Here is a 142,515-nt window from a genome sequence, read left to right as displayed (position 1 = left end):
TCAGGCAGCCAGGAAACATTTGCAAATACAACACTTTATTCTCTCTGTGCAGTAAACACTGGACAAGCAAGAAGTTTCAAAGATTGAAACTATTTTAAGGCAGTCTGACAAACCTCGAAGTTGACTTTCAAATTGTATCAAGGGTTGATGGTGGCTTTTCCCGATGACACAAAACATGTCAAACAAAAAGGAAGGAAGACCTGGGAGACGCTATTGATGATGATGAATGGATACAGGTATGTTAGAATGCATGTTAGAATGCCCAGTCATGTTCATGTAATCTCAGACATAAATTACTGCAGTTTAAGACCATCCATAGAACTAACTATATACCAGTTAAACTGAATATCATGTGTCACAGTTTAGCTTCCGTACCTCTCCTCGCCCCTATCTGGGCTGGAACCAGGGATCCTCTGCACACATCAACAACTGACACCCATGAAGCATCGTTACCCATCGCGCCACAAAAGCCACGGCCCCTGCAGAGCAAGGGGAACAACTACTTCAAGGTCTCAAAGCGAGTGACGCCACAGATTAAAACACTATTAGCGCGCACCACCGCTAACTAGCTAGCCATTTCACATCGGTCACACATGCACTCAGAAATGTAATTATTCTGCTGGAGGTGTAAAACACAAAAGGGGACATATCTGCATATGTTATTTATATTTTTTGTTATTTAACTAGTAAAGTTGGTTAAGAACAAATTCTTATTTACAATGACAGCCTAGGAACAGTGGGTTAACTGCCTTGTTCAGAGGCAGAACAACATATTTTTACCTTGTCAGCTTGGGGATTCAATCTTAGCAACCTTTACGGTTACTGGCCCAATGCTCTAACCACTAGGCTACCTTGTGGTCTTGTGAATTCTGGCTGAATTCTGGCAAAGAGTATGTTCTGTAATCTCTGCATGTCTACAGATTCTGCCTGTTTTTGTTTGCTTGAAAATGTTGATAATGAGACTGTTATCAGTAGAAAATGTGTAATCTAGCATTTGTAGCGGCTAAGAAATGTATTGTCATTAATTGGAAGGTTTGTTATCCTCCCATAATGGATGGCTGAAATGTCAAATTATGTATCACTAGATTTGATTTATTACAAGATTATGGGTATACTGTGCAACTTTCATTACGTCTGGATGCCTTATATGGAATACTGTGCGACAAAAAGAGTCTGTATTGAAAACATGCCCACATCAGGGTAGACACCTATTTAGGCAATCCCTAGCTGCTAGGCTGCTCAGTCCTGGCCCTGGGGGTATGCAGTACTGTTGGTTGTCACTCTGGCCTTGGCCTAACACACCTAAAACCAATAATGAATGTTTTACTAAGATCCTAAAGCTGAGTGGGGTGTGTTGGGTTGGGGCGCTGCAGGGCCGTGAACCCCTAGAGGCAGGACGGGGTGACCCAGCTGTATTGTGTGCAAAAAGAGCTTTATTAGGCCCATGATATGAATTATATGGAGGATGTACTATTTATGTGTGTTAATGTGTAGGTGTATTTATATTAAACGTATGTTTTTCAAACCTTTCCCTTGACACGTAAAAAGATAGGAAGGAAGTTGTCCGGGAGAGAGTTGAGTTATTGACTAGACTGGTGGGGGTCAGGTGTGCAGGCAGCTCGGCCTAAAATGTGATATAGAGGATGTCTTAAACAAAGACAATTAAAAGTTTGGTCTTTGTACTTTATTTGTAAGAGTTGTTCATTTGTTAGGCTTTTGGTTAAAGGTGCAACACAATATTGATTATCGAATTGATCTAGTTCAGTCTTATCTAGTTCAGTCTTTAAATGTATGCTCACGCAGCTGTGCCTCACAAGTAATAAAACAACGGATCTATTACTGGTGTGATCATATATTCTACCGCAAATTTTGAAATATAATTTAAAAAAATGTCCTGAACAACAATGCATTGACAGGGCAATTCAAGCAAAGCCAATATGCGGTGATAATGTATTGGGCCTATAGTTTACTGCACAAACCTCATTGCTACAGTACTGTTTTTAATTAGTTAACGTTGCATAGGCTTACGGTTTTTAAGTCATGTTAAAAAAAATATGAATGGTAGATCTCGGCTTGCATATTGACTCAGAAAGTGATCTTGACTCAGAAAAGGTTGGTGACCACTGTTCTAGAGTTTTCCCTGTTAACACTATCAACGTTTCCCTTTACTGTGGCAATTGTGATCGAATCAACACAATATTATCCACTTTCAATGCTACATAGCGAAACAAAACAAACTATGCAAGAGATTTTGTTGTAGGTGGAATGCATCAGCCCGTACTCTACATGGTGAGGCATAAACAAGACTTGAATAAGCTAAGTAGCCAAAAGGCAGAGGGAAGCATAATTTGTCTGATTCTCTGTAATAATGGTATGGGAATAATAATGCATTTTATTTTGTAAAATGTCTTCTTGCATCAATCACCACAACATGTTTTTTTTCTCCAAAAATCTCATGGAATGTAGGCCTACATGGAACACCAAACATTGCCTGCACAGAATTTTCACAACGTTCAAGTTTGCGCTCAGCAGACCTGACATTTGCTCAGTGCCAAAAAACAGGGAACATTGCCCGTAACATGATGTAACCATCACTATGCTTGAAAATATGGAGAGCGGTACTCAGTAAAGTGATGGATTTGCCCCAAACATAACACTGTATTCAGGACAAAAAAGTGAATTGCTTTGCCACATTTTATGCAGTATTACTTTAGTGCCTTTGTAAAGGATGTCACGGTGCTTGCTTAGCGAGTACCAGCACCTCACAAATACACGTGACCGCCCTCCTCAAGTGTCTTAGCCAATCGCGCCACCTCAAAAGCTAGCTAATGAGGTGACGCAAGCGAGACACTTAAAGCTGAGGAGTAGGTTTCACACATCCCCAGTTTTCTCCTATCACAGCCATTAAACTCTGTAACTGTTTTAAAGTCACCATTGGCCTCATGGTGAAATCCCTGAGCGGTTTCCTTCCTCTCCGGCAACTGAGTTAGGAAGGATACCTGTATCTTTGTAGTGTCTGGGTGTATTGATACACCATCCATAGTGTAATTAATAACTTCACTATGCTCAAAGGGATATTCAGTGTCTGCTTATTTAATTTTTTTTACGCATCTGCCAATAGGTGCCCTTCTTTGCGAGGCATTGGAAAACGTTCCTGGTCTTTGTGGTTGAATCTGTGTTTGGAAATCACTGCTCGACTGAGGGACCTTACAAATAATTGTATGTGTGGGGTACAGAGATGAGGTAGTCATTCAAAAATCATGTTAAAAAACGTATTGCACACGGATTGAGTCCATACAACTTATTATTTTACTCCTGAACATATTTAGGCGTACAATAACAGAGGTTGAATACTTATTGACTGAAGACATTTCAGCGTTTAATTTTTAATGATTTTGTACACATTTCTAAAAACGTAATTTCACTTTGACATTATGGGGGTAGTGTGTAGACCAGTGACAAAACAATCCAAATGTAATCCATTTTAAATTCAGGCTGTAACACAACAACATGTGGAAAAAGTCAAGGGGTGTGAATACTGTAGACTTACAGTGACCTAAAAGTCCCAAAATAGGTTGAGAACCTGGTATCTACCTGAAGACATATTTGTATATATATGAACATAATATTATCTTAGTCATGTTTCAAATCTGGATACTACAGGTTATACATATCATTTGGGTATAACAAGGTTATATGGTTGATCTGCCAGCAAGACGAAATAGAAAACTGACCTGAGGCAAATAAGATCTCCCACTATAAAGCACCTACTTCAATAAGTAAAATCTCTATTGCATAAAATAGGAACAATCTTATTTTTCCAGTAATATAAAAACATACACTAAAGTCCCTGCAGGACTATTGCACACATTGCAAGAGATGATTATAAAGACACTTAATGCGTAATTCAAGGAATATATCGTTTTCCCCAAAATGTCTCCTAACAAACATTCTGCAATCTAAAATAGAGGGCTTGGAGGTGGGGTAGTCCAATGGATCTTTTTGAGGGGGCAGGGGTTCAGAGATCCATATTTCCCCCCCCCCCGCCCCCCATAATTCCCCCTCCATATTTCCCCCCCCCAAAACCAGGGCCGCTACTTGCTGGGTCCTTTAAGAGTGTTGAAATAGTCTTTCAGAGTTTCCTCGATGTTGGGCACGCCAAAGTTTTGAGCTGCAAAGATGCCTGTGCAAGTCCCAAGGACCACGCCCAAAACCGCAGAGGATCGCAGCCTAGACACAACATACCCTGCCAAGAAGCCCTTGAGGAAAGGGGAGGCCAGCACACTGCCACCCTGGAACAAATAAATACACAATAATCCTCATGTTAGAAACAAACACAACACACAGGTGTGTAGTTGCTCTCATCTGACAGTTTGACCAGATGTATGGAAAACCTGTGCACTATGCATCCATGCACACAAACAGACTTGATATATAGCTTAATAACTACAGAAAAGAGAGGGCCTGTATGAGGTCATGTTTGTGTGAAAACAGCCCGAGGCTAGGGTGCCCAATCAAAAACGTATCTTTGACCAATTGGTAAACTAATAAGTTAATTGTGTAGATAATCCTCTTAAAAAACCAATGGTTCAAACTTCATGTCACCCATCATAATACATTCAAAAGCTATTGGATTGTTTACCCTTGTACTTTTGTAGGATGGCCGGAATTAGGGTGTCTAATTCAATGGATGCCAGAGAAAAAAATGGGTCAAAGAAATCTGGAAAATTGCATCGCATCAACTAGGCTGGATTCTGTGCAAGAGTTAAGGCTACTGGCTACCTGACAGGCTCGCTTTTTCGTTGAACTCATCATCTTTCTTCTCAAATCCCCAGGACATAAAACAACATAGAGGTAAGGTGGATAATCGATTTTGAGACATGACATGTAGTATTTTCACATTTTAGTATACACTTTAAATATTAATTTGAAATTCCTGTTCTTTTCCGAACATTTCTCACCAACAAAAAAAAAACGTTTCTTTGTGAAATGTCAACGGAGAACTGAGGATCTATCAAACTTTTTATTTTCAAAGCATTTTACTTTTAATTCAGCTCTTGCCATGCTAATTTTGCTTTTTTGGCGACCGTTGGAAACAACTTTGAAGACAAAGGCCACAAAATGTAAAATCCTCAAAAGTTGTTACGAGAAACCTGCACCACTAGTTAATTAAGTTATGTCAACAGAGCTCGGTGCTTATTATCGTATGTATTAGGTTACGAAATCCGACTTTTGGGATATAATGTTAAGGATATCTTACAGAAAGACCCCACTGAACGATTCAGAACATGAACAATCATATTTGTTTTGGTCCAAAAATATTTTATAACATAAGAAAGTGAAATTTCATCACAAAAGCACGTTTTCACCTACTCATATCATGGGTGGACACCATGCTGAGTCCTGTGTGTGTGTCAGGGTCCCCCCCCCCCAAAAAAATAATAAACAAAAAGACAATTGTCCAGGAGAAAAAAAAGAATTCCATTGCGAAAATGCATTTTAGCCTATTCATTGGTTGAAATACCTGTCGATGTAGCGCTAAAACGGATTACTACAGCTCATCAAACAACTTGTTTGTTAATGCTGGAGTGAAACGTGCTTTTATAAGCCTAATAATCGGGCAACAATTCTGAATGTAATAGCTTGTTAAAAAAAAACAGTTTTGATGGCCACGATTAAAAAAAAGCTAATATATGCTTCCCAATTGCCATTCAAGTGCATAGGCAACTAGGCAGGCTTCAGGACATCACACAACACATTGCAATAAGCTGGAGGCAATATGCATTTTGAAAACATATAGGACTACTTCATTTTTTGATACCTGAACGTTTTACTACACAAAATCCAACCAAACGTGCAGTAGGAAATTATTTTATAAAGACTATGCCAATTAAATCAGTAGCCTATTCTCTCATGTTCAATTGGTTTTCAAATGTCTTTCATTGTCCAGTAGCCAAAGGCACAGTCCTAGTCATATTAACAACCCATGCTAGTTTTTGCATCTTTAGATCTCCCCTCTTTCTACATTTCAAACAGATATTTTCATCTCGGTATGAAATCACTCACATGTGCTGTGCGCTTTTGCCAATGGTGTTTTCCCACTCATTTCATTATGGAATAAACATTCACGCGTAGCCTACTGCCTTGTGCGCATTGCTGCGCTTATAATGTAAAGAAATCCTAGTTGTTCAAAATCTTAAGCTAAACGTTCTGATCTGTTGCATGAGTCTCCTTGCTTTTTAATGTTTTTTGGATGTAGCCTAGGCCTAATGGTTGTATTAATTTGGGATCCATCGTCCCACAATGGTCCCAGAGTCCATTTGGCTATTTCTCTGGCACAGAACGACAAGCTTAGTTGACCAATAGAATAGGTAAACTTTTGTACTAAAGGGGATAGTAGATTACTCCTCTTGTTGGCTGAGGAAAAGTACATGTGGACAGTTCTTCAAACATCTTCAAATTCGCATCGGAATTCAGTAAGAAGGGCACACAACATTGCATCCTCGAGTTGCATGTTCTGTTAAAATGAATTAGGCCTACCATCATCTAAATGTGATTTCAGTCATTCTGAGCACTGCGTGTGGACGCCATAATCAGGTTAAGCATCCAATGCATATGGGTCCGGTATATTTCTTAAACGTTCAGTAAATTAAAGTGCTGCCGGTCAAATGTATGGTGCCACATTTTTGGAAACCCTGGTTTGTGTGTCGGACATCTGACGGCTCACCTGTGGGATCCCAGCCTGTACTTCCTTCTCCACGCGGCGCTGAACGTCCTCTAGCTGGTCCTTGAGCTCTGCCAGATCCTTTAGCTGTCTCAAAGGGTAGTAGTACAAGTCAAAAGTCAATTTAGGACTGCAAGCAAGGCTATTGACACAGAAAACACATGTCCGTCCTCCCCAATTAAGGTGCCACCAACCTCCTGTGCCTGAGTACCTAGCTGCTGCTACTTTCTGCTTGATCTATAAGTTACATAGTCACTTTAATACCTCTACCTACATTTACATATTACCTCGACTAACTGGTGCCCCGCACATTGACTCTGTACCGGTACCCCCTGAATATAGCCTCGCTATTGTTGCTCTTTAATTGTTTTTTACTTCTATTTCTTATTCTTTTTTTTTTTTTTGCTATTTAAAAAAAATGGCATTGTTGGTTAAGGGCTTGTAAGTAAGCATCTCACTGTAAGGTCAATAGTGTATTAATAATACCTGTTGTATTTGGCGCAAGTGACAAATATTATTTGATATCTAAGGTAGATCTACACTCAAGTGATTCTTTAGTCCAACATGTGTGTCCCAAAACAATCCAATATTCCATCAAAATTCTTCCTCTTACTGAGTCCCATTGTATTGTATACGAAATCCATTCTTCGCCGATACTAATGCATGAATTAATTTAACATCTTGATCGACTATTGATTACTCTGGACTAGTGTGCACAGCTTTGACCGCTCAGACAAAGATATGTAAAAACCAAGATATTTCATCTGTGTCGTTTCCAATGGGAGCAAATGAGGCATAGTAGGCCGAACAAGCAAGGATGTGGGCAGAGCCAAACACGAGCTAGAGAGATTATATTGGCATAAACCTCATTTGCATATAACAGTTAGAGAACGCATTCTCTGTGAAGTGCGCCGTAACTCAATTAGCCCCTCCAATCTTTGTAAACAACGCACATTTTATTGAAACTTTGGCAAACGGTCACGTTTCATAAACCCATTCATAAACCCAAATGTGAGCATTCTGTTCGTAACAATTTATAGTTTTGCGAGTAGAAAACTATATTGAGATCGGGCTCTTCTTCGATGAGAAAATGAGCGGAATGTCGGTTCAATTCCATCTCGCTCCATAGTCCCTCGTCTCCTCAACATATTTGGTGGGTAGTCGCAATTCCAACCGGATGCTTCTGATTTATACATCTGGTGAAACACCGGTCTGTTCGTCAAATCCGTGTATTCTACCGGTTAAAACAATATGCCATATGAGCATCGTGTTTCCAGTCTACATTCTCACGATCATATCCAGTACAATTGCTGGCTATATAGTTAGACCAATGGCCCAGCAGGTCAGGTTGCTACATGAATGTAATGTTTAGTAAACGTTAGCTAGCTCGCATAGCTGGGCTAGTTTTGACAGTTTCTTAGGAAAAACATACAGCTAGCAAGCTAAATAACGGTCACACGTAACCTTAGCTACACCGAATATACCTAAAACTAGCTAATAAGCAACTGCTACAACCGCGAATACAAGCACAAGATGTTTAACTCTCCATAGGCTAAAGTTTAAGGCACTAACCTTGTCGTCCGCCATGTCTTGAATCAATGCTGGTGGTACTGATTATTGACTGGGCTCGATTTTCTTCCCTGCTAAAATATGTGTGACTAAAAGTCATGTGTGGTGTGCCGACTTACTTTCTGGATTTACATCGCTGTTATATGCATTCTTTACAATGTGGCAATATCAATACATTTTTAAATCTAGCTACTAGCGTTATTATTTATTTATTACATGATTAGAATTGGAATTGAGGCCAGTACAGTTGCAGGCGTAAAGTTAGCTTGCAGTATTCGCAAGTAAAATGAACTGATTTGAAACAATTAGTCATTGTAATCGGACAGCCTTTTGGGGGGATTACACGGGGAACATTTGCATAATGCTATGAAACTGAATATCAAGAAGTACAACAATATTCACAATTCTAAGAGTTTGCACAAATACATGGCTCTGCCTGATGTCATCAGAGGAGCTTTGTACATCAAGAGGGGTTGTAATTCCACACGCGAAACGGGTGCAGGCTTCATATATATACGGCTTCAACCGTAGTGGAGGCTTCATTGAGTGGAGGTGAGAAGAGGATGATGCAAGCAGACTGAAGGATGACGGGCAGTGTGATCCGTCAAGACATGGATGCTGATTAAGGTGGACCATAGAAATAAAGTACACGATGGAACTACAGACCATGTGATGCCAGTGGCAGTCATGTTTTCCAATATATTTCCATATAAGAATGCTCAAGAGGACACATTATTAGGCTATGTCAAATCAAATGTTATTTGTCACATGCGCCGAATACAACAGGTATGGCCATTTGATTCATGAATATGCATGCAGCTTGGAGGTAGATTGTCTATGGATTGTACTGGCCATATGACAGATGCAGTCATAGGCTCTCTATCTTACTTACATTGCCTCTAACGTTTTGCTCGGTTGAAACCTCTGGTTGTACTGTGATAAGGATAGTTTAATTGACAGATTATTTTACATAGTTTAGCAGACACTCTTATCCAGAGCAATTTACAATAGTGAGTGGATACATTTTCATACTGGTCCCCTGTGGGAATCAAACCAACTGAGCCGCACACAACCACACTACAATTACACTACAACATTGCATCTAGGGAAAATAGATGGGTTTAGAAAAGCTGCAGCAACAGACGTTGCCTTTAAGGAAGCCTGCCTATAGAACACCCTTCCTCCCTGTAAAACACCACAGCGTACTGATGCACAGGAAATCATCCTGTATTCTGTGATGTTGCTGGCGTTGCTATGAAAAGCACTCTCAAAGTGTCCCTTCTCATATATTTTTAAGAGTAGGGCTTGGCAGATGCAGGTTCTTTGCGAGGGGCAGATTTATGTCTCTAATCTTCCTGAGACACCCCTTTTACACAGAGAGGCATCCCATCTCAAGTTGAATTGAACCCTATTACGACTCCCTCACTACACAAATACTCGATAGGCTACACCAGTCGCATTCACCCTTCGAGAAAGCACGTTTGTTTTGATTTGTGTATTATTGCCCTCTTGTTGGTCTCCATATAACTGTAGTAATGTATTTCTTCTAGAAAAAACATGCTTTTTGGGTCTGTTTGCTGGTCTGCACTGTGCCTTTGTCCTTAGTGCCTTTTCTCGGCCTCAGCAGTCCTTTTAAGGCACCGAGAGACAGGGGACAACCAGAGAGGCAGGGAGAGAAAGAGGAAGAGCGATAGAAAAGCTTGAGCGTGTGAGAAAGATAGGTAAGGGGTGGGGAGAAGGAGGAGGGGGAGTGGCGGAAGCTGCAGGCACCGCTGAGCGCAGTACAAAGAGAGCGAAACGAAAGGCAGCAGCAGTGAAACAAACAGCATCCCTCCAGCACAGATAAAGAGATAGAGACGCAGGATAGAGAGAGAAAGAGATCAGCAAGACGGACGGAGAAGACTCCCGAGAGTTCCCGGGACGGGGCTTGCACAGAGAGTCAGACAGAGAAAGAAAGATATTTTGAATCCTCTTGGCATGTGAGTGTGTCCCTTGACGCTTGGCGCTGTGTGCAGTTGTAACGAGTGTGTTCGGGGAAGAGTTGTCCTGGCGACATCAGGACATTTTGGTACGGGAATGTGGTGCAGCTAAGCCAGGTCGGCCAGGAAGGAAGGAACACCTATCAGCATGCTGGGGAAGGATTACATGCTCGCCATCATCATAGTCAATTATGACGGTGAGTAAACACACACACACACTGTCCTGGGCTCATCCAGACCTTTTTCTCGCCTCGTCCCTTGTTCCTCAGAGGGAGAGGAGACGGCCGGCCGAGGAGTAGTGAGTGCAGTAGGTACTGGGGTGAGCTCATCATCTGATTTTCACTGGTAGACAGGCTCAACTACAGGTGTTGTGTCATGTAGGGCCGGCCAGGCATTCTGTCCCACACACTTCGTAGAGTGAAACTGGAAATACATAATAATAATAATTTGGCGGGTGCTTATATTTGTCTTGTTTCACACATGTAAACGTGTGTATTATACGCATGTGTGCAATGTAAAGGTGTTTTTTTCCTCACCTTGTCAGCTCGGGGATTTGAACTAGCGACCTCTCTGTTACCGTCCCAACGCTCCCTGTCGGAAAGTTTGAAGGGTTATTAAGGTTGAGTTGTGCGATTGTGTGTTTGTTGAAAGTTCAGGTAGTGAACTAGAGTGCTTCCATTAGACAAAGAACATTTTTGATCTATGGATTATTTTTGTATTTAGCTTTGAATTCAAAGGATAGCATTAGTTTCCTTACCCTGTTAGCAGTCTACAGCAGACCATGCTTTTGGTTTAGTTTCCCTGGCACTGTTTCCAAATGCTAACGTTGTAGCATTTGTGGAAACAAATCCCATAGAGTTTGCCAGTTTGTAGTCCTTAAATCCGGAAATTAGTTACCTCTAGTTCGTTCAGCCATCCCTATGGGGAAAATTAATGAGAAAGAATAGGGTTTAGGGATGAACACCGAAAATAAGGTCTGAGGTTAACACAGGCTTAGGAGATCTTATACATTTTGTTTCATGAGATAATATCAGTCAGTTAACCTGACCTTTAGGAATTATGAAGCCTTTATGTCCTTTATGAGCTTTTTTTAAAACAAATTCATACATGCGTCAAAATTCACTGAATGTGATGTTTGCTGATGAAGATTGTCTCATAGACCAAAGGAATAATATCTTCTAAGCCTGTGTTTACCACATACCTTATTTTCGGGATTTATCCAAAAACGGCATTCACTTACCCATAGGCTTTGTCAAACGAATCACGGCAGAGTTAGTGCCTACACAAAAAAAAAGCCATTACTATTTCTCTCTATTCAAGTCATGGCACAAATACAATTCAAGTCAATAGCATTTTTTTGCGCGTCATTTCCAAATCATCCCAAAGTATTTAACATGTATTGTGCAGCTCAAATAAAATCATTTATAGATGATTTGAACATGATGCGCGAGAAGTGCTAATATCGGTACCATGACTTGACTGGGATTTGTCTCCACAAATGCTAAACCTTTGTGACGGGGAAACTAAACCAAAACATGGATTGCTGTCATACCTTGTCTATAGACTGCTTACAGGGTCAATCAACCAATATGTAATTTTGTACTTTGGGTGAACTTTCATGATAATATTGGCGATGGTGGGGATTTCACAATCAGTGATGTATCTGTCTGTTGCTTCTAAACAGTTTCATATATCAGTGTTACTAGGTGTTCTTGCTCACACGTCATTATGGGATCATTACGCCCTTGAGAGTAGAGGTTGACCGATTATGATTTTTCAACTCAGATGCCGATTATTGGAGGAACCAAAAAAAGCCGATACAGATCAGTCGGCCGATTTGTATATATATGTTTGTAATAATGACAATTACAACAATACTGAATGAACAATGAACACTTGTATTTTAACTTAATATAATACATTAATAAAAATCTATTTAGTCTCAAATAAATCATAAAACATGTTCAATTTGGTTTAAATTATGCAAAAACAAAGTGTTGGAGAAGAAAGTAAAAGTGCAATATGTGCCATGTAAGAAAGCTAACTTTTAAGTTCCTTGCTCAGAACATGAGAACATATGAAAGCTGGTGGTTCCTTTTAACATGAGTCTTCAATATTCCCAGGTAAGAGGTTTTAGGTTGTAGTTGTTATAGGACTATTTCTCTCTATACCATTTGTATTTGATATACCTTTGACTATTGGATGTGATTCGATAATAAATGATTCAATGATAAATTAACAGGCACCGCATTGTTTATATTCAATGCAGGACAAGCTAGATAAACTAGTAATATCATCAACCATGTGTAGTTAACTAGTGATTATGTTAAGATTGATTGTTTTTTCTAAGATACGTTTAATGCTAGCTAGCAGCTTACCTTGGCTCCTTGCTGCACTCACATAACAGGTAGTCAGCCTGCCACGCAGTCTCCTCGTGGAGTGCAATGTAATCGGCCATGATCGGTGTCCAAAAATGCAGAATACCGATTGTTATGAAAACTTGAAATCGGCCCTAATTAATCGGCCATTCCGATTAATCGGTCGACCTCTACTTGAGACAATGTTTTTTTTTTTTTTTTACAGTTTGCCCTTTTACTCTGTGTTCCCGGAGAGCCGACATTAATTCTACTCTCCATTGCATGGCTGGTTAAACTTCTGTGCATCGTATGTTTGCCACTGATCTTTATGTAATTCTTGGAATTTTTTATTTTTTTACCCTTTTTCTCCCCAATTTCATGGTATCCAATTGTTTAGTAGCTACTATCTTGTCTCATCGCTACAACTCCCGTACGGGCTCGGGAGAGACGAAGGTTGAGTGTTCCTCTCTCCCCACACACAGTAAACAAAATCAAGCCCAGAGCTCTTATTTACAGAGGACAGGATGTGTTGTTCACCTTGGTGACTGTGTGGGCTGCCATGTGACTTGGCGTTGTCGTGGTAACTGTTGCTCTCCTGGCGTTAGGAGTGGCTGGTTTTTATTATGGAGGGTAATGCATAGCACAGTAGGCAGCAGGCACAAAGGAGAGCAGAGTCAATGGAGAGTCCATTATACTTTTGTTGACTAAAATGTTGATATTACCAAAAATGATTTATTCGACAGTATAGTATTGTAAGCAATGATGAATTAAATGTCAAGTCCAATGCATATTGTTGAGCAACAACACTGTTCATATCTTCTCTGGAGGCTATCGAAGGCTTGTACATTTGTTGTGCCTTTTTTTGCTATCAACTTTCCACCCCATTCATAAGCCCAAACACCACAGGTTCCTCAAACAAAGCGTCTGCCTTGACTGGTTACGTCATTGCTCCCAAAATAATTCCCCTCGAAAGAGGCGGCGGGAGAGAAATGGAGAGGTAGAGAGCGTCATCCTTATGCTGAGCATGGTACATGTAAACAGGGACACTGTGTCAGTAGTTTATTGGAAAATTGTATTGTCTAATGTTAGCATCGTATACACATTATCCTGCAGGGTTGGAGGGGGTTAGGGTGGGGAATGGAGTTTTAATAGCACCCTGCGGAACATAAAACTGGTCCCATAGCTGTACAGTATGTTTTGAATGAATTTATCTGACTTTCGTTGTCATGCTGTCCATGTTTGGGTTGGGTTGGCACATAGGCTTCAGATCTACAACTCGTCAAGGGGTGCCTGGCATGGCTGGTAAAAAAAGGATATAGCCGTCCTGCTCCCGGATTGAGAGCTGAATCCCAGATTGAAGTTGTGATCCACTCTGGCCCATAATCCCTCTGGCAGATAGAGCCCAGCTCTGACCTTGCACAGGCGCACCATTGGGATTACTCTCTCTCCTCCAGATGTACTGTAGTCTCTCTCTCCCCCCACCCCCTCTCTCTCTCTCTCTCTCTCTCTACAGTTTATTATATTACTGTTATTTATAGTCTCTACTTAATTCTCTCTGCATAATGTAATTTCTGGTCTCACTTTGTCTTTGTCTCTAGTCTACAGCACAGGTGTTTTACATTGTTATAAACATATTCTACATTCTTTCTCTATTTTTAATCGTAGCTCTCATTTCTAAATCCCCATTATGCTTCAATATTCCATTTGCTGTCCCAGTTACTCGTTCCCCATTCTTTAGTGTAAGGGGCAATTCTGGGCAGAGAGAGCTACCCGACTGCAATCACTGCCATCACGACTGCTCAATTACAGCTGTTTACAGCCTCGTAAGGGAGCGCAATCTGCGGCTCGGTCTTGATTGGCCATTTTGGAGTGCTTTGGTAACAGGCTCAGTCCAAACGTGTGTTGAGAGACTCAAGTGTGTATCTGTATCTAGAGTAGAGTAGATAGTCACTCATCAGTGACAATAACAAGGGGGGCGAGGACTGTACTGTACACCCTCCCCCATAGAAACACAGCGTCCCTACATCCACTTAGTCACAATGGAGACTTGAGTTATTTGAACGGGGACCATAATTAAATAAACGCCTACCAAAATCAATGTAACAAAATACTTAGGAACACCTCTCAAGTGCAGACTGGCACCAATGAGTAAAGGCAACTCTGACAAAGCTATGGCGGATACCGCATGGTGGACTAGCTCATTTCTGCCTGTCGCGGGAATAGCAGTCACATTCATGCGCATGCATCAATCTAATGCACTTGCACCGTGGCGCACACAACAACAATATCACGCGAATGTCTGTTCCCCTGTTAGCTCATTGGATCAGCTGGTTTACAGCAGGAGTTGCTATAGGGACTGATCACGCAGTGCAGACTCTGGGATTCATCAATAATTCACTAACACCCTCTGCTGGAGATTCACTGCTGTATGGCACACTTTCACGAGTCTGCAATCTGCTCTCTACTCCCGACACTAAGTAAAACTGTAGGAAATGCATGTGTATCTTACCTTCTGTGCGATTGGAACACGTACACCTTTTCACCTTATTGATCAGTACAATCCATGGACAGAAGCTTAGTACTACAATGGAAGTCATGATGGAGGCTTCACTTACATCAGATCACTAAGTAGTGCGGTGGAAGATAAGCCATGCTATAGAGGAGATTATTTATGATAATAGACAGGAACTGGTTCAAAATAGCATGGCGATGACATATATTACTTCAGAGATGACCAACCACAGACTTAATTATTACTCCCCTGTGTCATTGGTGCTGAGACAATACCCTAATACTTCACGGACTTCATGAACTCCACTATTCAATAGAAAGCCCTCTGAGTCAGGAAAGCCGTTGGTGCGGAGACTCAGATTTTTCATTTCGAATTGTATTCCCAAACTAAAAATGTTGACTTCAAAGTTTAACAAACCGTACAACTCTATGCAGAAGGACTACTTTTAACAATTTACACTGAACATTTTACACAAAAACACATTTACTGGAAGAACTGTGCAGATGCAAAGTTGGGAGAAAGAATTTCAGTAAAATCTCCCTGTGCCTAAAATATCTTCTCCGTGTCACCATGCTCTTGCTCTCCCTCGAGCACTAGGCTGCCCTTCCTTAAACACACCTGTCACCATCATTATGAGCTTCAGCGCTCATTGGACTCACCTGGACTCACCTGGACTCCTTCACTTTGTTGATTGCCCCATCTATATCTATAGCTTCCATGCCTTTGATGGCTCGAGAGGTTTTATTGTCTCGGTTGGCTTGGCAGGCGCCCATCCCACATCATGCCTCACATCATGCTCTCACGCCTCAGCCGGCTCGTCGGGCTCTCACGCCTCAGCTGGCTCGCACGCCTCAGCCGACTCGTCGTGCTCTCACGCCTCAGCCTGCTCGTCGGGCTCTCACGCCTCAGCCGGCTCGTCGGGCTCTCACGCCTCAGCCGGCTCGTCGGGCTCTCACACCTCAGCCGGCTCTCATGCCTCAGCCGGCTCAAACGTATCAGCCGGCTCGTCGGGCTCTCACGCCTCAGCCGGCTCGTCGGGTTCTCACGCCTCAGCCGGCTCGTCGGGCTCTCACGCCTCAGCCGGCTCGTCGGGCCCTCATGCCTCAGCCGGCTCGTCGGGCTTCTACGCCTCAGCCGGCTCGTCCATTGCCCATGATTCGGCCAGCCCGTCAGGCTCGCCCAGGTGGGATGCCAGGTGCCGCCCCAGGGGGGAGGGGACTCACCTGGACTTCTTCACATTGTTGATTGCCCCGTCTATATCTGTTTGTTCCTCCGTTGGTTCCCCACGTCAGCATTAATGTCGTTTACGTTTCCCCTGTCCAGACGCTGTCCGTGTTCTGTTTCATGTCCGTGTTTCATTAAATGTTCACTCCCTGTACCTGCTTCTCATCTCCAGCGCCTGTCCTTACACTCCGGAGTAAGATTCCAAAATGTCAGCAGAAAGATTGGGGTGTCAGCTATGACGTGTGACGACCCTCCCACTCTGTCTGCCAATTTTTTTTCTTTGCTCTTGTTTTCCTTAATAGGATGTGGTGGGCGGAGCCGGGAGGGTCGTCAGCGAAATGGGACACACCTGGGCTCGGGTGTGTCCCGGGATAAATGCACCTCTTCCCCATTCATTGAGTAGACTCTCTCCATGCAGACACACTGATAGAGTTTGGTTGTGGCCATTTTGTATTCGGAGTGAGTGAGACCGTTCACTGAGATTTGGGTCTCGCTCACCGAGATACTCTGGTTCACGGGCAGAGTTTCATTCAACTAGTGTTGAGCCTGACTCCCGTGGTAAAGCTGACTTTGGTCAAGAGTGTCACTACTGTCAAGGTTCAGGTCATTGGAAAAACGACTGTCCGGTTCTCAGGGTTAAAGGTAAATGCAGTGCTTACGTTAAATCTAAGCCTATGGCGTTAGCAGCGTCTGTCCCACATCAGTTCACTCCTGACACACTGTCTCATGCCCAGGGGCATGTGAAAGTCCATATTGACCCAGACTATTTACCTTTCATTACGGTGGGTTTTGTGTCAATGTTAGGAAGTAACGACCTAGTGCCAGTGAAGATCCTGAGACACAGGTGCCTCTGAGTCGTTTGTGCTGGAGTCTGTGTTACCCTTCTCTGCCGAGACTGATTCGGGGAATAGTGTTCTAATTAGGGGAATATGTTTGAACACTCTTATCAGTTCCATTCCATAAACTGATGTTGGATTGTGGACTGGCGAAAGGTGAGGTAAATTTTGGGGGTGCGTCCTTCGTTGCCTATTGAGGGTGTTGACGTTATCCTTGGGAATAACTTGGCTGGTGAGCGTGTATGGCCTGTCGTGTTTCCATCTCCAGTGGTTTCAGCTAAGCCGTAATTTGTAGGGATTCCTGATGAGTGCGCATAGTTTCCCACAGGTGTTTTCTGCGTGTGCAGTGACGCGTTCTATGAGCCGTGGCGACCTGGTCACTGCGCCGGCTAATGAGAATGGCACAAAGAAATCTGTCACTACTTTCCCTGTTATCCCGTTATCTGTACCCCACTCCAATCTAATCCAGGAGCAACGGACTGACCCACACATTGGAAGAGTTGCGTGCCTGTGGAACAGTTGGGAAATGTCGGCCATGGCTATTTTCTCATGGTAGTTGTTTTGTGGGGGAGGCTATTAGTCAGGTTGTTGTACCAGTTAAGCTTCGTGAGTTGGTGTTGACAACTTCCCATGATGACGTTGCTGGACATATGGGGGTGTGGAAAACCTACAATTGCATATTAAGACATTTATTTTGGCCTAGGTTAAAGATGGATGTTTCTGAGTTCATCAACACACCTGCCAATTAACTGGTAAACCTAATCTAGCTACTAAGCCGGCACTACTGTTTCCTATTCCTGTACTCAGCCAATCTTTTGAGTATCTGATTATTGACTGTGTTTGTCCTCTGCCTCGCTCTAAGAATGGTAGTAGTTACCTGTTGACTGTGATGTATCAGACCACTAGGTTTCCTGCTGCCTATCCTCTCTGGTCTATCACCACTAAACTGAGTCAAAGCTTTTAGCACAGACTTTTCTCACTGTTTGGAATCCCTAAGGTCATTCACAGTGATCAAGGATCTAATTTCACCTCTAATCTGTTTGGTCAGGTTTTCCAACAGCTCCATATTTTAAAAACAATTTGTCTAGCGCCTATCACGCACAGAGTCAAGGAGCGCTGGAACATTTCCATCGAACACTTAAGTCTTTGTTGAGAGCTTATTGTACTGAGATGGATAAGGATTGGGAGGAGGGGTTGCCTTGGTTACTGTTAGCCGCTAGGGCGGTTTCACCGGAGAGCACGGGTTTCAGTTCAAATTACCTTGTGTTTGGACAGGGTGTGTGGACTTCTATCTGTTCTCCAGGATGACTGGAAGTCTCCCGAGCCCCCTCAGTCCCTGTTATCTTATGTGTGTGATTTCCGGCGAAGCCTGTACGCCGCTGGTGAATTGGCTAAAGAGAAGCTATCATCTTCACAGGAGATGATGAAGGGCATATTTGATCGGCGAACTGAGCCTCGTCACTTTTGTCCAGGTGACCAGGTTATTGCTCTGCTGCCAATTGTTGGTTCTCCTTTTCAAGCCAAGTTTCAAGGTACATATACGGTTACTTGCCATTCCAGAACGGTGAAAAGCACACCAACTGTGCCATGTAAATCTGTTAAAACTATATTATTCACGTTCCTATGAGACTGAACGGTGGGAGTCTACAGAGGATGATAAACCTGTTCTTTTGGTCAAATACCGTTATTTCGGTGGGTTCTTGACATGCTAGGTCCGTGCATGGGGAGGAAGTTCCTGGTCCTGACGAATGCATACTGCAGGGTAGATTGAAAAATTCAGAGACACTGGATATTTTAGACGGCCTTCTCGCTCATCTACCTGTTGATGGGCGGGAAGAGATGTCGGTCTGATTCAGAGATTTCCAGGTTTGTTTTCTGATACACCTACAAACGTAATAGAACACGATATTGACGTTGGGTATGCTGACCCCATTCGTCAGTGGTTCTATAGAGTTTCTTCAGAGAAACTGCGTTGTCTGGATACTGAGGTCAGGTACATGCTGGAGAGTCAGATAGCAGAGCCTTCTTTCTCCAGTTGGACTCCTCCCTGTATCTTGGTCAGTAAACCGGATGGGACAAACAGATTTTGTAAGGTAGACGGTGTCACTAAGCCAGATTAATTTCCTCTTCCTCGGATGGAGGACTGCGTTGATCAAGTCGGAGCTGCTAAGTTTGTGAGCAAATTTGACCTGTTAAAGGACTATTGGCAGGTGCCACTGACGAGTAGGGCACGTGAAATCTCTGCCTTTATTACACCCTCTGGTCTGTACTTGTATTCGGTTATGAGTTTCGGTCTGCGTAATGCACCTGCCAATTTTCAGCGACTTATGAACAGGGTTGTCTCCGGTCTGGCCGGGTGCGCTGTTTATCTGGATGATGTAGTGATATATGCAGATACTTGGGAGGAACATCTGTCCCGTATTCAAGCCTTGTTCGATCGCCTAGCTGCAGGTCACCTTACGATCAATCTGGCTAAATGTGAGTTTGTTCAGGCGACCGTTACATATCTTGGGAAGGTGGTTGGGCAGGCTGAAGTACGTCCTGTTTGGGGCTACGGTGGTAGCTATTGATGCTTTTCCACCACCAACTACTAAAAAGGAACTGATGCGTTTCTTGGGAATGATTGGTTATTACCGTAGTTTTTTTTAGGAACTTCTCTACTGTGGTCGGCTTGACGGATTTGCTGAAAGCTAAGGCCGTTTATGTCTGGTCTTCCCGTTGTCAACAGGCTTTTGAAGATGCGAAGAGGTTGCTTACCTCAACTCCGGTGCTGACTGCTCCTCGCGTGGATTTGTCATTTACCTTGCAGGTGGATGCGAGTCACGTGGGGCAGGTGCAGTCCTGCTGCAAGCAGGTGTGTCTGGGTGTCGAGAGGCCTGTTGGTTTCTTTTCCAAAAAGTTGAACCTTTATCAGTTGAACTACTCGGTCTACGAGCTGTCTCGTGCGCCCTGTTCCTGAATGTCCACGTGACTGACCCCTGTTATTTTATGTTTGGTGTTGTCCTGTTCTATCGCTCCTGTCTGTTCCCTTCTGGTCTCGTTTTCTTCTTTCCTCTTAAAGGTTGCTTCCTGTGCGCAAAGGTTGCTGAGGTCTGGAGAGGATGAGGTTGGCCTGGGCAAGAGGAAGTGTGAACACGTACCCCCCCTTATGGATTTGGGACGCAGGCTGGGTATTCTATTAGGATCCAGGGCAGTATTTTGTTTGTGTGACTGGTATGGTGTTCCGAGGTCCTTGTCGGTGGGCGGAACCTGGAGGGTTGTCAGCGAAATGGGACACACCTGGGCTCGGGTGTGTCCCGGGATGAATACACCTCTTCCCCATTCGTTGAGACTCTATCCATATAGACACACTGATAGAGTTTGGCTGTGGCATTTTTTGTGGCCGTTTTGTTGGTTTGCTTTGGCACCTTTTAACCTCCCTCATTATCACATTTATGCACGCAACCACTCACTTACACTGCTGATTACTGACTACACACAACATTGTTAATTGCATTTACATTACCTCAGTTAATAAATATATTTTTGTTATTCCTAATCTCCACGTTGTCTCCCTTTCTGTTACGGACTTTGTGACACATGATTACTTGACTTTAAAAAAATCTGTTTTGTTTATTGAATTACAGTAAGTGAAGTGGATTTACACCCGGAATCAGAATGATGGTAATAGAACAGCAAACTACAGTGGAGTATAGTTCTGTACACTACAGAATGGTAGAATATAGTACAGAAGAGTACAGTTCTTTATAGTGTACTCAACTCTAGTGTGCTCTGTGTACTCTACTGAACTCTATTCTATTGTACAGGACTGTACTTTACTCAACTTTTTAAAACTTTACTATATTGTGTTTTACACTTCTGTGCTCTGATGTACTGCGCTCTCCAAACTTGTCAAACGAGGACGTCTATGAAATCGGAACCAGTCATGGACGTCTGTTTGGGACAAATTGAACCAGACCAAAAATCAAAACAAACCCTGGACATTGAAATGAAAGCCTGTCCAGACGGTACCAAAAAAAAAAAAAAAATCTGTGGAATATCAAATAACTACTTTTCAATGTCAATGAACACCCAGTGTCTTGTCGGTACTCAGTGGATGCTGGTTACAGTAAATGGAGGGAGAGAGGGAGAGAGAGAGACCTCACTATTGCTTTGCCCACCAGAAAGAGAAAGAATTAAGTTATGAGCTGAAAATAACAGTACTAGGTCTACCTTGTTACTTCTGAACTTCCCTTGTACTCCCTCCTCACCAAGGAGGGAAATGAGATGTGTTATTTTTGTAACAGAATGACAAGACCCTAGGCAATCTTTCTTAAACTTACAGAAAGCAAATCATTTATCCAAAATGAAAAATACAAGTATAAACACAATCTTTTAACATATTTTTCTGGTAGATGTTTTCCAAGACCCCTTTTTCCATCTGTTTGGCCAGAAATCAAGGCCTTGCCTTAGTCTTAATATTTAGGATGGAACATTTTTGAAAAATGTATAAATGCTTTAATTTCTCATAGATGTAGACTTGTAGCTTTCATTTGACACGAGATTTTAACTTAACATGTTAGTGCTCATGGGGTCCTTTTACATGGAAATGCCCCATTACAGATCCATGCAAACTGTAAACAGGGGCTATTTTGTGCACTGTGTCAACATCAAAATAGTTACATCAATACTATTCGCTTACCACAGGAATTGCACGGCACATTTAATCTGTTATTGGAAATCATTTTTACAGTGGAGACTGTACATGATAGATTTTCCCATTTCACCAAGATTTTTTTCTTTTAGCGGCTGTCCCCAAGTGTGCTTCGTCACATGATGCTGACAGCACAAGAACTAGTCAGCCTAAAACACGAAAAAAAAGTCATTTGGGCGGTCATTGCTAATGGCCTGTCAGCAGAAGGCTTTGCTGCAGCCGATGTGGGAACAGAAGAATGTTTGGTTCGGTTCATGATTGGAGCTATTGGAACTCTCATTGTCTTCTATAGATCCCAAAAGGACTGGACATTCACTCTGCACAGTTGGCAGTCTGAGCGGTACGATGTTGCTACCCCGGAGAGGATTCGTGCCACTATCTTGGTGAATGGGGTCAGTTGCATGGAAGACGATGATTCGCTATGTTTTGGCTTTCATATTGAGGTCTAGTGATATGAGGATTACCCATCATCAGCCCTGGTGTCAGGTTATATAATACCAAATAGCTTGACTTAAACTACAAACCCACCGTAGGAGTAAAAACCCAGCATAGAAGTAAGAACCCAGGGTAACGGTAAGAACCCAGCATTAGGAGATGTCTCCCACCTTTGCAACATGGATTAGGACTAGGCTACATCACATAGGCTCAGAGCCTTTGTTCTGATCTCAAGGAGCATAATTGGGAGAAAGGCTCTACTCTAGTCTGGTATGAGCAGTGACAGCATCAGCCACTTTGATATACAGTAGTTGTTTGTGACAAGTGCACTTTGCCATTCAATTTTTTTAAGCAGAAAATATCAATTTCTTTCAAACTGTCATACATTACGATGTCCCACAGATGCTAGTTCTTAGAATCCTTCCCCTGTATTACTCACTGGTCAATAATGGGAGTGGGGGCTACAGTAGGAGAGCTCTGTGCCAAATTGTCTCCTCTGGAGGCCTCGTCCTCAGGGTTGGGATGAGTTCTAATTCTTCACACAGCTTCATCACGCCCCGGAGATGGTGCACTGACCCGTCAATCAGACTGTGAAATGTATTGAATAGTAGTGTCATCCAAGCCCAGGAGGCCTGCCCGCCCGCCTGCCTGCCTATAGAAGCATCCACGAAGACCGAAGAGTTCTGCCTCCATCTCTCTCTAACACTGCAGTCTCTTATACACTGCTGTTATTGATTTGTCTCTCCCTGTAGCAGGGTTCAGCTGATCTGTTCCTGGGTATAATCTTCCCATGCTATTTATCCCAGGGATGTGTGGTGTTGTTTTTCATTGCCAGACACAGGGGTGACCAGGGTTAAAAAGCCAGACGAATGGGGATGAGATGTACAAGGCATGAAATCACGTCAAATTCATTTGGGTCACGCACACACACAAACGACAGACCAGAATGAAATAAAGAAAAATAGGCATCAGTGCTTTTTGCATGCTTGATTTAGCCTCTCTATTTTCATTTTGTGCCCCCTGTGAGGGTAACACAGCCACTGTGGCACTCTGCTGTGAGAGAGACACCCGTGGCCAGGTGACCTCGGCGGTGTCCCAAATGGCACCCTATTCCCTATGTGGCCTGGTCAAAAGTAGTGCACTACACAGGGAATAGGGTACCATTTGGGACACAGCCCCTCATGTCACTACTGACCCACTTCTTGCTTTCTCTCTCTCTCCTTACATTTTTTTTTACCACCTCTCTATTCGGCTTGCTCTCCCTTCGAGCTGAGCACATTGAGTTAATGTGCAGAATTTGTCATTTCGTGAGTGCGTTACATAATCATTTGCCCTTTCCGAACTCGAAGCGGTTCCATCACATTTTCAGAATTAGGAGAAAACAAAGGAGTCGAGCCTCAGACACTGTAGCTATTGCTAGCCAGCTGTGATGCAGAGGGACTGCTCCGAATTCCGATCTGGCATTTGACAGAATTAGCATGTTGCCAGGCTGTGGAGAGTAAGGTCAGCCGTGTGGCTGACCTGGGCTTCAGACTGGGTTAGGCTAACGCTAGATGCCGATGGGATGCAGCCCCCTGGGTACGATGGACCTCAGAGCTGTGTTTGTGCTACGTCCAGCTACCATTATGAACATAATGAAATATATAGATCTGAAACTACTGTTATTATCGTCCTCATCACTTCATTCATGTGACACCAAATGCACTGTAATATTGGTCATGGGCACATTCATTAAGCTTACTTGCTTTCGCCTCTCACCGTTGGGATCCCTTCTGTGTTCTTCAGACAACATCTGGAACGACCCGAGTCTTGATCTGGACACTGACCTGCCGTCAGGGTGGCGCACCATCCGGGACAGCACTGGCACCTACTACTGGCACGTGCCTACAGGCACCACACAATGGCAGCACCCATCCTACAGCAATGAGGAGGACCAGAGCGCCGTCAATGGCGTCACTGCCACGGACCTCAAGGTTAGGGTTTCAATTTCAAAACACAGTTCAGTCCTGCTGTTTGACTTTGGCTGCTTTATTCTGGATGTGATTTCATCAGAGAGGAAAGGATCACACCTCTAATAATGTCCCATGTCCTATTTTCCAGAGCCTGGAGGCTGGTGGCAGACGTGGCTCAAGGGCAAGGCTGACAGAGAGCCCAGTGGCCTCCGTAAATGACAGGTACTCCTTCAAAATCCTCTGCAGACCCACACCAACACTCATTCACCTTCACAAGTACTGTAGCCTTGTTACAAACTCGTTCAGGCCATCCATGGTAGAGTATTGAGTACGACACAATTAAGCTCCGTGCCAAAGTTATTCTACAAGGTTAACGGGTCGATGAGGTACATTTGTATCACCTGCAGATCCGGATGCTTAGGGAGCGCTTTGAAATAAAAGACGTTGATTGTGTAAATCAAATGAGAGGGTTAGTGCATGGGATGTATTCTCTCTCTTTGAATCTGTTTTGATGGCAAAAGGGCTCATGATGGCTTCACTGGCCCGGGAATGTGGCAGACCACATATATCCCTATGCCTCCTGGAACAACACCCATTATTCAATTGTCTGTGTTCTGAGCAGAGGCCAGATCTGTCCCCTGCCTTATCGGGAATGGATAAGTTCTTTGAGACGTCATGTGCAGATGATACAACCACTACGGCATATCGTTACAGTCCAGCCTTTGTGCCATAATCTGAATACATACAGGCAATTGCGGTGGGGTGGGGGGGGGGGGGGGGGGATCTATCCAATATAGTGCCTGAAGATAAGTCTAAACCATCTGTCACACAAACCAGTATTCTAAGGTTTCTTTAGCCTAAAGCAAGGTACAACCTGTTTGGTCAAATCACCTGGATGGTTGTTCATAAGTTCTTTAACATTACATATGCCTTGCCTTGCTTATACCATTACGGGCAAAAGCGCACAACAATTCAATTATCACCAGTTATTCTGGCACTGTGTCCTGTAACATGTAGAGGTTGTTGAATCCACCGTTAAACACAGTCTCTGCTGCAGTGGTCATGTGTAGAATCAGGGTGCATTTGACACCTGGGAGCTTAACATTCTGTATGGGCAGAGATGGCGGAGAATAGTGAAACTCAGCTCACTGAGCACAGCATCAAGAAATCCATAGGTCTTATAATGGACATAATCACATCCTACTCTGCTTCACCAAAGAGTGCAATGGAAAGGGAGGGAGAGTCTTGACTCAGTGGGCTCCTGGTTGCAGGAATAGCAGCCTCTTGGGATTGTCTCCAGTCAGCTGTATCAGAGGGCTAATGAGAACTCCACCTCTGAGTCAGTCCGCAATGAAGGCAATCAAACCAGCTCTCTCTTTGTTTTTGTCATCCACTGCTCACTCAACAGCTGTTTCCATCAGTGGCAGGCAAGGGCTTTACTTTCAAAGTCAAACACAAAACAGATCAACAAAGGACGAGATGGTGACATACAACACAATATTCCACACAGCATCATCCGGGGCAGCAGTGAGGGATGCAGAAAAGGCTACCGTGTCATTTGTGCTGTCGTGGTGGTAATCCTTCATGTAATTTGACTGTTCTGCTAATCTCCCACAGGATCTCCTGGCAGGACGATTATTTCTGCACCAACATGGATCCTGACTCCAAGGTAGAGTGGGCTACGGTGTCCAAATCCCTCTCCTTCTGCAGCACAGCATGTTCTGACCAATAACATCCATAACACCAGATTTGTCCATTTTTCGTCAGCTTATTGTAAAACGTTTTTTTGTTTTTTTCATGCATTCTAGCTGAATCAGAACTCTTAACCGTATTTGCCGTCATTTATTCGCTGAGGGTTAAAAGAGGACACCTTTTTTTTTTTTATGCAAGCCCTGGTCGATAGTTGTTTTTCTGGCCCAGGCTAGGCAGCTCTTAGAGGAGTTCATAGACCATGTCCACTAAAAGGATGTGAGAGTTATCTTTGAAGTCACAGTGAGGAGCAGTAGTGATTGAATGTCGCTAAATGCATTTCGTGGATGCATCATGTTGATATACTGTAGATGCCCGAAGACACTTATAACCTTTTATACTGCATATGATCGGAAAAACACTGCGCATCCAGGCACATCTCTCTCTGACACTCTCTGCTCATTATCTTTTCTTTCTGCCTCCTCCTCATCTCTACCATCCACTCCTTTCCGCTGCCTCCTGGGCCCTGTTGGCGTGGTGTGGTTGTCTTGGTCAGTGTTTTGCGGTGCGCTCACTGGGCTGGGTGGAGATCCCAGAGGAGGAGCTGACCCCGGGGAAGAGCAGTCTGGCTGTCAATAACTGCATCCAGCAGCTGTCCAGCAGCAAGGCTGAGGGCCGCGATGCACTAGGCGCCTGGGGAGAGGTAAGAGGGAGTAATGGTGGGTGGTGAAGTAGAATACAGTAACATTACTTGTTTATTAGGTTTTGTTTTAGTTTGGTCTATTTTGGAAAGCAGTACATGGCTCATTGTGCAATTGTTTATTGTGCGTTACTCCTTTAAATGAAACCATTAGTAGCTTTGAGAACCCTCAGTACCTCATACGACCTTGGGTCTGGTCCAGTACATGTGAGCTTGCAGTTTGCTTGCAGGCCAGATTACCCTTACTGCCACCATAAAGCAGTTCCACTGAAGCCCCCCCCACCTTGTCACCTCTGTCTCTCCCAGGGCCAGGACATGATGATGGTGCTGAAGAAGGACACCCTTAGCCTGATGGACCCAGTGGACCGCAGCCTTATCCACTGCCAACCTATCATCAACATCCGTGTGTGGGGCGTGGGATGCAACAACGGCAGGTGGGCCAACCTGGGGATCGTATGGGCAAATACCCCCACTCCTCTCTCCCAGAATGAAAATATCACCTAATTTGGTCAGCTTTGTGATTTATTTCAGGGTCCATAGGTGTTCGAAATTGGGAGTTCCGGTTTACGAAGTCTCCCCCCCCCCTCGCAAAAGTAAACTCTCAGCCATAGCTAATTTCACCACACGTGCGAAGTTCCCCCGCCCTGATATGTACAAATATTCAGTGACGAAAACTCAAGCAACGGAACCAGTGCTGCTCATTATCCTACACGTTCCATCCTGTCTACAAGAGATGAAAATATCTGTAGTTACATTTTGAAACACGGTATAATATGGTGAACTGACCAACTAAGCACAATGCTCTTGGGTTGTTCGGTCAGGAAAGACTGTTCAAAGTTGTTGTTATTGTGTATACTTGATGACATGGAAATATTCCATTGAGTGAAGAAAGTCAATTATTTATATGATATTGTTTTTTTATGGGCTATACAGCCTTGGGTAAGGTTAGTTCTTCTGGGTCACAGGTGTTTATGGCCTATTGTAATACACAGGGGTGCTCATGTTGAGAGGATTTGAGGGCAGCTATATTTTCGTCTACGCTCTTGGTGGAGAACATTCAGGCATTGATCTGATGGCAGTGTCAGTGGAACTACATCTAAGTAGAATGGAATAGCCCCGAGGAAGAAACGTGACAATGATAGAAAATGCTAAGGATTTGAAAAATCCAAGACTGAAACTACTGAAAATAAGTCAATATATAGGTGTGACATTTTTACACACGGTACGCTATATTGTGTTATGATCATAGTTGTAAACCAATGCAAGAGTTTTGTCTCATATTTGAAGTAGTTGTAATAATGAACTTTCTTTCTTTTTTTTAACTGCCACTCATGAAAACAGAGACAGGTAATCACTCTCTTCTTGGTCAACTCATTTTCTGTTGACGTGCCATTTGTGACTTTGACAGCTTGCATCATGGTCGCAAGTGAACGCTTGGTGCCTCGGGAAGCTTCTGTGTAGTTTCTGTAGTCATGCTCTAGTGTCTCATCGATAATGTAACGTGCTTCTGTCGACATGTAATGTACTGTATGTGAATGCCTGCCCTGTTTCTCATGCATGTTCAAAGGAACCCCTGTCTATTTCCTTCTCGACTTGTAGTGACCCTTGTTTCTTATGCAATGTGCTGTTCTGTCCTTGTCTCACAACAAAATGCCCACTCAGTACTATCCCAGGCGGTTGTCTTGCCAAAATATTACTGCTGATGATTGATCTATAAAGTGAGATTCATAATGGTATACAGGGGTACCTGAGGTAAATTCAGCTCAAACTGCATTTGAATCAATTAGAAGCCATAGTGATTGCATTCCTTTGAGAGCCAAGTGGAGGATGCATCAATGTGTATCTTACAGTGTGTATCTCAATGTTCATCTCACAGGTTTTCTACTACAGTTGAATGGGCTTCTTTTTCTTTTGACGAATGGACCAGGATAGATTGCTGGGTCGTGTCCAATTGATCAGCTCCCCTGAGCCAAGTTGCACTCCTTTCTACTCTGCCAGTCTGAGTTAAACTGTAAAGTCGCACCTTTCGCTATGACAAATACTCCCCATATACAGTGCCTTCAGAAAGTATTCCCCTTGCCTTATTCCACATGTTGTTGTGGTACAGCCTGAATTCAAAATGGATTAAATGTATATTTGTTCTCACCCATCTACAGGCAATATCCCATAAATACAGAAATATCTAATTTACATAAGTATTCACACCCCTTCTAACACACATATTAGAATCACCTTTGGTGTGAGTCTTTCTGTGTAAGTCTCTAAGAGCTTTGCACACCTGGATTGTACAATATTTGCACATTACTCTTTTAAAAATTCTTCAAACACTGTCAAGTTCATTGTTGAAGAGTTATTTTCAATTCTTGTCATAGATTTTCAAGACAATTTAAGTAAAAAAAATGTAACTATACCACTCCGGAACATTCAATGTCGTCTTGGTAAGCCTTGTGTTTTGGGCTATTGTCCAGCTGAAAGGTGAATTTGTCTCCCAGTGTCTGTTGGAAAGCAGACTGAACCAGGTTTTCCTCTAGGATTTTGCCTGTGCTTAGCTCTCCCTAGTCCTTGCCGATGACAAGCATACCCATAACATGATGCAGCAACCACCATGCTTAAAAATATGAAGGGTGGTACTCAGTAATGTGTTTTGTTGGATTTGGCCCAAACATAACACTTTGTATTCAGGACATTAAGTTAATTTCCTTGACTAGTTTTTTGTAGTTTTACTTTAATGCCTTATTGCAAACAGGATGCATGTATTGGAATATTTTTATTCTGAACAGGCTTCCTTATTTTCACTCTGTCATTTAGGTTAGTATTGTGGAGTAACTACAATTTTCTTGATCCATCCTCAGTGTTCTCCTATCACAGCCATTAGGCTATGTAAATGTTTTAAAGTCATCATTGGCCTCATGGTGAAATCCCTGAGCAGTTTCCTTCCTCTCCGGCAACTGAGTTAGGAATGACGCCTGTATCTTTGTAGTAACTGTTTGTATTGATTCACCATCCAAAGTGTAATTAATAACATCACCATGCTCAAATGGATATTAAATGTCTGTTTTTTTTTACTTTTACAGATCTACCAATAGGTGCCTTTCTTTGCGAGTCATTGGAAAAACTCTCTGATCTTTGTGGTTAAATCTGTGTTTGAAATTAACTGCTTGACTGAGGGATCTTACAGATAATTGTATGTGTGGGGTACAAAGATGAGGTAGTCATTAAAATATTATGTAAATATTATGTTAACTTCAATGGGATAGCCCCCCCCCCCCCCCCCCCCTCCACAAGACGGTTGAGCTAACGCAGGCTGCTAATGCGATTAGCATGAGGTTGTAAGTAACAAAGAAAATATTTCAGGCCATAGACATGCAGTATCAAATCAAATCAAATCAAATCAAATATTTTTGTATAGACCTACATCAGCTGATTTCTCAAAGTGCTGTACAGAAACCCAACCCAACCCAGCCTAAAACCCCAAACAGCAAGCAATGCAGGTGTAGAAACATGGTGGCTAGGAAAAACTCCCTAGAAAGGCCAAAACCTAGGAAGAAACCTAGAGAGGAACCAGGCTATGTGGGGTGGCCAGTCCTCTTCTGGCTGTGCCGGGTGGAGATTATAACAGAACATGGCCAAGATGTTCAAATGTTCATAAATGACCAGTCCAATAATAATGAGGCAGAACAGTTGAAACTGGAGCAGCAGCACGGCCAGGTGGACTGGGGACAGCAAGGAGTCATCATGTCAGGTAGTCCTGAGGCATGGTCCTAGGGCTCAGGTCCTCCGAGAGAAAGAAAGAGAGAATTAGAGAGAGCACACTTAAATTCACACAGGACACCGAATAGGACAGGAGAAGTACTCCAGATATAACAAACTGACCCTAGCCCCCCGACACATAAACTACTGCAGCATAAATACTGGAGGCTGAGACAGGAGGGGTCAAGAGACACTGTGGCCCCATCCGAGGACACCCCCGGACAGGGCCAAACAGGAAGGATATAACCCCACCCACTTTGCCAAAGCACAGCCCCTACACCACTAGAGGGATATCTTCAACCATCAACCAACTTTCTGATTTGAGCAGAAAGCTTAAATTCTTGTTAATCTAACTGCAGTGTCCAATTTACAGTAGCTAATACAGTGAAATAATACCATACTATTGTTTGAAGAGAGTGCACAATTATGAACTTGAAAATGTATTAATTAACAAATTAGGCACATTTGGGCAGTCTTGGTATATTTTGAACAGATGTGCAATGGTTCATTGGATCAGTTTCAAACATTTCACATACACTGCTTAGATTTTGTCTAGTGGACAAAATCTAAGTTGTACCTGGGCAGGAATAATACATTATGGCCTTTCTCTTGCATTTCAAAGATGATGGTAAAAAAAATAAAAAAAATACATGTTTTTTCTTTGTATTATCTTTTACCAGAACTAATGTGTTATATTCTACTACATTAATTTCACATTTCCAAAAACTTTAAAGTGTTTCCTTTCAAATGGTATCAAGAATATGCATATCCTTGCTTCCGGTCCTGAGCTACAAGCAGTTAAATTTGTGTATGTAATTTTAGGCGAAAATTGAAAAAAAGGGTCCGATCCTTAAGAAGCTATACATTATTCTTGCACACAGAGTGAGTCCATGCAACTTATTATGTGACTTGTTCAGCACATTTTTACTCCTGAACGTATTTAGGCGTGCAATAACAAAGGGGTTGAATTACTTATTAACTCGAGACATTTCAGCTTTTAACTTTAAATGAATATTTGTAAATATTTCAAAAAAATATTTCACTTTGACATTATATGGTATTGTGTGTAGGCCAGTGACACAAAATCATAATTTAATACATTTTAAATTCAGGCTGTAACACCCTTTTTTTGGGGGGGGGGGGGGGGTAAAGGGGTGTGAGTACTTTCTGAAGGCACTATACTCCTCGCTTTTACTGTATTACACCCAAACCAAAGACGTGGATTATGCAGGGTCCGCTCCGAGCATAAGCGACATAAGCGGTCACTAAGGGCCCCCACTCTCAAATTACTGCTCAGCGTTAGAATAGTAGAATTCACAAAGTGTAATTTCGAAATTTGCTCGTGCAGCAGTTTTTCTCCCATGTCAGTCACTGACAGTCACTCAATTAGCCAAATCAGCTAAAACATTTTTTTTATTGGTATGTTAGTCTAGCCAGCTATCTAAACTTGTAGTAATCATGGCCGACTACCGATCCGCTGTGCAGGGCATGTGCCCAGGGGCCCTGACTTCCAGGGGGCCCCTATTGATTGTTTTAGTTACTCTCACTCAGCTATTATTAACATGACATATACAGTGCCTTGCGAAAGTATTCGGCCCCCTTGAACTTTGCGACCTTTTGCCACATTTCAGGCTTCAAACATAAAGATATAAAACTGTATTTTTTTGTGAAGAATCAACAACAAGTGGGACACAATCATGAAGTGGAACGACATTTATTGGATATTTCAAACTTTTTTAACAAATCAAAAACTGAAAAATTGGTCGTGCAAAATTATTCAGCCCCTTTACTTTCAGTGCAGCAAACTCTCTCCAGAAGTTCAGTGAGGATCTCTGAATGATCCAATGTTGACCTAAATGACTAATGATGATAAATACAATCCACCTGTGTGTAATCAAGTCTCCGTATAAATGCACCTGCACTGTGATAGTCTCAGAGGTCCGTCAAAAGCGCAGAGAGCATCATGAAGAACAAGGAACACACCAGGCAGGTCCGAGATACTGTTGTGAAGAAGTTTAAAGACGGATTTGGATACAAAAAGATTTCCCAAGCTTTAAACATCCCAAGGAGCACTGTGCAAGCGATAATATTGAAATGGAAGGAGTATCAGACCACTGCAAATCTACCAAGACCTGGCCGTCCCTCTAAACTTTCAGCTCATACAAGGAGAAGACTGATCAGAGATGCAGCCAAGAGGCCCATGATCACTCTGGATGAACTGCAGAGATGCAGAGCTGAGGTGGGAGACTCAGCCAATCAGTCGTATATTGCACAAATCTGGCCTTTATGGAAGAGTGGCAAGAAGAAAGCCATTTCTTAAAGATATCCATAAAAAGTGTCATTTAAAGTTTGCCACAAGCCACCTGGGAGACACACCAAACATGTGGAAGAAGGTGCTCTGGTCAGATGAAACCAAAATTGAACTTTTTGGCAACAATGCAAAACGTTATGTTTGGCGTAAAAGCAACACAGCTCATCACCCTGAACACACTGTCAAACAAAATCTACAATGGAATGGTTCAAAAATAAACATATCCAGGTGTTAGAATGGCCAAGTCAAAGTCCAGACCTGAATCCAATCGAGAATATGTGGAAAGAACTGAAAACTGCTGTTCACAAATGCTCTCCATCCAACCTCACTGAGCTCGAGCTGTTTTGCAAGGAGGAATGGGAAAAAATGTCAGTCTCTCGATGTGCAAAACTGATAGAGACATACCCCAAGCGACTTACAGCTGTAATCGCAGAAAAAGGTGGCGCTACAAAGTATTAACTTAAGGGGGCTGAATAAATTTGCACGACCAATTTTTCAGTTTTTGAGTTGTTAAAAAAATTTGAAATATCCAATAAATGTCGTTCCACTTCATGATTGTGTCCCACTGTTGTTGATTCTTCACAAAAAAATACAGTTTTATATCTTTATGTTTGAAGCCTGAAATGTGGCAAAAGGTCGCAAAGTTCAAGGGGGCCGAATACTTTCGCAAGGCACTGTAAGTCTTAGTAACATTTGTAGAATTGCAGGAAATTTGCTTTAAAACGGCAAAAATGTCTCTCCACTCTGGAGGCTGGTGAGGGAAGAACGGATCATAATAATGGCCAGAACGGAGCAAATGGAATGGCATCAAACACCTGGAAACCATGGAAACCATGTGTTTGATACCAATACCACTAATTTGGCCCCAGTCATTACCACGAGCCCGTTCTCCCCAATTAAGGTGCCACCAACCTTCTGTGCTCTCCACCCCATGGTAAAATTAGTATAATTGCAAGAAATTAGCTGTAAAACTACACATTTTTCTCTCCGCCCCATGGTAAAATGTGTAGAATTGCATGGAAGCTTGCTTTGAAACTGCAACATTTTCTTTACTCCCCATGGCGAACTGTGTAGAATTGCACGAAATTTGGCAAATGTTCTCTCTGCTGTCAAGTGGGGGGCCTCTAAAAGGTTTTGCCCGCTAGGTGGGGAGGCCCCGCAACCTAATCTTGCTTAAGGCCCCCAAAAGGCTAGGGCCGGCTACGTCTGTCATAATAGATTCACTCGTTTTTTTTGGTGACGTGGTGGCGAGATGCTGTGTGGACAAGATCAGAGGACATAGTGGCCTGCACCGACTGCCAATCTGTTTGAGTGGTTCCCTGAGATTTAATAGAGAGGAAGGATCCCACCCTACCGTTTGTGGGTCCACCTTTGATGCCAAAAGGGAAGCCCATCTGTTATTCCCTCTTTTCCCTCAATAATTAAAAAGCTGCAGGTCTCTTAGTTCTTTTCACAGGCATCGGCATATCCTGGTGCACCAGAGTTGTGGACTATAAAACAGCACTGTTGCTCGAGGTCACTGAGGATGTTATAGAGATAATTACACACGTAAAGCCACGTAAAGCCATCAAACTGCAACCACAGAGCTTTTTCCCAGTTAGTAACTGCACATATGCACACCGAACAGTTCTTTATGAACTGACTACTTGTCAGAGAGTTTACATTACAATGTCAGTTGAGTGACTTTGCTCTGATATGTGAATATAGTGTAGAAGAGATGGTGAGTCTCTTGTCCCTTTTCTGGTATTAGAAATTGGTGACAGGGCGACAGTATTCCATGTTCCTGTTCCTTAAAGTCCCGAGAACAACGTCTGTCCATATGCATCACTGGTACTTATAGACCTGACATCTGATGTGACCTGCCCCTATCAGCTGCTGAGGTCACAATGTGTTGAGCCAGAATGGAGCTGATAGCGTCAATGTTGCGAGAGCCTGTGCTGTCTTCAGTGCTCAGTTGCTTAGTCGTTTGATGATTGTGCATGTTGTCAAACCAACTGTTACGTGATACTGGCTGGTGTACCACTGGTTTCAGTTCAGTGGATCAACGCGGTCATGCGGCACAGTAGTTGTGCCGAAGAAGCGATAGTTTGATGTGTCGCGTGTGTTCAATATGGCTCTGAATTCCATCCCATTCCTACTAATGCTATTATCTTGTCATACATACAGTACCAGATCACCAGATGAATTGTGAAGTCGGTTAACTTCCCCACAAACCAGACATATAGATGCCCGTTCTCTGTGTTTAACCTCTGCTTTTGTGTTCCGCACCGTTTACAGAGACTTTGCCTTTGTGGCCAGTGACAAAGACACCTGTATGCTGAAGTGCCATGTGTTTCGCTGCAGCGCCCCAGCAAAAACCATCGCCACGGCTTTGCATGAAATGTGCTCAAAGGTAACCAAAGGTTTCCAGCATAGGAAGTGGTTGAACTTCCCTTTCAGCCCACCGTAGGAGTCTAGGTTCCATTCCATGATGTGTCTGTGTGTGTATCCAGATCATGGCAGAGAAGACGACTAGAAGCCCATCTATGGCCCGCTCCCTCACCATGGAGAACATCTCCCCTGAGGACCTGCCACGTCAAGGTGCTGTAGCCTGGCTGAGCTCAGAGCCCATAGAAACCCACCCGTTACAATTTGTAGGGATTTGTCTGACTGGAGCCATGTGTAGTTTATACGGATGGTAAACTCCATAATGTGGCAGAAATCGTGTGATACATTATATTCGTATTTCTGCTGCAGTGGACTTCCTGGATGCAATGAGGAAAAGGGTGCAGAAGTTTGAGGTGCAGTACATCGGAAACCTGCCTGTCTCCAGGGCGATGGGTAGGTTTACTGTATTCTAATCTCACCATATTGATTTATTAAACTGGCAAAATACCATCAAACTTGTCATCTAATTGAACTAGATTTTTTTTAAACGAGCCAAGGTTCCCTTTCCTGTAACAACCTTGAGAGTCAACAGGGGAAGAGGATCTGTAATATCTCATCACCAGATATAGAGGATTAGACCGCAGCCAGGAGTCACAGGCATGTTTAAAATTGGGGCCGGATAACGGGACAGAGGACATCGTCTCTTTAGCCTCAGCAAATACGCCGAGTCACGTCTCATGGCTAGGTAACTCTCAGGTTCACTGTGTATTTGGCTGTCCCCAGGCGAGGCGTCGTCTCGCAGTATGTAACACGGCACTCTTTCAGAAAATGGATTATTGATTACAGGCTCCAAAACGGTAGCATCCATCAAGGTGTTGTTAGCTGGATCAGCTGACTAACTGACATAAACGCCCAGTCCCAGATGCTTTATGTCGGAGATATTGTGTTCCACTGAGGTTTTTATTTAACCTTTCAATTGTTTCGGAGATTATTCCACAAGTAAGGTGCAACAAAAAAAACTAATAGCAGATTAACCTAACTCAGTGGAGATAGAAGGGATCCCCAGAGTTAGCCATCCTTGATACTGGGTCTGGGAGCTCGTACGTCTGTAGGTTAACAATGAAGTAATGTAAGCCTGTAATAAACTGCGTTCAATGTCTTCAGTGGCAGCTGCTTGCATTAGACAATATCGCCATAGTCTAGAACCGCTATGAATGTCGACTGAATGATTTGCTTTGTGCTATTTAACGAAAGGCATGGCCTATTCCTATAAAGGAAGCCCGTTTTAAGTCTCAACTTCCTAAACATTAAGATGCCCAGATATTTAAAAGGCGGCCCACGGTCAATGTGGGCACCATCCAACGTATATATATGCATAAATCATCAGATACATTTTTAAGCGTTTTGGAAAACAACATATGCTTGGTTTTACCTGCATTAAGTACCAATTTCAGTTGACTAAAGGCTTTCTGCAAGGCAATAAAGGCAGATTGTAGATTCTTATTAATGATGACAAGCCATTAGTCGTCATTGGAGACTACACACCCGAGGTGATGATCGCATAGGTTCGCAATCACTGGAATGTCGTTTGAGTATACTGTGTAGTACAATGAAGAAGAGTTGAGGCTAGGATCATTTCCTCTCAAAACAGGTGATCTAACCCTAACCTTGGTTTTTACAGTACTTTTAGAAGTCACTGGGCTGTTACTGAAGCAGCTTTATTAAGGGGCTTTATGTGAGATCCTCTGGCAGGTATGGAGGTGCTGAACCGGGCCATAGAGAGCATCATGAACACCTCAGACAGTGACGAGTGGGAGCCCATCGTCATCCACATCTCCGACACTGTGCTTTCACTCTGGAAAGGAGAGGTGAGGAGTGCTCAGGAAACCTGTAAATGCAGTGGTCAGACCAACCAATGAAATGATTACATTTCTCTGTCTACCTGATGCTCTCTCTCTCTCTCTCTTACACTCGCTCTCCCTTTGTCTCTCCCTTTGTCCCTCTCTCTCTCCCTTTCTCTCTCTCTCTCTCTCTCTCTCTCTCTCTCTCTCCTTCTTTCACTTTCTTTCTCTCTCTCTCTCCTTCTTTCACTTTTTTTCTCTTTCTGTCTGTTACCTTCTCTGGGATTTCTCTTTCAGGATGGAGATGATCCCTTCTGGGAATGTCAAGTGCGTTACCTGACCTTTCTGGGTGTGGGCCATGACACACACACCTTTGCAGTGATAGTGGACTGCGGGACGCAGCGGTTTGAATGTCATGTTTTCTGGTGTGAGCCGGACGCAGGGATCATCTCTGAGGCTGTGCAGGCTGCGTGCATGGTGAGTGACTAAGGGATGGAACACAGGGCTGGAGAACTAACGTACAAAATGGCTTTTGTAGACGCAGAGGTGAAGCTAGCATGATAAATACTTGAATTTAAACATGCTATCATGGCTGAATGATGAATATTTTAACGGAATTTGTAGGTACTGGTAGAGAATGTACTAGAGCCATGAGTCATGTATGGTATCTTTCTAAAATGAAAGAGAAACTAAGGTCACTGCTTAACATGGCTCCATTGTGCCCCCTGCAGGTCCAGTACCAGAAGTGCTTGGTGGCCCAGACTCCACCACCCAGGTCCAAAATGTGGCAGGCGGGTTCCAAGGTGAAGAGGGCCAACTCCATGGACGGCTTCACTTTCCCAGCTCCCCTTCACCAAGGACTGTCCCCACCCATGACTGGCTCCTCCACAGCCAAAAAGGGCATGCTGGCGTTTTTTGAGACTTTCAGAAATAAACAGTCAGCAGTTTCCACACCATAACAACCAGATAGAGAGGGAGGCGGGAGGGAGCAAGTGAGAGAAGGGGACTTGGGTAAAGGGAGGTACGGCAAATCAGTTTTAGGGCGAAGGGTAGAATGTATAACAGATGTATAACCAGCCATTAGAATGTGAAGATTGAAGGCCAGCTGAGTTTCTATTTGACCAGGCAAGGATGACCATTATCTTAAACAAAACAAACTTTTTCTGCATTTCTGCTTCTACTGTGTTTCTTTGGGTATACGACATATCTCAACTAGACTGGTTTGTGGTACAGATTTAGAAAAGAACACTGAGGTGCTGTACTCTCACATTCCACACCTTTCTTATCAAGGAAGAGTTTAAGTCATTAGGATCTTGACTTGTGCTTTTATTGCAAAATACCATCAAATACACAACAATGGCTCCCTGGTTCTAGGTGAAACATACAGTAGCAAAAAAATATGGTGCAGTAATTGACTACTCTTTAATATAGTTATCTGATATTGAACATCAGCAAAATGTAACAGTGACCTCATTCTTGTACAATCAATGTAGCTGGGTAGGTTGTGTTAAATACGTATACTGTTCTTTTTAATAAATGTAAAGGAATCTTTAACTTCAGATATATTCATAGAAGTGTGTCAACTTATAGCCTATAGTCCCTCTGACAGTTGACAACAAATAGATTTAAAATGTGAGATTAGGCATCATAAAGATGGGAGAGAAGATATCACACTCTACATTCCTCCATTATTCAAATTAGACGTGGCAAAATCGAGAATCAGACCTACGAACATCCTAGACCCCAGTTTGTCAACAGCAAATGAAGTCCAATCAGATCTGGGCTTTGGTACAATTTTGACGCAGCATACTCAGAAAGAATCCCTTTGAGCAGGATTCAGGAGTGGCACCAGTGCCACAGTGGTCTTCACATTAGAGTGAAGGAGAAGGTGTTTTATTTCTGTTCTGGAAAAGGTTTGTGTTAGTACAAGCAGCACAAAAGGCATAAAAGTGTAAAAAGGCATAAAGGCATAAAAGTGTAAAAATAAAGATTTAGAAAGGTATGTAGACAGTCCCCCGAAGCTCTACAGAAGCACTGCATGCTTTCGCACATGCCTGGGAATGAAATGCTTTGCTCAGGTACTTTCCATGCTATTGGCAATGAAAAAAAAAGAAAGACCGACTCTCACTAGTAAAACTGAAAACACTTAGAAATCAAGTCAATGACTAAACTCTAAATGCAAACAGTCCCCACCACTGAACGCCTGTGTTGTGTTGCTCCTATTGGAGGACACGCTAAACAGCATTTTCACTTGAGAAAACACCAAAACACACTGAATCCCCCCCAAAATACAGACTTACTTGCACTGCATTGAATTAAGTATGGGGGGAGGGGGGAAAGGCACTTGGTTTATTGCATGCTGATTTTCAAAGTAATTTGCGACAGTAGGCCCACTGTATGCTGTGAAACACTTGGGCACATAAAAGGAATGGCACTTCAGAGAGGTCATACTATATATTACCGATATGCAACAGCTCCCCTCCCCCATTCTAAATAGGCATTATATGAGAAAACAACTCAGGTCTTCATATTTAGTGGAAGGTTCATGTCAAAGTTGGAAGAATGAAAAGGTGGAGCTTTGGCGTAAAATAACATGGGTGGAGAAGTGAAATACGTTTAATCCAGGAGAATTTGGGAGAGGTGATGTCATAAAAATGCTAATGTAGCACCTTGAGATTTTTTTTGTTTCTGCTATTTATACTACTAGTAAATACATATGTCTCTCTATATATATATATATATTTGCAATATTTTAGCACAAAAGAAAATAGGATGTCATGTAAATGCAAACTATTTTAAATTGTGATTATTTCTCGCAGTTGTACCTTACTTGGTCCACACTGTGGTGGTCTATGCTGGAATAATAAATTGCTTGGAAATCCTGTTCTCTGTTTTTTGTGTGTTATGTTTATCAAAGTTCAACTTCAACTCCTCTTTTACAAAGAAAGAGCCTTTTATTTCAACATTAAGTCTAGTCTCATTACTCAGAATCTGGCCACTTTGCTCTACATGAAGTCATCCACTGTTTACTAGACCAAAAAAATGAACTAATTTCCTCTATTCTATTCTATTAACCAACCGGACATGCGTAATGTCAATGTTCAACATCCTGTCCACGTGTCCCGGAAAACAAGTTGATTTGTTGTATATGTAAGAAGAAAATAACCCATGGAGGCGAAGGACCTTTACATCAAACCAGGTATGTTCTGTCCAATTTAATAGTTCTACTTTGTTTATTTAGCGAGAAAAGTTCGCTGACGATAGACATTAGTCTACTGCACCTGTGCTTGGGTGATAATGCAAGCTACTTTGAAGACAAGCTAGCTAGCAGTAACTATCAAACTACATTGCTCTCTTGCTAACAAAGTTGTCAAAACATCTTGAAGATGCGTTTGCGTAGACTTTATACTACCTCTTCACTTGAGGTATTTCCCCATCTAATTTGAGCGTGACTACAGGTAACGTTATCACACGATGTTGATCATGATTATAAACATAATCCGTTTTGTTGACCTGTCAGTACCGTCATGTTCATCTCAAGTTGGAAGTTTACATCCACTTAGGTCGGAGTCATTAAAACTCGTTTTTCAACCACTCCACAAATGTATTGTTAACAAACTATAGTTTTGGCAAGTATGTTAGGATATCTAGTTTGTGTATGACACAGGTAATTTTTCCAACAATTGTTTACAGACAGATTATTTCACTTGTAATAAACTATCACAATTCCAGTGGGTCAAAGTTTACATACACTAAGTTGACTGTGCCTTTAAACAGCTTGGAAAATTCCAGAAAATGATGTCATGGCTTTTGATTTGAGTCAATTGGAGGTGTACCTGTGGATGTATTTCAAGGCCTACCTTCAAACTCAGTGTCCCTTTAATTGACATCATGGGAAAATCAAAAGAAATCAGCCAAGACCTCAGATTTTTTTTTTTAGACCTCCACAAGTCTGGTTCATCCTTGGGAGCAATTTCCAAATGCCCGCACGTACCACATTCATCTGTACAATAGTACGCAAGTATAAACACCATGGGACCACGCAGTCGTCATACCGCTCAGGAAGGAGACACGTTCTGTCCTAGAGATTAACGTACTTTGGTGCGAAAAGTGCAAATCAATCCCAGAACAACAGCAAAGGACCTTTTGAAGATGCTGGAGGAAACAGGTACAAAAGTATCTATATCCACAGTAAAACGAGTCCTATATTGACATAACCTGAAAGGTCACTCCGCAAGGAAAAAGCCACTGCTCCAAAACCGCCATAAAAAAGCCAGACTACGGTTTGCAACTGCACATGGGGACAAAGATGGTACTTTTTGGAGAAATGTCCGATTAAACGAAAATAGAACTGTTTGGCCATAATGACCATTATTATGTTTGGAGGGAAAAGGGGGAGGCTTGCAAGCCGAGGAACACCCTCCCAACCGTGAGGCACGGGGTGGGAACACCATGTTGTGGGGTGCATTGCTGCAGGAGGGACTGGTACACTTCACAAAATAGATGGCATCATGAGGAGGAAAATTATGTGGATATATTGAAGCAACATTTCAAGACAGTCAGGAAGTTAAAGCTTGGTCGCAAATGGGTCTTCCAAATGGACAATGAATGACCCCAAGCATACTTCCAAAGTTGTGGCAAAATGGCTTGAGGACAACAAAGTCAATGTATTGGGAGTGGCCATCACAAAGCCCTGACCTCAAACCTATAGAAAATTTGTTGGCAGAACTGAAAAAGTGTGCGTGAGCAAGGAGGCATACGAACCTGACTCCATTACACCAGCTCTGTCAGGAGGAATGGGCCAAAATTCACCCAACTTATTGTGGGAACCTTATGGAAGGCTACCTGAAACATTTGACCCAAGTTAAATAATTTAAAGGCAATGCACCAAATACTAATTGAGTGTAATAAACTTCTAACCCACTGGGAATGTGATGAAAGAAATAAAAGCTTAAATAAATCCTTCTCTACTATTATTCTGACATTTCACATTCTTAAAATAAAGTGGTGATCTTAACTGACCTAAGACAGGGAATTTTTACTAGGCTTTACATGTCAGGAATTGTGAAACTGAGTTTAAACGTATTTGGCTAAGGTGTATGTAAACTTCCGACTTCAACTGTGTGTGTGTGCTAGCTGCTAACGAGTAGTTAGTAAATGGTAGGTCTTTTAAAATAAAACCCTCTCTACCTTTTGTTAAGGTAATCAGGAGCGGGGCTGGAATGACCCTCCACAGTTTTCCTATGGTTTGCAGACAGCAGCACAAGGTGCACCCAAGAGGACCCCTCTCAACAAGAGAGTGCCCCCACCTCAACTCACAGGATCCCCTTGTACGTTCTAGGCTTTGGCAGAGAATTGGACATTGTGCCTTGAACATGTTTTAAATTCCTTGATCTTTTGAGTACCTTGGTACTAATTTTTTGATGTTTACTCAGGGGGTTGTGAGATTGTCTTTCTGATGACTGTACTTTCCCCAGACTGTCAGAGCAGATAATGAATCATCCTGGTTCTATTTATCTACAGGTCCTGTCCCAGGAGATTTTCCTTCCGCAACAGCTCCAATGACTCCTCCTACCAACCCACTGGCCCCTCCATGTAGTATGAACACGCCCCCTCGTCCATGTCCTGTCGCAGCCCCTCCTCTTGGTGGGGTGATGGCCACACCTCCACCACCTTTCCCTGTGGTAGAGCACACAGACTCTGCCAGTAGCCAATCAGAAAATGAGCCAGATGTAGACGATGTAGTCACTCTTCTCAACTGGGCACTGACAGCTTGTAGACACACAGTCAAAGTAAGAATGATTTCTATAGCTTTAATTCCCAGCCACAGTTGACAAACCATTTACAAATTGCATGTTGTATCTAACTCTGTCATGGTGCAGTGCACTGTTTTGAAATGACACTCACTGCTTTGCTAGCCAAATTGCTTAATGTTTTACTTGTGCCCCTTGCAGAAACAGGTGTGTAATGATGTGGCGAAGCGTCTGAAGCTCTTTGAGGACATGTGGAAGTCTGGGAAGCTGTCACTTCCTGTTAGGAGAAGAATGAGTGGACTGGTGCAAGGTAGGAGAACCTGTGTAGTTTGATAGATGAGGTCATATTTCTACGGATGAAAAATAAATCAGGGATGCAAACTAGTGACCTACGTGATTCGTGTAGATCCGATGAGAAGTTTTTTGGGGGGGGGGTTGGATCACTACTGGCTGTATGCAATGGGGTAATGCACGTTTGGAGCAATATTGACTGTGTCCAAGGCTCAGCCCATCGTTCACATAACAGAAAGCAACACGTCCCCTGAACGATAGCGAAGAGGTAGATGAGAAGCCTAACCACGGAGACGGGGGCGTGAAGGGGTTGACGTGTACTTCATGAGCTGTAACTGAAAAACAACTGGCATTTGGAAAGTTTGAAATGAAGGAGAAAGTGTGGTGGAACAAGTATTAGCATGGTTAAGTATCTTGCTAGCTGGATCGAATTCTCCGTTCGCTGGCCAGAGAAATGTTGAGCAAAATAAGACGACTTGCTAACTGATCCTAATAATTTAGTTTATGGTGTGAAAATTAGCTGGCTAATAAAGTCAGATGAGCTAACCAAACCAATTCGTTATAGTATTAACTGGTATAAGTCTCCTTGCCTTTCCTCAAGTTATAACGCGTTAGTTGCTTACTAGACCCTGGCAATCTGTGTGAAAATTTAACTCGCTACTATCTGTGAACTAATGTTTTCCCTCTAGTTATGTGGTTAATTTTCAGAATGAGAGAATTATGTGAAAATGAGGCGTTGCTTGTTAAACAAGTGGATTCAGGGATCGAGTGTAGCTGGGCCTGGCTTAAACAGGATGCCACTATAGAGGTGAAAGGAACACCACACACTTTCCGGGGGTATGCCAGGTGTACTCTCTGCAGAAAGTGTACAATGTAATAATGTGCAGTGTAGCCCAAATATATTGTTTTTGTTGTGTTGAATTTGACAGTATGTGTGTGATTTTAGGCGGGATTATAACATTTTTTTTTACTCTGTAAATGTTTTTTTGCACGCATGTAGCCCTGTGTATTTGATCAATATCTACTATAGTGGCCACTATAATAGAGCAAAAATACAGTGGGGCAAAAAAGTATTTAGTCAGCCACCAATTGTGCAAGTTCTCCAACTTAAAAAGATGAGAGGTCTGTAATTTTCATCATAGGTACACTTCAACTATGACAGACAAAATGAGAAAAAAAATTCCAGAAAATCACTGTAGGATTTTTAATGAATTTATTTGCAAATTATGGTGGAAAATAAGTATTTGGTCACCTACAAACAAGCAAGATTTCTGGCTCTCACAGACCTGTAACAACTTCTTTAAGAGGCTCCTCTGTCCTCCACTCATTACCTGTATTAATGGCACCTGTTTGAACTTGATATCAGTATAAAAGACACCTGTCCACAACCTCAAACAGTCACACTCCAAACTCCACTATGGCCAAGACCAAAGAGCTGTCAAAGGACACCAGAAACAAAATTGTAGACCTGCACCAGGCTGGGAAGACTGAATCTGCAATAGGTAAGCAGCTTGGTTTGAAGAAATCAACTGTGGGAGCAATTATTAGGAAATGGAAGACATACAAGACCACTGATAATCTCCCTCGATCTGGGGCTCCACGCAAGATCTCACCCGGTGTGGTCAAGTTGATCACAAGAACGGTGAGCAAAAATCCCAGAACCACACGGGGGACCTAGTGAATGACCTGCAGAGAGCTGGGACCAAAGTAACAAAGCCTACCATCAGTAACACACTACGCCGCCAGGGACTCAAATCCTGCAGTGCCAGACGTGTCCCCCTGCTTAAGCCAGTACATGTGCAGGCCCGTCTGAAGTTTCCTAGAGAGCATTTGGATGATCCAGAAGAAAATAGGGAGAATGTCATATGGTCAGATTGAAACCAAAATATAACTTTTTGGTAAAAACTCAACTCGTCGTGTTTGGAGGACAAAGAATGCTGAGTTGCATCCAAAGAACACCATACCTACTGTGAAGCATGGGGATGGAAACATCATGCTTTGGGGCTGTTTTTCTGCAAAGGGACCAGGACGACTGATCCGTGTAAAGAAAAGAATGAATGGGGCCATGTATCATGAGATTTTGAGTGAAAACCTCCTTACATCAGCAAGGGCATTGAAGATGAAACGTGGCTGGGTCTTTCAGCATGACAATGATCCCAATCACACCGCCCGGGCAACGAAGGAATGGCTTCGTAAGAAGCATTTCAAGGTCCTGGAGTGGCCTAGCCAGTCTCCAGATCTCAACCCCATAGAAACTCTTTGGAGGGAGTTGAAAGTCCGTGTTGCCCAGCAACAGCCCCAAAACATCACTGCTCTAGAGGAGATCTGCATGAAGGAATGGGCCAAAATACCAGCAACAGTGTGTGAAAACCTTGTGAAGACTTACAGAAAACGTTTGATCTCTGTCATTGCCAACAAAGGGTATATAACAAGTTATTGAGAAACTATTGTTATTGACCAAATACTTATTTTCCACCATAATTTTCAAATAAATTCATAAAAAATCCTACAATGTAATTTTCTGGATTTCTTTTCTAATTTTGTCTGTCATAGGTACGCTTCAACTATGATGAAAATTACAGGCCTCATCTTTTTAAGTGGGAGAACTTGCACAATTGGTGGCTGACTAAATACCTTTTTGCCCCACTGTAGAATGAAACAAACAGGCATTCTATTTCTACTTTAAGATGTTTTTTTTCCCCCCCCAAGTGCAATATTTAGATGTGTGTGTGGTCACAAGTGTTCTATTATAAAGGCTGTCATGGCTAACTGCAATATTAGTGTTTTTTTTTTTTCTCTCTCTCTCAAGACTTGAGTGTCATTTGCAGTAAAGTCTAGGCAACAAATAACATTGGATTGCTTTCTTTTATTTATTCATTTTTTAGCTGTGAGGTTCAAATGAACCACTTATTTTACACAACAGAGACTGAACATGTAGGTCATATTCTTTGTTGTTTAATTAATTAAAAGCTGCACTTCCCCCCCCTAGCAGGGATTTTCTTTGCATGTTTCAGTGCAATAACAAAAAAGTGTCGCCTTTTGTGGTCCCTCAGCAGTTTGCATCTCTGATTAAACAAATGTTCAAATGACCTAACCACATCTCTGATGCTCCTGTCTTTATGCTCCTGTCAGAGTTGAAGAGTTGTAACTGGGACGCTGCTGATGAGATCCACCGGGCTCTGATAGTGGACCATGTTAACGAGGTCGGTCAGTGGATGGTGGGGGTCAAGCGTCTCATCGCTGAAACACGCAACTTAAACCCAGACCTCCTGCACACACAGGAAGTAGACCAGAGTCTAGACACCAGCAGCGCTGGTAACTCTGACTAGATCAATAATGACACTTTTGGAACTTTTCTATTCGGTTGTGGAACCATGAGGACTCTCGGTCGTCCATGTGAAAAGCCATTGAAATTCAACTTTTAGGCTTACTCTCTCTTTTGCTTTCGTATGTGGAGATTCCACATATTTTGACATGGTTTTCCTGTAATTATTCAATATGCATATACATTTTTTGGGACTTTTTTTAATGATTTGCCTTTGATTGCAGTGTATTGCTTTAACCGAGCTCCACCAATTCTGACAATACAAAGATGCCGTTACCTCTGTTTTATGTCGATCGTTTACGTTTGATACAGCCTTTCCCCTGTTGTGTCTTGTTTGGTTAAAGTGCTTAAATCAGAAGTGTCAGTAATGAAACATTTTATTTGGATCGTTCTCTCTTCAAAATACTCTATAACCTCCCTTGGACAGCCTTGTAAACAGTATTTTACTGGAGCTAAGATTGCTTTAATTGTATGCAAGGTCCAATGTATTTTTCCTAGTTTAGCCTACAGTTTTCAATGACTTATCATCCCCCATGTACATAATCATAAGAGCAATAAGAATGTTTTAAAGACTGTGGTCTGCTTCTGTTGACGGTGGCATTGCATTACATGTGTATCATACACGATGAGACCAAATAAAGCTGATTTGTGATGGAAGTATTCCAGTTTTACAAATATATAATGTATTTTTATATGGCAGTAGGTTCATGTCATGAACTGTTATTTATATCGGTTCTGTAGTTAGGCAATGAGGATGTTCCATTCTTCCAGATTTTCTGACTTGTCTACCTCCGTGGACACAGATGCAAGGAGAAGCCACCACAAGGTGGCGTCTTAAGGCTTGACTTTTCACCGATGACAGTGTTGTGGCTATGATAACTAGAGAAACTTGGGCACTTTATAGGAAGGGTTACACAAGATTTTATGCCTTAAATTTTATAGCGCTAGAGGACTAGCCACCATGAATGAGGCGTGGCTTTGTTTTGATCGTCCAAGGCCTGTGACAACAACACTGTTTTATTGTTGCTAAGTGAGACCGTAATTGATGTGAACTCATTATGGATAATGTCATCACATTATCCATTATTGTCCCAGTCTACCCATAAAAGATTAGATCATGTTGGAGTAAAGTTTGAATGTTTCCAATTAAGTCATGGAGCCATCTGAATCTCCTCTCCTTTTGTCATTGTTGTAGAAAAGTGGGTTTAAATGAGGAGAGCTTTTCCTCTCATGGCATAGTTTATTCAGCTCTCCTGTGTTTGGGTTTACAGCTGCTGATTTGAATAATACAGTATGGCTGTGAGAGCTTGGGTTGTGTATCGGGAGAGAGCGGGGTTGCAGGTTTGAGATTTTTCAGTAGAATCTGTGTTTACTAATTCCCACACTGTATCTCTCTGGCACTGGGGGTAGGGCCGGTGTAGGGCTATAATCATGTTACCCGTCTTCCTGGGAGCTGCAGGCCAACACTTCTCACTGACATCAGCCCTACATTACCTGTACTGTGTACACGTTAACAATAGCGTCTGCTTTGCGTACTGTAGTAAACTCTGACTAATCATGTAAGGCTGGCAGTATAACAGCTCTGGCAGCAAGTGTTGTCACAATGCCATTTGCCAAACTCACTCCATGTGTGTTTATTTGGTGAAAACATTGACATAAGAAATACGGGGAAGTGAACTTGAATTGAACGAAAGGAATGTGGATTTACCGTGTTGATTTGAACAAATACTGTGTAGTCTACAGTGCAAGCAGACACTTGCTGGGGAGGTTGAGAAATTATCTTGTGTTGTTTTAAGGGGAAATCTGTAGTTGGTACATTTTTTTTAATTTTTTTTATACTTTTTTAAAATTAATGATGTGTACTCTTTTGATTTGTGAAGCAAATAACTTATGAGCTTAGTTGTCCTACCCCATCAGAACCCAAAGTATAAGCTTGTTTTTAAATCTAAACAAACACGGTACACCCGCAACTATAATGTGGATATCATGGACGGTCAGTCCGTGTCTCTAAAGCTCTGACAAGGATTTTGAGAGTGGTTACATTATTCCAGCCCCATCCCTCAGCTGTTTGCCAAATCAGTGGCTGGGTGCCACGTTGTTATTGTTCAAACTGCGGATTGCTTCTTTAATGCACACATCACACCATACCGGTGCATCACAACTCAAGTCCTGAGAAGCTAGTTGCGATTGGCTGTTGTGTCGGATGTTTTCTCACCCAAGCAATCGTGTATTGAAAGGTGAAACACCGTCCTCGGATTAGCGCTTACGTTTCCTGATTCTTCTCCTGATTACTTGGGGGGGGGGGGGTGTTTTCATTCCAGAAAGTTAACTTGCGTCACATTCCAAAATCTTGGCAAATGTGAACGCGTTAACATGGTCTGACACAGGTCCATCTACAAGCAGTTTCATTCTAGAGGTAACTGATGCGATTTGTTTGCGTCTTGCCGAGATTTTAGGTCTCCACTGTGTTTTTTTTATTTTTTTTATTTAAGGTCTACCACCACCTACAGTATATGATCAACTGTTGTAAACGTTCCCTTTTTATCTCTTTAGAAAATGCTAATCTTTGTTATCTGTTCAACAGTTCTGTGTGTTAAATGTGTTCCAACAGTTATTTTTTTTTATTTGCACTGTTTCTTGTAGCGGGAGATGCCGCGTGTCAAATGTATTACAGCATTCACAGCACAGCTCAATCAGCCTCACAGTCACAGCCAGTCTATACGGTCATCATTTACTACTAGGCAAAAGAACCCAAAACAAACTGCAAATGCAGTCAACGAGCTTGTAGAGTCACAAGCTTGATGTAATCATTGCGCGCTAGGAATATGGGACCAAATTCGACACTTTTGACTATAAGTGATTTTGCCCAAATACTTGACAACTTCACATGGGGGGGGGGGGGACGGATATGTATGAAAACCACCTCAAATACAAGACAACATTCTATAGTCGCTTCATATGAAACAATTTTGATCTCAAATCCAAAACGCTGGAGTGTAGAGCCCAAAAAAATAAATGATCCTTCACTGTCCAAATACATATGGGGGGAGTGTGTCTTCACTGACAAATAGCTTCAAGCAGAAGGGGTACTATACCACATTTCCTTAGAGAGGAACAGACCGAGCACCACAGGCTAGTTTCACAGAAATCAATATTTCCTAAAACATGGGTGTCTGTCTCAAGAGACCTCTGTGTTTGAACAGGTGGTGGAGGAAAAGGAAATTGACAGAAAAGCCATCATTCTATTCCTCCGCGGCCCCATTTGGTTGTATATGTTAAGATACTGTGAGACTGATCGTCTCACGCTGTTGCTGCTGTGAACTGGCTGAAAGGAGAACCGACACCCAATCACAGTAATCCTGCTGGGCTATTAAACGCCCTCTCTCCAGACATGAGTGGCAAAGCAACAGTCACTCTCTCCCGCTGTGGTGGTGACTGCTGAGGCTTCAATAAGCACTCATATACATACCCCTAGCAGCACTAATACACTTCCGATCGCTTTATTGCTACATCTCACTTTTGAATGTAGACAGATGGTTGCAATCTTAGGGCCTCTTTTACGCTACGCTACTTTGACGACACAAACTAGGTCCAGGAGAGCTACTCGGGTAAAGAGATGCGATTTAGATTGAAATCTCACTGTAAGCGACGTCTCCCACACTACCTCTGATTCAGAGGGGTTGGTTTAAATGTGGAAGACACATCTCGGGTTGAATGCATACAGTTGTACAACTGACTAGGTGTCCACCTTTCCCTTTCCCAGTAATTACCCCAATGACCTTTTTAAAGGGACACTTCTGGATTTTGGCAATGAGACCCTTGATCTACTTCCCCAGAGTCAGATTAACCATTTTTAAGTCTGTGTCAAGGACGTTGGAGGTAGTGTCCCTAGCCAATGCTAACTAGCGTTAGCACAAGGAGTGGAAGTGTATGGGTATCTTCTAGTGTGCTTGCAGAGACCCATAGACTTGCAGTCATTGTGCAGCGCTAGTTAGCCATTTCTTTAGAACTGCACGCAGGATTCTAAAATATCCACACATTTGCCAATCATTGCATGTATCAACTGTGCAATATGGTTTAGATGAGAAGCACCTGTACAGTTTGAATTGCTATCCTCACTTGGTTTGTCTATATTGTATTTACAGTATGCTAATAGGTGCACACATGAAGCAGGAATGTAGCTTTGGCCTCACCACATCCAAGGCTGATGTTGGAAGAGCGAGATCTCACGAGACATATTTTAATCATGTAAATCCACCCTTCTTTACTGCCCATTTTATACTTTTCTCTCTCTGTTGTTTTTCCCATGAGGTGAGAACTCGTGAATGAACGTGTCCAGCATCACGTAACGTGTATCCAAATCAAAGGTTGCCGCAGTCAGTTGTTTCATTCAGATGAATTCGTGAGGATGATTATTAAGACTTCACATTGCAGATTCAGACTTGAGTGTCCTGGCCAAGCAATACATAGCATCTTTACCACAATTTATGGCAAGAGAATTGTGTGTATCCATTCCTCACCCCCAATAATGGCACCCGTTGATGGATTAATGAATGCTCCAGGTTTAAGAACAACACAAGGCAGGAAGAGAGAATTTCATTTTCATAAGATGATAGACACTTTATGTAAGATTGAGGTGCAGCCTTGAAATTGAGTGGCTTTTCCTGGTGGTGACATTCAGTGTTTAACCTTTGTAAAAACAAAACGATGTGACCTCTAAGAAAACATATCACCCTTGATAAAAAGTGAAGTTGACCTTCCTGTCTCAAGTACTGTCTCTACTCTGTATGTTTAACCAAACTTTTTTGAATATCACAAACAAAAGATACTATCACTCAGTTTAGCTATGCGGTCACGTTTCTGTACAGAGGAATGAGCTGGTTTAGAGTACCAACTGTGGATGGCAGTTTCTACAGACACAAGCCAGAAGGGAATTAGATCTCTCTGCAATTGACCTCGGTGTAGTGTGTTTATTGTTCCGGACACATATGGCGGGTATGAGGAATTTGAGACGAAGGTCCTGGATCCATTTCCACTGCAGGGGTGTGTGTTTTCATTGCCTTTCTTTTGTGATTGGAGAAGGTGTTGTGAACACATCACACACCATGGTGCTAGTCTGGTCTGGTTCCCATAGTCTGTTGCCAAACTCCCTGACATGCAACCAACCCAGCTAGCACATATGGTTCCTTGGAAGTTGTGGGAGCGTACGTTTTTGGTTTCCCATTGGTTCTAGGAACAAAGCCATAAGTTTCCTTACCAGTAAAATTGAACGTTTTGAGTGGGAGGTTTTATTAACGTTCTGAGAATGGAAATTAAAGGTTATTTCGAGTTTTTTAAATAATTTCCTTAACTTTCACTGAATGTTTCAATAAGACTTGTATTAACACGGCTAGCTTAGGTTAACTGTTTTGAACTCCAAGCACAGATAGGACACATTTAAATGAATTTCCTTAGGCATTAATCATGCAAACACACAGATTTCTTAACAAGATAGAGGATAGAGAGAGTTTTGTTGACGCTGAGAACGGAATATATATGTTGTTCTTTGAACGTTACTAACGTTTTAATGTTCTGAGAACATGACTTTAAATGGAAGAATGAGGAAACCTGCCGAAAATGTTATGCTGATGTACTGAAATTCCCACAGAAGAAAGTTGTTTCTTAACGTTCCCTGAACTATTTGAGAATATTCCCAATGTCAAACAAGTTGGAGAACGTTCCTGGAACATTACCAATGCAATTAATTGTAACTTAATTAATTTGAACTTTTAGGAAACGTTCTGTTGGAGTAATGAAACGCCAAGAAAATTGTTATTTTGTCAAATTCCTTAAATGTGCTGAGAATGTTCCAAAGCCAAGCAACTATCCTGCACCATTCCCAGAATGTTGTGGGAAGGTTGTATGCAAAATAACTATAGGACAACACGTGCTCACCGAGCATAGGATTCTCAGAATGTTATGTGCTACCTGGGAATACCCCTTTTAACACACTTATCAAACACACACCGTACACATTTACCAAAGCCAATCAAGTTTTATTTTAAATACCATACAAATATGATAAGACATTAAAAACACATACACTATGTGGCCAAAAATATGTGAACTCCCCTTCAAATTATTGGATTTGGCTATTTCAGCCACACCCATTGCTGACGGGTGTATAAAGTCGAGCACACAGCCATGAAATCTCCATAGACAAGCATTGGCAGTAGAATGGCCTGTTCTGATGAGCTCAGTGACTTTCGACGTGGCACCGTCATAGGATGCCACCTTTCCAACAAGTCAGTTTGTCGTATTTCTGCCCTGCTAGAGCTGCCCCGGTCAACTGTGGGTGTTGTTATTGTGAAGTGGAAACATTTAGGAGCAACAGTGGCTTAGCTGCGAAGTGGTAGGCCACATAAGCTCACAGAATGGGAACGCAGAGTGCTGAAGCGCGTAGCGCGTAAACATCGTCTGTCCTTGGTTACCGAGTTCCAAACTGCCTCTGGAAGCAACGTCAGCACAATAACTGTTTGTCGGGAGCTTCATGGAATGGTTTCCATGGCTGAGCAGCTGCACACAAGCCTAAGATCACCATGTGCAATGCCAAGCATCGGCTGGAGTGGTCTAAAGCTCACCGCCATTGGACTCTAGAGCAGTGGAAAATTGTTCTCTGCAGTGATGAATCACGCTTCACCATCTGACAAATCTGGGTTTGGCGGATGCCAGGAGAACGCTACCTGCCCCAATGCATAGTGCTAACTGTAAGTTTGGTGGAGGAGGAATAATGGTCTGGGGCTGCTTTTCATAGTTCGGGCTAGGCCCCTTAGTTCCAGTGAAGGGAAATCTTAACGCTACAGCATTCAATGACATTCTAGACGATTCTGTTCTTACAACTTTGTGGCAACCATTTGGGGAAGGCCCTTTCCTGTTTCAGCATGACAATGCCCCCCGTGCACAAAGCTAGGTCAATACAGAAATGGTTTGTCAAGATCTGTGTGGAAGAACTTGACTGGCCTGCACAGAGCCCTGACCTCAACCCCATTGAACACCTTTGGGATGAATAGGAACGCAGACTGCGAGCCAGGCCTAATCGGCCAACATCAGTGCCCGACCTCACTAATGCTCTTGTGGCTGAATGTAAGCAAGTCCCCACAGCAATGTTCCAACATCTATTGGGAAGTCTTCCCAGAAGACTGGATGCTGTTGTAGCACCAAAGGGGGGACCAACTCCATATTAATGTCCATGATTTTGGAATGAATTGTTCCACTTACTTTTGGCCATGTAGTGGAGAGACACGCTTTTCATTCACAGTCACTACTGACTACAGTATGTCACACAAGTTAAGTCACACATTTTGTACAATACAGTATATGCATGGGTCTTACATTTTAAGTATTATTTTCTTCCTTCCCAATTACATCATGACTTTGTCATCTCAGAGAGGTGCAGGGTCACTTACAATAAATATAAATGTCATTTTTTAACTCATTTTAAATGCAGCACATACTGTACACTGCCTTGCAAAGTATTCATCCCCTTTGGCATTTTTCATATTTTATTGCATTACAACCTGTAATTTAAATTAATTTTTGTGGTAGTCCAAATTGGTGAAGTGAAATGAAAAAAGTAACTTGTTTCAAAAAATTCAAAACAGAAAAAACTGAAAGGTGGTGCATGCATATGTATACACCCCCTTTGCTATGAAGCCTCTAAATGAGATCTGGTGCAAAAAAGTATCTTCAGAAGTCACATAATTAGTTAGATTGCACACTGGTGGACTTTATTTAAGTGTCACATGATCTCAGTATATATACACCTGTTCTGAAAGGCCCCCGAGTCTGCAACACCACTAAGCAAGGGGCACCACCAAGCAAGCGGCACCATAAAGACCAAGGAGCTCTCCAAACAGGTCAGGGACAAAGTTGTGGAGAAATACAGATCAGGGTTGGGCTATAAAAAAATATCAGAAAATGTGAACATCCCACGGAGCACCATTAAATCCATAATTAAAAATGGAAAGAATATGGCAAAACAACAAACCTGTCAAGAGAGGGCCGCCCACCAAAACTCATGGACCAGGCAAGGAGGGCATTAATCAGAGAGGCAACAAAGAGACCAAAGATTACCCTGAAGGAGCTGCAAAGCTCCACAGCTGAGATCGGAGTATCTGTCCATAGGACCACTTTAAGCCGTACACTCCACGAGCTGTGCTTTATGGAAGAGTGGCCAGAAAAGAATAAAAGAAGCAAACGTTTGGTTTTTGCCAAAAGGCATGTGGGAGACTCCCCAAACATATGGAAGAAGGCACTCTGGTCAGATGAAAATAAAATTGAGCTTTTTGGCCATCAAGGAAAACGTCTGGCGCAAACCCAACACCTCTCATCACCCCGAGAACACCATCCCCACAGCGAAGCATGGTGGTGGCAGCATTATGCTGAGGATGTTTTTCATAGGCAGGGACTAGGAAACTGGTCAGAATTGAAGGAATGATGGATCGTGACAAGCTTATAGAGACAAACCCTAAGAGACTTGCAGCTGTAATTGTGCAGTGAATAGTTATGCACGCTCAAGTTTTCAGTTTTTTGTGTCTTATTTCTTGTTTGTGTCACAATAAAAAATATTTAGCATCTTCAGAGTGGTAGGCATGTTGTATGAATCAGATGGTACACCCCCCCCCCCCCCAAAAAAAAAAACACCAGGTTGTAAGGCAACAAAATAGGAAAAATGCCATTGGGGGTGAATACTTTCGCAAGCCACTGTATCTGAGGCAATGTCAATGATGTCCATGACTGCAGTATGTAGACAACTACATAATGTTGATAATTGTGGAATGGGGACTGTGCTCCATTTTATGTTCCCTGGCCTGAAGATGGAGAACATGTTGATCATGGCCTATCAGGAGAATTTATGAAAATATTCCCACAGTCTAGTCTCCATGTTGTGTTGTAGAGGGAATGTGAAAGGGTTTCGAGATACATATAGCCTACATACTTGCTGTACATTGCAAACATAGCTATTGTTGGTATTTATTACAAAAGTTACAGCGAGTTGCTTTGTCACTTTTCACAGATCAAAATGTTATAATTTATAACACACTGATTGTTACAAAGGACTGGGTTCGTTCATTACATGTTATTTTAGTGACATAAAAACACAAGTCATCTGTTACAAGTTGCTTACTCTTTTGGGGACCATTTCAGTACATTCTCAAGTGCCGAATTAGTTAAATGACTTCTCTTAGCTGAATTAGTTAAATCAGTGGCTTCAAAACTGTGGGGCGGTCGGCAGAGGGGGAGGGGGCATGTCAGCTAACATTTTTGTGTTAGGGGGCCCTGAGTGAAAAAATTTGGGGACTCCTCACAGCTGTATCAGTTAAATGGCTCCTCCTCACAGACGTAGAAATATACTGAACAAAAATATTAAAGCAACATGCATCAATTTCAGTAATTTTACTGAGTTACCGTTCATATAAGGAAAATAGTCAATTGAAATAAATTAATTAGGTCCTAATCTATGGATTTCACATGACTGGGCAGGGGCGCAGCCATGGGTGGGCCTGGGTGGTTATAGGCCCACCCACTTGGGAGCCATGTCCAGCCAATCAGAATGAGTTTTCCCCCACAAAAGTGCTTTATTAAAGACAGAAATAATCCTGAGTGTCATCACCTGTCCAAGGGGTTGATCTCAGACAATCCCGCAGGTGAAGAAGCCGAATGTGGATGTCCTGGGCTGGCGTGGTTACACGTGGTCTGCGGTTGTAAGGCCGTTTGGACGTACTGCAAAATTCTCTAAAACCACATTGGAGATGGCTTATGGTAGAGAAATTAACATTAAATTATCTGGCAACAACTCTGGTGGACATTCCTGCATTCAGCATGCCAATTGCACGCTCCTTCAAAACTTGAGACATCTGTGGCACTGTGTTGTGTGACAAAACTGCACATTGTAGAGGTGCACCTGTGTAATGATCATGCTGTTTAATCTGCTTCTTGATATGTGACATCTGTCAGGTGGGTGGATTATCAAATGTGTGTTTTTTTTTGGGGGGGGGGGGGGGGGAATAAGCTTTTTGTGCAAATATCAAATTTCTGGGATCTTTTATTTCAGCTCATGAAACATGGGACCAACAGTTTACATGTTGTGTTTATATTATTGTTGAGTATAGAATACCATTTGGTCAGTGTCCTCTCTGCCACACCTTCTTCTCTATTCCGGCCCATGTGGACAATGGTTGTGGTCAGGTCAGCCTTCATTTCTGCTCTATTTCACCATACAGTTACAGTACATTGCAGTTTGGCACCAGTGCTAGTGACACCAGCTTTGTCAGTTCCACTCCTCTGACCTCATGTGGTTGGGTATGCACTGGCAGACGTAGTGGCTGTAGTAGAAGCCAGTTGGACAGTTCTTGTGTGGCTTTCTGCAGGGCAGCCGGTAACAGCTTGGTGGAGGGGAAGAGAAACCGATAGAACAGTTGGTTTTACGCAATGTACTGTAGCTTCAACTCAACTGTGACCCACTTGCATGACCCTGTGTGTGTAAGCTAGTTGTGTGTGTGATCTCGGACCAATCCCCATTGTCTCATTGATAAAACATGCTCTAACTCTTTCCGCTGTTTGGATAGAACATAAAACATTATTTTTAATCTCTCGCAAGAGGGGAATTCTGTGCTTTCTGGAACGTCTGGTTTCTACATTCCAAAGAAATGTGGCAGGTGCCTTGCCTCGCTTATCCAGATTCATTGTAAAGGGACGTAAACAGGATATGAATTCTCACGCTGGAGTAGTTCTTCACATGAATGTCTTGTCATTATCCGGAAGTGTGAAATAGTTATTCAAATATTATCATTACGTTTGAACAGATTCCCCTGAAATACATATTGCTCATGATACCGATACAGTATCTGGATTCAGACTTCACACTGAGTTTGAGTTCCCTCTATTTAATTCCTCTCGGTCTCCTCTTTAAGTGGAACAGGTTGTGTGTTGCTCTTGCCAAATTAAAAGAACCTGTAGCTATAGCAGTTATAGCTTTTGTACTATGTGTTCCCAAGTTGTCACACTTAGGTCAACCGCGTATTATTACTTTGACCCGCATCATAGTTCTGGGAATAGTTTTCTAGAAATGGCAATGGGGATGTCCACCGGTGTCATGAGGCCTAATGAAATGTGAATTGTTTGTTCTTTCGCCCTTTTCTGTTGTGCGGTCTGTGTTTTTAGAGTCAATTGTTTTACCTGCAATTGTGTGCGTTGAACCTCTTGCCTTGCAGCAGGCAGGTGTGAGGACTCTCCCTGCACTGGCACAGGCACGTCTCTGGGTTGAGAGGCTGACTACGGGGGCACTCTGCCCGGCACACACAGCCACACAGATCTGGGTCCCAGCGTTGGTTGGGTGGGCAGGTCCCTGGGCCGGGCTGGTCCTCACAGAGACACTCACAGGACTCTTGGTCTAGACGCCAGCCTGGCCCACAGCTGGCCTCCGTCAGACCGTTCTGACACACACACTCACAGCTGTCCTCATCCAGGACTTTGTTGGGGCCACACAGCTCCAGCAAGGCTGACTCTAGGGGCTCTGCAACAGATGGTGGAGAGGAGAGAGGCTAGTTAGTGTCACTTCTTGACCTCTAGACAGACATGTGGTTTAGTACATTTCACTTCAATGCGGCGAGGCATTATATCATTCTCATTTACCAACTTCCTGACCTATGGGCTACAGTATCTCTCGGTGTTGGCAAACGGAAACGACTGTACTGGGTTTGTATGGGTACGGGCTAGTTTAACTTACCTAGCTCTCTCTCTGAGAAGGAGCTTGTGTCCATGGGAACACACAGGCAGCCGGTGGGGTCCCAGACCAGTCCTGTACTGCAGGGAACATCTGGCGGGGAACACCTGGAGAGGGAAGGAGGGACACACAGGCCAGGATCAGATCAGAGGTCTTGGCTTAGGGGGACTGCTACTCTCACAAAAGCATTCCTGTGAATGGGCTGGACACCATGGGCGGTCTGTGAGAGGGAACTGAATCCCCTGGCCCTCCTCCCTGCTGGCCTTGGCCTGGCAGACAGCCTACACACAGCCGTCTGGAGCAGTTAGGCTGGACACCGAAAGACGAGGAGAGAGCAGGGGGAAACATGGCCTCTTCTCCATGGCCTCAGTTCAAAAGCAAATGCACACGCAAAGCACTTGTGACGGAATAGCTGATAGTCTAGCTCATTCACTTGCATCGTCAGATACTGGTCCACATAAAATAGGATTAGATGGAATGGTTTAGTATCCTTGGCTTAGTCAGTCAGCTATATTATTACATTGCATTAAAACTGGACAATATTGTTTAATGTGAACCAAATACTGTATTCCTTAAAGGTCCAATGCAGCCATTTTTATCTCAATATCAAATATTTTCTGGGTAACAATTAAGTACCTTATTGTGATTGTTTTCAATTAAAATAGTTAAAAAATAAATAAATAAAAATTCTGGGAATGGTTACAGTTGGTGGCAAGGCTTCCGGCCCCATCGATGCGCACGCATAATTTTTGTGACGTTGTCAGCCAACCCGTCTATATAAAACACAGGAAAAACCCAATTTTTTTTGACTGCACTGGGCCTTTAATAATAATGAAGTGTGTGTGTGTGTGTGTGTGTGTGTGTGTGTGTGTGCGCACATTGTGTCTCGATCGGCAGCATCAGAGGTTACGTCTTAAAGTTGACTAGTCCTCACTACTCACTCACACGGTGAGGTGAGCTGCAGCGGCCCTCCTGATGACGGAGTGCAGGGGCCTCTTGGACAGACACTCACAGGACGTGTGGTTGACGAACGCCACCATCACCATAGAGCGGTCACGGTGAGACAACTCCACCAGCTGAGGCCACAGGGGGAAAGAACACGGTGTCAATGACTAACATTCAGATTCGGCATCTATTGAATACAATGTTGTTACTAAAGCTGTGCCATTGGTACAACGCGGGTATAAGAGCGACTTGATGTAAAGTGTTGCCCTGTACAGTAGCGTCATTTTAAAATGTCGGATGATATCTAGTTTGTCCTCCGCTGCTCACCGTCTTGTTGATGTAGATGTGGCTGGTGTTGGTGCAGTACAGACCCTCCTGGGGACAGCAGCCCCCACAGCGGTGCACAGACACACAGCGAGGCACGTAGAAGTGACTGGTGCTCTCCGGGTACTCCTTAGACACCTCCAGACACACCTCCCGAGGAGTACACATGGTACGCTGGATCTCCTCCAGAATGACTGGGGATGTATGGAGTGGCGTTAGCAAAGACAGGTTATCAGGGATGTATAATACAATATGCCGTTTAGCAGACGCTTTTATCCAAAGCGACTTGAGCGTGCGTACGTTTTACGTATGGGTAGTCCCAGCGGGAAACAAACCCATGGCGTTGCAAGCACCATGCTCTACCGACTGAGCCACACAGGACCACCAAGGTCTAGAGAATAATAACTAATCCAGACTAATGTGGAATAGAATCGTCGGGAACATTCTGTTATTGGCCATCTTCAGCCACACAGGTAATAATGTAGCTGCATTATTAGGCTATATTGCTGCGCTAATTGGTTGCAACCTCATTGACAGCGTCCCCCACCTACAAATTTGGTTGGATTTGTAAAGGGCAATTTCCTTTTGGAAAGCCCATCCCAATAACTTAACCACAGAACCACACTGCCACCCACTAAGCCACATTGTGTAAGAGTAATGTCCATGTTTTAAAAGATTGAATTCAACAAATCATTTCCTTTTCAGTGCAATTTCTGTTGTCGGATGATCACCGTAACAATGTGCAATTTGTCTAGGTAACAGAATATGAGGACAACAGACTGCAAATACTCAAAGAGAGGAGAATGAGAAAAGCTAACCCCTAATGATATTAACTTTTTAGACAACTTGGCGTCTGGCCAATAAACGTCTATTGTTATTGTCTGATGGAAGCACACAATAGGTGGCTTTGACTGTGTTTGCCCAGCTCTTTCATCTTGGGATGTCTCTTGTAAAGTATCATTGTTTAATGTCTTCTAATTCAATCTGATGTCCTACTTTCTGCCACTGGTCGATTGTCCAGCGTGACTGTTTGATTGTCCAGCGTGACTGTTTGATTGTCCAGCGTGACTGTTTGATTGTCCAGCGTGACTGTTTGATTGTCCAGCGTGACTGTTTGATTGTCCAGCGTGACTGTTTGATTGTCCAGCGTGACTGTTTGATTGTCCAGCGTGACTGTTTGATTGTCCAGCGTGACTGTTTGATTGTCCAGCGTGACTGTTTGATTGTCCAGCGTGACTGTTTCCTTTATAAGACTTTTAGTCACTGGACCTGACTGTTTGCTTAATTTTAGTCTGTGGGTCTGATGTCCTTTCTTTGAATTGTTTCTGGCATCATTTCATAGAGGTTGGGGCTGGTCAATGAAAGGCAATGGAGCAAGATCAACAGTTTTGTAATGTGCCCTTTTTACAACTTTCTCTCAATGGCATCTGGAGGTCTGTTGTGTAAATGGGTGAACTGAGGCCAGGCCACCTCCTATCATTGTCCTTTAGGTTATAAGGGTCCACTCAGCCTTAATCAGCTCTCCAGTAGGGCCTATATCTTCTGTGATGAGCTCCTGTGATCAGGAAGCAGACACAGCTAGTTTATACTAGAGCGCAGAGAGAGAACACTCAGTCTCTGATGAGTGGGGAGGGAAGAGTGAGGGGCCTCTTTAACTGTTAGGAAAACAAGAACAGGCTTTTCTCTCTCCTTTTTAACAACGACACACAGCTGTACTGCTCCCATCTGTGGGTTTGGGGGGGGGGGGGGGGGAGAAATGGGCTATCACGCTAGCAGTTCCCCCGTGTGAGATAGGCAGACAACGTTCTCTCTCAATTGGTGTTTGCTGTTGTTAGGGCCATTTGACCAAAGAGCCTTACCTTCAATGCTGCTGTCAGACTTGACCAGTGCCAGCTCCCTGGGCTTGCCCCAGGCCCAGATATCGTCTTCAGCATGGAGAGGAGGGGAGGTGCGCAAGGCTTTCCTACGTAGGCAGTGCTGCACCAGACTGTACTCTGGGTACAACAGCTCCACCAGCTCGTCCACATTGGAGACGGTGTCCAAACCACTAATACCTTCGCCAACCAGTGGGGCCTGATGAGGAATCGGGAAAATGAGCAATGAGAACATCAAATTCATATCTTTGATCTACCAAAATTCAGTTTATGTTGATCATCCACTGCAATATATTATGTAGAAAATACTATACAAAATGACATGGATGGGTATCTCAACATATAGAAAAAACATGTTTGTAATAAAGACCATTTGATAAGTCAGAACTAAGTTGTAATCTGTCACTACTACGATACGAACCCTAAGGGCGTCACTGTAACATTATCAGAGATCAACACCCACCAAGCAGCCTGGGTGCTACCTATCTTATGGAAACAAATGCTGTTATTTTTTTCCCCCCAGGTTGGTAATGCTAGACTGTCACTTCTGTCAGGGATGGAATGGAAACTGAGCCAGTATGGAGCACTGTGTCTGTCTGAGCCCAGGGAAAACAAAGCAACGCAATATCATATTTTTTTCCATTGAGATCAGCCAAGTTCTTTCCTAGCGATAAGGAACAAGGTTATTATGTCTGTTACAATCAAAGGTCTCCATTTTCAGATGAAAGCCTTGGGTTCACTATCAGACATTTTCAAATATACGTTATAGGTCCTTCAGAAAGTATTCACACCCCATGACTTTTTCCACGTGGTTGTTGTCACAGCCTGAATTGTCACTGGCCTACACACAATACCCCATAATGTCAAAGTGGAATAAGTTTTTTTTATCTAAAACATTTTTTTTATTTATTTTTTTTACAAGTGAATTAAAACCAAATGAAATGCTGAAATGTCTTGAGTCAATAAGTATTCAATCTCTTTGTCACGGCAAGCCTAAATAAGTCCAGGAGTAAACATGTGCTTAAGTCACATAATAAGTTGCATGGTCTCTGTGTGCAATAACGGTGTTTAACATGATTTTTGAATGACTACCTCACATACAAGTATCTGTTCCTCAGTCAAGCAGTACATTTCAAACACAGATTAACCACAAAGACATTGAAAATGCCTTTGAGCATGGTGAAGTTAATAATTACACTTTGGATGGTGTATCAATACACCCAGTCACTACAAAGACACAGGTGTCCTTCCTAACTCAGTTTCCGGAGAGGAAGGAAACCGCTCAGGGATTTCACCATGAGGCCAATGGTGACTTTAAAACAGTTACAGAGTTGAATGGCTGTGATTGGAGAAAACTGAGGATGAATCAACAACATTGTCGTTACTCCACACTACTAACCTAGATGACTGAGTGAAAAGAAGGAAGCATGTACAGATTAAAATATTCAAAAAAAATATGCATCCTGTTTGCCACAAGGTACTAAAGTAATGCTGCAAAAAAATGTTGCAAAGCAATGAACTTTTTTTGTCCTGAATACAAAGTGTAATGTTTGGGACAAATCCAATATAACACATTACTGAGTACCGCTCTCCATTTTCAAGCATAGTGGTGGCTGCATCATGTTATGGGTATGTGTGTAATCATTAAGGACAGGAGAGCTTTAAATGGAATGGAGTTAAGCACAGGCAAAATCCTAGAGGAAACCTGGTTTAGTCTGCTTTCCACCAGACACTGGGAGATGAATTCACCTTTCAGCAGGACAATAACCTAGAACACAAGGCCAAATCTACACTGGAGTTCCTTACCAAGAAGTCAGGGAATATTGGCCGAGTTACAGTTTTGACTTAAATCTACTTGAAAATCTATGGTAAGACCTGAAAATGGTTGTCTAGCAATGATGAACAACCAATAGGACAGAGCTTGAAGAATTTTTTTTAAAGAATAATGGGCAAATGTACAATCCAGGTGTGAAAGCTCTTAAAGCTATGCAAATGCTGCCAAATGTGCTTTCTACAAGGTATTGACTCAGGGGTGTGAATGCTTATGTAAATTAGATGGTTCTGTATTTCATTTTCAATACATTTGCAAAAAAATCTAAAAAATATATTTTCACTTAGTCATTACGGGGTACTGTGTGTAGATGGGTGAGAAAATGTTTTTTAAATACTTTTTGAATTCAGGCTGTAGCACAAAAAAATGTGCGATAAGTCAAGGGGCATGCATACTTTCTGAAGGCACTGTAGCTGCTTCTAATGTTGTTTAGGATTCACATTTTGAACGTGGCCTTTTATGTAAGCCGCTTGTGTGATTTCGGTTCCACTGGACTTGCAAATGTCACCCCTTGTGGCTGACTGTAAGCTCCTGCTCAGATCACACAACATGAGGTCATCCCCTTGGCAACATGAGGTCATGGCTGACCAATAGATAAACGGTGTATACCTCCCACACGATCGATCGCTCAGGGTGAGTGTTTATCATCACACACAACCCATTGTCAGTTTACCTCACAATTTAAACAAGGTAGCCAACTCAATTGTAACCATCCCTAGTCACTTTTGCTATTCAACCTCACTCGTCTCCTTTTGTCCAAATTGACAGTCCCTCTCTCTCCATTCAACCTTTTCAACGGCAGACGTCTGTCTAAGGGTATGGCCTACTACCCGCCTCAATAGTGGAAGTAGACAGGTACAACATGACTAACTCATTCACCTTTAATGATGCACAATGTAGCCACAAGGCGAGGAGGATGTTTTATTGCCCAACTAAAGACACACCCGCTGTAGTGAAAGCACTGACGAGTAACAAGGAAACCGCCTGTTTCTTTAAAAAAAAAACTATTGTGACAACTCATTTAGTCAACAAACTGATTTAGTCAATAACAGTAGTCTATTACCTTCACATGCCTATTTATTTCTGAACTGAAATCAGAGTTCCGAGCATAATGAAGGTTCATCGGGAAAGAGCCTCGTCTGGCCAATTCTTATCTGCACCGTACAATATGACACATCATCCAAAAGCAGCAGCGTGTTGTTTAGTTACTCACCTTTGTGTCCTCCTCACCCGGGTACTCATCATAGTCATAACCACGAGTGAGATTGGTGACATTGAGAATCCAAAGGACTAAAGATAATATCCACATGGTGTGTCTGGGATGAAAGGGGGAGCGGGAGGAGGACGAGGGGGAGATGATGAAGGATCAGCTAATGCCCCACAGTTGAACTCTCATCCCACAGAGCACAAGGATCTCCTCGTTCCTTAGCCAGGAACTGACCTTGAGATAAGATGAGCCCCGTAGAGTGCCTTTCAAACACAGCATTTTCCTCCAGGAAGTATTTTCTTTCACTTCGTACAGCATGTGAGACCACTTTCATTGTTTCATTCCAAGTATTTCCATCGCTACTCCCTTGAGTTTCCCTCTGAAGGCTTTGTATTTGGAATCAGATCCTTGTAGATGATCTTAATCAGAAAAGAGGTGTAGAGATTGAGAGGCCAGATTCCATAGGGGCTCCTGCAGGTCCAGATGGGGTGAGAGAGTGTAGGGTTGTGTCTGTCTCCAGTGAAGCCCGAGTACAGAGGAAGTGAGCGCAGACACATGTGACAGCAGGCAGGCTCCCTCGGCAGAGTGCCCTCCTTTCTCTCTCTCCCTTTCACTCTCTCTCTCTTTTGGGAGTAGCTGCCACCGCCTCTCCAGACTGGGAGTTAGTGTGTGTGTGAGCCTGTGTACCAGTGAGTACTGTTGTCTCTGACGCTTGGTGAGCACACTTTTTAAGGTGCTATATTTTCAATATCTACAGTAGAATCTCTTATTTTCAAATGCTCACTCTGTGTATTCCCCTGTAACATGCTGAGGCAATGTGCTTCTCCAGAAAGGTGTTCGTATCTGACTTGGCCTCATGTCTTATCACCATACCACCTGGCCTCCTGCTTTTCAGGGTGGTCTACTGTACTGCTCTGTAAAGAGGGGAGAAGCAGAAGCACTCATTCTATGATTCACTGCTATCAAAACATAACCTACCAAACGGCATGATCGCCCTTACTATGTGCTGTATGATTGTCTACTGTCCTCTTCGATCCTCCCATCGCTGACTGTCTACAGTAAACTTCAGATATGTCATGCCTGTCTTTGTAAATCCCTGACATGGGTGTCAATGTAGGCATGGTGGTTTAGTGAGTGAATAGTCAGTCCAACTGTACAGCAATGTTTATTTTCATGGATGATTGAGCAGCAGAAGGAGTTGTGGTCATTTGTAGCTAAGTTGGTATGACATAGTGCTTGTAAAGCCGGGGTAGAGGGTTCGATTCCTGGGACCACCCATATGTAAAAATGTACACATGCATTACTGTAAATTGCTTTGGATAAAATGATCTGCTAAATGGCATTTGTTTTTATTTTAGTAGTACAGATAGGGCTGTTTATGAGTTACTATGCTGTATGAAAGGATTTACACAAAGGGGTATTTCGGCTGTCCCGACAGAAGAATCCTTTTTGGTTCCAGGTAGAACCCCTTTGGGTTCCATGTAGAACCCTCTGTGGAAAGGGTTCTACCTGGAACAAAAAAATAGGTTTTACCTGTAACCAAAAGGGTTCTACCTGGAACCAATAAGGGTTCTTCAAAGGGTTCTCCTATGGGGACAGCCAAATAACCCTTTTAGGTTCTAGATAGCACCTTTTTTTCCCCGAAGAGTGTATTGATGCAATGGTCTTTAATCAATATCTGCAAAGCAATCTCATATCTTACTTGTTGAATGCGGTTGTTTGAGTCCACCTAGTGTACAACTGCTATACATCTGTCGTCATCATGCTGCTGGCGTGGGGACAGCCAGCCAGGCAGCGAGTATGGCTCGGCTCTGGCCAGCCACAGTCATTACACTTAATGGGCTCAATCCTCTCAAGTAGGGCCATGTTTATCCCGCTCCTAATGAACATCTCCCCATCTACAGTATCTGGCTAATTCAATTCTCCCACAGCCAAAACACTCATTTCCACCCAACAACTGCTCTGTTTCCCCCATTGTTTTCTCCCGGATGATAGAGACATTCTGTAGCCTGGAGTTTTTTTTTTTTTTGGTGGGGGGGGTTGGGGGGGGGGGGGGGGTTTCAAACTGAGACACACTCACATAACATACTGTATAACCGGAGCACAAGTGTTCTGTATATGAATTGTCTCTAAGTTGGAGTAACAGAGAAAGTAAATGGAAGACGAGTGGTATTGTAGGGTGAAAGTCAGCAGCTGGCCATCGTATGCTGCAAGCTCAACAGCTCGTCATTGGGACTACCAAAGATTGCTCCAGTTTGTAGACTAGACAATATTCTGCATGACACAGTAGTGATGAGCAGCTCCTCTCTCGGGCCACAACTCTCTTCTCTCCACATACCCTTTTTTATAAATGTCAAATTTTATGAGTTACAAATCTTGCTAGTGCCTTTAGTGCTGGAGGCGATCAAGGCTTTTGTAGTGCACAGTAGCAGGTCTTGCCAGTGCATATCTGAGATATCTGTGTGCGGTAGATCCCTTACTATTGGGGACGTGTTGGAGCTCGCACCTAACGCAACTCCCAAACGTGAACTCTACAATGAGGCAAAGACTAAGTTGTGACGGAAAGGGGATTACAATATGGCTGGATTGGTAGACAATAGCCATAAAGTAGATCAAATCTACGCTGCATTTTGGGGTTGGATTGGCACGTTAAATGTGCACGTATCAAATTTGAAGGATGTGTAAAGCACGAAGTTGGTATACGCGATTCATAAACGACAACCTGTTAGATGCAATAGATCTCTGTAGATTCTCTTAGCAGATGTGATCTAATCACAACGAAGGGTTGATGGGCAACAGATGCCGGAAAATGAGTTTTAATCTGCCAAAATAGAAGAAGACGGTAATTGAAGGTAATTGAAATGTCATCCCAGTGTGTAACGTTACAGACAAAGGCTGCAGGTGAGACATGAGAACAAGGCGGAAGCTTTTCAGATCCAGCCTCAGACCCAGTAAATCTCTGCGATGTGAGTGACAGGCAAGTTCCCAGGAACCTGCTCTGGATTAATGGCAGGAAACACGATGGAATGTTGTCTTTCTCCAACATACACTGTGGGCCATGGCCTGGGGCCCTCAATGGTTTCACAGGAAAACATGAACCCAAACACCATTATCATAGAACCAAGACAGATCTATGTTACTGTATGTACCCATTAGAGATTGAGGTTTCAGCACTTTTCAGATGGCAACTCTGGAAGCGAAGCCTTTATTTGGCTTTGTTTTGTAATTCCTTTAAATATAGAAGGCCTCTCAAACTATTTTGTCTCAGACAAATATAGCCCTCAGGCGTCTTGTAAAATGCCAAGCTTTCATGAAAGTTTGGGAAAGGGCTCGAAAGGTTAATACAGAAATGTCCTTTGCTGAGAGCACAGTAGGGAGAATTCTTTATCTGACAGTGGACCTCGTTTTCATACCTATTGTATCTCCGAGGGGTTTTACTAGAAGGAAAAGTTGGTCTCGGGTTAGTCTGAAGTTACTCTCAGTGAGCCACACTCCAAGCTGTCTGGCTCATAATGACGTAATAGAACGGGCTATAGAAAGTACGTGATGTGGCCACACAGTGAAGAGGATGTCGGTGAGGGTCAATCTGAGCTGGAGCCGAGTGGCTTTTTGGTTAGAACTCTGTTAATAAATTGTGTGCAAGGGTACCCCCTAGTGTCACAAACAGTCACACACAGGGGAATGAAATAAATTGGGCTAACTGTCCATGAAAGATCAGCATAAATGACAGTTATTCACCTGTGGATTGTCATCACTCAGCCTTGCCTTTTTTTTTAATATCCAACCCCTCTTCTGAATTCTTATTTTTTTATGGTTAGTTTTTGTGGTTATGAAGGGAGGGTGCCATCTTCCAGAATTGCAAAAAAGTAACTTGACATTTTTGCAATGTCTGGACTCTTTGTTTTCAAGAAATCTGTGCAAAATTCAGCACTTCCTGGTAGTGGTAGTAAAAATAAAAGCTAATATGCACATTTTTGGGTATGTGTATACACACTCGACTTCCTCAAGACAAGTTATATGCATGGGAAAGTGTACCCTTTACCGGGACTGGTTATGTGGAGTCAATGAAATTCATAGCATAACACTCCACAGTGGTGTCAAGTTGGTTGGATGTCCTTTGGGTGGTGGGGTATTCTTGAGACGCACAGGAAACTGTTGAGCGTGAAAAACTAACCAGTGTTGCAGTTCTTGGCACCTACTACCATAACCTGTTCAAGGCACTTAAAGCTATTGTCTTGCCCGTTCACTCTCTGAATGGAACACATACACAATCCATGTCTCAAGGCTTAAAAATCTTCATCTACACTGATTTAAAGTGGATTTAACAAGTGACGTCAATAAGGGATCATAGCTTTCACCTGGATTCACCTGGTCACCTGGAAAGAGCAGGTGTCTTTAATGTTTTGTACACTCAGTATATATTTAAGTGATAATGCCCGAGAAGCCGGTGTTTGTAGGATATATTGGCACGAACACCGGCTCTGAGGGAATTATCACTTTTATAAAAGGGGTTACCAACATTTTCAAAAAATGATTGAAATGATTGAAACGTGTTTTGAGGAATTTATTCATACTATTTCATACTTCCATGAGATATAGCCCTGACACAAATCTAGGGTTGCGTATACTCACACAGTGCATTCGGAAATTATTCAGACCCCTTGACTTTTGCCACATTTTGCTATGCTACAGCCTTGTTCTAAAATGGTTTAAATTGTTTTCCCCCTCATCAATCTACACATAATACCCCATAATGATAAAGCAAATATAGGTTTTTATAAATATTTGCAAATTCTTTTACAAATAAAAAAACTTGGCTGTGTGCTTTAGGTTTGTGGTCCTGTTTGAAGGTGAACTTTCGCCCCAGTCTGAGGTCCTGAGCGCTCGGGAGCTGGTTTGCATCAAGGATCTCTCTGTACTTTGCTCCGTTCATCTTTCCCTCAATCCTGACTAGTCTCTCAGTCCTTGCCGCTGAAAAACATCCCCACCGCATGATGCTGCCACCACCATGCTTCACAATAGGGATGGTGCCAGGTTTTCTCTAGACGTGACGCTTGGCATTCAGGCCTTCGAGTTCAATCTTGGTTTCATCAGACCAGAGAATCTTGTTTCTCATGGTCTGAGTCCTTTAGGTGCCTTTTTGGAAAACTCCAAGCGGGCTGTCATGTGCCTTTTACTGAGGAGTGGCTGCCGTCTGGACACTCTATCATAAAAGCCTGATTGGTGGAGTGCTGCAGAGATGGTTGTCCTTCTGGAAGGTTCTCCCATCTCTACAGAGGAGCTTTGTCAGAGTGAGCATCGTGTTCTTGGTCACCTCCCTGACCAAAGCCTTTCTCCCCCGATTTTGTCAGTTTGGCCAAGCGGCCAGCTCTGGGAAGAGTCTTGGTGGTTTCAAACTTCTTCCATTTAAGAATGATGGAGGCCACTGTGTTCTTAGGGACCTTAAATGCTGCGGACATTTTTTGGTACCCTTCCCCAGATCTCTGTCTCAACGCAATCCTGTCTCGGAGCTCTATGGACAATTCCTTTGACCTCGTGGCTTGATTTTCACTCTTACATGCACTGTCAACTATGCGAGCCTTGATATAGACAGGTGTGTGCTTTTCCAAATCATGTCCAATCAATTGAACTTAACACAGGTGGACTCCAATCAGGTTGTAGAAACATCAAGGATGATCAATGAAAAAAATATTCATCTGAGCTCAATTTCGAGTCTCATGGCAAAGGGCCTGAATACTTACGTGAGTATAGTATTTCATTTTTTTATATTGTAATGAAACAGCAGGGAGCAGGTCTCGAACCCTCGACCTTTGAGTCCGAGGCCCGGCGCGCTATTGACAGGGTCGTTACAATATACATGTGCAAAAAAAATATAAAACCCTTTTTTCCCTTTGTCATTATGGGGTATTGTGTGTAGATTGAGGAACATGTTTTATGTAGTGCATTTTAGACTCAGTCTGTAATGTACCAAAATGTGGAAAAGTCAAAGGGTCCGAATGCACTGTATATATATATACTGTACCAGTCAAAGGTTTGGACACACCTACTCATTCAAGGTTTTTCTTTATTTTTTACTATTTTCTTCATTGTAGAATAATAGTGAAGACATCAAAACTATGAAATAACACATATGGAATCATGTAGTAACCAAAAACAAAAAAAAATGTATTTTAGACTGTTCAAAGTAGCCACCTTTTGCCTTGATGACAGCTTTGCAAACTCTTGGCATTCTCTCAACCAGCTTCATGAGGAATGCTTTTCCAACAGTCTTGAAGGAGTTCCCACATATGCTTAGCACTTGTTGGCTGCTTTTCCTTCACTCTGCAGTCTAATTGATCCCAAACCATCTCAGTTGGATTGAGGTCGGGTGATTGTGGAGGCCAGGTCATCTGATGCAGCACTCAATCACTCTCCTTGGTCAAATAGCCCTTACACAGCCTGGAGGTGTGATTTGGGTCATTGTCCTGTTGAAGTCAAATTATAAGCTCAAACCAGATGGGATGGTGTATTGCTGCAGAATGCTGTGGTAGCCATGCTGGTTAAATTTGCCTTGAATATAAAAAATAAATAAGAGAGTGACACCAACAAAGCACCATCACACCTCCTCCATGCTTCACGGTGGGAACCACACGTGTGGACATCATCCATTCACCTTTAGCGGTTGGAACCAAAAATCTGAAATTTGGACTCATCAGACCAATGGCCAGATTTCCACCGGTCTAATGTCAATTGCTCGTGTTTCTTGGCCCAAGCAAGTCTCTTCTTATTATTGGTGTCCTTTAGTAGTGGTTTATTTGCAGCAATTAGACCATGAAAGCCTGATTCACGCAGTCTCTGTTATTTGGGCTGCAATCTGAGGTTCAGTTAACTCTGATGAATTTATATTCTGCAGCAGAGGTAACACTGAGTCTTCCTTTCCTGTGGCAGTCCTCATGAGAGCCAGTTTCATCATAGCGCTTGATTGTTTTTTGCGACTGCACTTGAAGAAACTTTGAAAGTTCTTGAAGTTTTCCGCACAATAACTGCTTGGCTCAAAAACATTAAGAAAGAAAGAAATTCCACGAATGAACTTTTAACAAGGCACACCTGTTAATTGAAATTCATTCCAGGTCACTACCTTGTGAAGCTGGCGTTGAGCGTGCCAAGAGTTACAGTACGTTTCAGTTGAATGTAAAGCATTTCTTACGCTGAAGGCAAGACAAAAAACAGAAATCATTTGGTTCCATTGAAGTTCACACACTTCAGATTTTCAAACACTCAAGAAAAACTTTCAAAAGAGACTATGTTGCTACTATATGCTATAATTGTAAAGCGTTTGCAATAACTATGTCTTTTTGTGCTGCTAGGGCGTACTGAAATGTTGATCTCAGTTCAGTGAAATTGGTGTTGAGAATTTTGGGATTTTTGGAAACATAAAGCTGCATATGTAACTGCCTTTATTCTCCAATAGACATACATTATCTAGAAATCGCTCAGCCATTTCCTGGTTGCTAACATTCTAATAGTATGCCTCATTTCAGTTTATGACTAAACAAGCAAGTATAGTGTTGTGAATCATTGTACCGTCTAAACCGCTGTGAAATAACAAAAGATGTTGTTTTTTTCAGCTGCTTGAAGCTTGTGTACAAAATAGAAAGTGAAAGATGCAAAAACGAAACTTGTGAACGGAAAAGCAGTGCACAGAACAGAAATAGTGCACAGAACAGATCTACTGCTTCTTAGACTTGCTTTCACTGCGAATGACAGATCTATAACTCACATTTCTATGTGAATTTGGTGGGGTCACCCAAAAGTGTACATATTGCAGCTTTAAAGATAATTAGATTTATATGACCTAATTATGAGCTTTTGGTCATTTGATCAATGATCAAGACATAATCAAGGCATAAAAGCTTAGTTCCCAATGTTGCTTACTGGCAGCTACTGTATGGCACTGAAATCATGTTCAGTACAATGAGAATCAAGACATTTGGATAAACTGGTGTGTATCCACCCATCTCTTGCCTGTGATTGACAGATGTTAACGTGAATGTATAGTCATTGATGATGGCCTGATGTGCTCTCAGCAGAACTGGTAGTTGTTATTTTTCATCAGGGGCTCCTCCTCTCCCTCTTGGTTCAGTGTCTGATCACAATCCCCATTCGTCTTATCTGGGTCCCCCTGCTCTCCTGCCCCCTGCTGTGGAGTCTTATCCTGCACATTCCTGTAGGTCTGGCAGAAGTCAGGATACTTAGTATCACATTCAAAAACTTTTTTTCCCACCAAATGATATTCTTCCACAAACTCTAAATACATTTTAGAAGTACAGTAGATCTATCTGTAGGGAATGATTAGAAGTTAGTGGAATGCTAAGAGAGAGACTAAACTTAAAAATATTTTCTACAGTGAAAGGGAGATACCTAGTCTGTTGTACAACTGAATGGCTTCAACTGAAATGTGTCTTCCGCATTTGAATCAGAGAGGTGTGGGGGGCTGCCTTAATCGACATTCACGGTGCCCGGGGAACAGTTGGTTAACTGCCTTGCTCAGAGGCAGAACGACAGATTTTTACCTTGTCAGCTCAGGGATTCAATCCAGCAACCTTTCGGTTACTGGCCCAATGCTCTAACCACTAGGCAGTGTGTCACTTAAGTCCATCTTACATGGTCTGGCTGGTCAGGCAGTAGCCTTTGGATAAGTTGGCCGATGGTACTGAAGGCTGGACGCTCTGTTGGTTCCAGGTTCCAGCACATTTTCATGATGGTGTATCTGAGGAGAACAATCAGTTTCAGATAGTGCAGCAGGCAGTCAGGTAACGTCATATCTCTTCACTGATATACCCATCTTGAAGTACAATACTCACATTTCTGGAGGGGCAAAGTCTGGCTGAGACATGTAGCATCCATCTTTGATCATCTTGTAGAACCGGGTGTCCACCACAACATTAGGGTATGGGCTCTTACCTAGAAATACCAACCAAATATTTATTTCAGATATTTCATTTGGACACAAACTTTGATTAATTCAACATAAGACAGTATTTTTGTCATCACATGCCAGTGTGACCCACCCAGAGAGAAGATCTCCCACAGCAGTATCCCATAGGACCAGACGTCACTCTTCACTGTGTACACACATTCAAAGATGCTCTCAGGGGCCATCCACTTCACTGGCAGACGGGCCTGGGAATACAATAGATTTAGAGATCATCGTCATATCATAGTTCGCAATCATTCAAGGATCGGAGCCTCTAAAACTAAAGTGATTTCTTGATATGTTATTTACTCACATTTCCTTTCACCACATAGTTGGAGTCATTTTCGATGTCTCTGGCGAGGCCGAAGTCGCAGATCTTAGCCACACGGCCATCGGTCAAGAGGACGTTCCTAGCGGCCACGTCCCTGTGAATGCACTGCAAGAAGACAACATAGGCGTCATTCATATGTACGTGTGTGCATCTGCATGTTACTCTACATGAGTTATGTTATTAATTACATTTGTATTCTATTACATTTTTGGATGCCAGGAAGTCCATTCCCTGAGCCACCTGAGAGGAGAACCTCAACAAGTCTTCCATGTCCAGCGACCAGGTGCCTGTCTCTGGATCCTCACATAGGGAACCTATCAGGAAGAGAAAGAGAGAGAGAGAGAGAGTATATGAGACCTAGGGTTGCAAAGGGAGGGTATATTTCAGATAACCTTCTAAGTTTACCAGTAAACTACTGACATTTTGGAAACATTCAAGTTTTTTTATGGAATTTTCATAACATATAAAAGGTATAGAATAATAAAATATATATAATTGTAATATAACAAATGGAATGACAAATCTGTAAAACATTATCCTAAATATAACCCATCAACTAAGTGAATACCATTGGTGTTTAATATGATAGTTTTTCAGTATGAAATATGCTTTATATATTGCACATGCTTCTATTTATTTTACAATGCCAATAGGTCTTTGTTGTAAATGTTTTGGTGCCAAACTGGTGTCAGTTGTGAGAAATGTAAATCATTGGAAGTGTTGCATAGTTATTTGTTAATTGAGACCTTGGGAGTATAAGGATCTATCTGACATTTTGGTCAAGAATGGGTTGTTCACATAAAGCTGTTCTTTAGGTGGTGTCACGGCTGTCGTAAGAACGGGACCAAGGCACAGCGGATATTGAGTTCCACATATTTATTCCAAAGTGAAACTTAAGCCAAAAACAATGAATCAAATAAACGAACAACGGAACGTGACTACGTGGTGCACATGCACAAACACAAAATATAATATCCCACAAACACAAGTGGGAAAAATAGCTACTTAAATATGATCCCCAATTAGAGATAACGATTACCAGCTGCCTCTAATTGGGAATCATACAAAACACCAACATAGAAAATATAAACTAGAACACAACATAGAAATTATAAACTAGAATACCCCCTAGTCACACCCTGACCTACTACACCATAGAGAAACAAGGGCTCTCTATGGTCAGGGCGTGACAGGTGGTCCTTCTCATCTGAGATGTCAGATTTGTTAAAAAGTCAATTTACAATGAACAAAAAAAGTTATGTCTGTGCCATAACCTTTGAACTTGGTTCTTTAAGGTTCTAGCTGCAATCCAATCACACAATGCTGGGTTGTAAATAGAAAATAATTGTACATAAGGTGATGTACTTATTGAGTCATGAGAGAAGAAGACAAAACAGTTCTGAGATCTGGGACTTGAAAAATACTAATTATCTCCAACCACACATTTTGCAGATAGAACGTTCATTTTGCACAAGTCCTTCATTATTCGTATCATAAGTTCTGGTCTGCTTTTGCAAGTACTTCACCACTTTTTCAGAAGAATGGTCTTTGTGGTAAAAATAAATAATTGCAGCGGCCTTACAGCTTGTTTAAGGCCCATTGGAGAAGCATCGCTATTTTGTTGACTTGTTCTATAGCAATATGAAAACCTCCATGAAAGGGGTATTTCACTAAAATAAAAAATGTACTACAGTTTATTGATAACTAGCAAATAGTTTACTGATTTCGGGTGTCAGAGACCAGAAAAATATTTCACCCAGGGCTAAACTTTAGCAATGTTGCTAGTTTTCCATAGGATATAGAGTATTTGTCAATTTAGTGAACTATTGCTTTAACAAATGTGTGCTGAACATTAATAAATACAGTGCCTTCGGGAAGTATTCAGACCCATCGACTTTTTCCACATTTAGTTACTTTACAGCTTTTTTCTAAAATGAATTAAATAAAAAAACTCCACACACAATACCCCATAATGACAAAGTGAAAAAAGTTTTTTTTAGGTTTGCAAATGTATTCAAAATAAAAAACATATCTTATTTACATCAGTATTCAGACCCTTCACTATGACTCGAAATTAAGCTCAGGTGCATCCTATTTCCATTGATCATCCTTGAGATGTTTCTACAACTTGATTGAGTCCACCTGTGGTAAATTCAATTGATTGGACATGATTTGGAAAGGCACACACCTGTCTATATAAAGGTCCCACAGTTGACAGTGCATGACAGAGTAAAAACCAAGCAATGAGGTCAAAGAAATAGTCTGTAGAGCTCCGAGATTGTGTCGAGGTGCAGATCTGGGAAAGGGTTACTAAAAAATGTCTGCAGCATTGAAGGTCCCCAAGAACACAGTGGCTTCCATCATTCTTAATCTTGAAGAAGTTTAGAACCACTGAGACTCTTCCTAGAGCTGGCTGCCCGGCCAAACTGAGCAATCGGGAGAAGGGCGTTTGTCAGGGAAGTGACCAAGAACCCAATACTCACTCTGATAGAGCTCTAGAATTCCTCTGTGAAGATGGGAGAACCTTCCAGAAGGACAACCATCTCTGCAGCACTCCACCAATCAGGCCTTAATGACAGAGTGGCCAGACGGAAGCCACTCCTCAGTAAAATGCACATGACAGCCCACTTGGAGTTTGCCAAAAGACACCTAAAGTCTCAGACCAAGATTGAAACCAAGATTGAACTCTTTGGCCTGAATGCCAAGCATTACGGCTGGAGGAAATCTAGCATGGCTGGAGGAAATCTACAGTGAAGCATGATGGTGGCAGAATCATGATGTGGGGATGTTTTTCAGTGGCAGGGACTGGGAGACTAGTCAGGATCGAGGCAAATATGAATGGAGCAAAGTACACAGAGATCCTTGATAAAAACCTGCTCCTTCCAACAGGACAACAACCCTAAGCAAACAGCCAAGACAACGCAGGAGTGGCTTCAGGACAAGTCTCTGAATGTTCTTGGGTGGCCCAGCCAGAGCCCTGACTTGAACCCGATCAAACATCTCTAGAGAGACCTCAAAATAATTGTGCAACAATGCTCCCCATTCAACCTGACAAAGCTTGAGAGGATCTGCAGACAAGAATAGGAGAAACTCCCCAAATACAGGTGTGCCAAGCTTGTAGCGTCACACCCAAAAAGACTCGAGGCTGTAATCGCTGCCAAAGGTGCTTCAACAAAGCACTAAAGGGTCTGAATACTTATGTAAATGTAATATTTACGTTTTTGTTCATATAAATTAGCACACAAAAAATGTTTTTGCTTTTTCATTATGGGGTATTGTTTGTAGATTGATGAGGAAAAAAACAAATTTAATCAACTTTAGAATAAGGCTGTAACCTAACAAAATGTGGAACAAGCCAAGGGGTCTGAATACTTTCCGAAGTCACGGTATATTTGATGTGATTAGAAAGACGTAATATTTATTTATTCATTAAATGTCTGTCATTTTCTATTGTGAATAAAATAAGAAACCCGCACACTGCTCTTGATAGTATCACTGCTCTTGATAGTATCACTGCTCTTGATAGTATCACTGCTCTTGATAGTATCACTGCTCTTGATAGTATCACTGCTGTTGATAGTATCACTGCTCTTGATAGTCTCTGCTCTTGATAGTATCACTGCTCTTGATAGTATCACTGCTCTTGATAGTGTCTCTGCTCTTGACAGTGTCTCTGCTCTTGATAGTATCACTGCTGTTTAATAAGTTTACGCATCGGTCCCAAGGCCTTCGTCAGAGCTTTTGTGAGTTAAAAAAAATAACATTGCACCCTTATGTAGACATAGCCTCACCCACATCGTTCCACGCATCGAATGGGGTTGGAGTCGAGGGAAAACAAGTAAGCGCTACCAAATATAACAATCTGCATTTCACAAATATTATATTACAGTGTGTACATAAAACGTATTAAACATGCCTGTAAAATCACAATGAGGACATCGACCTACCAAGCAAGTTTTCTAAAATCATTGGGTACAGCGCAAGCAAAACGTCAGAGCAATCTGAAATGGGGGCATTCATTTATGTTCACATTCACAACATAACATATACATCGATTTTTCGTCATTAAGACCTTGAGGAAACAATGTCTGGAGTGTGAAAATCCCAAAACATTCTCATTTGCTGAGAGTATTATTTATATCACCTCCCCTGTCTGACATCTTAACTTTCTCTATGCCTCAAAATAATCTAAAGGTGGAAATGTCATGTTTTAGGTCATTAAAATGTACTGCGACTGGATAGTCCCTGTGGTTTCTCCTGATTGAACTTTTATGTTCAGTAATTTTTTGTTTGAGAGAACGAGAGTTTTTACCGACGTAACAGCCCACATGGACATTTAATCATGTCGATAACATGGGTGGTGTAGTACGTAATAATGTCATTTGTTTGGAATTGTTTTCCTGTTTGTGGGTGGCAAAAATATTCACACTTGCACTCTGCACAACCTCTGCATTAAAAGCTACCCTTTGGAAGAGGGCGTAAAAGAGCCTGGCTGATTTTCTTTTTTGGCCATTTTATCGTGTAAATTGCGACCTCTCCTATGACAATAAGGGGTGGATTCTTAAATTCAGCTGGCAAAGCTGGGTCCGGTGATTAAACATGCCAGTGTTTCTCGACAACATCTCCCACTCTTTTGTTATGTTCTCTTGGAATTGAAAGAATTGTAACATTCTGTATCAAATTGAACCTTATTGTTCTGAAATGTCAATCTGGGTTCAGCCATACGGTTCTATCTGCGATTCTATCTATTTACAAACGTCTCAGTATTTTGATACTCTGCACTTTAGGTACTTTTTAAGGTGAAGACCTGAATTGGTTATGAAAGAGGAATTCACTACAAAACAGTTCTGAGATCTGGGTTGTAAACATTTTTGATGCTCAATTTCTCAGAACTATGCTTTGCGCAGATAGAACCTTACTACAGTCCCAACAATAAAATGTAATTGTTGATTAGACACTTTTTTAAATAATTAAACTATTTCTTCTTGAACCTTATGGTCTATCAACTAGAAACTCATGGACAATATGGTCAGATATAAAGATTAAGAAAATATATTTTATATGATTACATGTTTAAAAGTTATTCAGGTATAAATGACCAAATTTGCAATAGATTACCTGTTAATTACAAAATGTACTGAAAATGCTGGTAACTTTTGTAAATGACCAGTAGCACTGCAGCCTTAAGACGTTCCACTCCTCAAACCTCTCTATGCTACTGTGATGAGTAAAAGGATGCTAATTACCCATAGGACAGTGTTTGGGTCTCTGCGCTGGATGTGTGTCCAGGAAGTTGTCTGAGCTGGAGCAGGAGATCCCACTGTCACTGCACACACACAGAGGACTGAGAGGTTTGTTCTGTTTTGTGCGGCAGAATTACAGAACAGAATTGTTAAAAAAAAATGATTTCACCTTTATTTAACCAGGTAGGCTAGTTGAGAACAAGTTCTCATTTTGCAACTGCGACCTGGCCAAGATAAAGCGTAGCAATTCGACACAATACAACAACACAGAGTTACACATGGGATAAACAAGACATACGGTCAATAATACAGTAGAACAAAATAAAACTAAAAGTGAGTGCAAATGAGGTAAGATAAGGGAGTTAAGGCAATAAATAGGCCATGGTGGCGAAGTAATTACAATATAGCAATTAAACACTGGAATGGTACTGTAGATGTGCAGAAGATGAATGTGCAAGTAGAGATACCGGGGTGCAAAGGAGCAAGATAAATAAATAAATACAGTATGGGGATGAGGTAGGTAGATAGATAGATGGGCTGTTTACAGATGGGTTATGTGCAGTGATCTGTGAGCTGCTCTGACAGCTGGTGCTTAAAGCTAGTGAGGGAGATATGAGTCTCCAGCTTCAGAGATTTTTGCAGTTCGTTCCTGTCATTGGCAGCAGAGAACTGGAAGGAAAGACGACCAAAGGAGGAATTGGCTTTGGGAGTGACCAGTGAGATATACCTGCTGGAGCGCGTGCTACGAGTAGTACTTGTAGTTGTCCACGTATTCTAAGTCAGAGCTGTCCAGATTAGTGATGCTGGACGGGCGAGCAGGTGCGGGCAGTGATCGATTGAATAGCATGCATTTAGTTTTACTTGCGTGTAAGAGCAGTTGGAGGCCATGGAAGGAGAGGCATGGCACTGAAGCTCGTCTGGAGGTTTGTTAACACAGTGTCCAAAGAGGGGCCAGAAGTATACAGAATGGTGTCGTCTGCGTAGAGGTGGATCAGAGAATCACCAGCAGCAAGAGCGACATCATTAATGTATACAGAGAAGAGAGTCGGCGAGAGAATTGAACCCTGTGGCACCCCCATAGAGACTGCCAGAGGTCCGGACAACAGGCCCTCCGATTTGACACACTGAACTCTATCAGAAAAGTAGTTGGTAAACCAGGCAAGGCAATCGTTTGAGAAACCAAGGCACAGCAATGCTGTGAGGGTGATAAGCACAATCGTTTGTGAACCATTCCCGAGTTGAAATCTTTTTGAGGAGCGGGCGTGTATGTTTTGGTTCTACAAAGCTGTGTCCATTATACAATTCAATAATAAATCAATTGTAGTCATTCTTGCACCATGCGATCTATCATGAGTTCTAAACATGTATTTTTTTAATTCTCTATGCTCATGATCTATTTTTCCGCGAGCATAATGACAGGCAGTTGGTGGTCGGAGCAGGTCTCTGGAGCCACTGAGCTGGAGGAGTGTGTATCAATCCTGCAGTAGGACTCATCGCGGCCAGCACTAGCAGGTCAAACGACTAAAATGAACGAGTCATGACTCTCGGGTCAGTAAAAAGAGTCGTTCAAAAAGAACGAATCGTTTGCGAACTGCACATCACTACGGAGATGATGTAGTGATATGTAGAAGAAGAGGATGCATGTGCGGATGATGTTTGCTGTGATGGAATGCTAAGCTTGCAGAGAAATCATACCCTTTAAACATACCCATTGTGTCCTCATGTTACTGAGCCTGCTACATGACAAGGTTACACCACGGTCTACACTGTACATGTATTCTGTGTAGGCATTATAATGTGTGGTTTCAATGAAAGCATAAAGACCTTGACACGTGTGAAGAGGCATGCATGTCTTGTTAGAATGTGGATTGTGATGCGGCACCACAGAGAGCAGTGAATAAAATCGGAGCACATGAGGTCACTGACTAGTGGAATACACATTACATAAACCATTTGTGGAGACTGAAACTTTGTCTCACATCTGTTTCTCGTTCTGGTGTGCTTTCACTTAAACAGGAACCATGTGTCTGCTGGGAGATTGGAAAAAGAAGAGTGAGTTGAGACGAGAGCGGCGTGTTAGTGATCATTACAGCCTACCTCCTTACACGGGACTCCTGTGCACATGTGTTCTTGTAGTGATCATGGTTCTCTGGAACCCGTGGAACCTCTGGAGTCCCTGGTCCTCTCGGGATAGAGTACAGGAACAGCTTGGCCTTGCCATGCAAGAAGTTCAGCAGGTCGCCATAGCTGCAGTACTCCGTGATCATCAGCATTGGGCCTGTGGTCGAACACAATAAATGGGATGATCAATTTGGTTAACAATGACACTCGCCAAGTCGTGTTGACCTTGCTGTATGGAAATGCAAGTACAGAAAAGAGTTTGTCGCACCTCCTTGAGTACACGCCCCTAACAGGTTAACAATGTTGTCATGAGATCCCAGGTGACTGAGGATCTTCAGCTCTGACATCAGAGCTTCTCTCTCTTCGGAGTGGGCGCTTGCTGAGGAGGGGAAGTCATTTTTTCATTATTACATGTACTGAGGTAGTGCTTCTTCTACGATGGGTGCAAGTATCCAATAACAGCAAGTATCCAATAACAGTTATCTATTGTACAAAAACTTTGACTTCCTTCTGTAATGTAAATGCAACGCTGCAGGAAAGATTTTACACACAGTATGAGGAGGCTAACTCACGCTTGAGCATCTTTACTGCCACGCGCGTGGTCATGTTGTCACCTGTCCCCAGACCATAGGCAGTGGCCTCCACTACTTTCCCAAAAGCCCCTGCTCCCAGAATCTGGCCTGGAACACACAGTATTCAGTCAGTCATTACTGTTTAGTGTACTGGTCTCTGTTTTTACCCCCAAAAACTGCAAGAAAACACACCAAGCCTCAGCTTGTCACGAGGGAACTCCCACTTCTTGTTATAAGGAAGTTGTGTAGGGTCAATAAAGGTGTAGTTATTCCCATCATTGGCCTCAATGATCTTCCACCGGACTTCATATTTTGGTTTCTATGAGAGAAAACACATGTTGTGTAATGGTCTAACTGCACATGTCTTTGGGCATTGATTGCCAGTGAATGGGCCAGTAAATGCAGCTCACCTGCTTGTATTTGTACAGGACGATGACAAGCAGAAGGAACAGAAGGGTTGCTGTGCTGGTGGCTCCAATGAAAGTGGGTGTGAACAGCTTGGGCGTTGCAAATGTTGGTAAAGTCGCAGCAGGGACACCTAAGACATAATAAACAACATGCCCCTGAAGTCAGCTCATGACATTATTCAGTACTGAAAAGTGATATTAGATATAACACTACCTGTAGCTGTTTTTAATACTAGTCATGATGTGATAGAACCAGCGCCATGTGAGAACCTCACAAAACCTTTCTTTGTACAGTATATTGTATATCTGCAAAGGTTGTCTTACGCAATACGAAGATGTCCCGCTCTTTACCAACCAGGTTAAAGGTCACACACTCCACTGTGACCTCCATACTTGAGGGACTGAGGGTCACCTCACTCTGCACCTCCATGGTGCTGGTGAGAAGAGGCTGCACCTCCACCGTGTCATTATCACCATCACACCTGACAGAGGAACATCAGGATGAGCACAGAAGAGTCAAAACAGCTCTCTCTGCATCTTGTGCCTTGGAAAGATCTTGTTCGATTGCAATCCAGTTAGAGAATCTACAATCCATCAATCAAATGTATTTTATACAGCCCTTTTTTTTTACATCAGCAGTTTTTACACCTACGTGTTTTGTATTCCTGGGCACTGGTACCAGAGGATTGTGGGAGCTGGGTATCCAGAGGCGGTGCAGGTCAGGGTGGTAACATTCTTCAGTAGGACCATGGCACTGGGTTTCTCTACTCAGTCAGAGAGGACAAACGGCATCACGCTTTTTAAGTCGGCGTCACATTCTCAGATCGGTTCACAATTGCGGTCCATATTTTCCTGCCAGTTTGAATGTTGATGTGACCGATCACGCTGGAGTGAGATCACTTACGGTAGACTTGGACATTGAAGGTGATGGAGCCATTGAGGCATGTGCTCCTGGTGTGGAGGGTGTACTGGCCTCTCTCCTCAGACCTCACTCTCTGTAGCAGCAAGCTGCTCTCGTACCTACAGGGTGACCGTATCAGTCGGTTTCAAATAACAGCGCAGTTTCAATAAATAGATTCTGTACTTACTTTATAAATGATTTGATACAAACATTTAGAATCAGACAAATCATGTCCAGTGAAACTAGATGGGAAAACAATTACCTGTTATTGAATCGGACGGCCCATGTGTCGTCATGAGTGGAGATGTTGTGATTGTGAGACATGGGGATGTCCCACCACTGCTCCATGATTTGAGGATATGCCTCGATCTGAATGTTTATCTCAAGGTTTTCTCCTTCGTTCACTTCAACTAAGGAGCCATTTAAGTAGAGATCCGGTGACAGGCGGGGTATGAGCCTCATGTAAGGCTTATCTGATGAGGTGAGAGGGAAAATAGAGTGAACGTTATTGTGACCACGAACTTGAACTAAACTGAAAATTGAGATTGTTACACCCCAATTTCCTTTTGAGGATGCTGAGCTGAGTTTCACTTTTAAAACAGGTTTCCGTGTTTGGTGTTTGTGGAAATCAACACGAGCCTCGTACTACCATCCCGATCTTGCAGGCTTACATAACTACTGTATGTGTCTGTGTAATGAAACATATTAGACGCTAGATCAACACTCCCTAATGCTTACCTACAACCTGCAGGTAGGTGGTGGAGCTGTTGAACCCAGCCTCATTCATGGCTGTACACGTGAAGTTCCCTGTGTGAGACATGGCCACAGCTGGGATAGTCACACTACTGGTGATGTGCACTTGATTACTCTGGTCCCCTTGTATCATTTTATGTGAAAAGTCCAATACCTATAAAAACAACACCAACATATTAGTTCAGATCTTCAGAAATATACTGAATACAAGTTAAAAGCACACGTAGGTAGGGAAAACATCTATGATTTAATGACAGAAATTGACAATAGGCTACAGTTTAACTGACTTTGAGGGAGGAGTGTTTCCACGTCACGTTGTAGAAGTGGTTAGGGTTGCTGGTAATGCAGGGGATCAGGAGCTGCTCTCCAACAATACGAACATACCCATTTACCTCAATTAGCACAGATGGTGGCAAACGCAAGCCTGGAACAGATGTAGAGAAGTGTTTAGATGTGTTGAAATGCTTTGGGGCTAATAACCTCAATGTTCAACAAACACAAATGCACAGACATCAACTTCATCTCACTTTGAATGACGAAGATGGGGACAACTTTGGAGACTTTCGTGACCCCATTGATCTTTGCACTGCAGACGTAGTCTGCGCTGTGGCTTGTCAGAAGGTATCGGATGAGGATTCCTCTCTTTGGGTTGACAGTGTAGTTCATGTCGGGGGGTGTAGGGTCTCCGTTGGCCATACGGACGGATAGGTCGGTGGCTATGGGGTTTGTCAGCTGACAGAGGAGAACATCACTGCCCTCCTTCACATCTCCCAGGGTTCGAGGGGTCACCAAGATGTTATGGGGATCTATAAGGAACATAACACGTGATATATGGTGCATGTGAGTCTTCAGGTTGAGCACTGAATATGACAATACTTATACACTTACCTTTCACATAGATGTGGACCTCTGAGAGGAGGTCTGGTTGGTTCTCATACATGCACTTGTATGTGCCAGTGTAGTCTACTGTAAGGCGCCTGGTGGTAATCACACTCCCCAATCTAGTTTTCCTCATGAGTTTGAATGCTGTGGTTGACCAGGTGACTGTGCTGTACCCCTCACAGGTCAATGTGAAAGATGAGGTTCCAACAGGGATAGTCCACACAGCCTCCCTCAGCACCACCGAGTTCAGCTTGATCACTGGAGGGCTCTGCTCTGTCAACAAACCAAAGACAGAACCAGGAATTAATAACACACATAAACAAATCTAGCAATCTCCTGTTTCATGGAATGCAGACATAGTCTTACACAGCTAGTCCCAAACGGGGGTACGTACAATGCCGTCGGGGGTACGCCAAACAAAAATGTGATTCCTTTAAAAAATAAATAATTTATCCACTTTTTCTCCCCAATTTTGTGGTTTCCAATTGTTAGTAGTTACTATCTTGTCTCATCACTACAAGTCCCGTACGGGCTCGGGAGAGACGAAGGTTGAAAGCCATGCGTTCTCCGAAACACAACCCAACCAAGCTGCACTGCTTCTTAACACAGCTCGCATCCAACCCGGAAGCCAGCCGCACCAATGTGTCGGAGACACCGTGCACCTAGCGACCTGGTCAGCGCGCACTGCGCCCGGGCGCCACAGCGCTGTGCGTCGCCCCATGGGCCTCCCGGTCGCGGCCGGCTGCGACAGAGCCTGGGCTCGAACCCAGAGTCTCTGGTGGCACAGCTAGCCTTAGACCACTGAGCCACCCGGGAGGCTGTGATCCACATTTTTTTTCTCTCGCCTGAGTAGCCTCGTTTCACTTCCAAAAATAAAATGAAACTATCTAGTGTCCAGCGAAATAGCAACAAAATGTCAAATACAGGTAGCCGAGTCAAATAATGAACATCCAATCACATTAACCGTTACTCTCTTGTGGGAAACTTCACTCTTGCGCAGACATTTAGAAACGAAACATGACAATTTGAAAAATAAGCCACAGGAGTTTTTTTGAGCGGGAATAAAGACGACTTTCAAATAGTAAGACATGTATAAAACCAACAGATACCATTAATAAGAAGGGGCTAGACACATCTTATATGGTGAGCTACCGAGTGGCTAGGACAAGCAAGTCCCATACTATTGTGGAGGACCTCATTCTTCCTGCTGCCGCGGATATGGCTGGGACACTGCTGGGGGGAAAAGGCCAAAAAACTATACAGACAATACCTTCATCAAAAAACACTGTTTCACAATGCATCACTGACATGAAAGGAGATGTTTTGAAACAATTACTGCTTCACATACAAGCCAGTGAATTATATGCGCTACAGCTGGATGAGCCAACAGATGTGTCGGGCCTGGCACAGCTCCTGATATATGTCCGTTACGGAGGGGGGCGGGAGGTAGCCTAGTGGTTAGAGCGTTGGGCCAGTAACCGAAAGGTTGCTGGACTGAATCACCGAGCTGACATGGTAAAAATCTGTCGTTCTGGCCCCGAGCAAGGCAGTTAACCCACGGTTCTCCGGGCACCGTCAATTATGGCAGCCCCCCGCACCTCTCTGATTCAGAGGGGTTGGGTTAAATGCGGAAAACACATTTCAGTTGAAAGCATTTAGTTGTACAACTGCCCTATTAAGGAGGACATCCTCTTCTGGAAACCAGGACAACAGGAGAGGATATTTTTAAAGTACTGGACAGCTTTATGACATCAAATGGACTTTAGTGGTCAAGATGTGTTGGTATCTGGACTGATGGTGCAAAAGCCATGACAGGGAGACATAGTGGAGTGGTAACGCATGTGCAAGTCGTTGCTCCCGTCGCCACTTGGGTACACTGCACCATCCACTGAGAGGCTCTTGTTGCCAAGGGAATGCCTGACGGCTTGAAAGACGTTTTGGACAATACAGCGAAAATTGTTAACTTTGTTAAAGCAAGGCCCCTGAACTCTTGTGAGTTTTCTGCATTATGCAATGATATGGGCAGTGACCATGTAATGATTATCAAGGGGCAAAGTATTGACACGTTTTTTAAAATTAAGAGACGAGCTTAAAGTTTTCTTTACTGACCATTTTCACTTGTCTGACCGCTTGCATGATTACGAGTTTCTCACACGACTGGCCTGTCTGGGTGATGTTTTTTCTCAACTGAATGATCTAAATCTAGGATTACAGGGACACTCCCCAACTATATTCAATGTGCGGGACAAAATTGAGGCTATGATTAAGAAGTTGGAGCTCTTTTCTGTCTGTGTTAACAAGGACAACACACAGGTCTTTCCATCATTGTATGATTTTTAGTGTGCAAATGAACTCAAGCTTATGGACAATGTCAAATGTGATATAGCGAAGCACCTGAGTGAGCTGGGCACGCAATTACACAGGTACTTTCCCGATATGGATGACACAAACAACTTGATTCGTTATCCCTTTCATGCCCTGCCTCCAGTCCACTTACCGATATCTGAACAAGAGACCCTCATCGAAATTGCAACAAGCGGTTTTATTCTAATTGAATTTAATCAGAAGCCACTGCCAGATTTCTGGATAGGGCTGTGCTCAGAGATTCTTGCCTTGGCAAATCGCACTGTTAAGACACTGATGCCCTTTGCAACCACATACCTATGTGAGAGTGGATTCTTGGCCCTCACTACCATGAAAACTAAATACAGTCACAGACAGAGTTATGTGCATCCTTTCAAGCACACCCTTCTCATTAACCTGTGGTGAGTTATTCACCATTTTTGATGAACAAATAAGGTTTTATATGTAAGATGGCTAACATATAAAACATTATTTGTTCATCAAAAATTATTGTTATATTATTATTTGTGCCCTTGTCCTATAAGAGCTCTTTCTCGCAACTTTGCTCGTGGGAAGTGACAAAAACACTCATTATTCTGTTTAATAAATGTATTGTATAGTGTGGGTGTGGCAGGCTTACAATGATGGCAAAAAAACAACATTCGAGAGTGTGCTAACCCTGGTGCTAGAGGGGGTACAGCTGGAGGTTGAGTGTATGAAGGGGAACGGGACTATAAAAAGTTTGGGAACCACTGGTCTACTGTAATGATATACTTCACATTTGAATTAACACATTTGTAACTCCAATACCTACAGTACAGTGTATTCGGGAAAGTATTCAGATCCCTTGATTTTTTTCCACATTTTTTTACATTAATAATGTCCCTTATCTATCTACACACAATACCCCATAATGAAGAAGCAAAAACAGGTTTTTAGACATTTTTGCAAATGTATTAAAAATAAAAAACAGAAATACCTTATTTATAAAAGTATTCAGACCCTTTGCTTGGAGACTCGACATTGAGCTCAGGTGCATCCTGTTTCCATTGATCATCCGTGAGATGGTACATTTGATTGATTGGACATGATTTGGAAAGGCACACACCTGTCTATATAAGGTCCCACAGTTGACAGAGCATGTCAGAGCAAAAACCAAGCCATCAAGTCAAAGGAATTGTCCGTAGAGCTCTGAGACAGGATTGTGTCGAGGCACAGATGTGGGGAAGGGTACCAAAACATGTCTGCAGCATTGAAGGTTCCCAAGAACACAGTGGCCTCCATCATTCTGAAATGGAAGAAGTTTGGAACCACCAAGACTTTCAGCTTTAATTTGAGGGTATTTACATCTAAAATGGGTGAACGGTGTGGCAATTACAGCACTTTTAATATGTGGTCACCCCCTTTTTGAAGGTCCAAACGTAATTGGACTATTCGCTCCTCAGCTGTTCCATTGCCAGGTGTGTGTTATTCCCTCATTAGTTAATTTACAAGGTCAAGAGTTTATTTCAAGTGTGGCATTTGCATTTGGAATCTGTTGCTGTTGACCCTCAGTATGAAGTCCAAAGAGCTGTCACTGCCAATGAATGAAGCCCATCATTAAGCTGAAAAATCTAAACAAACCTGTCAGAGAGATAGCTAAAACATTCGTTTTGGCCAAATCAACTATTTGGTACGTTCTTAAAAAGAAAGAACGCACTGGTGAGCTCAGGAACACCAAAAGGCATGGAAGACCACAGAAAAAAAAACTGTGGTGGATGACAGAAGAATTCTTTCCCTGGTGAAGAAAAAAACCCTTCACAACAGTTGGCCGGATCAAGTACACCCTCCAGGAGGTTAGCCAAAAAAACATATTTTAAAAAGCCTGTACAGTTCTGGAACAACATCCTATGGACAGATGAGACAAAGATCAACTTGTACTGGAATGATGGGAAGAGAAGAGTATGGAGAAGGGAAGGTACTGCTCATGATCCGAAGCATACCACCTCATCTGTGAAGCATGGTGGAGGTAGTGGTATGGCGTGGGCATGTACGGCTGCCAATGGAACTGGTTCCCTTGTATTTATTGATGATGTGAAAGCTAAAAAAAGCAGCAGGGTGAATTCTGAAGTGTTTAGGGCTATTATTATCTGCTCAGATTCAGCCAAATGCTTCAGATCTCATTGGACGGCGCTTCACAGTGCAGATGGACGATGACCCGAAGCATACTGCGAATGCAACCCAATACGTTTTTAAGGCAAAAAAGTGGAATGTTCTGCAATGGCCAAGTCAATCACCTGACCAGAATCCAATTGAGCATGCATTTCACTTGCTGAAGGCAAAACTGAAACGCCCCAAGTACAAGCAGGAACTGAAGACTGCAGTAAGGGCCTGGCAGAGCATCACCAGGGAAGAAACCCAGGATCTGGTGACGTCTATGGATTCCAGACTTCAGGCAGTCATTGACTGCAAAGGATTTGCAAACAAGTATTACAACTCACAATTTAATTTATGATTATGTTAGTTTGTCCAATTACAGTTGAATTTAGAAGTTGACATACACTTAGGTTGGAGTCATTAAAACTCATTTTTCAACCACTCCACAAATTTCTTGTAAGCAAACTATAGTTTTGGCAAGTTGGTTAGGACATCTACTTTGTGCATGACACAAGTCATTTTTCCAACAATTGTTTACAGACAGATTATTTCACTTATCATTCACTGTATAACAATTCCAGTGGGTCAGAAGTTTACATACACTAAATTGACTGTGCCTTTCAACAAAATTCAAAAAAATGCTTGAAAAAACTTTCCGGAAAAAGCAAACCATACAATAATCTGAGTACGGCACTCAGAGACCAACACAACCCAAGAAAATATCCGCCATGTTGGAGTCAACAGAAGTCAGAAATAACATTATAAATATCACTTACCTTTGATGATCTTCATCAGAATGCACTCCCAGGAATCCCAGTTCCACAATAAATGTTTGTTTTGTTCGATAATGTCCATCATTTATGTCCAAATAGCTCCTTTTGTTAGCACTTTCAGTTCACAAATCAAAATTCATGACACGCGTTCACTAGTTGCAGACATTTCCGTTACCGTCCATAGAAACAAACAAAGTATAGAATCAATCTTTAGGATGTTTTTATCATAAATCTCCAATAATGTTCCAACCGGTAAGGTAACACGTGAACGAGCGTCACGAGTGCATGGCATTCTGACAGACACCTGGCTCATTCCCCTCTCATTCCCCCCTCATTCACAGTAGAAGCCTCAAACAAGGTTCTAAAGACTGTTGGCATCTAGTGGAAGCCTTAGGAAGTGCAACATGACCAATATCCCACTGTATCTTCAATAGGGAATGAGTTGAAAAACGACCAACCTCAGATTTCCTCCTCCTGGTTGGATTTTTTCTCAGGTTTTTGCCTACCATATGAGTTCTGTTATACTCACAGACATCATTCAAACAGTTTTAGAAACGTCAGAGTGTTTTCTATCCAAATATGCATATATTCGCTTCTGGGACCAGGTAGCAGGCAGTTTACTGTGGGCACCTCTGGGCACCTTATTCATCCAAGCTACTCAATACTGCCCCCAGCCATAAGAAGTTTTAAGGACAACAAAGTAAAGGTGGCCATCACAAAGTCCTGACCTCAACCCTATAGAAAATGTGTGAGAAGAACTGAAAAAGCGTGTGCAAGGAGGCCTACAAACCTGACTCAGTTACACCAGCTCTTTCAGGAGGAATGGGCCAAAATTCACCCAACTTGTTGTGAGAAGCTTGTGGAAGGCTACCCGAAACGTTTGACTCAAGGAGACAGCACCTTGACCACCTCTCCTCTCCAGCTATCAACCTCTTCGCTGGTCGTGGGTTAGTTGGAAGAGTAACTGTTTCAGCTCGTCCACGCCACAGCAGAGCGATGGAGGGGCTACCACTGGGGGAGCCTGACTGGACTCTGGGTTGGCAGGGAGGATGGCTGATTTAGGGGCCCCCATGGTCATGCCAACTGGTTCATTGGCAGGGGCTTCTTCGTTACCTGAAAGAGAGTGATGTTGGGTGGTTCTTTGCATGGGGTGATGTAAGTTTCCTTCAACAATTAGTCTTCCAGATAGATGACACAGACACAGGAACCTTGGTATAAAACTCTTTAGTAATAAAATACAACTGCAGACAGAGATTCACATAGTAAAGATCTGTGTGGTGAAACAGGAGACAACACTTTAGTGGGTGTGGACAACCTACCGTCAATCATACCTTAACATTGGGGTGGCAGGGTACCCTAGTGGTTAGAGCGTTGGACTAGTAACTGGAAGGTTGCAAGTTCAAACCCCCGAGCTGACAAGGTACAAATCTGTCGTTCTGCCCCTGAACAGGTAGTTGACCCACTGTTCCTAGGCCGTCATTGAAAATAAGAATATGTTCTTAACTGACTTGCCTAGTTAAGTAAGGTAAAATAAAATATTAAGAAATTGTTGCATTGGATTAGATACAAAGTATCTAAGATGAGAAAAACATGTCTAGATTGTGGTTTCTCATTCTACTATACCATTTCAGCCTTGAGGCTGTGTGACTATCAGCACAGGCAGGCAGTTCTCATCCTGAGATTAATTCATTAATTCATTGCGCCTTGCTAGCATACAAAGGTTATCACATATATATAGTAATCATGGCAATGGTGTAGCCCCACACCCGGCCCATAGGGTAACACACCCGGCCCACAGGGTAACCTCTGTCATGACGTTGCCCTCGTTGGGTACAGCAAGCACCCTGCCTCCCCCTTTCCTCCTTCAATTAGGCTGCTGTGGTCAGAGAGAGGTCGTAAATTCCTGAAGATCTCCTCATGGCCACACAGTATAGAGAGAGAGTGAAGTTTCATAGAGAACAAAGGAATTTCTTCCACCTCACAGAACTTGAGTTCCGAACAAAGTCTTCAATTTAATGATAGTAAAGACACAACAACCCCAACAGTGAAAACAAAGACATTTTGTGGTGACATCCCATTTTAATTCATGGCAACAAACCTGCAATAATTATTTTTTTTTTTTTTACTGTACAACATAGTGTTTCACTTTTTTTTGTGTAAAATACTCAAATGGGCATCAAACAATCCCCTTTCTTTAAGTCAGTGAAGCGCATCTTCTTGAATTTCTCCTCTGTCAGGAATGATGCCAACACTTGAGTACCAAAGTTATGTAATTTGCTGTTACTGACATGATAGAATTGTCTCATAATGATGAATGACGAGTTACTTCAGTAGTGTGCCTTAGAAATCATCCATAGAAAAAAGGAATGATTCAAGGAAAATGTCATTTCTCGGTGTGGTCCAACGTCAACAGAGAGAATTATTTGGCATATATCTTATTTGTTTCATATTCTTTTTTCTTTTTTTTTTAGGGAGAAAGGGGAAATGAGAGTGTGCCTGAGTTGGTTTGACGTGTGTCTTTGTGTGTGTGGAAATGTTTGAAACGAAACCCCACATAGCGTCTAGTTCCAGGAAACACATTGGGCTGGGGACCTGCTTAGGCGGATCGAGGTCTTTGGGGGCCTGTTTCCCATTCTCACTCTTACTTCTGCTTTTTATGAGGATGTGGGGAAGTGAGTGGGGGGAGGGGGGGGGGGGGGGGGGGGTCACCAGGAACTGGACAGGTCCCGTTACCTCTACCCACCCCCCTGCTCTCAGATGTCAGAACCTACAAAGCTAACTAAACACTTGTTCTCACTGTAACCGTCTTCACTAACGCAGAACACCTCAAAGTCACTATCAATTTGAGTAAAAATTCTGTTACACCCATGGTTACATTTTTATGTTTTGTCATAAACTCTTAATTAAGACAAAATATAATGTATCTATATTGTAGAATATGTCAAATATAATACAACCACACAGAATATTGTGGGTTTTTATGTGTTTAATACATTCATTAGAAACTACAGAAACGTTTTATATGAAATATACACTTTCGGATGACTTTTTTTGAATTATGTAATGACAATTTATCTGTGCAAAATACAATAAAATGAATATTTTTATAAATCAAAATAACTCATGACACATTTATTACACATTTGAGTGAATATTAACAAAACCATATGATTTTAAATTAGGTCTTGTTGGTTAAGAAATCCCAAGTATTAGGAGAACAAAGGCTGCGTTTTCTGATATTTTGCCCAGTTACTGCCAAACGATCTGATCTGATTGGTCAAAAGACAAATTAAGGAGCTCATAGGAGCTGATTTTCAACTACTTACAGTGTTACTAGGGTAGCATTTGATTCATGTGCTTACCTTGGGCTGTGCAGCAGACCATGATGCCCAGGAGAAGGGCTAGGATGAGCATCTTCTGTCCCTCTCACTGCCTCTGTCTGTCTCTGACTGCTCTGTCTCTCTGTGTAAATGTCTGTTCGCTCTACTCCAGGGTAGTTAAGGAACTGGTTGATTGGTGTGGCTTCTCAGTCCTTATAGCCTAATATCATCAGAACTTCCCCTTACTCACCTCGCACAGTGCATACAGCCAGTACATGTTAAAGTTTTCTTTCATCCTTTTGATGGACGAGTCAATGAGTACGGTTGTGTGCACACAATAATGCGATTCCTGTGAATAGTCAGATTAATATAATAGTTTGATTTAAAAGTTAACAAGCTGTGCATGATTTCCATAATAATCCTGTTTACATGGACACATCTGAAATCAGGCTAACTGATGGGACTTTGACAAATGCAGAAAATCCCCAATCAAAATAAACGTTCTACCACAGCACCCATGCTATTTTTTTTGTGAAGAATGTCTGATTCTGAGTTCGGAAACATGTTTGTATGTGAAAACTCTTTCTAAGATGCCTACTTTCAGCTATTTCGAGCTCAATTCTGTTGTGCAAAAGAAAGAGGTTTGCGCTGCTTGTGCTAGCACATGCGCAGATCAAGTGTGCCGCTATAATTCTGATTGAAGGCTTTTACATGTAAGGGATGAACACTGACGTTCTGTACACTAGCTGGAAAATCATGGACTACACGGCGTGACGAGGCGGAGCCGAGGTGGAGCCAAGTCTCGTTGCGGAGTTCATTTGGACAGAACCGAGGCGTTTATCCCGCTATACCACAGTTGCCAAAGAAAACAATACTAAAGCACACATTTACGGGTAGCAATAAAAAAGAATGCTAATGATAATTCATTATTTCTCATCTTTTGGTTGCTTGAGACGCAACCCAATTCTACGTGTTGGCAACATTCTTGTCCCTTGCTTACTAACTAGACAACACAGTCTCGACCTCTGCAGCCAGAATAACCGCAAAGTAGCTGCATTTGTTCAGGATATTTTCTATTGATAGTCATTTGAATACATCCATAACAATGAGCTAAGTATGCCTGGCATAGCTAGAAAAGTTTGCCTTCTCATCGAGCCCTGAATGCAAAGTTCTTTGGGATAGGGGGCAGTATTCGGAAGTTTGGATGACTGAGGTGCCCAAAGTAATCTGCCTGTTAGTCAGGCCCAGAAGCTAGGATATGCATATAATTAGTAGTATTGGATAGAAAACACTCTAAAGTTTCCAAAACTGTTAACATAATGACTGAGTATAACAGAACTGATATAACAGGCAAAAACCAGAGGAAAATCCATCCAGCAATTTGTTTTTGAGCACACCACTTATTATAATGGCTGTCTATGGGAATACCTCCCAGATTGCAGTTCCTAGGGCTTACAGTAGATGTCAACAGTCTTTAGAAAGAGTTTCAGGCTTGGTTTTTGAGAAATGAGCTAGAATTTGTAGTTTTTCTAGGTGGCTCCCATTTTGGCTGTAGTGTTGTGGCACATGTCGGTGAGGGCGCGCACTTCGTTATTTATCTCCGGTAATGAACATACTATTCTCCGTCTTAAATTTGATCGTTTATTAACATATTAGGGTACCTGAGGATTGATTAGAAACGTTGTTTGAATTGTTTGGGCAAAGTTTATTTGTTATCTTTCGGGATTCATTTGTATGCATTTTGAATGAGGGAAACCGGTGGTTTACTGAGTCAAGCACACCAATTAAACTGACTTTTTTGGGATACAAAGAAGGACTTTATCGAGCAAAAGGACTATTTGTTATGTAGCTGGGACCCTTGTGATTGCAAACTGAGGAAGATCTTCAAAGGTAAGTGATTTATTTTATCGCTATTTCTGACTTTCGTGACGCCTCTGCTTGGTTGAAAAATGTTTGTAATGCTTTTGTATGCGGGGCGCTGTCCTCAGATAATCACATGGTGTGCTTTTGCCGTAAAGCCTTTTGAAATCTGACAAAGAGGCTGTATTAACAAGAAGTTAAGCTTTTAAATATGTAAGACACTTGTATTTTCATGAATGTTTAATATTACGAATTTTGTATTTTGAATTTCGCACTTTTGGCACGCCTATCCCAAATAAGTTTTAACTATGGTATATTGGCCATTTACCACAGCCCTTCGGGCCTTATTGCTTAATTATAGCACAACATTGTTGAATACTCGTTTCTGATTGGCTTGAAGGGCATTATAGAGTTGACAGTTGGAAAAGATTTCAGGACAGTTATAAAAGATATCGGGACACCTTGCGGGACACATGCAGGCCATACTTGCTACAAAGTTACAGAAAGCTAAAACCTACAACCATACAAACCGAAATTGGATACATTGCAAACGCTGGCCCAACTAGGAAAAACATAGCTAGCCAGCATAGATTTTTTTTTTTTTTACAGAACAATAGTTTTGGGGGAGCATCTGGTGACTTAATGCAGTGAGTGATCAGCATGAATTTCTCCGGTCCCTTTGTTGCAGTCATGACGCAAGTGGCGCTATACTGTCAAATCCTCCCACATGTTTCTAGTTTGAACAGCTGTTTTCAGCTACTGGTATATTTTAATTCGATTGTCATACTGGTAGGTTTTCTGGAAACAAACTATTTAGCTCACTTCTAGTCTAGTGTTAGATATGCAATGCGATCTCCTCATAATGAACAGTGTTGAGTGTGAAGACAAGAAGTCAACCTTTTCTAGCTACCCAAGGCAATTGGGCATCATCAGCTCATTGTTATGGATGTATCCAAATGAATGTCAATAGAAAACAGCTTAAGAAAACGCAAATCCGGCTACTTGCTTTTATTCTGGCTGCAGAGGTTGTGACTGTGTTTGCCATAGCTAGTTGGCAGGCTAGCTACAGTAGCAAGCAAGGGACTAGTATGTTGCCAGTGACCATGGCAACAGAGCATATAGAATGAACAACTCTGTCGCGTCCATAAATGTTGAACTAATCGAACGAAAGACTGGGTCGCATCTCTAGCAACCAAAAGATGCGAAAGTATGAATTATCTTCTAAAAATGAAAATATAATTTATACCTGTACATGTGTGCCTTAATATTGTTTTCTTTGGCAATTGTGGTGTATGCATGATAAACACCTGTTATGTGCATTACCTTGGAAAAATGAACTCCCCAAAGAGACTCTCCTGCTTCATCCATTGTTTCCAAGGTAATGTACAGAACGTCGATGTTTATCCCTTACATAAGTCTAAAGATTGCTCAGAAAAGCAGGTGTTTTAATTAGTGCGTTCTTACTTCGATTATGACCTTACGCCGATTAAGATCAGCAGAGTACGGCGTTTACATGACTAATGCCATAACCGACCTACTGCTATAATCAGTTTAATATCAAATTATTAGTGTGCATGTAAACTTACTCATAGTTAAAAAAAATAAATAATTTTACAACATAACAACGTTCACAGTTAATACAATGTATTTCAATTAGACATGAGTGAAAATGATAGTGAACATCTTTATTGCATGTACAGTAGAATGGGCTGCCCATTATTCATTTTAACGGATATAACAAAATATGCAAGCAAATGCCTTTAAAAAAAAAACTCGCAGTGCATTTGCTGTGTAGCAATGTATGCATCTCAATTAACGTATGGAGTTCATTAAAAATAGAAATGTGCACCTTTTTTCCCCTCTAAGATGTTTAGATATCAACAATATTTTTCAAACATCCCTCTGCCGTTTGCCTTTCCATCTTACTATTATTTACAATTTAGATACCTAACAGAACAGGGAACACATACATGTTTTGCCAGCCCTGGTTACAGTAATGAAAAGTGTATATTTAATAAGGCCCGAGGAGGTGTGGTATATGGCCAATATACCATGGCAAAGGGTTGTTCTTATGCACAACACAATGCGGAGGGCTTGGATATAGCCCCTTAGCCTGGTATAATGGTCATATACCACAAACCCCTGAGGCGCCGTATTGCTATTATAAACTGGTTACAAAAATAATTAAAAGTAATTTTGCATCATATCTGTGGTATATTGTCTGATATACCACGGCTTTCAGCCAATCAGCATACAGAAACCTACCCAGTTTATAAATAAGAATATACTATCATTGCTTTGATATAGAGGTACCATACATTACAGACTGTATACGAATGATACCATGCCGAGAGTACAAATTGAAAGATTATGAAGAAAATGTTAACAATAAAGGCACTTCGTTTGAAATTAAACCACATGAAAAATCATTAAAACAACATTAAAACTAAGTCATTTAGTACAGCTCAAGAGGTATCAACTGCCCTTTCAATGTGTCCGAGTTAACACTCAAGGATACATGCCATAGACCTTTCAATATAGAGTTGGAAATTCAACAGCATTTTGTACAAGACAGTACTCTAGCCAGGCAAACAGATTAGGCACAATGAATATATACTATTGATGAAAAATGTAACATCACAAATTAATTCTGGCATTTACAATCAGTACCTTTTAATATGCTGACGAAACCTGATGGAACAACCCTGACCACATGAGAACCCTTGGAAGGAATGAGATGTAGTGCTCAAGGGGGAAATCTGCAGTTCAAACAATAACAAAGCCGGCACCCTGCCCCTGTTTTGGGCAAACAGCTGAGGGATGGGACTGGAAATGCAACCCCTCTCAAATTCATAGACAGAGCTACGGATGGAAGGACTGCTTTAGCCGACATCCACAAGGCAGCTGCTTTGGCGGTGTCTGAGGTGGAACTGTGTTAAGCTTACCATTTGCTTCCCAGTCCAAACAGTTTGCTTATATACAGTGCATTTGGAAAGTACTCAGACCCCTTGACTTTTTCTACATTTTGTGACGTCACAGCCTTATTCTAAAATGCATTAAATAAAGTTTTTTCCTCATCAATTTATGCACAATACCCCATAATGACAAAGCAAAAATATGTTGTTAGAAATGTTTGTAAATAAAAAAAATTTAAAACTGAAATACCTTATTTACATAAGTATTCAGACCCTTTGCTATGAGACTCGAAAGTGAGCTCAGGTGCATCCTGTTTCCATTGATCATCCTTGAGATGTTTCAACAACTTGATTGAAATCCACCTGTGGTAAATTATATTGAATGGACATAATTTGGAAAGGCACACACCTGTCTATATAAGGTCCCACAGTAGACAGTGCATGTCAGAGCAAAAACCAAGCCATGAGGTCAAAGGAATTGTCCGTAGAGCTCTGAGACAGGATTGTGTCGAGGCACAGGTCTAGGGAAGGGTACTTAAAAATGTCTGCATAATTGAATGTCATCAAGAACACAGTAGCTTCCATCATTCTTAAATGGAAGAAGTTTGGAACCTTTTACTGAGGAGTGGCTTCCGTCTGGCCACTACCATATAAGGCCTGATTGGTGGAGTGCTGCAGAGATGGTTGTATTTCTGGAAGGTTCTCCCATCTCCACAGAGGAACTCTAGAGCTCTGTCAGAGTGACCATTGGGTTCCTGGCTACCTCCCTGCCAAGGTTCTTCTCCCTCGATTGCTCAGTTTGGCCGGTCTTGGTGGTTCCAAACGTCTTCTATTTAAGAATGATGGAGGCCACTGTGTTCTTTGGGACCTTCAATACTGCAGAAATGTGTCGGTACCCTTCCCCAGATCTGTGCCTCGACACAATCCTGTCTCTGAGCTCTACGGACAATTCTTTCAACCTCGTGGCTTGGTTTTTGCTCTGACATGCACTGTTAACTGTGGGGCCTTATATAGACAGGTGTGTGCCTTTCAAAATAATGTCCAATCAATTGAATTCACCACAGGTTGACTCCAACCAAGTTGTAGAAACATCTCAAAGATGACCAATGGAAACAGAATGCACGTGAGCTCAAGTTAGAGTTTCATAGGGTCTGAATACTTATGTAAATAAGGTATTTCAGTGTTTTTTTGTTAATTGTGCAAAACAATACTAAAAACCTGTTTTCGTTTTGTCATTATGGGGGATGTGTGTGTAGGTTTGCTGCGGAGTTTTATCTATTTAATCCATTGTGGAAGGCTGTAACATAACAATATTTGGAAAAAGTCAAGGGGCCTGAATACTTTCCGAAGGCGCTGTATATGTGGACGCTTCAGAGCTGTCAAATCCACAAGCGGCTCCTGGCATTATACCTAAGGCGGACATTGCCATTGGCTGCACGGAGTCACATTAAAAGAACACCCATGCAGCATTGTTTACAAGTTCGAACACTGGAATTTGTGATGATTTTTACACCTCAATTAAGATAATTGAATCCTCTATTTTGTTGAATGATTTTTCAATTTGGGCAAAATGATTTCTATGCACTCTCAGAAAAAAAGGATTTTGGCATTATTGCGGAGCGTTGCTGCAATTGGCGTTTTTCCAGCTGTGCCCATAGGAGAACCCTTTTTTGGCTCCAGGTAGAACCTTTTTTGGTTCCTGGTAGAACTCTATTGGGCTTCATGTGGAACCCTCTGTGGAAAGCAGTGGAGGGTCCTCAGAGAACCCTCCTCAGTGAATTTCAGAATATTATTTTTTGGTGAAACATTAAGAAAGTTATCCTTTTTAGATAAAACTATGCTAAATATATTCACGTCACCAAACAATTGTTTAAAACACACTGTTTTGCAATCAACGTCTACAGTAGCCTCAACGGCACTCTGTAGGTTAACACCACTGGGGGTGTAGCCGGAGGACAGCTAGTGGCCATTCTCCTCTGGGTACATTGACTTCAATACAAAACCTAGGAGTCTCATGGTTCTCACCCCCTTCCATAGACTTACACAGTAATTATGACAACTTCTGGAGGATGTCCTCTGACCTATCAGAGCTCTTGCAGCATGAACTGACATGTTGTCCACCCAATCAAAGGATCAGAGAATGAATCTAGTTTTGAAAGCATAAGCCCAGCTAGCTAGCACTGCAGTGCATAAAATGTGGTGAGTAGTTGACTGAAAGAGAGAGAAAGACAATAGTTGAACAGTTACATTTACAGAACGAATAAATTTCTTCAAAAATGAAGATCAAAGAGAGGGAGAGCTATATTTGTTTTTTTTTAACTTTCACTTTCTTAGCTAGGGAATGCAGCTAGCTAGTTTAGCCTACTCAAACACCCGGCTCAAACAGAGATGGATGCTATGTTACCTAGCTGACTACGGCTATCCAACAGTGGATCTCTTCCAAGTCAAGGTAAGCTTTTGGTTTGATTAATTTATTGCCACCGGGGCCCGCCAATGTAACGGCTAAACTGCTTGCTAACTGTACACTGTACGGCAATGTAGTGGGTTTATTAACGCATTAGTTCTAGTAGCTCTGTTGACTTGACGTTAGATAATATGGTGACAAAGATGTAGTCTGTGTTTTTTTTGCCTGGTCACAGAACAGCTGTTATGTTGTGCACTGAAGTCCACAAGCAAAGGGAAAAGGTGAGAGGAGTAGATGCAAGAAGGAATTCTACAACGATCAAAGGGATCATGCTGTTTGTATGTGGCTGCTATGAAATTGAACTGTTTGAGTGTGATCAGGGGTGTATTCATTCCTCCCATTCTGTTGAAAAAAAAAGCTGAAATGGGGATAGACATAACTGAATTGGTCCAATAGAAACTCTCGTTTGCAACTGTTGGACTAATGATCACACCCTAGATCAGCCAGATGCAGGCAAGATTGTGCAAGGCGGATGAATGTGTCAATCTGTCACCTTGATTACTCAAATTTCTCTCGACCTGTGCGCGCCTATGTTTTAAACTCATTCATAGGCTAGGTTTTTAGCAAACTCATGATGGGTACAGGGAAAATTTGAGTATCATGTAGTAGCCTAAACTTATCGATGTTACGTTGAACTGGGTGAATGGAATATGAATGACAAAAAAAAGGGTTCTACCTGACAACAAAAAGGGTTGTTCGAAGGGTTCTCCTATGGGAACAGCCAAATAACCCTTTTAGGTTCTAGATAGCCTACACTTCTAACGCGAGTGGGGCGTGTGTTGCTTCGTTACAATGATCGCAAGAGCAGCTGCTGACTGATTTGATCGCTCCAGTGCAGTTCCAACGCTGCCAAAGCATCCTATGCAGCTGTCTGCTATCGCCGGTTAAGGCTTGATCTGATTGAATTTAGGCCCATGTTTCGAGGCAGTGTTTGTTACAGTGTTGGGTTCTGATGGGGTAGGACAGTTAAGCTAAGCAGGCATTCATAAGTTATATTCTTCGAGAATCAATAGGTATAGGTATTCATTTAATAGTCCCAAAATGTATGCCTCAATTTATTTAATCGCTTTTTCAAAACATTATTTTGTCTAAAATTGAGAATGAGAAGTGCAAATATGAGGTGCATTACTGCAAGCTTACATTCTCTTTAAATTATATTTTTTTTAATGATTGAAATTAAATGTATTCCCATGCCAAATATACTTTTCTTTACAGTTTGACAACTTCAATTTGATTACATTTGTATATAATATTACCATTGCCATGTGTCAAACTGCTGATGCTTTTTTTTGTGAATCATAGCATTACAAGGGGAAAAGTACCTGAAAGATATACAGTATATTACCAATATACACAAATAATAACGATATAATGTTTCCTAAAAGGGCCTACAACATTAGTGTTTAACTAACAACACACATTGTCATGTACAACATTGTCCTATACAGTAGACACCTCTAACTTCAGCTCTCTAATGAGGGGCTACAGGAAACTCTCCTCCACTTCAGGGGTACATGGAGACTGGGGGAGCTTGTCTTCTTGCGTGGGGGCAAGCACCGCTTCCTCTGTGGGTACTGGTTCTTCTAGGGGTGCTTCTGGTCCATCCAGGGAGGCTGTATCAGCCTGGTCGGTTGTGCTTGGAGGACTAAGAAGGCAGAACAAAGATCGTTTTCTACGTTATTACTGCTTTATTCATGTCAGAGGAAAATCAATAAGACCGAGTGTCAACTGGCGATCATTAAAAACAATAAGCAATAAACAAAAACCCAACATAAGAAAAGATTGTGCAGAATCGGGAAGTCCTCAAATGCTGCCTCTGACTCACGCAGCCCCACTCTTCCTGTGGCAAACAGCCTGCCACAGAGTTGACAGACAAGAGACATATTCTGTGGAGAGAAGATCCTACGTTACCTTGATGTACTCTGTGTGGCGGTGTCCAGCACCTCACCACCTGCTTCTGCCTCTTCGACTACATGGATATCTGGGATGGCGATTATGTAGTCAGTCTGGGAGGGGCCAGCCTCCGTCCCAGTCTCCTCTATCTCCCCTGTCTCCTGACCCGTTCGATCCCCTGAGGAGTGGTCATCTGAAGACACAGCCGGGTTCCCTGCTGGTATAGGTTTGGACCTGATTGCAGCATGGTGGTCGCTCTTCAGAAAGCTCTCATTCACCTGGGTGTATTTCTGGGATGGTTTGGAAATTATATGGAGTTATTAATACATGAGCAATCAAAATAGTCATAGTCATAGTTTTGAGAATTATTCTAGTTTTCTATACCTTTTTGTAAGCATCAGTCAGTAGGTTTCCCGTCAAATTAACCAGAGAGGAGAAGAGTGGCCTCTTCTTGAATTTCTCATCCCAACACTTGCACATGATATCATAGCTGAAAGAACATTTTTATTCAGAGTGAATTTCACCTTGTCCTATGCATGCAGAAGTTATTTAACTTATGACCACAAAGCTCCTACAGACAAAGAGAGACAGATGAGGCCTTACATCTCGTCTGTAGCATGAGCAGGTTTAGGCATCCTGTAGCCTCTCTTCAAGGCAGTGTAGAACTGTTCATTCATGGGAATGTCAGGATAGGGCGTTCCTCCTGAAGTTAGGCCGAAACAAGGTACATACAGTGCATTCGGAAAGTATTCAGCCCCCTTGACTTTTCCCAAATGTTCTTACGTTACAGCCTTATTCTAAAATTGATAACTACTTTTTTCCCCCTCATCAATCTACACACAATTCTCCATAATGACAAAGTGAAAACAGGGTTTTAGAAATAAAAAAACCCAGAAATACCTTATTTACATAAGTATCCAGAACCTTTGCTAGGAGACTCGAAATTGAGCTCAGATGCATCCTGTTTCCATTGATCATCCTTGAGATGTTTCTCCAACTTGATTAAAACTCAAATAAACACACCTGTTTATATAATGTCCCACAGTTGACAGTGCATGTCAGAGCAAAAACCAAGCCATGAGGTCAAAGGAATTGTCCGTAGAGGCAGGGACTGGAAAACTAGTCAGGATCAAGGGAAAGATGAATGGAGCAAAGTACAGAGAGATCCTTGTTGGAAATCTGCTCCGGAGTGCTCAGGACCTCAAGCTGTGGAGAAGTTTTACCTTCCAACAACCCTAAGCATACAGCCAAGACAACACAGGAGTGGCTTTGGGACAAATCTCTGAATATCATTGTGTGGCCCAGCCAGAGCCCGGACTTGGACCTGGTCGAACATCTCTGGAGAGACCTTAGAATAGCTATGCAGCGATGCTCCCCATCCAACCTGAGAAACTCCCCAAATACAGATGTGCCAAGCTTATAGCATCATATCCAAGAAGACTTGAGGCTGTAATCGCTGCCAAAGGTGCTTCAACAAAGTACTGAGTAAAGAGTCTGAATACTTATGTAAATGTGATTTACTTTTATTTGTGATAAATTTGGAAAAATTTGCAAAAACCTGTTTTTGCTTCGTCATTATGGAGTATTTTGTGTAGATTAAAACATATTTTATTTATTTTACAATAAGGCTGTAACGTGACAAAATGTGAAAAAATTCAAGGGGTCTCATTAGTTTCCGAATGCACTGTAACTAAAGACATACATTCATAGATAATATCTCTAGTTGCAATAAGTAAAGAATCAAATCACATCTGTGCTATGCAGAGATTTTTGTATTTACCTAAAGTAAAGATCTCTGAAAGCAGAATGCCAAAAGACCAAACATCGCTCAAGGTTGTGTAGAGGTTCTGGAAGATACTCTCTGGAGCCATCCACTTCAGTGGCAGGAATGTCTATGATATCAGAGACATACTGTGGGTAATCCATTTTAGGTAAGGACAGTTGCGATACAGAGTTACAGATGTAATTATGGAAAATGGCTTTCTGCTTTTGGTACAGTGAAGAAAATTGACATTGTTTTGGTATTCTGACCGAAGTCCTGTACCATCTATGGCATAATGACTTTTGGAAAGCTGTTTCACATCCTCTTCTGATCTAAGACCAAAAAAACCAAAAGCCAAGAAAACCCCAGTGGAAAGAGTCTGCAGCCCAGATATCCAATAACTCAACCGCATTTCTGGCAAAAACAACTTCACCCTACTAGGAAGTTTTATCATTTAAAAACCCTGAAAATGGCGCCTGCGCCATCTTTTTAACTTAAAACATATTTTACTCTCAGGATGTGCAGAATTAACCAGCAATACAGCAGTCTGTTAGGGGAAAAAAATAGCTAAAACCATTTTAAACATTACAGTGATGTCGGTCAGATAGTTTGCATAAGTAGGTCATATTAACCCACATCTCTGGAAGTTCCTTATAAAAAAAATTGTCTTTCAGTTTCAATCACTTTCATCTCCGAACAGAATGGCTGTTTGGTTGTTTCTTCCCCTCCTTTGCTTACTGTACATTGTCCAATGGCCTGTAAACAAATACACAACGACAAAAAAAAAACGAAACAAATGAACTCACGTTGCCTTTGGCTATGTAGTTGGAGTCGTTCGTGACATCACGGGCCAGGCCAAAGTCACAGATCTTCACCAGCTTTCCCTCGCAGATGAGAACATTTCTGGCAGCCAGGTCACGATGAACACACTGTGAGGACAGGGCCAACAGTATAGACTATTATTGAAGTTTGTGTGGGTTCAGTAAGGTAAGTTACACGTGTTCTCAAGAATTAAGGAACGTTTGATGTGACATGGCAAGAAATGTCATGACATGAATAAGGATGTATTATGAAGCTATTCCATTGTCATACATTCTTGGATGCCAGGAAGTCCATGCCCTTAGCCACTTGGTAGCTAAAGCCCACCAGATCTGTGTAGCTCAGAATTGGGGAGTCACTGATAGACAACGCGACGTCTGCTCTCTCTTGGCCTGAGCAACATGAAAAGAGAAGATCAAATTGTCATAAACTTTGAGCCAGACCGCGCAAACAAATTGATCAACTGATGGTGTTTATCAAAAGAACAATGTTAAAAGGCATTGTCTGGTTACACAAGAGGTTGAAACATATGTATATATTTTTCTGAAAGATGCTTGGTTGTCAAAACTCTAAGTGGAGAGAAAGGCTTCCCTATTTTGGTCTCTCCGGTAGTATTTCAACATCAGGGGTCTGTTTGTCTGCTCACCATCTGCCTGACAGGGATGTTGAAATGTCTTCAACAGACTAAAGTAGCGTGAGGATGACCATTGTTTGCTGCTGCTTCCCATAATACATGATGAACAACCAAGTTTTCATCAAATAAAATGTTGGTTTTATGAAGTGTTTTATGCCTTCAGTATTTACATTGCTTAAACCAATGAATAAAAAGTGTGTGCCTGTGTCTGAAATGGCACCCTATTCCCTATATAGTGCACAACGTTTGACCAGGGCACATAGAACTCTGGTCAAAATTTGTGCACTATATTGGGAATAAGGTGCCATAAAACACACATTTCTTTGTATAAAGCAGGGGTTGGAACGAAAAATACATTTCCAATCGGTTCATTTTGAACAGAACCATGATTTATTTTATTCCGTTCCACTGTTCCAATCAGCAAAATAAAGTTCTGAACCAGTTCAAACCTCCCAAAAAGTACCGGTTTATATCGTTCTTTTCGGTTCATTTTTAAACCTCTGAAATCATACTTTTTAAACAATTAGCTCAACATTAAATTAATTCACCGATCATGCACTGCGGATAGAGCAGCTTGCTATGGAGCAGGAAAACTATAGCTCAGTGAGTTGTTTACATGCTGTGATAGAAAGACAAGTGTAGGGCACGAGATGCAACTGAAACTTTACTGGTGTGGAGAGTGCAAGAGAGGGTGAAGGAGGAGGAGGCTTGGCTTGAAGTGCTGGGCATCTTGTGATGACATGCATTATCTGAATTAGGCCCACAGAATCATACCTGGAGGATCGGCTTTTATAGAGGAACTTTGAATGTCTTTGAACTTCAGAGTTGGTTTAATGTTGGACCAGAGCTAGCTAGCTAACAAGCTTGTGTGTGGAGAGTGGCACCTGGATTAAAAGCACTTCTTAACTTTTTGTAGTTAATACATCCAATGTGAAATGTGATAACTATAGAATCCCTAACTAGCATTGAAAAAGTGAATCCATTCTCCTCTAATGAAAAATCTCTTTCCCTAACTTCTGAATCATACTTAAGTCAGTAGGCTACTAGACAATGCTTGGAGGGGGATGGGCAGGTAGCCTAAATGAACACATACTGTCAAAGATTGTCAACTGGCAGGCAGACACTAGAGGAAGTTTCTGATTGACAGAGGGAGGGCTTTGAACAGGCGCTGCGTTTTTTATGGGACTGGAAGAAATGGCCAGAACATTAAACAATGTTATTAACCGGTTCCTGTTCCAGGAAAGTATAGATCACTTTCGTTCCCGGTTCTGATTCTGTTCCTTGTAGTAATTTTTTTTTTTTGTAAAGTTATTATTCAGGTTTTCGGTTCTGGTCCCTGAATTGGTTCCAATCCCTGAAAAAGAAAGTACCCACTGGGCACAGGCGTCAATTCAACAACTATTCCACATTGCTTCAACGTAATTTAGTTGAAACGACGTGAAAACAACGTCGATTCAACCAGTGTGTGCCCAGTGGATAATGTGTACAAAAATGTACCTTGTCCTTGGTAGTTGTTGTCCTGATGGTAGGGTGTCTCATTGACTGAAGGCTCGATGTCTGCATACTTGATGTTGTCACTCAGCTCTTGCATTGGGACATAATTTAAAGAATCTTCCTTGGTCATGTCCATGTAACCCCCATCGCACTCACTGTCAAAAACCAAGGGCATAATTTGTTACAATAAGTGATAGTACATCTTTTTAAATCAAATATGTACTATCATCTTTGACAGAAAGCATTGGCCTCTGAATCCATTTTCCAATGCAACTTAACATTGAATGTTGATGGGTGATTTTGCAATGTAAAATTAGTAGTGTGTACTTCGGGAAGGCATCAGTCTTGCCTTTTTCCTTGGATTTGGACTGTACTCTCTGTGCTGTTCCTGCACATATCAGCATCCCTGCGGTTTTTGTCTGCGTAGTACTGCAGGAAGGTATGCTTGTTGCGGTGAAGGTAGTCAACCAGGTCACCATAGCAACAGTACTCAGTTATGAGGTAAATGGGACCTTCAGGACAGAGGAAAGCGGGCAGTTGTTAACACATACTTTGACTAACATATCAGAATATGTTAAGTCTATAAGCAGTGGCATGCTTTCCAGTTCCCACCTCGTTTCGTACAAGCCCCCAGTAGGTTGACGATGTTTAGATGGGGCCCAAGGTGACTCATTATCTTCAGCTCAGATATCAGAGCCTGAGTCTCACTTGTCCTTGCTGTGGCTGTCAGTCAAAACAATAGCAGAACATGCAGCGTTGCAATATTTTCCCATGGTAGAATGAGTAACGAGTAACGAGGTCAGTGTGTAAAATAGAGGAAATGTCAAGTTGTTGGTAATAGCAAAGCATAAAGCACTCACACTTGAGCATCTTCACAGCCACTTTGGTGGTGGACTGAGTGTGACCAAGGCCATAGGCCGTGGCCTCCACGACCCTCCCAAATGCTCCAGAACCCAGAGTGTGACCTGGTATGACAGAAAATGAGGTGTACTGTTAGCTTAGCTAATGTCAAATACATCAATACATTATGATTCATAAATAGGCTACAATATTCACACAATTATATTAAAACATTCCCTGTAATTTAGTAGTCGCTCACCCAGGACCAGGCTATCCCGGGGAACCTCCCATACACAGTCATATGGCAGGTGCATGGGGTCCATGTAGGTGTACTTATGGCCATCTGAGCTCACTGACTCGATCACCTTCCAACGGATCTCATACCGGGGCTTCTAAAGGCCGATAGAAAAGGCTGTCAGAGTTTTATATATCATATATTTAAGTAATAACGCACGAGGGGGTGTGGTATATGGCCAATATACCACAGCTAAGGGCTGTTCTTATGTACGACGCACCGCGGAGTGCCTGGACACAGCCCTTAGTCGTGAAAAATTGGCCATATACCAGAAACCCCTGAGGTGCCTTATTGCTATTATAAACTGGTTACCAACGTAATTAGAGCAGTAAAAAATACATGTTTTATCATACCCGTGGTATACGGTCTGATATACCATGGCTGTCAACCAATCAGCATTCAGGGCTCGAACCACGCAGTTTATAAACAGAATTATACTTCATTGTCCCCGAGGGGAAATTTGTCTTGGACAATGAAAGAGTGCTGCTACTTCCACAAAAATACATGAATACATAGAATCAACAGAAAGTTTGTTATGCCATGCAAGGCTGTGACTTAAGGCAGTTCCACATGATTTCAGACCTACTGGCCAGGCTCCAGTCAATTATTGTAGTCTTCGCTAATTTTACAGTCCCATCGTTCAACAGTAGCATCACTATCAATACAAATGTGTTGGGAAGGAGATGGGTTTCTGTTTGGGGGCTCACCTTTCTCCAAAGGGCGATGAGGATGATGAGGAAGATGACGGCAATGACCACCAGGGCTAACACTGCAGCCAAGACAGCCACCTGGGAGAACAGAGCTGCAGATGCACACACAGAGAAGGAGCTCATACAAGAGGAAAACCTCAGTGTTCCTTATTCATACTCTGTTAGTAAAAGTCAAAGACTTAGCCAAAGACTAATACATTTCTATGATTTTATTTGTATAAATATGTCTGTAAAGTGTATTGAGGCTTTTGACCAATGCACTTTAAATAGATTGTGATTTGAAATAGTAAATCACAAGTAATCAAATTGTTTCCATTTTAAATTAAATATTGTAAATGAGAGTTACTTATTTATATGCTTATTTGCATATATGTAAATACGTATCGCTTATTTGCATGAATGCTTACAGTTCGAGACCAGTTTGATGTCCCAGGCCCTGCGCCCTCTCTCGTTGCGGGCTTCACAGCGTACTGATGTAATACCCCCCATGGTCTGGAAGGTCAAAAGGCTGCGGACTTGGTTGACCCCTGAGGCCTCGATGTAGCTGACGTTCATCTGGATGCTGACGTTCTCTTGGTCAGCCGACAGAGACTTCCATGCTGTGGTCTTATTACTGCATCTGGGTGAAGATGTCATAATTAGCTTCGAATGGTGATAGACAAAATGCTTGTTCAGGTCGTGAGACTTTCTGAGCGAGATATGGGGTGACTGGGAGAGAAAAACAAACAGCTGTAGACTATTGAGAGTCCAAAATAAGCAACAGGTCTAACAAATATCACTCAATTGTTTAATTACAACGTGTGACCCCTTTGTAACACTGCCCTCTACAGATTGAGAGTTAAAAGTCAAAACACAACTGAAAAGCCTGAATATGCTTCATTGTGTTGTTCAGTATTTCCAGGGGTCTGTTCCCTTACTTTCCAATGCTTTCACAGCTGTACCAGTGGACGGTGGGTGTGGGGACCCCCTCTGTGACACAGAGCACTCCGTGGCCCTGGTCTATGTGCTGGTCAGACAAATCTATTATCTTCGGGGAAGCTGCAGGGAGTGGAAATATCCAATGAGACAGTGAAAGGTAGTGAAACATAGATAGACTGAGCAAAAATATAAACGCAACATGTAAAGTGTTGGCCCCATGTTTCATGAGCTGAAATAAAATATCCCCGAAATGTTCCATACGCATCAAAAGCTTATTTCTCTCAATTTCTTTGCACAAATTTGTTTACATCCCTGTTAGAGAGCATTTTTCCTTTGCCAAGATTATTCATCCACCTGACAGGTGTGGAATATCAAGAACATTGTGCTGGGGACAATAAAAAGGGCCACTCTAAAATGTGCAGTTTTGTCACACAACACAACACAATACCACAGATGGGTCAACTTTTGAGATTGCGTGCAATTGGCATGCTGACTGCAGGAATGTCCACCAGAGCCGTTGCCAGAGAACTGAATCTTCTGTAAGCCTCCTCCAACTTCATTTTAGAGAATGTGGCCTCACAGCCCCAGACCACGTGTAACCACGCCAGCCCAGGACCTCAACATCTGGCTTCTTCACCTGCGGGATCGTCTGAGACCAGCCACCCGGACAGCTGATGAAACTGTGGGTTTGCACATCCAAATCATTTTTGGACAAACGGTCAGAAACCGTCTCAAGGGAGCTCATCTGCGTGCTCGCCGTCCTCACCGGGATCTTGACCTGACTGCAGTTCGTAACCGACTTCAGTGGACAAATGCTCACCTCCGATGGCCACTTGTATGCTGGAGAAGTGTGCTCTTTTACACGTCGTGTGGGCGAGCGGTTTAATGATGTCAACGCTGTGAGCAGAGTGTCCGATAGTGGCGATGGGGTTATGGTATGGGGCAGGCATAAGCTACGGACAATGAACACAATTGCATTTGATCGATGGCAGTTCGAATGCACAGAGATACCGTGACGAGATCCTGAGGCCCATTGCCTTGCCATTCATCCGCCGCCATCACCTCATGTTTCAGCATGATAATGCACAGTCCCATGTTGCAAGGATCCGTAAACAAATTCCTGGAAATATCCCAGTTCTTCCATGGCCTGCATAATCACCAGATATGCCAGCCGTTGAGCATGTTTGGGATGCTTTGGATCAATGTGTACGACAGCGTGTTCCGGTTCCCAACCAATATCCAGCAACTTCGCACAGCCATTGAAGAGTAGTGGGACTCTATGTGAAGGAGATGTGTCTCGCTGCATGAGGCAAGTTGTTGTCACACCGGATACTGACTGGTTTTCTGATCCACGTCCCTGCATTTTCTTTTAAGGTATCTGTGACCAACAGATGCACATCTGTATTCCCAATCATGTGAAATCCATAGATTAGGGCGTAGTTCATTTATTTGATTTATATGAACTTTAACTCAATAAAATCTTGGAAATTGTTGCATGTTGTGTTTACATTTTTGTTCAGTGTAGTTGATTGTTTAATCAATAGAAGAAACTGTTCAACATCCTTTAAATTCAAACATGATAACTCAATAAAGACAAATGGCTGAATAGTGATCCCATCTAATGTAGATATGTCTGTCCATAGTTGATAATGATTCAGGCGTGTATCTTACACTTGACTTGAAGATCAAAGGTTATCTCCTTGACGTCGTCTTCATTGGCCACCTGGACAGTGTAGAGTCCCCTCTGTTCCATCCGGACCCTTACCAAGGTCAGAGTACTGAGGTAACTTAAGGTCAAAGGTCAAACAGAACACAATCAATATCATTGGGCTTATGTACAGTACTGATTCTCAATTTCATTGTCACCATAATAATAGATTTCTTTGTTGGGCTGTTCATGATCATATATGATTGGTACCTGGTCTCATGCACCTCTCTGGTGTCAATGGATACAGTTTCCCCAGTAAGGGTGTTGTTGTCTCTGGTCCAGAGCACCTGAGGTTTGGGAAACGCTTCGATCTGCACTGTGAGCGTAACGCTCTGATACTGCAGCGCTGAAACATTGGTGTTGATGGAGGGTTCCAAATCCACAAAGCCCCGTTCTGTAAAATGACATTTGAATAGAAGATGGCACTTTATGGCAAGAACATCAATCAGTCAGATACTTTCCAAAGCAGACACACACAAAGCCCATTGAGGTCCCATTGCATTGTGCATAGTATTTCCACCTTTTCATTCAATTTAATGAAAAGTTACTCCGCTTATGTTGTTGTGAGTTTGGAAAAGCTTTGAGGGTGTTTGCTCACCCAGAACAGTGACAGTGAGATTATCCATGGCTGACGTTTCGGAAAGAGGGTCCTGCACTCGGCAGATGTACTGGCCAGAGTCCTCCAGAGTAACACTGGAGATGTTCAAGAAGGAGCGGATTCTAATCTCCGATAGAAAGTCTGTCAGTGGCTCAATTGTCTTCAGATGGAAACAAATTATAACAGAGGTAAGAACAGCATAGCAACAACCTAATTATCAACAAAAGAGATGATTATGCTTGGTGATATATGTCATGACTGTCTTGATCAGGTCAGGTTACAGGAGACCACAACCCTACAGATTCAGATTATCTCTCAACCCCAACAGAGGAGGAGAGATCTGTGGGTCTGAAGACGTGGGGAGTTTTATGGCCCCTCACGCCCCTGGTAAATCTCAGGCCACGGACAAATTCCTTTGTCCTGTTACTATGGAGAACCAGACTCAGAACATTAAACATGAAATAAAGGGACTTTGGAACAATGGTTTCCATCAGCCACAATGGTGGTCATGACGATAGATGGACTATGAAAAGGTATGTCATTTTTGTTCTGTTATTAAAGGTTAATAGATGACGTTATTACGAAAACATTGTAACATGAAGTGTTTTCCTAGTATATGTTTGATGTTTATACATTGTACGTTGTATGGAAAATATCCTAATCAAAGAGAATGTTTTGGGGAAGATGAAATGTGAAGTTAGTTGTCTAAAATGGTATTTGAGAAAAATCTAGCCCTTGCCTCATTAACTTGGTACGCCCAGAGAATTGCCCTAAAGGCGGTTACGCCCACTTCTGACCCAAGGGTATAAAACTTGTGAGTATAGAATTTACAACAGGACTACGTGACCCCAGCTGCAGCAGGGTCTGAAAAAGTCAACCAACCCAGAACAAGTTTGAGGACAAAGAAATCCTTTTCTACCCAAGCTTTTTTCTCTCTCTTTTGAAATCCTCATTGTGGGTAACACGCGCCATAGTGTGTTGGCCCGTTATACTAAGTTCTAATCAATAGCCAATAATGTGTTTTGTCTATGTGTATCTTTTATCATAATTTTAACTTTTTAGTAAATAAATATTCAACTAAGATTGGTGTGGTGCGAATTCATTAGTGGGACCCGGGTCCGTGCAGATTCAAGGTCTATACGACGTTCAGATTATGAGACTGATAGAGGCAACTGGTTAATTAGCGGCTGTTGTAAAATCGATATTCTGATATTCTTTGAGTTAATTTGGGAAATAGAAACTCAATAAAAACTAGTTTTCCCATGGTGCCCCAGGTTAATGAGTTAACAATTGCTTGATTCAGTTAATCACGTAATTAGAAACTTGTAATCATTCGATGAGCAACAGTCGTCACATTAACTAATACAACGTCACGACATATAGGTCACATATTGTCCACTCACCTCTTTACGAGGAAAATCCCATTCGAAGTAAACGATCTCTGCTTCTTCTACAGTACAATTAACCATTAAGGCCTCGCCTTGTTTCAGCACCGTCTTTGAGAGTGTCATGAAGGCGTTCATGGATTTGGGGACTGGAAAGAGTCAATCGGAAGAGGACATTATAACAGGTCCGACCTTCCTGCAGCCTGGTCTTTAATAAGCATTTTACAGCTTTTGAAAGAATATTTTAAGATTGTGCGTTGAGACACTTTTTATTTTTATTTTGGTTGAAGTTTCACTTTGAGGGTTGACACAGAGCCTTACCCACAATGCTGTAGACATAATACACCTGGGACGCCTTCTCCTCTCCATTCATGGCACCTCGGCAGATGTAGGAGCTGTCTTTCAGGATGGCGGTGAACCCTTTACTGGGGTGGTATGTTCCCTCCACACGGGCCTTGCTGGCCCTCTCGTACAGGGTCACGTTAATGCCAGGGTCAGTCACCACGCAGGGAATGGTACCTTCCTCTCCCTCCTTCATCACTACTGCTTGCTGCAGGGGAAGAAACCATTCCTCAGGGTCTGGGGAAGTAAAAAGGGAAGTAAAAACAATGACATTTCTAAAATAGCCTTTGGAGACACGGGGACATTGTGTTCAAACGGTAGGGGGTGGTGTCAATTGTGAAACCAGCACTAATTTGTATTAGCTTTGAATTGTAACAGTTTGTTCCTCCATAGTCCTCCTAAAATAGAAGGTTCAGTGGTCTAAGGATGGTCTAGTGGTCTAAGCCACTGCCTCCAGATCACATATATCGCTGCAGCATGGGTCGAATCCAGCCCACTGCTATTTCAGCACACTCGCTCCTCTATATTTCCTCTCTACCTTTGTCCTATCCAATCAAATAAAAGACAAACGCATGACAAAGAAAATAGAAGGTTCATAGAGGGTGTTTGGTCTCACCTGGTACAAACACCGATATGTCCTTGGCCTCCTCTGTAGAGGGCTCTTCACAGATATAGTTCCCAGAGTGCCTCCAGGTGACGTTGTGGAGGACCAGCACACTGGTGGTTCCCCTGTCCTCCACAGCCACTCCCTCCAGGCTGGGGTCGTGGGGAGACTTCCAGGTCACCTTGCTCCAACCAGAACAGACCACCGTGAAGGAGGAGTTGGTGCTCAGTATGACCTCCTTCTCACTGGGGCTGAGCTCCAGACTGAAGCCCTCTGGACAAAACTGCAGCAGCACTGGGAAATGTATTTATTAGGATCCCCAATTAGCTCCTGGGGTTCAAACATAATGAGATGAACAATGTGAACACGTTACAAATGTGCGATCCAACTACAGTGTAAAAACCCATTTAGCTTTTTCTTACCTGTAAAGATGGCCACCAAAGGCAGAGACTTTGCCAAGCCCATCTCCATAGTGCCAGTGTGAATTGATAACACTCTGGAAAATAAACATTGAATGGTGAAGGAGTCCGTAAAGGAGTACTGTGTAGAGAGAGGCCTTTAAATACTATGTATGTGATGTTTTTAGAGGGATTGTAAGCATGGAGGACTTGCCGTGTCTGGAAACAATTAGGCGGCTCAAATCAAAGAGTGGAGAGCACAAAGATGGCGAGGACACTGGGACAGGAATGAGTGGGTGTACTGGGAGTGCACAGAGCATGTCAACTCAAGTAAGTAAGGTCTGTGAAATGGAAGCTCACCAACCAGGGGTAGATGTAACATAGTAAGTGTAAATCTGTCTCCCTCCATTTAGGGATATGTTACATTTCGTATGGTATGTTTTAATTTGGAGATGTCCATCATCCATTTTGTATGATACACTCTTAGAAAAAAAAGTTGTATTGTATCTAGAACCAAAAAGGGTTCTCCGGCTGTCCCCATAGGACAACACTTTTTGGTTCCAGGTAGAAACATTTTGATTCTAGGTAGAACCCTTTTGGGTTCCATGTAGAACCCTTTCCACAGAGGATTATACCTGGAGTTCTACCTGGAACCAAAAAAGTTTGCCTTGCGAAAGTATTCGGCCCCCTTGAACTTTGCAACCTTTTGCCACATTTCAGGCTTCAAACATAAAGATATAAAACTGTATTTTTTTGTGAAGAATCAACAACAAGTGGGACACAATCATGAAGTGGAACGACATTTATTGGATATTTCAAACTTTTTTAACAAATCAAAAACTGAAAAATTGGGCGTGCAAAATTATTCAGCCCGTTTAAGTTAATACTTTGTAGCGCCACCTTTTGCTGCGATTACAGCTGTAAGTCGCTTGGGGTATGTCTCTATCAGTTTTGCACATCGAGAGACTGAATTTTTTTCCCCCATTCCTCCTTGCAAAACAGCTCGAGCTCAGTGAGGTTGGATGGAGAGCATTTGTGAACAGCAGTTTTCAGTTCTTTCCACAGATTCTCGATTGGATTCAGGTCTGGACTTTGACTTGGCCATTCTAACACCTGGATATGTTTATTTTTGAACCATTCCATTGTAGATTTTGCTTTATGTTTTGGATCATTGTCTTGTTGGAAGACAAATCTCCGTCCCAGTCTCAGGTCTTTTGCAGACTCCATCAGGTTTTCTTCCAGAATGGTCCTGTATTTGGCTCCATCCATCTTCCCATCAATAGATCTGTAGATCTCTGCAGTTCATCCAGAGTGATCATGGGCCTCTTGGCTGCATCTCTGATCAGTCTTCTCCTTGTATGAGCTGAAAGTTTAGAGGGACGGCCAGGTCTTGGTAGATTTGCAGTGGTCTGATACTCCTTCCATTTCAATATTATCGCTTGCACAGTGCTCCTTGGGATGTTTAAAGCTTGGGAAATCTTTTTGTATCCAAATCCGGCTTTAAACTTCTTCACAACAGTATCTCGGACCTGCCTGGTGTGTTCCTTGTTCTTCATGATGCTCTCTGCGCTTTTGACGGACCTCTGAGACTATCACAGTGCAGGTGCATTTATACGGAGACTTGATTACACACAGGTGGATTGTATTTATCATCATTAGTCATTTATGTCAACATTGGATCATTCAGAGATCCTCACTGAACTTCTGGAGAGAGTTTGCTGCACTGAAAGTAAAGGGGCTGAATAATTTTGCACGCCCAATTTTTCAGTTTTTGATTTGTTAAAAAAGTTTGAAATATCCAATAAATGTCGTTCCACTTCATGATTGTGTCCCACTTGTTGTTGATTCTTCACAAAAAAATACAGTTTTATATCTTTATGTTTGAAGCCTGAAATGTGGCAAAAGGTCGCAAAGTTCAAGGGGGCCGAATACTTTCGCAAGGCACTGTAGCTAAAGCGTTTTAGGTAGTTGTTGCAAACTTACTAATTAGCTAAAATGCTAAAGTAGTCCGTGATGTGATCCGAACATGCAAACTTTGGGTATACGCCCAGCAAGGTTATTCCCTCCCCGCCCGCCCAAACGCCCTTCTTTTATTTTTGGCTTAAATAACCATACGAAATGTAACACATCTGTCACAGATTTACATTTACTCAGTAGCGGTGCGTGGCTAAAATCACTGGGGAAGCCAAGTCAGAAAAGTCAGAGAATTACGTTGTTTGCTCTGTGACCTGTTAGTTAATTTGCCTTGCGACCGTGATATATAGGCATAAGACCGAGACAATAAGAAGACACAGTGGCAGAATAAATTCAACCACACCTTTGCTTCCTCACAAAACCAGAGAGCAACCTCTGTCAGGTGAAATCCACAAAGCATAAGCATATTGCAAATGGTTACATGACCCACAGCATGGTCATGCAAGTTAATGTTTCCGGCATTTTCAGACTGCTAAGCAACTATTTATTTAGAACCACGGAGAGTTACCGCAAGTCGCAAAGAAAACACAAGCTGCCTCCACTATTCCAGCACCATTTCAACATCACAAATTCACCGATAGTCAGTCTAATACAGTGACAACTAAAGGATACCAAAAACGATTTAGTTCAGTCAACATAAGCTAAATATGATGTGGCTTTCCATGGTTCTGATTTGTGTGTGTAAGCTAGTTAACATTAGCCTTCTACATCTAGATACATTTTGAACTTCCAGTCCAGGGACACAATGTATGAATTAATGGTTGGATCAGCGTTGCCGTTATAATCATTGGCCAGTACGGAGAATAAAAAAAAAACACAAGTCCAAATCCCTATCTTCATCCATGGCTAATTTAGCTAGCCACCGGAGGACAACAAACAACGAGATGCAACAATTCAAGAATGTTTCTATCAATGACGAATTCCACTTGATGCGATGTGATAGGAGTGAAGTCAAATCCAAACTGGCTTCCCTTTACACTTTTTTTTGGTGCACCAGGACCATTCACAGTTGAGCTTACTCAGTTGAGTGCAACACTGATTAGCTATTATTTTATACTTTTTTTCAAGGCAGGCCAAATGCATGCTGGCTTTCCTTGCATTGGGCTCCCGAGTGGCGCAGCAGTCTAAGGCACTGCATCAGGTGCTACTGTAGTACCTGGTTTGAATCCAGGCTGTATCCAGCTGTGATTGGGAGTTCCATATTGTGGCGCACAATTAGCCCAGCATCGTCTGGGTTTGGCCAAAGTAGGCAGTCATTGTAAATAAGAATTTGTTCTAAACTGACTTGCCTAGTTAAATTTAAAAAATGCTACTGGCGGCAACAATGCCATACTCTTTATGACCAGATACATGGCCTACAGAGACAGAGGGGCGCTGTTTTGCTCGGATGCTTTCTCCGGTGAGGTAGATTCAGGCTCTTGCGAATTTAAGGACGATTATGGAAACACAGAGAGACTAAATATTTTGTTTTGTTTCTTTGTCAATATTTGGGGGAAGTCCGGCTTCCCTTGGCATGCATGGATACACGGCACTGCATTTACTATGTTTCTCCTACTCTTTGAGGCCAGGCTGAGCTCACAGTCAAAATAGAGATGTCGCGGCTGGGGTTTCCCAAAATGTATGACATACTGCTTCTGGAATTCACTACACCAACCAGCAGGTCTTTCTTCCTCTGCACTTTTAGAAAAGGTTTGTATTAACCTACTGAGAGCAATTTTGTTTGTACAATCTGAGTCATGGTATCTTGTATGATTCATATTTTCCATTCAGTCATAGTAACCTTATGTTGACAAGGCCATTGCTATTCGGAGTCGAACATCGTTGGTTGTCTCAGACCACTGGCTGCCGAACAAAAAAGCAGCAGGACACTGCTCTGCTGTCTGTCTGGTACCATGAATCAAAAGCATACCTCTCTGCTACAAGACCCTTCAGGCAGCTATCGTGATCCTCAGCAAGTGAAGTTAATGTCCTTCCCAGCTACAGTATGTCTGAAAGTGAGAGTACAGACCGGGCATTGGTGGCAACTCGCATGCAAGAGGTGCAGACAGACAGAACCTCACTGAGATGTGACTGCCCTGTTAGCCTCTTTCTCTCTCTCCCTGTTTCCCTCCGTCTGGTTTATACTAGAGCTAAAAACAGACTCCCCCCCTATATCCTTTCATCAATCACACTGCCTTTTTCTCTGGGGAATGAACAACTCAATAAACAGACCCCAGGCATTGTAGACAGAATTGAAAAAGAATTGCTCTAGCTACCTGATCATTTCAATTTTGTGTTCCCTCTGGAAACAAACGGAATATGGCATGGATTTAATGACTAGACCACGCAGGCCAAGTATAAGGAAATTCCATCTGAAAGAAGCAATGTGTTTTCAGGGGAAAATAGAAAGAGGTAGAGGAAGAGTGGTTAAGGGAGGAGGCCACATAGAGGGAGATGTTGCGAAAGAGCCCCAAAGATAGGGGGAATTTTCCACAGAAAGCCAGAAAGCCAATGCGATCAAAATACCTTGTTGAGATAAACAGCTCTTTTCTAATCAAGCATCCTCTCAGGACTCGTGCTCTTTGAGGAATTAAAACAAACATTATTTGCCAGAAACCAAAACCTCTCTCTGGCAAAGGTTTGCAAATGAACTCTTTCAGAAAAGCATCAATAGTATGTACGCACATTGGGCCAGGTCCTATAATGCTAGTTGGCCGCTGCCCAAGAGGGGCTGGCTGTGAGTCAAAATGTCTAATAAAACAAAATAAACTGTCTCTATGTGACCTGACCTCAGATCAAATAAAGGCTGTTTACATGAACACACACAAACTCATTTCACACTCATACTACCTCCTCACCAGGGAGGTACCACTGAGTAAGTGAGAAATACTTTATCTAGAGGTCTAGGCAAATTCGGGATAAGACTGAATTGCCAACGGAACTGAACTGGGCATCACCTCATCAGTTCAATCAGTTATAGTCTGGAGCATGGTGTTTACGAAGCCCTCTGAGCTGAGCTAAAGAAGCCAGCTGCTTTCTTATCATTGTGAGGGAGGCAGAACCTGGCCATCACAGTGTCTCTGTGATGAGGAACACTGGCCTCCCTTGTGTGGGGGGTGAGTGACTGACACACCAGACGCAACCAGCCTGCGAACACAGATGCTGATCTGTGGCACCCTACCATTGCCGCACTGCATGCCATGTGTTTCCCACCAATCGGAAAGGCTGCAAAACAAACTGAACCTCTGTTTCATATGGCCTACGCTCCTGTATCCGATTTAGCACCTTCAACGACTCCATGACTGGTACATTTTCAGCCCACGTACAGTCTGCAGCAGACCCTCTCATTGGGTATGGCATATTTTTATTTCGTCGCAGGCCTATTAAATGGTAATAGGCGCTAGAGTAGCTGCTATAGCAAAATGCAATGGAAATGAAATCACACAGAGGCCATCATTTCACCGTTTCAAATATGCGTAAATAAGCTGTACTCCTTGAGAGTTTGGCCTGTCTAGATGTTACATAAACGACCCTGCAGCAGTATATCGATAGACATTTTCGTTGTTTTCAGTACTAAGCAAATGTTCATCTGTGACCAAAACAAGGCTTTAATCAATTTAACACATGTTCCATGCAGTGTCTGCATTGAAGGGAGGGCTAGGTGGTGGTTATAGAGTAATCAGGTTACAGGGTATAGAGCAGTGCCCAGTTCTGGGTTAGAAGAGTATTTTATGCCATTGTTTTTAGTTGAGGGAAGTCTTGCGGTATTACTTTTACCCCATTGAGGTCAGTACATTCTGTGATGGAAAGTAAGTGTCTAGTAAAAATGGAAGGGCGTATGGACATGAAACTCTACACTGCACAATCTGCTATTGCAATTTGGTTTCTTTTTGCACCATGTGATCTAGACAAGCTGTTTTTATCACAGCTACCGTAGTGGGTTCCTTTCTTTTTGTTGTTGTTGTTGCTTTCGGGTGAATTGTGTATCCGCGGTGACATTCCACGCATGCCTTTTCTCCTGTCATCGTTCTTTGGTAAGTGTGCAAGAAGCACGGCAGCACACAGCAGTGTTGACTCCAATGTGCAGAATAATAAAATTTTGATAAATGATGCTACTGAAACCGCAGTGGAATAGCCAATATATAATGAGCTGTGTGGCTTATGGCACATTATGCAACAGCATGGTAACACGCGATGTCTATGTGCTCTTTGACCATTGTGCCATTGAACTGAAATCCAAACAAGTGTTCATGTCGAACAGCCCCCATTGAAGGAGATGAGTGATATCCATAGAGGGTCAGTAAATCTTTCAACAGATAGATGTGTGTGGGCCGTCGTGGCTCTCAGCCCATGTTATATGCTGTTTTCTTTTCATCTATCTTGGGACCAAGTTTGACTACCTTTGTCCGTCGAACTGAAGTACTTTGAGTAGCCTTCCGTGTCTGGAAGTACTATTTGGTTCGAATCCTCTTGTTATCATTTAGCTGCCTTGCCTGATGAGAAGGGATGCACAGCAGGGGATAGGCATACCAGCTGCACTGAGAAACAAGCTATTCGGAAAAACTCCCGTTTGTGTTGTTCACTCTGGCAATGCCACAAGAGAGACCCATCAGGATGTGGATAGCTTTGTCACCCATCACCAAGTTGGGGGTTTTATAATGCCTGAGAGCAGAGAAACCAGTACTGTCTCATATGCAAAAGTGTGGGTTGGCAGTTGTACAATAGTCTGGGCTGGTTGCAGACTGAGACGCAGCCTTGAAACCCTCCTTTTTGTGTGTTAGAATAAGGTTGGGAAGAAGAAAGGTGATAAGGACGGTGTCGTTGTCACTTACCTTGGGAGAGTTCCTCTCCACATTTTTCACCACCCTGTCTTGTCTGTTGACTAGTAAGATTTCTCGTATCCTTTCTGAGTTGGAGAAAAGTCCTTGATTTTGATGTTGAGTGAGCTCCTTCAATTTGCAGGGATATATGGGTGGAAACCTTCCGTCTGGCGCATGCTTTAGGAGAGTGGGTGTATGGGAAGTAAACAATACACAACAATTCTCTTGAAGCCATTAGGGTAAACAGTTCCTCCTCCTTCTCCGGGACAGCATTCTGGCTAGAATTTCTATGTCCGTTCTTACTGCAAAAGGACAAACAAATCAATACAAAATAAATATCTTATCCACTGGCGGAAGTCTATTATTGCCTTGAAAGTCAATATCATTCCATTCCGATAAAGAGCGAGAAAAGAGAATGGCTGCTGCCTTTCTTTGAGGGTCCAAGCTCTATATCTGTTTTCAATCTTGGCTTTTCAGCCCTTCTTTTTCCTTTTCCTTCTCAGGATGTGAGTGGCTGGCTAGAAAATGCAGGGCGCTCGCCAGAACCTTGGCTAGAGCTTTTTTATTTGTGTTTTTTTTGTGGGGGAAGGGGAAGCAAGGTCAGTGGAGGGATTTAACTGGTTTCTGTGAAGTCACTCTTGGACAGATACCGTCTAAATGTTCAGTGTGTGTTTGTGTATGCATGAGTTTAATCGTCTTCCATTAGCTAAAATAATATAATAGTGAAACTAAATTCAATACTTCAAAACTTTTATGACTTTTTGGAGATCGCATTTGGATCTTATTTATCCCGACTGTGCGGGATCATATTCATATGAGATTTCCCACATAGCACTGCTGTAGAGAGAAGGAGATGTTAGTGCTGGCATGTTCCTGCTCTCTCTGACACAGCAGTGTTTGTCATGGCTCTGCTCTGTGGGAGGACTGGCACACACACACACACCCACATTATATGAGGCAGACCCTGATTACTGACCTCACCAGTTTTCGACCAGTGTGTGGGGGTAACCGCGAAAATCAAATCAAAGTTTATTGGTCACGTACACAGATTTGCAGATGTTATCGTGGGTGTAGCGAAATGCTTGTATTTCTAGCTCCAACAGTGTAGTAATAATACCTAGAAAGCAATACAAAACACTATGCACATCATTCAAAAGTAAAAAGAAAGAAATGAAGAAATATGAGAATGAGCAATGTCAGAGTCCGGAACAAATAAATAAAGTATTCAGACCCCTTGACTTTTTCAACATTTTGCTACGTTACAGACTTATTCTAAATTTGATAGAATTAATTTTTTTCTCTCATCAATCTACACACAATACCCTATAATGACGAAGAAAACAGGTTTTTAGAAATTTTTGCAAGTTTATTACAAATAAAAACTGAAATATCACATTTACATAAGCATTCAGACCCTTTACTCAGTACTTTGTTGAAGCATCTTTGGCAGCGATTACAGCATCGAGTCTTCTAGGTATGACGCTACAAGCTTGGCACACCTGTATTTGGGAAGTTTCTCCCATTCTTCTCTGCATATCCTCTCAATCTCTGTCAGGTTGGATGGGGTGCGTCGCTGCACAGCTGTTTTCGGAGATGTTCGATCAGGTCCAAGTCCGGGCTCTGGCTTTGCCACTCAAGGACATTCAAGACGTCCCGAAGCCACCCCTGCTTGGCTGTTTGCTTAGGGTCGTTGTCCTGTTGGAAGGTGAACCTTTGCCCCAGTCTGAGGTCCTGAGCACTCTGGAGCAGGTTTTCATCAAGGATCTCTCTGTATTTTATTATTTTCATATTTTCCTCGATCCTGTCTAGTCTCCCAATCCCTGCCATTGAAAACATTCCCACAGCATGATGCCGCCACCACCGTGCTTCACCATAGGGATGGTGCCAGGTTTCTTCCAGACGTGACACTTGGCATTCAGGCCAAAGTGTTCAATCTCGGTTTCATCAGACCAAAGAATTTTGTTTCTCATGGTCTAAGAGTCTTTAGGTGCCACTTGGCAAACTTCTGCCTTTTTACTGAGGAGAGTCTTCCGTCTGGGCACTCTACCATAAAGGCCTGATTGTTGGAGTGCTGCAGAGATGGTTGTCCTTCTGGAAGGTTCTCACATCTCCACAGAGGAGCTCTGTCAGAGTTCCAATCGGATTCTTAGTCACCTCCCTGACCAAGGCCTTTCTCCCCCGATTTCTCAGTTTGGCCATACGGCCAGCTCTACGAAGAGCCTTGGTGGTTCCAAACATGTTCCATTTAAGAATGATCGAGGCCACTGTGTTCTTGGAACCTTAAATGCTGCAAAAAAAAATTTGGTACCCTTCCCCAGATCTGTGCCTCGACACAATCCTGTCTCGGAGCTCTACGGACAATTCCTTCGACCTCATGGCTTGTTTTTTTTGCCCTGACATTGTCAACTGTGGAACCTTATTGTAACAGTCATCGTTGCATGAAGAAGGTGTGGACCAAAGTGTAGCGTGGTACGTGTTCATGATTTTTATTTGACTAAACACTAAAACACAAAACAACAACGCGAACAAACGAAACCGAAACAAGGTAAGGTGCAGAAAACACTAAGGTGCAGAAAACACTAAACAGAAAATAACTACCCACAAGACACAGGTGGGAAAAGGCTACCTAAGTATGGTTCTCAATCAGAGACAACGATAGACAGCTGCCTCTGATTGAGAACCACACCCGGCCAAACACACACAAATAGAAATCATAGAACACAAAAACATAGATTACATTTTAGCAGCCCCCTATTGGCAGTGGGGATAAATAAAACATGTTTTATGCAATTTACACATTTTGCTATGGGGCGTAGAGAAAATGTTGCCGTATCAAAGCAACGAGTCGGAGTCAGAGTCCGAGTTTTCTCTGGTCTCTCCTCCACCCGTTACGGTGTCTGAGACGACGAAGCCTCCAACCATTAGCTCTGACAAATTGAACACCCTAGTCAATGGCGACTACATTTCCTGTAGTATTACTCGTAGTATTAGTAACATTCAGCGATCATACACTGTTTACCTGGGGGTAGGACTACCGACGTTATGGCTAATCTGAAGATGGTGCTGGCTAAGGCTAAAACTGGCGAGTGTATAGGGATATTGTTATCCAAGTCGGCACCAACGATGTTAGAATGAAGCAGTCAGAGGTCACCAAGCGCAACATAGCTTCAGAGTGTAAATCAGCTAGAAAGATGTGTTGGCATCAAGTAATTGTCTCTGGCCCCCCTCCCAGTTAGGGGGAGTGATGAGCTCTAAAGCAGAGTCTCACAACTCAATCGCTGGTTGAAAACTGTTTTCTGCCCCTCCCAAAATATAGAATTTGTAGATAATTGGTCCACTTTCTGGGACTCACGCACAAACAAGACCAAGCCTGGCCTGCTGAGGAGTGATGGACTCCATCCTAGCTGGAGGGGTGCTCTCATCTTATCTATGAACATAGACAGGGTTATAACTCCCCTAGCACCTAAATGAGAAAGGGCGCAGGCCAGGCAGCAGGCTGTTAGCCACCCTGCCAGCTTAGTGGAGTCTGCCACTAGCACAGACAGTGTAGTCAGCTCAGCTATACCCATTGAGACCGAGTCTGTGCATCGATCTATGTTGGGTAAAACTAAACATGGCAGTGTTCACCTTAGCAATCTCACTGGAATAAAGACCTCCTCCATTCCTGTCATTATTGAAAGAGATTGTGATATCTCACATCTCAAAATAGGGCTACTTAATGTTAGATCCCTCACTTCCAATGAACTAATCATTGATCATAATGTTGATGTGATTGGCCTGACTGAAACATGGCTTAAGCCTGATGAATATACTGTGCTAAATGAGGCCTCACCTCCTGGTTACACTAATGTCCATATCCCCCACACATCTCGCAAAGGCGGAGGTGTTGCTAACATTTACTATGGCAAATTTCAATTTACAAAAATGCAGCCTACTCAATCACTTTTTATAGCTACTGTTTACAGGCCTCCTGGGCCATATACAGTGGGGGGAAAAAAGTATTTAGTCAGCCACCAATTGTGCAAGTTCTCCCACTTAACAAGAGGCCTGTACATTTCATCATAGGTACACTTCAACTATGACAGACAAAATGAGAAAAAAAATCCAGAAAATCACTTTGTAGGATTTTTAATGAATTTATTTTTAAATTATGGTGGAAAATAAGTATTTGGTCAATAACAAAAGTTTCTCAATACTTTGTTATATACCCTTTGTTGGCAATGACAGAGGTCAAACGTTTTCTGTAAGTCTTCACAAGGTTTTCACACACTCTTGCTGGTATTTTGGCCCATTCCTCCATGCAGATCTCCTCTAGAGCAGTGATGTTTTGGGGCTGGTGCTGGGCAACACGGACTTTCAACTCCCTCCAAAGATGTTCTATGGGGTTGAGATCTGGAGACTGGCTAGGCCACTCCAGGACCTTGAAATGCTTCTTACGAAGCCACTCCTTCCTTGCCCGGGCGGTGTGTTTGGGATCATTGTCATGCTGAAAGACCCAGCCACGTTTTGTCTTCAATGCCCTTGCTGATGGAAGGAGGTTTTCACTCAAAATCTCACGATACATGGCCCCATTCATTCTTTCCTTTACACGGATTAGTCGTCCTGGTCCCTTTGCAGAAAAACAGCCCCAAAGCATGATGTTTCCACCCCCATGCTTCACAGTAGGTATGGTGTTCTTTGGATGCAACTCAGCATTCTTTGTCCTCCAAACACAACGAGTTGAGTTTTTACCAAAAAGTTATATTTTGGTTTCATCTGACCATATGACATTCTCCCAATCTTCTTCTGGATCATCCAAATGCTCTCTAGCAAACTTCAGACGGACCTGGACATGTACTGGCTTAAGCACGTCTGGCACTGCAGGATTTGAGTCCCTGGCGGCGTAGTGTGTTACTGATGTTAGGCTTTGTTACTTTGGTCCCAGCTCTCTGCAGGTCATTCACTAGGTCCCCCCGTGTGGTTCTGGGATTTTTGCTCACCGTTCTTGTGATCATTTTGACCCCACGGGGTGAGATCTTGCATGGTGCCCCAGATCGAGGGAGATTATCAGTGGTCTTGTATGTCTTCCATTTCCTAATAATTGCTCCCACAGTGGATTTCTTCAAACCAAGCTGCTTACCTATTGCAGATGCAGTCTTCCCAGCCTGGTGCAGGTCTACAATGTTGTTTCTGGTGTCCTTTGACAGCTCTTTGGTCTTGGCCATAGTGGAGTTTGGAGTGTGACTGTTTGAGGTTGTGGACAGGTGTCTTTTATACTGATAACAAGTTCAAACAGGTGCCATTAATACAGGTAATGAGTGGAGGACAGAGGAGCCTCTTAAAGAAGAAGTTACAGGTCTGAGCCAGAAATCTTGCTTGTTTGTAGGTGACCAAATACTTATTTTCCACAATAATTTGCAAATAAATTCATTAAAAATCCTACAATGTGATTTTCTGGATTTTTTTTCTTCTAATTTTGTCTGTCATAGTTGAAGTGTACCTATGATGAAAATTACAGGCCTCTCTCATCTTTTTAAGTAGGAGAACTTGCACAATTGGTGGGTGACTAAATACTTTTTTGCCCCACTGAGATATAGGATTAAAAAACTTGAATGTCTCCCTTGATCCTAGGTCCTGACAGTGTTGTGCAGACTCAGGACAACTGAGCATCGGAGAAATACGCAAATTTAAAGAGGAGTCGTAATTTGCTTTCTAACGATCATGATCTTTTCGTCATAGAAGTTCATGAATTTATCGCCGCTGAAGTGAAAGCCATCCTCTCTTGGGGAATGCTGCTTTTTAGTTAGCTTTGCGACAGTATCAAAAATGCATTTTGGATTGTTATTATTCTCCTCAATTAAGTTGGAAAAATAGGATGATCAAACTGCAATGAGGGCTCTTCGATACTGCACGGTACTGTCTTTCCCAGCTAGTCAGAACACTTCAAGTTTGGTGTAGCGCCATTTCCATTCCAATTTTCTGGAAGCTTGCTTCAGGGCTTGGGTATTTTTTGTATACCAGGGAGCTAGTTTCTTATGACAAATGTTTTTTGTTTTTAGGGGTGCGACTGCATCTAAGGTATTACGCAAGGTTAAATGTAGTACCTCATTTAGGTGGTTAACCGATTTCTGTTCTCTGACATCCTTGGGTAGGTGGAGGGAGTCTGGAAGGGCCTCTAGGAATCTTTTGGTTGTCTGAGAATTTATAGCATGGCTTTTGATGATCCTTGGTTGGAGTCTGAGCAAATTATTTGCTGCGATTGTAAATGTAATAAAATGGTCCATAATATGTGGTCGAGGTCCAGAGTATGACTGTGGCAGTGAGTAGGTCCGGAGAGATCTTGGACGAAACCCATTGAGTTGATGATGGCTCCGAATGCCTTTTGGATTGGGTCTGTGGACTTTTTCATGTGAATATTGAAGTCACCAAAGATTAGAATATTATCTGCCATGACTACAAGGAATTCAGGGAACTCAGTGAGGAATGCTGTACTGTAGCTAGCAACTAGCTAACATTAGATGGAAAATGGTTGTTGAAAAATGGCTCTACATAGCTAAATCCGTCTAGTTATCTAATAGAAGTTAACTGCTTAACGTTAGCCTGAATTGTGAATATCTCTGCATGCTGCGCCTCTTGCTGAGATCAGTGCTGTCTTCATAGTACTTTGCCTGGTTGGAAAGATAAAAGAAAATCTCCTCAAGGGATGCCATTGAAGTGCAACTACATACAAACAGAAAGCTGCAGTAACAGTTACAGTAGCTTGCAAGCTAGCTAGCTAATGTTAGCTAAATAAAACTGTCTGGCTAGCTAGTTGGCTACTGTAGCTGGCTAGCTGACTAGGCAGGCTGAGGTATATAAGTACAGTAGCTAGCAAAAAAAAAACAGCTTAAATAATTTATTCCTATTTAACAATATGTACTTATATAAAGACAAATACATGGTAAAGAAAGTGTTCTCTTTCCAGACTTTTCGGTCCTCTGAAGCAGCAGGTTGTCACTGTCAAAAACACCGTCCTTGGAGAACTATTCTGAGCTAATAACGGACTGAGTGAGCGCTTATGCGGTGAAATAGAACTAGAACTGCCCGCACCCTCCTTCCTTCGCGACCACTATGAGGCAAAATAGAACCAAGCAAGGAAATGTGTTGATACAATTTCGGTTGCGTTTTCTTCAGATTTCTCAGGATATGCGGTTTCCAGGATATGCGATTTCCAGGATATGCGGTTTCCCCAGGACATGCCCCAGGACGTGTAGTTTCGTGAGAGCTGTTGCGGTGTTGGCTTGGGGTTGAATATACACGGCAGCGTAAGGAGGTAATGCGATCAGCATTTGATGGTGAGGTATTCCAGATTGGCAGGAACAATAGGACTATTCACCACCCTATTCAGCATGCTGACAGACACCAACATATTCTACTGTTGCCTTAATGGTGCTTGGGCATATCTGGCATGTCGTCAAGCTTGCCATTCAGTTGTATCAGAGAATAATGTATGACTTCAGTAAGGAGTGGTAGAGCAACATTTCATTTGGAGTGCTCAAAGCCTAGATAGACATGAGAAGTAATGTGGTGTACAGCACCAGAGCACATTATAGTAGCATCCCACTGGGCACACACTGGTTGAATCAATGTTGTTTCCACATCATTTCAATGAAATATTGTTGAACCAACGTGGAATGGATGTTGAATTGATGTCTGTGCCCAGTGGGCAGTATTCTAATATTTATTTAGCATAAAGCAAGTCAGTGCCCAGTGGGATGGCAATCAAAGTGAGGGAGACCATTAGGGGAAATCTATATCTGACAGTGCAATTTATCTAAATAGACTGATGTAAAGAAACCAAATGAAATGGGTTAGCACCCACTGTACATATGGCTCTGTGAGTTGGAGGTTCATCCAGCAGCTCTCTTGAGCAGCCTAACTCAGCACATCTGTCAACACGTGGGATATTTAGGTCCATATGTTCCTCCGGAAGTGGGACAAACTGGGAGCGGAGCGGAGCCTTGACCGCAGGCAGACACAAGACTCTTTCAGCTGTGTGTGTGTGTGTGTGTGTGTGTGTGTGTGTGTGTGTGTGTGTGTGTGTGTGTGTGTGTGTGTGTGTGTGTGTGTGTGTGTGTGTGTGTGTGTGTGTGTGTGTGTGTGTGTGTGTGTGTGTGTGTGTGTGTGTGTGTGCGTGTGTGCGTGTGTGTGTGTGTGTGTGTGAGAGAGAAAACCTACAGGATCCTGCACATGAAAACCAGCAGCACAGATCCATCCCAATACTGGAGCATGCCCAGAGTATGACCCTCAGTTTCCATGGTGATCTGCAGCGATAAACAGAGATAATATGAGGTCATAATTATTTATTTTTAACTTGGAGTAGTTAAGAGAACTTTTGGCCAATGGAGTTGAAGGAAAGGAAATGACGCATGAAGACATAATCCCAAACCAAGGAGGCAGCTCAGAGAATAATGATTTCTTTGCACATTTTTACATTTGCTGTTCACTCACTCTTTACTCTCAACTTAGTTTTCTTTAATCAATTTGTCAGTTATACATATTTCACTCTATTGCTGTGTTCTTATAAAGCCTATGCAAGGTTTTGTTTGCTATTACTATCTCAACAAAATTAAGTTTAAAGAAAACAAAGCCTTCTTTATCTGCTCCCATTCCACTTCTGGGGTGTAGGAACCAAACAGAACCAAACACAATGAAACAGGGAGGGACCTACCTAAATGTGTCCAATAGAAACAGTGCAAAACGTTTTACTACGATGTAAAACATTTTGCTACTGTGTGCGACTAATAAATAAACCCCATGCAATTTCCTAAATTATGCAACAGGGGGAGACAGAGGGCAGTTCACATACAATCTCGTATGACCACCATGCACAACTGTGTGTGGGAGGTTGTGAAATAAAAGATTAGTAAATGTGATGACATTAGAATTGAAAATTGTAGTGTCAAGCAATCGTTAAAGGAGCATTCAGCATTTGCTACATCCATTTTTGATACAATATGTACCAATAGATTCTTGAAGAATATAGAACCCAAAATAGAAGCTTTTTTTGGGGTCCAACAATTGTAAACAAAGCAACTGTAAACAAACTCTATATAGTCTCAAACATGGTTAAAACTATAATTTTGATATCATTGATGGGCAGTCCCTTACACCCATAGCTCTGTCTTTGAATTTGAGAGTGATCAAATTTCTCTATCCCCATCCCTCAGGTTTTTGCCGAAAGAGAGGCGCTTTGTAAACTCCAGATTGGCCCTTTCAACTTTGACTGCAGAATATTTGAAATGTGGATAACACAAATCACAGCTGCCCTTGTTTTGAGGGCACCGCTCTAAAACATCTCACCTGGTTTCCTTAATATTCGCATTGATATTTAGTTAACATCCTAGATTTAGTTAAACGCACAAGCAATACATAAAGTGTAATAATGCTTCAAATGGAGTCTACCTCGCTTAATCTGATCTAAATATGATACTACAACTGCATGCCTTAAAAACATTCATCTTGTCAAAATGAAGGGTAACATAACATGCCAAACAACAAATCTCAACTAAACCTACACCACAACACCTTTCCACAATATTAAGATGTCTTTTTTTTTGACTGATCCCTAATGAGACTCAAATTCTTATTTTAAAACGATTTGATCTCTCTCTCGGGGCACATTTTATTTGGAATAGTCATGGAGTACGCCATTCAGCATGAATTAAATGTGAAGCAATTGACCAAATTATAATGTTGTACAAACGTATACAATGTGAATTGACCATTGCTCTTGTTCCACTGAATTACATTGACCTCTTGGCTGTACACCTTCGTTTCTCCACCTGTTGCATTGAGCTGAAACAACAGAGCAGTCAGCCAGTCAGTCAGGACTTCACTGTCTCCATGACACACAGGTCGGGTCATTCCCCCTGACTGTCTCCATGGCACCCTGCGTTGACGAGGAAGTCACACTTGGTTGTGAAGTGTGACCTAACACTGTCACCCCTTCCCAGCCTGCTTTGAACTTTTTTCTCATCTTACCCATTTTCATGAGTGTTATTCATTTCTTCCCATGAAAATGTGTCAAAATTCACAATGACATTTCTCAGGGAAAGAAAAATTGTGAAATACACATTCATGTTCATCTATTACATGTTTATAAATCAGTTGTGTCTTTGACTGAGGAACACAGAGAGAAATTCTATCAAATTCCATCTAGACACCGTTGCCTTGGAGGAAAGACTTTTGCCTACCTTGGCCTAAACGTCAGCACGACAGGTAACTTCCACAAAGCTGTGAACGATTTGAGAGACGTGGCAAGAAGGGCCTTCTACACCATCAAAAGAAACATCAAATTTGACATCCCAACTAGGATCTGGCTAAAAATACTTCAGTCAGTTATAGAACCCATTGCCCTCTAAGGTTGTGACATTTGGGGTCCACTCACCAACCAAGAATTCACAAAATGGGACACACACCAAATTGAGACTCTCTGCATGCAGAATTATGCATAAACATCATCTGTGTACAACGTCAACCCACCAAATAATGCATGCAGAGCAGAATCAGGCCAATACCCGCTAAAATCCAGAAAAGAGCTGTTAAATTCGAGAGGCACCTAAAAGGAAGTGGCTCCTAAACCTTCCATAACAAAGCCATCACCTACAGAGAGATTAACCTAGAGAACCTCTCAGCCAGTTGGTTCTGGGACTCTGTTCACAAACGCAAACAGACCCTATAGAGCCCCAGGACAGCAACACGATTACACCCAACCAAATCACGGGAAAAACAAAAAGATAATTACTTGACACATTGGAAATAATTAACCAACAAACGGCGCAAACTGGAATGCTATCTGGCCCTAGACAGAGAGTACACAGTGACAGAATACCTAACCAATGTGACTGACCCAAAAATAATACAAGCTTTGACTATGTACAGACTCAGTGACCATAGCCTTGCTGTTGATGTTGCACGTTCCTGGCTGTTGAGAAAAGACAGGCTATGTGCACGCTGCCCACAAAACGAGGTGGAAACTGAGCTGCACTTCCTAACCTCCTGCCAAATGTATGACCATATTAGAGACGCATATTCCCCTCTTATTACACAGACTCACAAAGAATTTGAAAGCAAACAATTATTTTGATAAACTCCCATATCTATTAGGCCAAATACCACAGTGTGCCATCACAGCAGCAAGATTTGTGAGCTGTTGCCATATGAAAAGGGCAACCAGTGGAACACAAACACCATTGTAAATACAACCTATATTTGTCTGCTTATTTATTTTCCCTTTCGTACTTTAACTTTTTGAACATTGTCATACATTATTATAGCCAATAATATAACAATATGAAATGTCTTTATTATTGGGAAACTGTTGTGAGTGTAATGTTTACATTCAATTTCGGATTATTTTATAACATTTTTGTTTGTTATCTATTTCACTTGCTTTGGCAATTTTTCCCATGCCAATAAAGCCATTTGAATTGAATTGAATTGAGAGAGGCAGGCAGACTGGTAGTCTGTGGGAAGCAGTGGGAGAATGGCAGATAGGGATGCATATTTACCATTAAGGGCGGGTGAGATGGGAGAGGCTTCCCCATGTCATTGTGTCGCTCTGTCCTCCCGGAGCCCGACAAACACTGTCCCAGACAGGGAGCCATGGGGAACCAGAGCAGGGCCACTTCCCTGGGCCCTCAGCCTGGTGGAGGAACCCCCTCAGGGGCCAGACAGAGGTCACCTCACAGCACAGTCCCCCTCCTCGCAGAGCACAGGTGACCACACCAGCCCACACAGAACATAGTGCTCCCAAGAAAGCTACACAGGTGACAAGGAGAGGAGAGAGAACAGTAGAATGCCACGAGAGACTGGGAAGCTCAAAGCCTCTGTAGCACTGTACCCTTGCCCACAAATGCTTCTTCACGGTGTACAGTATGCTCCCACTGTTATTACTAGGTTATTATAGGGTTATTATCTGAACATTAACTGGTTCAAACTGGCGAAACTGTTTAAAATTATTAGTGCTGGTTGTTAAACCACAAGGAAAGAAAGTGTTATATAATAAACAGCCTTCAATATATTATGTTGAATTAGATCAAATGCTTCTAGGTCTGATTTTCTTTTGATACTGACAGAATTCTAAAAACCTGAACTGAAATACACTGAATTCATGAATTATTATTATATAGTTATCGTTCTAATTTTGTGTTTATAATTATTTTCGTTTGTATTGTTTATACTGTTGACGTTGTTATGATAAGCACCTGTGTTATTGTATGACAGGAATGAAAGTACAATTTTACATATTTGAAATCTCCTTCATAAATCAAAAATGTCGTTTTTAAATAAATAGCTTTTTTTTTTATAAATAGCTACAATTATTTATATTTTTAGAACAATTGAGCTAAAAACGGTATTATTGAAATGCTTCAACCAATGAAAAAAATGCTTCTAAACATTACATTACGTTTTGTTATTACCGGTAATAGTAGACAACTGAAATAAACTAATTGTAGATCTAAAGAAAAAAAAATAAGGAAAACTTGAAATATTATATTCTATTTCGTTAGTAATTATGACTTGAACATTAAGGTCTGAATGAATTACAGTAGAATAATGACCTGGATGGACATCTAATGTTTGACCTTTAATTGTTTTTACAAAATAGACGGTGTGATTTAGCTTTCAAGTCGTATTTCGTTTGAAAGTCGATGTATTTAAATGGTATCTAAATTTAGACAAATTCTATTTTAAATGTGTGACCCTCATGAAACTCAGCTACAACCTGCATGTTTTTTTCACTGGTTCAATTCCATTTCTAAAGCACAAGAGGGGTAACAACAGAGAAGCTTAAACTCGGGTCACCGAGAGAGCAATGAGTTTGATTAAAATTCGAAATATTCCATGAGCCACTTCCTCCTGGTTTAGAACAACGAGACTAGACCGGCATATCACCTCAGAGATCTGTTTGAAATCCCCGGATACAGCCATTGGAGCCGCGCTACCTGTTTCAGCACAGCACAGAAAGAACATATTAATACTTTCCCGCTTAATGTCACTTGAAATATGTTATGCTCCAGTGGGAGAGTAAAATATACAGGCCAACTCATGAAATAAATATACATATAGGCCTAATATTACAAGAAGTATATCACCCAAAACAAGTAAGAGATGAGCACATGGCAGGATGTAGGCTATCTAAGTAAATTGTATGGTTAGTATATAGGGTCATTTTACATTTAATAGGGATTTATTGGGGCACATTTATATGCACAACATGATTTTATAGATAGGCTATCTGCTTTTAGTTTTTTTTTAAGGCCATGGCCACTACAGGCCTTGCTACCACGTTCCTCGACCCTTCACCATTATATTCCACAAGGCATGTATGGGCGTTATGCGGACAATGCAGTGACAGGTTCTCCCATTGAGACAATCAACATGAACTCATGTTAGTTTCTCCTGTGCGATTTGTAGCATTCTTCTAAATGCCCGTAACGGCTTTGATGCTGGTGCTCTGTTGCCTTTGAAATGCAGGCCCGTCTCTAATGCAAATTGTCCCTGGTGGGATAAGGTGAGGGAGGGAGATGAGGGCTATAAAATGTTGACGTCAGCGCGACACCTCTTGACTGGCAGCGTGTTTAGCAAACAAGAAGTTGAAGAGTAGGCTATAGACCAGCCAGGTAGAGGAGGCCTTGGTTCAACAGAAACCTGGGGTAGAGGAGGCAGGAGCAACCGCGCTTGACGCACACTATGCGCACGAGTTCCCATACGGAAAGATGTACGTGAGTTATCTTTTGGAGAAGGAACCCAGCATGTACCCAAATTCAGTGCGACATCCCAGCCTAAACTTGAACCATCAGAACTTTGTCCCCGCACCTCCACAGTATTCGGATTTCAGCGGATACCACCACGTTGCTGGGATTAACAATGACCCTCACCACAGCCAGACCGGGGCCTGGAACCCCGCTTACCCGCCGAGCCGGGAAGAGTGGTCACCCTATGGGCCGGGGACAGGACCGTCCACATCTAATCCGGGGCCAATAGGCTATAGTCCCCCAGAGTTCTCTCCAGTCCCACAATCCGGGCTTCTCCCGTCTATCAACTCATCTGTTGGGCAGCTGTCTCCCAATTCTCAGCGCAGAAACCCTTATGATTGGATGAGGCGGAGCGTACCACCGGCAAATTCAGGTAGGTTACTGAGGTGTTTCATACATTTTTGTAATCAATCATCAGAAGTGGATCATTTGGTTGTCCATAAAACCATAGCAAGTAAAGCCTAAATCACGTTTTTAAATGTTTATTAAAATAATAATAAACTATATGTATATGTAGCAAACCACATACATATGAAATATGAATGGTTAAATTCAATAGCTTGGCCCATTTTCTTTCTCAAATCAAAGATGCTGAAATACTGTAGGCACCGTATTGAGAGGGAAAAGCAGAACCAGAACCACTGCCCTTGGGAGTCGCATTCCTTGAATGATGCGTGCACCTGTTCTCTAAATTCAGTGACGAATTCGTTTTTCAACTCAGAAAGATGTCGCTTGATTTTTCATAGTTCTTTCCTTCTTTAGTATTTGTCCAATCCCATCAAAGTATTTGGCATTTGTCATATAATATAATATGTCATTGACATAATCTTTATATTTTGCGCTCATTGGCACAGTTGCTCCTCACTGCAGTGCTTGTGTGAACACATGAATCACACCTCGCATGCCATCTTCAATAAGTGCATTATCTCGTGCGTTTTATGGGTACAGACGTGGGATCTTAATTTGATCATTCTTTTGTTACTGCAAATTACTGAAATTATTTTATTTTATTTAACTAGGCAAGTCAGTTAAGAAGAAATTCTTACTTTCAATGACGGCCTAGGAACAGTGGGCTAACTGCCTGTTGAGGGGCAGAACGACAGACCTTGTCAGCTCGGGGGTTTGAACTTGCAACCTTCCGGTTACTAGTCCAACGCTCTAACCACTAGGCTACCCTGCCGCCCCAAATGCAAATTTCTAGTGTATTTGAGTTTAAAAAGGCTTCTAAAGTTTGTCATTTCCACTTTGAAATGTCAGACTTGAATTGCCCCAACAAAAACTCTATCATACACAAATTTCAATTAATTATAATCCACATAGCCTAATAATTCACATTTCCTGTTGCTGCAGAATCATTTTCCTGCTGTAGCAAACTCACCCAAATGAAGATCCTACATCTGTGTAGTTTGGGCTATGTAATGTTTTTTTTTAATTTTTAAAATATTTTTATTAACATTTATTAACCTCTAGGCAAGTCAGTTAAAAACAATTTCTTGTTTACAATGATGGCCTACACCGGCCAAACCCGGACGACGCTCCACCCTGTGGGACTCCCGATCACGGCAATCAATGTATTGACAGTTGAGGGTAAAGCAGGGTATGCATTTTAATTGCATTGTGTGTTGACCTATTCAAATAATAAGCGCTCAATGATTATAGTTATGATTATAATTGCCTATCATCAGTAGTGAATAGTAATAGTAGTAGGCTAGTAGCCTATAATAGGCATAATATAGTCTATAATAGGCATACTATAGTCTATAATAGGCATAATGTAGTCTATAATAGGCATAATGTAGTCTATAATAGGCATAATGTAGTCTATAATAGGCATAACATACTCATCATCAAATTCATTTGGATTTTGTCTGGTTTAGACGTCACAATTATTACGTGAGCAATCACTCCTTTTCCCCCGACATCTGCATATTTCATAATGTTACAGGATTTTTTCATAATTTCAATAGGAATTCTTTTCGAGTCGGCTGAGACGCCTAAACCTGCAAGTGATCAAACTAAAGAAACAGTGTGCTGTGGTTCGAAGATCTTGTTAGGCAAATTAAGAGGGTTGTTGTCTTCTTGTATGTCAGCGACCTAGGGCTCTAGAATAGTTTTCTATGTTGTAATACTGTGTTAGGAATTATGTCTCAAGGCGGGAGTAGTTTGTGTTAAATCACCTTTATCAGTACAAGAAAGCAGGCCCGAAGAGAAAATAGCAAAAATTTCAGAGTATGCATGCTCCTTCTGGCCTCATAGATTATAGGTAGATAACTGAAACTGAATTACAGGAATGCAGTTTGAACCCATGTGAATCCTGTAGACCAAACTGCCCAGACTGAGAGTTAGATGACTCTTAACGCTTTTCTTCCTGTGTAGAAAACCCATCAGAAATCAAGATGTCGTCAATGGCTGCCTGGGACCGCTTCTGATTACAAAGGCTTCAGGGGCACAGACTTTGGGCCTCCGTAAATGTCCAGTTTACTATACCTATTGGACGTGGATGCTTCAAAAGTACATTTTTATCCAAAATTCGTCGTTCCAGTCCATGTGGTTATCTGGATGTGCCAGACAGAGAGTTCTACGGTCCATGTTACAGATGATCTCCATGTCACTTTATCGTACCGGCCAGAAAATCTCCTTAACCTCAACTGCTTAACCATTTATCTCAGCAGCCGTCAATGGTAGTAATTACAGAAGTACAGCGCTCCATAGATTAATGGACAGTGCAATGTTTTGCCATCAGTGGTTGCCATTTTTAATAAGCATGGTTCTAGATTTATCTCCACCTATGCAATGTAAACCACTTCTCAAACTTTTCACATTTGGACTGAATTATGTTTTTTTGTATGGGTCAATAACCCCGTAGACATACATGCCGTAAATAATGACGTGCCTCATTAGGTGCCTCATTCACTACCCCAGATGCCGTCCGTTTAGGAGCGGTCCTCCTCGGTCAACATGGAAGTTTGAAAACAATGGTCATGAGAGAATTATGAATCAGGAGGTGAAGAGGAACAATTAGGGGAACATGGGAGCAGGAGGGTGTGTTCTGTGTTTCAACAGCCTAATGGTCTGGATAACTCTCTGGTTGTCAGGCCTTGGCGCCCTCACAGGCAGCCCCCTCACCCTCTCAGCTCACACATTTTAATCTTTAACCTGGTCGCTGCGTCTGCACTTAGGTGCCTCATTCACTATGGACAGAATGAAGTGACTTTTGATTTACGGTACCTAATTAAAAAGGCTGGGTTGATCCCAGAGCTTTGCTACTTTATCTCTGTGTGTGTGTGTTTTAGTGAAAGGTTTCATGTATGAAATGAAGCAGACACCACATTTTCACAGATGTCTGATGTCATTTTTATTTACTCTTCTAATGTTGTTTATTTACGGCATGCAAGTTAATGTGAAATGTGACTGGACAGTAGGCCAGTCATCCTCCCATTATAACCAATGCAGGTCAAGCCCTGTCTCCTAGTGAAAAGGAGTCTTACTCAGAATCACATTTGTTCGGCTAGTTTATACTGGGGTCTACTAAGCTAACATATGGAGTTGTTTTAAGATGGTCATACCATGGATCATTTAGCTATTTGATTTATTATTTTAGGACCCCTTTATGTATATAAAAAAAAAGATTTGATAAAATATTGAATTTGCCCTTTACTGCTGTAGCCTATAGAAACGCATTGACTAACACAGTGGTTCCCAACTTGGCCGATCCTCCGGGGGTACTTGGCCGATCCTCAGGGGGTACTTGGCCGATCCTCAGGGGGTACTTGGCTGATCCTCAGGGGGTACTTGGCGGATCCTCAGGAAGAGACATAACACCATAGGCCTGCCTCTGAAATGCACATGAAGGGGTCCTTCAAGGGTACTCGGGGCAAAGCTAAATTCAGTTGTTGGTACGGTAACCGTAAAACGTTGGGAACAACTGGACTAACATATTCATAAATGGTAAGAAAGACAGTAAAAATAATGTATCATATGGTTTTAAAGTGTCTGTCCTATATCTAGGAGATATAAGAAAGCTCAGGAAATGTTTGAGTTTTTTTGGACACATATTTAATTAACCCATTATTTTTGTCGGCACAAAACTACCTCCGTACTTTCATTCAGTTGTATGGGTTACCTTCAGATGAGTCCCGTGACACATCGTATTCGTGAGAGTCTCATCTTGTGGTCATATTCGTTTTGTTGGCTAAACCGTTCGGACGTTACACACATTTTCGTGAGAAGACCGATTTTCGGGATGTCTCATGTGACAAACACTACTGTAGCTCGGCCACCTTCCACCGCAGATGTGGAAGGCCGACAGAGGCGGATGCGTTGGATTGAGATGCAGCCCGTGCATATCTCCAGCTGAAATTGACAGATTTTTACTGTTACTTAGATCGACGCATGGGTGGCGTCAATAGACTTAAGGATTAAAGTTAGTCAAAATATAAGTTGTTTTTCTACATGACACACGCAATATAAAAGTTGACAGATGGCCGTACTCTGTTGCAGGTGGTAAGACAAGAACGAAAGACAAGTACCGGGTGGTGTACACAGATCACCAGCGGTTGGAGCTGGAGAAAGAGTTCCACTATAGCCGCTACATCACCATCAGGAGGAAAGCAGAGCTGGCCACGTCTCTCAGCCTCTCAGAACGACAGGTCAGACACAACATCATGGGACAGGGGACAATCTCTCAATTTTCTGTCTCTCTGTCTCTCTGTCTCTGTCTCTGTCTCTGTCTCTGTCTCTGTCTCTGTCTCTCTCTCTCTCTCTCTCTCTCTCTCTCTCTCTCTCTCTCTCTCTCTCTCTCTCTCTCTCACGCACGCACACCTTTCTCAAAAGTTTACTGGACCAGTCACGGAGCACTTACATCAAATCTTTTCTTGATTCCATAGGTAAAAATCTGGTTTCAGAATCGGCGTGCCAAAGAGAGGAAAGTGAACAAGAAGAAGATGCAACAGCCTCAGCCTGCGTCCACAACAACACCTACTCCCCCAGGCTCTGGCATGCCCGGCAACGTTGCCATGGTGACCAGCAGCAGCGGCGGCTTAGTGTCTCCGTCTATACCAATGACTATCAAAGAAGAATACTGAGGACGATGGTCTGACGTGATGGGGAAAAAAAATACTTTGGTCCAAATCTAACCTGCAATAGTGACCCCGCCCCCCGGTCAACAGCCTGAGCAACATGGGGTCAAATGCAGGAGTCAACAGCTCCAAAGACAGACAAGAAATATAGACTTGCTGCTGTTTCCTTCGCTTCTGTAAAAAAATAAATAATAATAATAACAAACGTCTAAAGGACAAGATAGACCGACACGAACGTCCGGCCATGCGCAGTAGATCACCTGCTGGGTGTCGAAAAACTATGGCGAATTCAATTCGCAGAATCATCGGGAAATAAAATGAAAATGGCGGCCCATGTGCTGTGGTTGAAGGCGATAGGACGGCCACCCGCTCTGCACACGTTCACGTTGGTCTGTCTTGTCCAAAAGGGAGACAATGAACAGAGAAAAAGAACTGCTATAAACATATATAGATATTAAACTGTTGTATTTCACTGTTATAATGGCTTCTACTGTTTCTGTTGTTGATATCTCTTCTGCTCTGCCCATCACATACTGGCAATACTTGTAAATGGTTCTGATTCCAAGCCAGAATAATAATAAGTGTATATTTTTTAAGTCATTTGTATTAAAAGCTTTATTGTCAACTCTGGAGCTCATTCTTTACAGAAGGACAACGGAATAGATTTGGATCACACGTTTATATTATGACCATCTGTCACACACTTAGGAGTACATCATTTCAAAAGTGTCCCCAATGGGAAATCCTCCTTCAATGTCTTAAGGCTACGTAAGTGTGGCCATAAGCGCACCGTGCAGCGTGTGTTGTTTTCGAGGTACTCAAATGGCAACAGTGCATTTCAAATGGGAACGATTGGGACGAACATCATTGGAGAAATGTGATTTCAGCCGACACTTCATCTCTGAATCCACCTAACGTGAGAAAGTCAAAGAAAACTACGTAAGTGATCATTGCGTATCGAATTGAATTTATTCCGGGGTTTGCGTTGTGACCTTATAGGTTTACAATGTAGTATTTTGGATCATTATTGTGTGGGTCTTTGTGCGAACATCAGCAGGTTCAAGGAGAGGTATCATGTCATAAAAATAAAAGAAAGTGATAGAGTCAGTGGTCAAAGTGACAACGAGACAGGCAGGGCCCGTGACAACTCACCAAGGAGGCAGGACTGTTTGCACAGTAAAACTGAGTGGCATGATAAGGAGCGATTGGCTCCAGGAGGATAGAGTCCTTTTAATATCATCTCTACCCGTTATCACGGCCCCGCGCCGGAGAGGCGCACTCTGTGGAGGCCTGTGGTATCAGCCCTGCTGCATCGCACGCACAGACCTATTTGCCAATCTACCTACCAAAGGCAGGGCGCGGCGTCCAAAGGGCAAGGTGCGAAAGGCGGTGAGTAAACAGAGCAGGAGGATCCATCTGTTTGGGAACATCTCTTGACCCAAGGCCAGGGAGAAGAAGGCCATTGGGTGAGATTCTGAGCCCAGGAAGGAGTACGGAGGGTGGTGAGATTCTAGGACCCTGTAAACTGTGCAGGTAAAGCCAATACTGTCCCATTTGGAGTCCTACGTTAGCAGACAATGTTAGAAACTATCTCTACAGTGTCATTAAACATGGAGTAAGCATGCTTTAGTCCCCCCTCACACCCACAAAGATAAGAAAGGCCTATTTGAATGATGAGGCCCAAACCAAAGTGTTGCTTGTAAGACTGACAGATGGCGATATGAAGTTTCATTCCAAAACACCATGCCCTACATTTTCTGTCCTCTCTAGTAGACATCAATTCTTGGTCGTTATCTACAAGCCACTGTATTAAGTCTTGTTGTACATTGGAGAGGGCATTCTGGGCTTTACAATGATATCACATGTGTGACCTTGACAACTTCATCTTCCTGGCTCTTATAAAAAAAATTATGTTGTCAAAATGTGCATATTTTATGGAAATGTTAAAAGTGTGTGTAATTGTTATAATTTTTTGGTGAGTTTAATGTTCAAATAGTTTCTAGTAAGTGAATATCTCAGGAATAGTTAAGTGAGTTGTCAGAACTGGGTAATATTTGTTTCACATTAAATAAGAGCTAAATAAGAGCTAATCAAGAAATGTCCTCTGTATTGGACACCTGGGTGCCGCAACTATGTTTTTCACCTACTGTACACATTGACAGTAATGTTAATGTTTCTCACCTACTGTACACATTGACAGTAATGTTAATGTTTCTACCCTACTGTACACATTGACTGCAATGTTAATGATTT

General features: G+C 42.3%; 7 protein-coding genes across 15 annotated transcripts; 3 read left to right on the top strand and 4 right to left on the bottom strand.

The window, feature by feature from the left end:
• Positions 1 to 3,357: 3,357 nt before the first annotated feature.
• LOC110534184 (SLC35A4 upstream open reading frame protein) lies at positions 3,358 to 8,734 on the bottom strand. The gene is made up of 3 exons (XM_021618902.3): positions 8,297 to 8,734; positions 6,728 to 6,811; positions 3,358 to 4,292 (listed from the first exon to the last, which is right to left on the bottom strand). Exons 1-3 carry the CDS (start codon positions 8,309 to 8,311, stop codon positions 4,095 to 4,097), a joined length of 297 nt encoding a protein of 98 aa, XP_021474577.1. The 5' UTR covers positions 8,312 to 8,734; the 3' UTR covers positions 3,358 to 4,094.
• A 1,248-nt stretch (positions 8,735 to 9,982) lies between these two features.
• On the top strand, positions 9,983 to 39,823 carry LOC110534182 (amyloid-beta A4 precursor protein-binding family B member 3). The gene is made up of 12 exons (XM_021618901.3): positions 9,983 to 10,469; positions 24,115 to 24,302; positions 24,430 to 24,503; positions 25,899 to 25,950; positions 26,527 to 26,673; positions 26,977 to 27,104; positions 35,009 to 35,123; positions 35,224 to 35,311; positions 35,468 to 35,551; positions 36,851 to 36,966; positions 37,237 to 37,416; positions 37,671 to 39,823. The coding sequence occupies exons 1-12, from the start codon at positions 10,421 to 10,423 to the stop codon at positions 37,896 to 37,898; spliced, it is 1,449 nt and encodes a 482-aa protein (XP_021474576.1). The 5' UTR covers positions 9,983 to 10,420; the 3' UTR covers positions 37,899 to 39,823.
• Positions 39,824 to 39,873: 50 nt separating this feature from the next.
• LOC110534181 (steroid receptor RNA activator 1) lies at positions 39,874 to 46,968 on the top strand. 2 transcript variants are annotated; one of them, XM_021618899.3, is made up of 5 exons: positions 39,874 to 40,138; positions 42,141 to 42,269; positions 42,463 to 42,731; positions 42,894 to 43,002; positions 46,116 to 46,968. In XM_021618899.3, the coding sequence occupies exons 1-5, from the start codon at positions 40,108 to 40,110 to the stop codon at positions 46,310 to 46,312; spliced, it is 735 nt and encodes a 244-aa protein (XP_021474574.3). In that variant the 5' UTR covers positions 39,874 to 40,107; the 3' UTR covers positions 46,313 to 46,968. The 2 variants fall into 2 exon arrangements, with proteins under 2 accessions (XP_021474574.3, XP_090043130.1); XM_090187004.1 differs by having other exon boundaries at positions 40,039 to 40,138; positions 42,149 to 42,269.
• A 9,392-nt stretch (positions 46,969 to 56,360) lies between these two features.
• Positions 56,361 to 64,976, bottom strand: LOC110534180 (vascular endothelial growth factor C). Of its 2 annotated transcripts, none has more exons than XR_016483774.1 (7): positions 64,260 to 64,847; positions 61,201 to 61,414; positions 59,345 to 59,535; positions 59,014 to 59,148; positions 58,076 to 58,179; positions 57,526 to 57,862; positions 56,361 to 56,732 (listed from the first exon to the last, which is right to left on the bottom strand). XR_016483774.1 is itself a non-coding variant. In XM_021618898.3 (7 exons), exons 1-7 carry the CDS (start codon positions 64,353 to 64,355, stop codon positions 56,618 to 56,620), a joined length of 1,188 nt encoding a protein of 395 aa, XP_021474573.1. In that variant the 5' UTR covers positions 64,356 to 64,976; the 3' UTR covers positions 56,361 to 56,617. The 2 variants fall into 2 exon arrangements, 1 of the variants encoding a protein (XP_021474573.1); XM_021618898.3 differs by having other exon boundaries at positions 59,018 to 59,148; positions 64,260 to 64,976.
• Positions 64,977 to 68,806: 3,830 nt separating this feature from the next.
• Positions 68,807 to 93,217, bottom strand: LOC110534179 (macrophage colony-stimulating factor 1 receptor 1). 3 transcript variants are annotated; one of them, XM_021618894.3, is made up of 21 exons: positions 93,034 to 93,217; positions 84,426 to 84,692; positions 84,065 to 84,343; positions 83,825 to 83,961; positions 83,523 to 83,691; positions 83,047 to 83,257; positions 82,788 to 82,903; positions 82,536 to 82,647; positions 82,208 to 82,365; positions 81,887 to 82,014; positions 81,669 to 81,795; positions 81,477 to 81,584; positions 81,173 to 81,283; positions 80,881 to 81,061; positions 78,787 to 78,866; positions 73,745 to 73,854; positions 73,523 to 73,645; positions 73,304 to 73,415; positions 73,097 to 73,196; positions 72,897 to 73,002; positions 68,807 to 72,465 (listed from the first exon to the last, which is right to left on the bottom strand). In XM_021618894.3, the coding sequence occupies exons 1-21, from the start codon at positions 93,083 to 93,085 to the stop codon at positions 72,316 to 72,318; spliced, it is 2,937 nt and encodes a 978-aa protein (XP_021474569.3). In that variant the 5' UTR covers positions 93,086 to 93,217; the 3' UTR covers positions 68,807 to 72,315. The 3 variants fall into 3 exon arrangements, with proteins under 3 accessions (XP_021474569.3, XP_021474572.3, XP_090043121.1); XM_021618897.3 differs by having other exon boundaries at positions 84,426 to 84,687; positions 93,034 to 93,179; XM_090186995.1 differs by lacking the exon at positions 93,034 to 93,217 and adding an exon at positions 90,462 to 90,784 and having other exon boundaries at positions 84,426 to 84,687.
• A 1,304-nt stretch (positions 93,218 to 94,521) lies between these two features.
• LOC149980046 (homeobox protein CDX-1-like) lies at positions 94,522 to 140,887 on the top strand. Of its 2 annotated transcripts, none has more exons than XM_090187003.1 (3): positions 94,522 to 94,594; positions 139,685 to 139,833; positions 140,071 to 140,887. In XM_090187003.1, exons 1-3 carry the CDS (start codon positions 94,558 to 94,560, stop codon positions 140,266 to 140,268), a joined length of 384 nt encoding a protein of 127 aa, XP_090043129.1. In that variant the 5' UTR covers positions 94,522 to 94,557; the 3' UTR covers positions 140,269 to 140,887. The 2 variants fall into 2 exon arrangements, with proteins under 2 accessions (XP_090043129.1, XP_036789192.2); XM_036933297.2 differs by lacking the exon at positions 94,522 to 94,594 and adding an exon at positions 134,845 to 135,557.
• On the bottom strand, positions 101,273 to 121,971 carry LOC110534178 (platelet-derived growth factor receptor beta). 4 transcript variants are annotated; one of them, XM_021618892.3, is made up of 24 exons: positions 121,416 to 121,971; positions 118,514 to 118,592; positions 114,655 to 114,728; positions 114,245 to 114,526; positions 113,608 to 113,865; positions 113,305 to 113,435; positions 111,902 to 112,061; positions 111,514 to 111,697; positions 111,267 to 111,382; positions 109,595 to 109,715; positions 109,085 to 109,296; positions 108,675 to 108,769; positions 107,932 to 108,064; positions 107,693 to 107,797; positions 107,445 to 107,555; positions 107,182 to 107,344; positions 106,836 to 106,987; positions 104,978 to 105,096; positions 104,692 to 104,814; positions 103,904 to 104,015; positions 102,727 to 102,826; positions 102,508 to 102,613; positions 102,142 to 102,413; positions 101,273 to 101,875 (listed from the first exon to the last, which is right to left on the bottom strand). In XM_021618892.3, the coding sequence occupies exons 3-24, from the start codon at positions 114,701 to 114,703 to the stop codon at positions 101,713 to 101,715; spliced, it is 3,267 nt and encodes a 1,088-aa protein (XP_021474567.3). In that variant the 5' UTR covers positions 114,704 to 114,728; positions 118,514 to 118,592; positions 121,416 to 121,971; the 3' UTR covers positions 101,273 to 101,712. The 4 variants fall into 4 exon arrangements, with proteins under 4 accessions (XP_021474567.3, XP_090043119.1, XP_021474565.3 ...); XM_090186993.1 differs by having other exon boundaries at positions 114,245 to 114,562; positions 121,416 to 121,937; XM_021618890.3 differs by lacking the exon at positions 118,514 to 118,592 and having other exon boundaries at positions 121,416 to 121,963.
• Positions 140,888 to 142,515: the final 1,628 nt, after the last annotated feature.

This window comes from Oncorhynchus mykiss, chromosome 10 (assembly GCF_057628025.1).
Source record: "Oncorhynchus mykiss isolate SJ-2025 chromosome 10, ASM5762802v1, whole genome shotgun sequence".
NCBI classification, from domain to species: Eukaryota; Metazoa; Chordata; class Actinopteri; order Salmoniformes; family Salmonidae; genus Oncorhynchus; species Oncorhynchus mykiss.
This window is presented reverse-complemented; position numbering and strand designations above follow the sequence as displayed.

What these genes read in the sequence shown, in the direction of transcription:
- LOC110534184 (XM_021618902.3), bottom strand. An exon ending in TACAGGCTGGGATCCCACAG is followed by an intron (nt 4,293 to 6,727) that starts GTGAGCCGTCAG and finishes TATTTGTTCCAG; the next exon opens with GGTGGCAGTGTGCTGGCCTC.
- LOC110534182 (XM_021618901.3), top strand. Translation starts at nt 10,421, where the DNA reads ATGCTGGGGAAGGATTACATGCTCGCCATCATCATAGTCAATTATGAC. An exon ending in TGCATGAAATGTGCTCAAAG is followed by an intron (nt 35,124 to 35,223) that starts GTAACCAAAGGT and finishes GTGTGTATCCAG; the next exon opens with ATCATGGCAGAGAAGACGAC. An exon ending in TTTCACTCTGGAAAGGAGAG is followed by an intron (nt 36,967 to 37,236) that starts GTGAGGAGTGCT and finishes TTTCTCTTTCAG; the next exon opens with GATGGAGATGATCCCTTCTG.
- LOC110534181 (XM_021618899.3), top strand. Translation starts at nt 40,108, where the DNA reads ATGGAGGCGAAGGACCTTTACATCAAACCAG. An exon ending in GGACCTTTACATCAAACCAG is followed by an intron (nt 40,139 to 42,140) that starts GTATGTTCTGTC and finishes CCTTTTGTTAAG; the next exon opens with GTAATCAGGAGCGGGGCTGG. An exon ending in AATGAGTGGACTGGTGCAAG is followed by an intron (nt 43,003 to 46,115) that starts GTAGGAGAACCT and finishes TGCTCCTGTCAG; the next exon opens with AGTTGAAGAGTTGTAACTGG.
- LOC110534180 (XM_021618898.3), bottom strand. Translation starts at nt 64,355, where the DNA reads ATGTGGATATTATCTTTAGTCCTTTGGATTCTCAATGTCACCAATCTC. An exon ending in GCTGCAGCTCACCTCACCGT is followed by an intron (nt 58,180 to 59,017) that starts GTGAGTGAGTAG and finishes TTCCCTCTCCAG; the next exon opens with GTGTTCCCCGCCAGATGTTC. An exon ending in TTCAACGCACACAATTGCAG is followed by an intron (nt 56,733 to 57,525) that starts GTAAAACAATTG and finishes CCCTCCACCAAG; the next exon opens with CTGTTACCGGCTGCCCTGCA.
- LOC110534179 (XM_021618894.3), bottom strand. Translation starts at nt 93,085, where the DNA reads ATGCTCATCCTAGCCCTTCTCCTGGGCATCATGGTCTGCTGCACAGCC. An exon ending in CCCCATCTTCGTCATTCAAA is followed by an intron (nt 83,962 to 84,064) that starts GTGAGATGAAGT and finishes CATCTGTTCCAG; the next exon opens with GCTTGCGTTTGCCACCATCT. An exon ending in TGCCCAGGAATACAAAACAC is followed by an intron (nt 82,366 to 82,535) that starts GTAGGTGTAAAA and finishes TTCCTCTGTCAG; the next exon opens with GTGTGATGGTGATAATGACA.
- LOC110534178 (XM_021618890.3), bottom strand. Translation starts at nt 121,438, where the DNA reads ATGTGGAGAGGAACTCTCCCAAG. An exon ending in TTTGGTGGCCATCTTTACAG is followed by an intron (nt 114,527 to 114,654) that starts GTAAGAAAAAGC and finishes TACATTTCCCAG; the next exon opens with TGCTGCTGCAGTTTTGTCCA. An exon ending in GTCCAAATCCAAGGAAAAAG is followed by an intron (nt 106,988 to 107,181) that starts GCAAGACTGATG and finishes GGTTTTTGACAG; the next exon opens with TGAGTGCGATGGGGGTTACA.
- LOC149980046 (XM_036933297.2), top strand. Translation starts at nt 135,146, where the DNA reads ATGTACGTGAGTTATCTTTTGGAGAAGGAACCCAGCATGTACCCAAAT. An exon ending in CGTACCACCGGCAAATTCAG is followed by an intron (nt 135,558 to 139,684) that starts GTAGGTTACTGA and finishes ACTCTGTTGCAG; the next exon opens with GTGGTAAGACAAGAACGAAA. An exon ending in TCAGCCTCTCAGAACGACAG is followed by an intron (nt 139,834 to 140,070) that starts GTCAGACACAAC and finishes TTGATTCCATAG; the next exon opens with GTAAAAATCTGGTTTCAGAA.